This window comes from Solenopsis invicta, chromosome 4, assembly GCF_016802725.1.
Source record: "Solenopsis invicta isolate M01_SB chromosome 4, UNIL_Sinv_3.0, whole genome shotgun sequence".
Lineage (NCBI taxonomy): Eukaryota > Metazoa > Arthropoda > Insecta > Hymenoptera > Formicidae > Solenopsis > Solenopsis invicta.
The window spans coordinates 14479126-14623304 of record NC_052667.1 but is presented as its reverse complement, the minus strand read 5'-3'; the positions used below and the strand labels follow the sequence as shown (position 1 = coordinate 14623304).

Below are 144179 nucleotides of genomic sequence, written 5' to 3'. Positions count from 1 at the left end.
TGTGCATACGTGCATGCGTATGTGTATGGGGGAGGAAAAGGGGAGTCAAAGTTTTATGTACTCTGCTTTTGTTTATTAACTGGATTGATTATGTTTGATGATCAATCATGTCCAGATTGACTGTATGCATTTTCCCGTGCTTAGCATTATCCAGAATGAACGACGTGGACGTGACGAGAATTTCATCCCATTGGGGTGCTTGATTCACGTGAGTCCCCTTGCCTCTCACGTTTGGGGTGCTTGATTCACGTGAGTCCCCTTGCCTCTCACGTTTGGGGTGCTTGATTCACGTGAGTCCCCTTGCCTCTCACGTTTGGGGTGCTTGATTCACGTGAGTCCCCTTGCCTCTCACGTTTGGGGTGCTTGATTCACGTGAGTCCCCTTGCCTCTCACGTTCGGGAATGAATGAGTGTATGTTTTGTTAAGCGACTAAATGTTCAAAGTGAGCACCATTCTCTGCGATGCAAGCATCAACTCTATTTTGAAAATCATTGGTTGCTCGAAGAATTTCCTCGGCACGTAAGGATCAAATTGCTTCACTTATTCTACGAATCATATTATCCCTCGTAGTCGGACGTTCATGATAGACCAAGTTTTTTATCCTTCCCCAGAAATAATAATCAAGGACGGTGAGATCTGGTGATCGGGGTGGATAATTGATTGGACCGTATTTGCCTATCCACTTGTCGGGGAACATAGTATTTAATGCCGCACGAGCAACTCTCGATGTATGAGACGGACATGCATCTTGTTGGAACCACATGTTCAGGCGCAATTGCAGAGGAATATTTTCTAGTAAGACAGGAAGATCTGTCATTATCAAGGCGGAATATCTATCACCGTTTAGATTTTCGTCAAAGAAAACAGGACCTATGATTTGACTTCCAATAATTCCACACCAAACATTGACTTTCCAAATGGTTTGATGATCTACTTCTCTCAACCAGTGAGGATTATTTTGTGCCCAATAACGAGAGTTTCAAGTATTAACAGATCCATCACTTTTAAGTGTACATTCGTCAGAAAATAAAATTTTCAAGTGGAAATCAAGTGGTTGCTGTCTTATAAAGTTGCAAAATACAAGTCTCTGTCTAATATCGTTATAATTCAACGCTTGATGAACAGACATTCTGTAAGGGTGAAATTTGTTATTTTTTAGAATGCGCCAAACACTGATTTTACTAACACCAGAATCTTGTTCTCGTCGTCTTAAAGAATCATAAGGGTTCAATTCTGTCGATGCAAGAATTTCCACTGTTCTTTCATCCATAATCGGACGACGAATTTGTGTACCTTTGTTATGTTGAGGCTGAACGACACCTTTAATTTTGATTCGTTTAGCCAAACGTGAAAAAACATTTCGCGAGTGAGGAGTTCGATCAGGATAACGTTCCCGCCACAATCTTTCCGCTGCAATGAATGTACCTCGACACTCACCTAAAATTAGCAGCATATCATATGCTTCTTCATTGGAATAGGACATGGCTAAATAAACCTAGACTAATAAAGAGGGTCGGATTTTTGTTGCGCGATTGATACTGATATGACGGTAATTGAAGACGTAGGTGACAAGTTTGACAGAGTTATTGTCACTCGTGTTGAGTTGAGTCACAATAGCGTTGTGGTGAATACATCTCTACTACATCCTATGCAAATAACAATATGTATAAAATCACGAGTTAGACATCGTTACGCAGAAAGCCGCGCTCGTTATTGCTCGTGTGCTACCGTTAAAGTAATAATGTAATTACATAATATTATGACATACATATGTATGTGACTATCTACGGTCGCGACAGCTAACTTTCACGATTTTTCATGATCTGTTTTTGTTGGCCCGGCTCGCGTGTTTACTTTCTTTGTGTCGGCTGCACGGCTTTCTGCGTAACGCGTGATTTTATATTGTTATTTACATGGTGTTGGCGGTAGTGTAACTTTCAAGCCGCACAACTCGGAAAGTAGTCAACGAAAATAAACATTCTTATAGTGTTTTGGAAAGATCTTGACACCAGCTATTAGATTCTGGAATCAAAAATAGGGTGTTCCATTTAAAAAACTTAATGTGATTTCGATCTGACCTTGGCGACGCCATCCAAGGTCAAACTGATAAGATCATTGAATAGATCTTTTGAAACCCTACAACTTTCGTCTGAACATATTTTTGATTGGTCCTAATCCTGCGAAGAGAAAATGGGTGTACGGGTGGTCTGAAACACCCTGTATATATATATATTTGTACTTGTGCCACAATATAAATAAAGGTCTTGCATTCCTTAGCTAAGTTTTTAAATAAAATAGAATTTACATATATATTTTTATTTTCTTTTTATCTAACATAGTTTTAATTGTATTAAAAATTTCTTATTTATGTGACCTATATTTTTACACACGATTATAAAATAGCACAGAAGAAAGCTAATAAAGCGAAAAACACTAATAATTTGTTTTCCAATAACGAAACTTTAAAACAAAAGCGTTCAAGTAGCAAAAAGAAAAAAAGCCATAAAGGAGTTGAAAGTGAAGACGAATCATCTTCCGAGACAGAAATATTTTCGGAAGATGATACAATATATCTTCATATTGAAGAGGCTCAATTAAGAAATAGTAAGTAAATAATATGGTAATCATATGGTTTTACATTTTATTATTTTATTTATTTAATCTTTATCTTGTTAATTCTTTATCTCGTTTTTCTCTCCTCTTTTGTATATTGGGCTAATTACTTCTCTGTTCCAGTCTCTTGGTAGCCCTCCTTTCCATATTTTATTTATTACAGTTTCCAAAATTTCTCTCCTATTTCATCTTCTCCAGAAGCTCTTGCGTTTTTTAGTCTTCGCAGTATTTTTATTAATTTCTATCTTTTTATGTCTTTTGGTTCTTCCTCCCTCGTCGTGCCTGTATCTCTTTTTTGTTCGCCTATGTTGAATTCCTTTTCCTGTGTTCCTTCAAGTAGTCCTATGAAATAATTTCTTCGTTCTTCCATCTTTATGTTGTCGCATATCTCCTCCTTTCTTTTCTTTCCGTAGTTATTAATGTATTTCGACGTCTCTTTCTCATTCTTTATCCTTTGAATTTCCTCTTCTTCTGCCTGTTCGTGTTTCTTCTTCTGCTTTTTGCACCACTCTTTGTATTCCTTTCTCTTTGCGATAAAATCTTCTCTGTAAATTCTTTTTTTCTTTAGTTTTCTCAGAGTCTTCCTTAATTCTCTTTTCTTTTTTTCCATTTTTTGTTGTACCATTCTTTTTTTCCTATTTTCCATGGTGTTATCATCTTTTTCTGTTGCATTATTGAATTTTTTATCTTGTCACTTATCTCCTTCCATATGCCTTTCGTCTTGTTCTGTGTGCTCGCCTAATCTTTGTAGTTTTTTATGTAACTTTTTATTCCTTCTTTTGTCTAAACGCTTATCTTTATTTCTTTTTTCTTGATTCTGTCATTTTTTTTCTTTGTCTGTTCTCCTAATAATTTTGTTTGTAATGGCATGTGGTCCGACTCCGTTCTTTATTTTTCTTCCGCCGATTTTACCTCCTCTAACGCTTTGTCGTTTTATATTACGTAGTCTTTTTTTTTTTTTTTTGATAACGGAGAGGAAATGCGTTACCGCATACCCCAGGCCCCGGGGGAGGCCTAGTGGTTATGTGGGACTCTTCTAAAACCTTTCCGGGTGTCCTGCCCTGGTCCGTGACTGGGGGGCTCCGGGAACGCGTGCAGCATGCTTCCGGAGCCCCCCGGGCCCAGTCGACCTAAGCCGATTCGACTCGTCGGATGCACCCTAACGTGGGCGCATCCGACCGGGCTTGCGGACCTAATCTGCCCTAGGTCGGGAGAGGGGGACACCAGCCCCCCCGCCTCTTCCCCTGATGGTTTGGGGGTAAAGCCCGGGGTATCCGGCCCCCGCCGTAGCCCCAGGCCTCTTCGCGCCGCGCTGGCGGCGGCGCGGTCCTCCTAACTACCCTGGAGGCGGAGAGGGAGAAACTTCCCTCTCCCCCCTCAACCCGGCGAGGCAGACGGGGGGTACGGCTCCGCGTTACATCGCAGAGTCGTCCCCCCCGAACCGTCAGGTCGGGTCTGCCTCGCCGGGTTCATCATTATAACGAGGGGCCCCCCTCCCCTCCCACGACTGCGCGTCCCAAAGGCGCGGCCGGCAGCCGCTGCACAGTGGGATAGAATACGGAAAAAGTGGCCAAAAGTCAACTTTTTAATTTTGTAACGGTACGCGGTTTCGGTCGGATCGGTGCGGTGCGGGAACTTCGGGATCGGACCGGATAAGGCTCGTCGGTTGGTCAGGTGTCCGTAATGACTATACCCAGTGTTGTTAAGTGCAAACGATAGAGAATGATTTATTGCTGATCAAGAGAAGAGCACAAGACAAGAAAGGAAAAGCGTTGACAAGAAGCATAAAATACATAGATCGTTTATAGAGATGATACTATCATAATACTACAGAGCTAATACTAGAGATAATAATACAGAGCTAATACTAGAGATAAGAATACAGAGCTAATACTAGAGATGATAATACAGAGCTAATACTAGAGATCATAATACAGAGTTATGAGGGTTGCTTGCCCGTACGGTCGGGGAGTCGCGGGACGCGGCGGGATTGGCTAACGCGGTGGCGTGAGCGTGTGCGCGAGCGCGAGTCGTTGCCGGTGCGGTCGTCGCCGCGATTCGCCCGAGCGCGCCCCGTGCAAGTGGAGCGCTTGATCGACAGGTTGCTTGTGCCCTGTCGAGGACTAGGTTACAAGTTTTGTCGGTGCGGCAGTCAAGGTACTCGAGGACGACGGTGATTGGTCGAGAATGCTCGGCCGGTGATGATGACGAGAATGCTCGTCGAGGATCTCGGACGTGATTGGTCGAGAATGCTCGGCCGGTGATGATGACGAGAATGCTCGTCGAGGATCTCGGACGTGATTGGTCGAGAATGCTCGGCCGGTGATGATGACGAGAATGCTCGTCGAGGATCTCGGACGTGATTGGTCGAGAATGCTCGGCCGGTGATGCTGACGAGAATGCTCGTCGAGGATTTCAGGGTTGATCGGTCGAGGATACTCGGCCGGGGGTACCGACGGGGATGCCCGTCGAGGATATTTGAGTGCGACGAGAATGCTCGTCTTAAGGGAGCGATCGAGAATGCTCGGTCTGTGGACGGATCGGATAGTCGGACGGATCTGACTTGTGCGTTCCCACTGCCGGCTTATATATCCGAACGCGCGGCTGAGCAAGCCAATCCGCGCGTTCGGTCGGTTGAGCCGGAGTGGGAGCGTTACGGAACGCCACGGTCGGCGCGCGTGTCGCCGCGTGGTCGCACGGCGAAGTTCGGTTGTGCGCGCACGTGGCCCTCGACTGCACTCGGCGTTCGGTGTTCGGTGGACGGAACGGAGGCGCACGGACGGTGGAGGGGCGTATCGTTACAATTTTGATAAAGTAAACATACGGTACTCATGTGGACATGTCAGTACATATATTCTCAACATTTTATAACTTTTGGTCAAGTACTTTTTTTTTGTAGCAATAATAGTTTGAGAAAGTTGCATATGATATGTAGTAAATATATGTATAAAGTAAAGCATTTTACATCGTTAATCAATTATATAATTCGAGTTTTTTTTTTATTGCTTTCTAAGGAAGTATACAAATCATGAAAATAGTAGATACTTTTCGTTATATTGATTCTGAGAGTTTAAAAAATATTAAACTGACGGACAACTTACTATTTTCTTACAGAGTAACGCACTACCGAAACGTCGTTCAACGAAGTTCCACTTCCAATAAATAAATTTGACGTGCCAATGTGTTCCTTCAAATGTGAATTTTAATGTAAATATGCTACTTTTTGCTACTTTTTATGTTTAAACACCTAATATCACTTAGAAATGTATATTGACGTGAACGTCAATTTTTAAAGCGCTCAAGGGGATAGGCTGCTGAGAAAATTGCAAAAATTCACAGTTCGATTATATAATTATCAGAAGTCATGTCTGCATTATTTTAATCGTTGAGCACGATTTCGAAGTTGGAATTATAATATTCAAAATGGCAGATCTAATATGGCGGATCAAAATGCAAAAAGTAGTCGGACTTTAATACTCTGAGAAAAATTGCTTAATTAACAAACGTATATTTAGATATGATAAAAGAAATATTTCTCAATTATAATGAAATATTTAATTTGTAACGATGCACCTCCGCATCGTTCCCCCTGGGGCCACGAACCGCTCCCCTGTCCGGCCGAACACCCGCCGGACAGACGAACAGGCGCTACGCGCCGATAATCGCCTCACACGCGCGCACGAACGGTCCGACAAGCGCGCCGTTAAACGCCCGAAGTCCGCGCGCACGCGCACGGATTCGCATGCTCCTGGCGTTGGAGCGACAGAGAGGCGTACGCTCAAGCGAGAGCGCGATACCGGACCGATCTCGGAGCAGCGGGGATGCTGTATTCCGAGAAGAACCGAACTCCACTCGAACATCCCCGACTCTCCGAGATCGGGGTATAAAAGGCGGACGATCCCGCAGAGAGATCGACTCCTCTCCGGTCCAGCCTCCGAGCCAGACCCAGGAAATCCGCGTGGTAGAGCGAGCTCTGTCACCGCCGAGAGATCTCGGCGATTTCCGATCCCGCTTTCCCGGCACCTAGGGAATCCGAGTGGTAGAGCGAGCTCTGCCACCGTTGAGAGATCTCAACGATTCCCTCAACCCATCTCCGTCCAAGCGTCCACGGTAACGACTGCCACCAAGGGGGTAGAGATATCTCTGCCTCCATCGAGAGCTCTCGAGGCAGCCGACACCGACTCACGTCGGGGATTCCCTACTAAGGGAATCCCGCCGCGCACCTGTCGCGAATTCGCGGAACACCGACGCGGCTTCTAGCGTAGGGCGTCCCGGCCCGCGCGCGCCGCGGACCGACAAGGCCGGCGACGACATAAACATCGTGGAATCCTCGCGACGATACCGAACCAAGCGTGAGCGAGACCGCGCTATCGTGCGCTCTCTCGCACCGACCGCGAGCCGAGTGCGAGCGACCGAACGCATGTAAATAGCTCCCCGGTCTGTAAATACCGCGTCTTCTTACTGTAAATACCGCGTCTTCTTATTGTAATACCGCGTCTTCTTATTGTAAAACCGCGTCACCGTACCGTCGCGGATGCACCGCGTGTATCCGCGAACTACGGGCACATATTGTCAGTATTAGATCGTAAATAAAGTCATTTCTCATTAAACGCACGTCCGATCTCGGAATTGATTAACCCGGCAACCTTCCTTCGAGCCCTGGCTTCCCTGAGCTCGTCCGCGCTCGGACAAAACACAGGTTGTTACAAATTTTAATAAATATGATACAGTTAAAAAATATTCACCTAAATCTACACTATCAAGTTGCAGCTTCAGTTTACTCAAAATATGATTTATAATATAACCCTGTCCACTTCTGAGTTATAATCTTTTAATGTTCTGCGAAGATAGTTTATTTTTCCGCCACTACGCGGCGCGCATTATCGCTAGAGAAATGTAGCAAAATATGTTATATATAAAGGAGCGCTCGGTCTCGGTTTTACTTCGGTTAATTTATAATATCAGTATTATAAATGATGATATGTGTGAAGTTGCATTTTAGCTCGAATCTTTGGATCTGATATTCTGAATTTCATAAAATACTTATTAGCAGACGATTTTTGAAAGTTTTTTTTTACAATTTTTTGGTACCCAAATTAAAACGTACATTACCATTATATTAAGGTTTATTGCATATCAAAATTATTATTTCGTACATTTCTTTTAATTTCAAAATGTCTTTTACAAAGCGGGAAATTGCAGAAGAGTTAAAAATTCATAACTCAGAAATAGACGGGGTCATAAATTATATTTTGAGTAAACTAAAGCTGCAAATTGATAATGTAAATATTGATAAATTAAATAAATTGAAAATTGCAGTTAAAACTTTGCGCACTAAAATAAATAAAAAATGGAATGAAGTTAGAAGAATTCAAAGTAAATTTGAATGTAAATATGGTGAATGGTTGGACTCTGTTTTCAACATTCCTGATTTGACTGCCCACCATGATAAATCTCTTTCTAAAGCAGGTCGTCCACGTCTAGAGTTCCAATTATTGTCCGATAAGTCAAAACGACGACAATATACGGAACTTAGCACACAACATGCAAATAATCCTACTAAGATTTTCATTGCATGTCGCTATGCAGCCAAACAATCTGGAGAGACAGATTTGGCTGCAGTTTTAAAGCAAATGCATGAAAAACCTGCTAAAATAAGAAAATTATTAGATCAACCGGAAGTAGTGAGGTTAACATCGGAAGAAGCATTGTCCTATGTACTCGATCGTTCTGTATCCAAGGACGATTATATTTACTTGCGTTCATTAACAAAAAGACAAGGGGCTGACATTTTTCCAGCATATGAGAAAGTTAGAGATGCCAAAATGATTTGTAGGCCAAAAAAGGAGTTTTTGCTAGTTACCGATAACAAAGCGGAAATATCACTTCAAGCTCTACTTAATCACACTGTTAATAGAATAGTTGATTTACAAAAAGATGTTATCATTCACTATTTTGAAACTAGTAACAGTAAAGACGTCGAGCTTGTATTAATGTGTTCTTGGGGATTTGACGGCAGTTCAGGACATTCAATGTATAAACAAATGTATACAAATACGTTTGCTGTTGATGTCAATGATGAAAATTTATTTGCTATTACATGCATACCTCTGAGACTCACAACGGCAAATAATGTAGTAATTTGGAATAATCGCACACCTCAATCACCAAGGTTTTGTCGTCCCATTAAATTGGAGTACGTTAAGGAATCAAAAGATGTTATAATTAGAGAGAAAGAGTATATGTACAATCAAATAGACAATCTCCAAATTTTCGAAATAATCTTGAATGATTACAAAATACGAATACATTTTTCATTGTACTTAACTCTTATAGATGGAAAAGTATTGAACTGCATTACCAACACAAAGTCGACACAAGCTTGTCCAATTTGCCGTGCTACTCCAAAAGATTTTAATAATCTTTCCAAAAAGAATGAAAAAGACATCTTTCTTCCTGATCCAAAATCTTTGCAATATGGAATTAGTCCACTACATGCAAGGATACGATTTCTGGAATGTTGTCTTCACATCTCCTACAGACTGCCAGTAAAAGCATGGCAAATGAGAACGGATTTTCAAAAAAGTGAATGTACACGGCGAAAAAAAGAAATCCAACAAATATTATGGGATAAATTAGGTCTTAAAGTAGATAAGCCAAAGTCTGGTGGCAGTGGTTCCAGCAATGATGGAAACACTGCACGTCGCGCATTTCAAAATCCAGAGCTACTATCCGAATATTTAGGGCTTGACCAGCAGATGCTGAAAAATTTTACAACGATTCTAATTGCATTGAATTGTCAACTTCCACTGAATCACATATTGTTCCATCAACTTTGTTTATCAACTGCTCAAATTTATGTGGCTAATTATGCTTGGTATCCTATGCCGTCAACAATTCATAAGATCCTTGTACATGGCGCTGATATCATAAAAACAAGTATACTTCCTGTAGGAGTTCTTGGAGAAGAAGCAGCTGAAGCTCGAAATAAAAATTATAAGAGTTACAGGCTGAATCACAGCAGAAAGTGCAGTCGCTCTGCAACTTTGGAAGACGTATTCAATAGAGCAATGGATACTTCAGACCCAGTAATATCAACGGTAAGCCTTCAAACAAGAATGCAGAAATGCAACAAGTTACCATTACCTCTTGAAGTTCAAAGTTTGCTTGCGCACGATATGATTCCCTATAACTTTCACTCTTTACATGTCGATGAACATGAAGACTTTGATATCAATGATAGTTCTTTACTAGAAAACATCGAATTATCTGATGAAGAAACTTTCGATGATGATGTAGATTTGTGAGAGGCAAGGGGACTCACATGAAACAAGCACCCCGATTTGTGAGAGGCGAGGGGACTCACATGAGACAAGCACCACGATTTGTGAGAGGCGAGGGGAGTCACATGAGACAAGCACCCCGATTTGTGAGAGGCAAGGGGATTCACATGAGACAAGCACCCCGATTTGTGAGAGGCGAGGAAACTCACATAATTGTAAAAATTAAAAATTATATACATGAGCATAGTGTCGGCTCGTATAGGCATTATTCATTATATATTTATATTATTTTATGTTGTCATATTGAATCTGCCATTTTGAATTTTATAATTCTAAATACAAATTCATGTTCACCGAGCCAAAAAATCTACAAATACAAGTCGATATTAATATACAACTACTTTTTGCATTTTTGTCCTCCATATTGGTTCCGCCATTTTAAATTTTCTAAATTTGATATCGGATTCGAAATTAGAGACCTCAAAAACACCTAAATAACAAGTTTCAAGCGAATTCAGTCGATTTTGATAATTTTGTCCGTTATATTGTATCCGCCATTTTGAATTTTGAATTTTTGACATCAAATTCGAAATCAGCGACCCCAAAAACCTCCCTATATCAAGTTTCATGCAAATCCATCAACATTTTGAATTTTGGCCAGTTTTTCCGTATTCTATCCCACTGTGCGCTGGGGAGGAGGGTCGCCCCCTCTCTGTGTTCGCGCCGTCACTCTCCTCCTCCTCCTTAATTGTGGGAAGGGAGGGGGCGACGGCGGCTGATCGCCCGCACCCCCGCCGCCTTTTGACGGACGGGCCGTTGCGGCCCGGTGGGCGGAGAGCGGGCCTCCTTCTTCTTCGGGGCGGCCGGGGGGGAGCCAAGGTGGGTCATGGCCCCCGTCCCGGCCGTCTCTGTCGTCGTTGTTGTCGCCGGAGGGCATGCGTCCCCCCGGCCTCCTCTCCCTGATGGTTTCGGCCTCCTCCTTCTGCCGCATTACTTACTCGCAGAAGGAGAAGACCGCGACCCAAGCGCTCTCTCTGCGGACCATCTGGCTGATGATGGCCCGCAGGGAGAGGTCATCTCCAATTTCTCTTCTCAGGACTCCGCGCAGCTCCTCCCACGCTGGACAGTGTTCCAGCGTGTGCTGCGCGGAGTCCTGGTCGGCCTCACAGTGGTGGCACTGCGGCGTCGGCTTCTTCCTTATCCTGCACAGGTACTCACCGAAGCAGCCATGCCCGGTGAGCACCTGTGTTGTCCGGTAGGACAAGCCGCCCCAAGGGCGGCCCACCCATTCGTCCAAGTGGGGTAGGACGGCCTCCAAGATCCGAGATCCCGTCGCCGGCGGGTCATTGGCGAGACTCTCCCGCCAAGACCTCATGGCCCGCCGGCGAGCCCTTTCTCGCAATAGCGCGGCGACCCTGGGGGTAACCACTCCCCCCTGCAGGCGGACGGCCTTCGCCCTGGCATATGACCATGCCAGGGCGTCGGCCGTGAATTCCGCCGGGGGGAGCCCCGCCAGTACTAAGGTCGCCGCGCTAGGGGCGGTGTGATAGGCGCGCACGATCCTCCTCGCCAGCCGCCGCTGCACGGCGTGCAGCACGTCTCTTATGCGGCGGCTGGCCAGCGCCTCGCGAAACCAGACCGAAGCACCATACAGGGCCCTGGCCATGGCCGCGTAGGCGTATGCGCGCCTCGCACCTATTCCCGGACCTCGGAGGATGGGCATCAACCCCAGGAGGGCGTTCGTCATTTTGCCCAATCGCTGGGCCAGTTTGTCGAAGTGCTCGACAAAGGCCCAGCGACCTTCCAATTGCAACCCCAGGTATTTGAGGGTTGCCCCCACTCGGATTCGGGTGTCGTCCACCCGGACGAAGGCCTCGAGCGGTACCCCGGAGAAGCCATCGTGAAAGAAGACGGCTTCCGTCTTCTCCGGTATATTACGTAGTCTATAACCGACATTTCTCATCCTCCTATATATGTCTATCCTCCTTCTTTGTCAAAACTTCTATTTAAAATTGATTAACCTTTTTTTTATTTTATTTAGCAATATTCACCTCTCTCTATTACTCATTTTGTCTATGGACCTTCTAATTTAGTTTACTTTCCTCTTCCTCTAATCTGGTCTCTTTCACTGCCTGTTCTCGCATGAAAATCTTCTCCTTTTTTTTTTTAACGGGGGAAAATACTCATTGTACCCCGGGTTGGCTAGACCACGGGAGTGTGGGACTCGGGACGCGGTATCCCTCGCCGGCACAGACCGCTTGCGCGGCAAAAAGTTGGCGAGGCCCGGCCCGCCTACCCACTAAAAACCCACCGAGCCCATCTCACCCCATTGCGTGGAGGGACCGGGATTGCAAAGGCATACGCTCAGATCCCTCCACCGGGGGTCGGAGCATGGAGCTCCCCGACGCGCCAGTTCGTCGAGTTGGGAGTCGGGCTTTGCTGGCCCAGCCGAGATACATCGGCCGGTAGGGCCTAGCCCGACCCCGGGGATGCGGAGCGAGGCATCACGCACCCCCGCGCTCATTTAGGGCCATGGGGTCGCTCCCGACATGTCGTCGGTGCGAGTCCCACGCCCAGGGACGAGCGGTCGCCGCCGCCCGCCCCGCCTCCTCCCGTCCACGGCGCTCAACGTGGCCGGGCCGGGCGCCAGGGAGAGAGCGTTTCGCCCGCCGGGCCCCACTGGCCTGGGCCCCATCCCGTCGCATCCCCCGAGCGCTAGGGGCAGCTAGGGGCGGGCACCCGAGGAGCGGCACTCATCGCCGCTTCCCCTTGCCGAGGACGGGCGGCCCTGCTCTGGGCGCGCCGCCTCCCTTAGGCCTCTCCTCCCTCGTGGCCTTACTCCCCCTCCGCTCCCTCTGCGGGAGTTGGGGGGGAGGGGTGAAAGAATCACCCTGGCCACGGGGAGGTTCTCCCCGGAAGCGTGGCTCGACACGCTTATGGCGTCACAGGCGCCGGCCTCATCGACCGCGTGCGACTTGGGCGGCGGGGGCTCCTCCCGGACTCCGAGATGAACCCCGGCAACCGTGCGTCTCCCGCGGATGGGGCCCCATCGACAGGGACCCCGCCCGCGACAGACGCACCTACCTCGACGGCCTCGGCCCCCGCCGGTCCGTCGCCCCCAACGGCCTGAGCGCCGTGAGCAGCGCCGGCGTCCGGCGGAGACGGAGGTCGCTCCACCTCCATTTCCTCCACTCTCCCCGGATCCGGGGAGGAGGGAGGAGGCCCCCCAGCCCTCCTAGGCATGGCCCCCCATGTGTACACAAAATTTCAGAATTTTTTGAATTTCCGTATTCGCAAACGTCCCTTGTTAGAAAATTATATTAATTTACAATGTTACTTGTAAAAGAAACAAATGTTAAAGAAATTTAATCTTTAATCAATTCTTTTCATTGTTTTTCTTATCTAATAGCGCCAAGTTTTTGTAGTTTAAAAACTTTTTATTTTAATAAAACTCTCATTTCTGTTTCCTCTTTAATTCTTTGAGGTTGAAATATTATACACTACTCAAAAAAAAATAGGGAAAACTTTCCAGACACCAAAAATTAGGCTATTTTCAAATGACTGTAACTCGGTGAAAAATCATCGTAGATAAAAAATAAAAAAAGCATTTTGAAGCTTGAAGATCGAGCTTTAACGTTCTACCAGCAGATTTTCAAAATTCTTTTAACTTCCGTGTCTTATGCAGTAAAAAAGCACACCTTGTTTTGTTCGTTAAAATTTCGTATTTTTGACATTTTGCAGATGGACCAACAAATTTTTTTCGAATAATTCAAGTAAAATTTCATAAACTACAACATTTTACCTACAAAATGCTCTTTTAAAAATTTCTCTACGATTTTTTTTAACCGAGTTACGCAACTTTGAAGCTAAACCTGCATTTTTTACAAATGATATACGTACTCCGTGAAAAATCATCGTAGACAAAAAATCAAAAAACCATTTTAAAGCTCGAAGTTTCAGCTTTAACATGCTATTAACGGTTTTCAAAAATTTTCTCAATTTCTTAGTACTATGCCCCAAAAAAGATACACTGTTTTTTCCTTAAAATAACGTATTTTTAACAGCCTGTAGCTCAATAAAAAAATTTTTCTCGACAAATCCAATGCAAGTGCCTCACAGTATGACATTTTCTCTACAAAATGCTTTTTTTTAAATTTTTTCTACGATTTTTTTTGACCGAGTTACAAGACTTCGAAGATATACATTTTTTACAGTACATTTTTCCGAAAAATGACGTCTACAGCCGACATTAGCATTACCCAATGTGCACCACGTGGAGGTTGCCGGTCGGATTTTTGTACATCGTGTGTGTGTGTGCGCGCGCGTGCGTGTGTGCGTTTGTGCGCGTGCGCGTGCGCGCGTGCGTGCGTGCGTGCGTGTGTGTGTGTGTGTATGTGTCACAGCAGAGATAAGGAGCCCACAGTTCGTCACTTCTGCAGTATTTGACGACTCCAAACCTTCTTTACTGTGTATGTGTGTGTGTGTGTGTGTGTGTGTGTGTGTGTGTGTGTGTGTGTGTGTGTGTGTGTGTCACAGCAGAGATAAGGAGCCCACAGTTCGTCACTTCTGCAGTATTTGACGACTCCAAACCCTCTTTACTGTGTATGTGTGTATGTGTGTGTGTGTGTGTGTGTGTGTGTGTGTGTGTGTGTGTGTGTGTGTGTGTGTGTGTATCACAGCAGAGATAAGAACCCCGCAGTTTGTCACTTCTGCAGTATTTAATGATTCCAAACACTCTCTGCTGTGTGTGTATGCGCTCGCGCGCATGAGAGTTCAATAGTGGGTATTTCCTCCTCTCTGATCAATTACTGCTTGCAAGCGTTCTCGCATATTTATACATCTTGCAATACAATCTTGCGGAATGTTGTGCCAAATTTCCGTTAATATTTCTCCCAATTTTTCTAAATTTCGCAGCTGTTCCTTGCGACGCCTTAATCGTCGTTCCATTTCATCCCAAATGTGCTCGATTGAATTTAAGTCCGGGCTATTGGTGGGATGATTTAACAGTCTAATTGCGTGTCGTTGAAAACGCGTTGAAAACGCGCGTGAGGTCGAGCGTTGTCCTGCATGAAAATAAAGTTCCGACAGGTTCGATTTAATAGCAAAACGTGTGGTCGTAGAATATCGTTGATATAACGAACACACACGGAATACACGCCATTGAACACTCATGCGCGCGCGCGCATACACACACAGCAGAGAAGGTTTGGAGTCATTAAATACTGCAAAAGTGACAAACTGCGGGGTCCTTATCTCTGCTGTGATATACACACACACACACACACACACACATATACACAGTAAAGAGGGTTTGGAGTCGTTAAATAGTGCAGAAGTGACGAACTGTGAGCTCCTTATCTCTGCTGTGACACATACACACACACTCACTCACTCACTCACACACACACACACACACACACACACACACACACACACACACACACACACACACACACACACGATGTGCAAAAATCCGACTGGCAACCTCCACGTGGTGCACATTGGGTAATGCTAATGTCGGCGGTAGACGTCATTTTTCGGAAAAATGTACTGTAAAAAATGTATATCTTCGAAGTCTTGTAACTCGGTCAAAAAAAATTGTAGAATAAATTTTAAAAAAAGCATTTTGTAGAGAAAATATCATACTTTATGGCACTTGAATTGGATTTGTCGAGAAAAATTTTTTTATTGAGCTACAGGCTTAAAAATACGTTATTTTAAGGAAAAAACAGTGTATCTTTTTTGGAGCATAGTACTAAGAAATTGAGAAAATTTTTGAAAACCATTAATAGCATGTTAAAGCTGAAACTTCGAGCTTTAAAATGGTTTTTTGATTTTTTGTCTACGATAATTTTTCACGGAGTACGGATATCATTTGTAAAAAATGCAGGTTTAGCTTCAAAGTTGCGTAACTCGGTCAAAAAAAATCGTAGAGAAATTTTTAAAAAAGCATTTTGTAGGTAAAATATTGTAGTTTATGAAATTTTACTTGAATTATTTGAAAAAAATTTGTTGATTGATCTGCAAAGTGTCAAAAATACGAAATTTTAACGAACAAAACAAGGTGTACTTTTTTACTGCATAAGACAAGGAAGTTAAAAGAATTTTGAAAATCTGCTGGTAGAACGTTGAAGCTCGATCTTCAAGCTTCAAAATGCTTTTTTTATTTTTTATCTACGATGATTTTTCACCAAGTTACAGTCATTTGAAGATAGCCTAATTTTTGGTGTCTGGAAAGTGTTCCCTATTTTTTTTTGAGTAGTGTATATTCCATTAAAACTTTTTTAAATTATGTATATTTACTTAGGTCAAAATTTTATAGAAACTGAACACATTGAATCCGTTTCCTATATCTCTAATTAAATATAATTCATTGCATTTTTTTTACGTAAATCATTCAAATGGAATCTACGTGAGCAAAACAATATTTTTGTAATATTTTCAAAAACAATTTTTGCAAAAAAAATCAATTTCTTAGGAATTTTTTTGGGAAATTTTCAAGCGGTCACCCATCCAAGTCGCGACTCCGGTGAACGTTGCTTGACCTCCGTGATCGCTGCGAACTGATCTGTCATGATGACCTGTGAACACTTTATACTGATATGTGTATATAATTGTTAGATCAAGTCAATATACGTTATCGAAAAAATGAAATATGTATAATTAAAGCATATTATTTATATAAACAAATATAAAATTATAGTTTTTTTACTAATTTCGTAAATGTAAAATAGCATCTGGAATAACTTTTCTGTTATTTGTTTAAAAAAGAATGCAATTAGAAAATATATATCAATATAATACAATAATTAAATCAAATATATTAAATTTTTATTAAAAAACCAATTAAAAAATATTGTTTGCTCATTGGGATGTAGATCAAGGTTTCTTCATATATGGACCTATTTTGTCTATTAATATGAGTATTTATGTTTCTCAACAATACATGATGCACACAGGACTAAAGGACCGTATGCCTTTTTCTAGACGTCGTAAAGTCAATATTTGAAAAACGTCTGCAGACGTCTATGCAAAGTCGACTTGTAGTCAACTCCGAAAACCTGACTTAGAAAAGTCGATTTACAATGGATGGTTGTGCTGTTAGGGTAGTTAAATATAATTCATTGCATTGTACATTGAATATGATACCAAAAACAAATGGCTAATCTACAATTACAGATTCAAACGAATAGACTCACGTTCATTGCATTGAATATTGAATATGATATCAAAAACAAATAACCAATCCACAATTACGGATTCAAATGAATAGGTCGCACGTTTTACTTTTATGTATATTGAATAAGATACAGAAAGCAAATAGCCAATCCGTAATTATTGATTCAAATGGATTACGGATAGAAAACGGATTTAAAAAATCCAAAAACTGGATTTGATTTTGTTCTATTTAATAATCCTAAATATTTTTCAATTATTTCTCGTTTGCTGGGATAACACACGTTTGGTAATGTTTCAATCATATATACCTAATAATTATTCTATAAAATATTGATACAGAATTTTCATCATTCCAGCTTTTTTCATTTTTAAAACCTCTAAGCGGACAAGTTATATTTTAATATTATTATTATACCATTAACTTCGCGAAGCATGTAACAGTTGTCTATGGGTGCGTTCCGTTTCTTGCATGATGCGCATAGACGCATAGAAGTTCGTTCGTTTCTCTTCATGCGCACTCGCTGCATGCATGAATCAACTTACCGTCAAGAGCATGACTCCGTTTCTTCCGGTGCATGAGACCGCATGACGTGCCTCACCTCGCGAGTTGAAGCAGTTCATGCCGTTTATGCATTTAGTGTATTTTAGCGCGAAATATAAAACTTATAGGTTATATTTGTGTGAGCTTGCTAAAAATGGCAGATGATAAAATTATTCTTCCAATTTTTTTTGGCGAAAAAAAAGAATTGTATACCGTTATGGTATCACCTGAGCAATATAAACGGATAAAGTATGGAGGTAAGTTTTGGAGATGTTATTCTTTTAACTTATAAAAATTTCAGGGAACGTCCCGTTGTCTACGTTGCAACGTGGTCTTTTGACCACGTTGTGATTTACCACAATCATTCACAGCGGCCGGTGCCTAGGATTTTTCTACTTCAAGCGCTGTGAGTAGCTGGTGGTCAATCGCAACGTGGTCAAAAGACATCCACCCATACTTTTAAGAATATTATGATTTACTTTTGGAAATTAATTGAATGTTTTCATTCTTATAAATGCTCTATTAGTTTCTTGTTATTTTCTAGATCAAGATATACTTCAGAAATTAATTAATGAAGAAACAGAGAAAAAAAGTGCTACTACGATCCAACAAATTACAAATTTTAATGATTGTAGTCAAAATTTTACAAGTTTAAAAATAGACTCAATCGAAGGTGATAATATTAAAGAAACTCAGAAAGAAAATAAACCAGAAACAACATTCACTTGGTCAGAAAAAGTTGTCATGCTCTTTTTAGAGTTATATCGTGAACGAGAACATGAATTCACTACTGGGTTAAAACGTCATAACAAAATATGGTCCGAAATTGCTACAGAATTGCAGAACTCAAATTATAACGTTTCTAATATACAAGTTCAAAATAAGATGTCAAGCTTAAAAAGAACTTATAAAAAAATTAAAGATTCGAATGCTAAGAGTGGAAATCACAACAGTTCTTGGACATTCTATTCCATTATGGAATCTTTATTTGGCGATAAAAGCTGGCTTTGTCCTCCAGCTGTAGCTAGCAGTGATGGACCAGCTGAACCCAGTGCATTTCTATCAACATCTATAAATTATGAAGCCTCACAATCTTCTTCATCTACAGATAATTTAAAATGTCAGGATATTTCGTCCAAACCTAAAAAAAGGAAAGTAGAAATGGTCTTGGAATCTTTCATATCAGATTTAAAAAATAATAAGGATCAGATAAAAGAAGAGAAAAGAAAAGAACGACTGGAAAAAGAAGAAAAAAAAATAGAGATGGAAGATGATTGCAGAAAAAAGAAGACAAATGCATAAAAAAATCCAAAAGTCCCTTGTTCATCTTCTTGGTAAACTTGTAGAAAAACAAAACGAATCTAAATAACTTTCTTAATCTTTTTTTTTTTATATGAGCAATGTTTTGATATTTTACTAGTTAAATATTTTCTTGAAATTAAAAATATGGTTAAAATATTGTATAAGTATTCATTGCAAGATTTTTTATATTTTATGCATTATTTGCGAATGTTTAGTTTATTATTTGTGAGTAAGTTTTATAAAGTTCCTATAAATTTTCTTTAAGTTTTCTTTAAGCGTTATGTTTATCTGTATTTTTATTTGCTAACGATACTTGAAATTCCCAAATAAAAAGTATTTTAGTTTCATGTATACCAAAGAAGTAGTTAAAAATTGTTGATAAAATTTCTGTATTGATATAATATTTTTTTTAGATAAGTAAGCCATTTAATAACAGTTAGTTTTTAGTCCGTTTAAACTCGATATGTAAAATATATTAAATTATATTAATAAAATAAATAAAATATTTCATTACTGACACGTTATTTTTAAATAAATTACTTCTAAAATATTTTATCATTTTCTATTTATACTGGTAATAGATCAACGCGATGAGATGAGGTTACATTACGCGTTCATTCGCTTATCCTACCATTGTTGCACAATTAAATCACGATACACCTTTATTAGTTCTTTTTTAATTATATATTTGTTGTTATTAATTACTTTTATAATTAATAGAATTCTTCAATTTACAATTCTTATTAATCTGCATATATAAATTGTATTTGGTACTTTTTACATAAAACTTTTTGCAGTAACAAATATAGGGAAGCAATTATAAACACAAACATATATATATTCGACAGTTTTATATTATTAGTAGATATACAATATTGTTATAATGTACAAATTTGTAAAAAATTCGGCAGTAATAGTCTGCCTGGAGTTAATTGTACATTTCTTTATAGATATTTATAAAAGTTGAGCAATTAATTTATTTAATGATGGTGATGATATCATAAATAGCATTGCTTTTTATGTTAGGAAAAGATATCAAATAACTTCGCGTTTATGTTGTCATTCTACTTTCTGAGTAGTATAAATTTATAATCTATAGTACATCTAAAGTACAGCTATCTAGTATAGTTATCTATAAGACAATTATGATTGCTGTTCCTAACATTATAACAAATATGAAATTATAAAGCATGTTCATTTCTAGCCTACATTCTTAATTCATTCATAATTTTATTCCTTTTAATGTTGCCTGATTCTGCTCCAGCTCTTATTACATCAGGTACAGCATTTTCTTCATTTGGATATACCACAATTGGAAATTCATCATTTCGTAGCATACAGAAATTATGAAGAACGCAACACAATTGGAAATTCATCATTTCGTAGCATACAGAAATTATGAAGAACGCAACAAGCTAGTATGACTTGTGGTATCTTTTTTATATCAGTCAGAGGTAGACAATCCAATAAAATACGAAATAGTACTTTTAATAATCCAAAAGCTCGTTCTATAGCTATCCTAGTTGAAGACAAAGTATAATTAAAATTTTTTTGACGTGCTGTAAGATGGCCATTATCCCTAAATGGAACCATTACATGCGGATGAATTGAATATGCAGCATCTGCTACAATGCGAGTGTCCAAAGGAAAATATTCGTTTGGTGCCTCAATGTAATGAGCCAGTGCAGAATTTCTAAACACTCTCGCATCATACTGAACCAACATGTCCTGCATAACAATGGGTGAATATGCATTTTGCATCGCATACAGCTTGCAAGTGAATCGCATGAAACTGTTTCCTGCATATGTACGAGGTGTGTTCAAAAAGTATCGCGAATTTTGTGTTTTTTCAAAAATTATTTATTTATTCATGAATATCTATTTTGTCCCCTTCAAAGTAATCCCCATGAGATATTATACACTTGTGCCAACGGTTTTTCCAATCTTCGAAGCACTTCAAAAAATCATTTTTTTTTATCTTGTTCAGCTCCTCCTTCGATGCCGTCTTTATCTCGTCAAGCGTAGCGTAACGTCGTCCTTTCATGGGCCTCTTCAGTTTAGGGAACAAGAAAAAGTCACAGGGGGCCAGATCTGGGGAATACGGTGGCTGCGGCATCATTAGTGTGTTGTTTTTGGCCAAAAAGTCGCGCACAAGCAACGATGTGTGAGCAGGGGCGTTATCGTGGTGCAAAAGCCAATTTTTGTTCTTCCACAAATCCGGGCGTTTCTGGCGGATTGCTTCGCGCAAATTGCGCATAACTTGCAGGTAATATTCCTTATTGACCGTTCTACCCTGTGGCAAGAACTCATGATGCACCACGCCCCTGCAATCGAAGAAAACTGTCAGCAAAACTTTCACATTCGACCGAACTTGGCGCGCTTTTTTCGGTCTTGGTTCGTGCGGCAGCTTCCATTGAGATGATTGAGCTTTGGTTTCCACGTCATAACCATAAACCCACGATTCGTCACCAGTTATAACCCTCTGGAGCAAATTTGGGTCGTCGCGGACAGAGTCCAACATCTCATTAGCAATGTTCATGCGATGCTGTTTTTGGTCGCAATTGAGCAATTTTGGTACGAATTTCGCGGCGACCCGTCTCATGCCCAAATCATTGATAAAAATCGAATGGCACGAGCCAATCGATATGTTTAGGTCCTCAGCAACTTCTCTAACGGTGATTCGACGATTGGCCAATACCATTTTCTCCACTTCATTAATTTTTTCGTCTGTTGTTGAAGTGCTCGAGCGTCCGGCACGCTCTTCGTCGTTCACATCTTCTCGGCCTTCTGAGAACATTTTGTACCACCGATAAACGTTGCTTCGGTCCAAGGTAGCTTCTCCGTATGCCACAGTCAACATTCGGAATGCATCCGCGCACTTAATTTCGTTTTTCACACAAAATTTGATACAGGTTCTTTGATCCATTTTTTTGAATAGGTAAAAATCGAAGACGATCCAAAACACGTGCAAGCAAAGCAGCTGTCAACAATTAAGTGAACATTCAAAATGGCCGAGCTTGTCGGCATAAGTGAGAGACATGAGTACCAACATAACGCCACAAAAAGATCGAAATTCGAATATACGTAACCCGCGAAAATTCAAAATTCGCGATACTTTTTGAACACACCTCGTATGAAGCAGCATTTTTTGTTGGAGCTCTAATTTTGATATAAGATCCGTCAAAAGCGCCAATTACACTAGGAAAACCTCTTGCTTTTGAAAATTCTTCAATGATGCGATTTAATGCTTCATCTCTTGGCCATCGAATAAATCTTGGTGCAAGACAATGTAAAGCATAAGTTATGCGTCTTACTGCTCTAAATGCTGTGGTTTTTCCAACACCAAATTGTACATGTATTGATCTGTGAAAACAAATGTGCTATATATTTCTAAAGCCAAAAACAAAAAAGTATTAGATTACTAAAATAAAAGCAAATACCTGTAAGAATCTGGAGTAGCCAAAAACCATAATGCTATCAACAATTGTTTTCCTGGATGTATTTGCATTGGTTCGACATAAAGCTGGTCCAATCAAATGTAAAATAATTTCATATGTTTTGGGACACATTCTGTAACAAAAAATTAACTTCTTGTATAATAATAATGCAATATTAAATATAATACAAAACGTCGTTTTACAATAGGCCGAAATAAATAAGTAGGAGGATTCAATTAATTCTCAAAAAGGAAATAAATCAATTATACACAGAACTCTGACATACGACATGATTATTGCCTTTGATTACTGTTACTTTTGCTCTGCGACTGAAGAAGACATTGTCGAAATGTTTTGCTTTTTATTAACGCACATATATAAATTAATTATATTTAATATCCTCTCACTCATTTATTTCAACCTATTGTAAAACCACGTTTTGTCCTTATGAGCAATATTAAATATTTAGTATTTGCAACTTACCTAAAGTGTTCTTTGAATTGTTGTCGTGAAAACCTTGGGACAACTCGTTCAACATAATCTGTTAATTTTTCAACAGGAATGGCATACCATAAAAATGGCATATAAAGTTGAGATATTATTTTCTTCATCGCTCAAAAGTTCACTGTCAAGTAAATCACTACTGCTACTTGAAGAATAATCAAATTCTTCTTCTTTTATCACAAAAACAGATGTTACGGAAATTATAGAATTTATTTGCAATGGAATTAATCGTAAATTGTCGCCTATTTTTATTATAATTCAATTTAATCTAGAGTCGATAGGTTATAACTATGCGTTCATACTGCATGAAATACCGTTCCGTTATTAGAGGCGCATGGCCAATGCATGAAGTGTATTAGAGAAACGGAACGGGTCCTGCACCCATGCTCTGCGCTTGATATTCATGCGTATCATGCAGAAAACGGAACGCACCCTATAACTATCAAAATGCGATCCCCGCGATGACTGCAGCTCACGAAGTAAGCACAGCAAGAGAACCAATCAACATTGCGGAAAAACGTCAACAATAAACTTCGAGAGATATCAATTTAACATTGACTTTTTTAAATACAAAACAGGCGCGCGTTACGCGCGTGCTACATCGTTTTTGTAATTTACAAATTACAAATTTATTCGATACACACATTAACCCTTAACACACATAATTGTCAAAATCTGTCAAAATCTCCGTAATAACAGTAGCACACGAAGTAAGCACAGCGGGAGAACCAATTAGCATTACGGAAAAGCGTCAACAATAAACTTCGAAAAATGCGTGATTAACGAATTAATATAAACTTTTTCAGATAGAAAATAAAGCATACTAGATAAAACAGGCACGCGTTACACGCGAGTATTTTTACAGAGTTTTTGATGTTATATAATTTCCCACAAATTAGAAATTTGATATTGCACTATTAATTCCTCAATACACAAAGTCAAAATACGCGATCTCTTCAATGACAGCTCACGAAGTTAGCGCAGCAAAAGAATCAATCGGTATCACGGAAAAACGACAAGAAAAATTTCGATTCACTCGATATATTCTTTACATGCCTTTCTTCAGAAAAGATTTATAATATTAAATTATATTTATTTATAATAATTTGTATTAAATATTTTATTTATACTATTTTATTAAACTGTAATTGAATGTTTTGAGTGAGTTTTTGTAGGTAGGTTTTTTTAACAGATTTAAATTGTTTTTTTTTTAGATAAGTCAAACTAAAAAAAAAACTGGATGAGCTCATTTCGGTAAATCTTGCACAATAGCCAATGATAAAACGACGATTGGTGGCTGTTATATTACCAGGAAAAGATTTTAAAAGGGCGAAAGACAGCAAGAGTAATAAGGAAATTACATTGATTAAAAATATAAGAAATGTTATAAAGTTGAAAAGAAAAGAGCAGAAATATAAAGACATTTCTTTCTACATGAAATTCTCTCATAATTGTTAAGTTCAAAATTGCGAATTAAATAGACGGCGTCACTGGCGTCACAATGACGGCGACAACGACTTGAACAGGCGCCACGACGCCGGGCGTCTCTCGCTTTCATCCTTCCCCCTAACCGTTTTATGTCATATATCTCATTCAACGTATATACGTATTGATTATGCGATTAACAATGGTTTTTCAAAATCGCACAAATTCACAAGTGATATACTTTATCACAGTTTAGATGTTTAGATTAACTCTAATATTTTTCAAATTATCTCAAATAATTTTTCTTAATGAATAGTATTCTATGAATTAATATAAAGATAATATTTAAAAATATTTTATTTCTATACATTTAAAAAAAAGAGATTTATTTTTTAATGATATTTTAAAATAATTTATCATGGTAGAATTTTATTTTATTTTATACATTTAAAAAATTTTTTTTATAGATAAATAAAAACGAGTATCAACATGATAAATTAATAAACAAAAAGTTTTTGTTTGATTATTTTTTTTATCCATGAGTCGAGATACTCGAGATACAACTGCTAATTTGTAATAACAATTACACTTGATTAACTAATCACTAATAAAACAAAAATTGTCTTAAAAATTGACGATTATATACATTGGCAAATAAAAAACAATATATTAATTTTAATAAACTGTGTGTTTATAATTTATGTTAATATACAAAGTAAATAATCCAATTATAGCTAACGTATTAAATATAGAAAAATTTAATCTTATATGCTTTACTGAATATATAAATTATATTGTATAATTTTATCTATTATTACTCTCTTATTATTATTATTTCTTACTATTATTTTTTTTTTAATCCTTAAGGAATTTATTTATTGCCGTAATCTTTTATAAAAAGTAAAATTTTAATCTTCTAATTTAGAAAAATCATTTAAGATTAAATTTCCACTATTTGGAACATTATCAGCAATTGATATCTAACTCATATACATGTATATTCTTTTGATAGTATTATCTCAATACTTTTCACATAAAATAAAATGCATCAAGTGATATAAGAAAAACATATGCACAATAACATTAAAAAAATAATTACATATTACAAGTAGTGTACTTTTTCTAGAAACAATGTGACTTTTAAATTAAATATTTTATTTTATTATTCTATGCATGTGTGTGTAAAAATATTAAGATGAGATTCATCTTAAGATGATCAGAAAGTTTTATACATATTTGTGCACATATGCCACGCATTTCATATTCTTTTATCAAAATGTCAAAATAAAATCTAGTAAACAGAACAATATCTAGTAAAGTATTGAGTTTTAGATGTCATTTTTTTTATATTTTTACAAAAAAATTGATTAAATTAATTTATTTAAAAATGCAATTTTACTTTTTTATAATATTTTTGTATTTACAAAAAATGAATTTATAGAAAAATGTATCTTGTTGTATCTCTCACACAATTTTTTCTAGTGTCATTTTTTTTCTTATTTCTAACGAAACAAGATTGCAACTCATTTTAATTGTATGTATGACTCATCCTGTGGGGTGATTCAAACAGTGCCGCATCAGGCTAAGCGAGTTGCAGATCAGAGCAACAAATTTTTAATTTTTTTAAAAGCTATTTTATTCAAAAATTTGATATAAATGAAAAATTTTTTATAATAAAGTTTTGATGAGATCAATTATAAAAATTATGAATTTTGTAAAACTTTTATTCAAATTTCGTAAGAGTTTTTCGTTATATTTTTTCGTTTTTGACATCACAATTTGAGATAATATAGTAATGAGTGATTAGAAACTTTAAGCATGACAAATTATAAGCTTCTAACCAAGACACGTTCTGCCTTAAAAACAGTCGAATTATAAAAACAATGAAATCAATATTTACCTAATACAATTTTATTGGAATCATGTGTATATTTCTGATTCTGTGTATGTATTTCTGAGATGCATTTAGATTCCCCCCAGTGTTTTTTAAGTGTTATTTTATACTTATTGTTTATTAAATGTTGGATAAGAATAAAATAATATCCGAAGGACACTTGGGAGAGGATCTAAAGACACCTTTGCCAAGATTTTTATTGAAATTATTTTATTTTTCATTTTTTATATTTCTAATAAAATTTAAGTATTTTATTTAAAAAATTTTGAAATAAGAATGTTTTAAAGAATATTAATACTTAGATGAGCATTTTTACATACATACCTATGTAACTGCTTCTGAAACAAAACAAATTAGTTAGCTTATTTAGCAATTTGTTGCTAGACGTGAGTTACAAAAGGATTTGAATATGATTACATAAAAATAAAGTCAAAAATTAAATCTTATTATTAATCTAAATAGTTTTAAGGCCAATTTAAATATGATTAACGGTAATAGCATATAATAGCAAAATGTGAGATATTAAGTTACTGCTACAAAACGCTTTGTTTATCATTTTCATGTATATATTGTTGATATTATTTTTAATGAATTGCGATATTAATCTATTTTGCGTATATGGACTCAAATATTTCACCCTTAAGATGTAAGCGGCTTTCTATAAAATTTAATATCACCTGTGCAAAATTTTTTTTAGGAATTGTAATATATCATTAAAAATTGATAAAAACATCATTATTATTTACATATTTCGTAATTGTAACTTTCAGTGTCCATCAAAAATTTACAAAATTCAATTTTTAAAATTGATTTTTTGTGTTGTTTTAAGAAATTTATATCAAGTTAATTTTCTGGGTATATAATAAAATATTTTTTTATATAATTTTTATAATAAAATTGTTTGAGTATATAACTTTTTTTAATGTTTCGCGTTTTAATGCATTAAATATTTTTCGACTCTCAGTTAAAAACACTTTTATCTAAAATTTGTTATACTTAAAAGTTTTGCCACCCTGTGCTATAATTTACTTACTACCCATATCTTTATACGGCACTGAGAATTACATTGATCTACAAAGAAGGTTCCCAACTCGGAAATTCAAAACATTGTTGTTTGAATTCACTTTAAGATATAGAGTAAAATTAAGCTAATTTATTTTTAGTCCTAGTTTTATTATTTACTAAAGAAAAAGGAAGGTCTTATTATTTACTAGAACAAAAGGAAATCAAATTTCAGTGAAGAAAATTTATTATTTTTAATGAGATTTATTAGAGCGTAAATTTTTAGTAATGAAACAAACCAATTTCCGAATTAGAAATCTTTCCTTGTAAAAAACATAAATTTTAGAAAAATAGTAATATTTAATAAATATGGTTTTCTAACTTTTCTTTCTTTTATGAACTTTTTCTGAAAAGACCTCTAAACTAGTTGAATTTCAAGAAGAACATTCCTGTCATTACAGGAATTTATCATTATAAATTCATCAATCGTGCGCGTATGCATAATATGTAGAAATAAATGTCCATGACCCACAAGAAAGAAAAGCGACAAGAATCAAAAAGAAAACGGATGGAATCTATGCGTCGCGTATCATACACTTTACGGAAAAGCTTAGCAAACAGTAGAGAATAAAATGTCAGGAAAGATCTAGGGTAGGAGAAAATAGGAGGGGGAAAACGAGCAACGCAGTGTGTAGAATGAGAATTCTCGTACTTGCGATCAGTCTGTCTACACAACTCTCGCTCGAAGAACGCTCTGAACGTGCAATTTATATCTTTATCATTGAAAAGGCAAAAGTTATTTCATCAAAGAAGCAAGATGCTTCGAATAATTGCGGTATTGTTTCTTGTTTCAACCTTTATCCTAACAGTTCAAACAGGTAATGTTATTTTATCTGTAATAAAATACATAAGAACTATCAAAAATGCGAACATATGCGCAAAAATTAGATTTATTTTAAACAAGGAAAACTATTGTGTTTTAATTGAACGGACAGCTCTGTTTAAATTACGTGTGCCTATAAAATACAAAAATATTGGGTTTTTTTCGGAGAATATTAACAAATAATATTAAAAAATCAATAAAATATCTGATATTTATAAAATCTATTTATAGAAATAAAATTGTTTTATACAAAAATATCATAGAATACATAAGACGCATATTTAAATAACAATTTTGTCAATTTCAAAGAGGAAAATTATCTTATTTCAACATTTATTGTAGATATACAAAAAGATTTGTAAAATCATTGTAAATACCTATACGTATATATTGCATATAAGATAAACCAGTGATGAACGTGTCTTAGTATATGAATGATGCAATAAATATTTATAATTACTAAGCTTTATATATATATATATATATATATATATATATATGATATATATATATATATATATATATATATATATATATATATATATATATATATATATATATATATATATTACATACACACGTATTAATATTTAAAATTGGCATTTTTAATATTTATTGTAATAAACAAAAATTTATAAGGAAAACAATTATTTTTATAAAGACTATATATATATATATATATATATATATATATATATATATATATATATTTTTTTTTTTTTTTCATCAGCGATTTTTTAATGATATAGTTAAAATATGCGTCATTAATATTTAAGACTATTTTTTATTAAAAATGTGCTAATAAGAACTGTTTTGATTCATAAAAGAATTTACTATTATAGTAAAACTTAGTTTTTAAACTTTATTTAAATTTAATAAATTTAGTGTTTATTTATGGTAATCAGAAGTTTAATTTTGCCTAGTTATTGATCTTGTTTATTTATTAGTACACTGTATTAGTAGATGATAGCACATGCAATAGAATTATGAAGAAATACAAGTTTGTTTTATTATAATTGTAACTCTTTCTTAAGTATTTTTCTATTTTAAATCAAGCCTGTTCAAACCCGGTTTACAAGCTAAAGTACTTCTATCTTTCCATTGTTTCAATAAAGCGGGATAAAGAGTAAACAAAAAAAGGGTAGACTATCAATTCTGCCTGGATTCAAAGCTTTAGAGTCTGTTTTCTTTTTGTTTACTCCTCTTGCTCTATCGAGGCAACGGAGAGGTGGAAGCACTTTGGCTCACAAACCGGGTTTTGAATAATTCACAATACAACCTGTTTTAAATAATTCATAATATAATTAATTTGGTAGTAAAATTTAACCAATATACACTCATGTCTAGTAATGAATGAGTACATAAAGGGGGCTCTCCAGCTATGTGCGCACACTTATTGTTTGTTAATATTATTAAACAAGGCTAAAACGGTTCACTGTGTTACACAGTGTCACCTGTGTCGCATAGCTGAAAAGTACTCAAAATATAATTTCCTACTGATGTAACTTTATGTATTCAAAATTGTATGTCAACATTCGTTTTATTCTTCAATCTGTATTATATTTAATTAATTTTGAAAGACAATACCAAAAGAAAGAAAAGAAAATACTTGGAAAAAAGGAAGGAAACAAACGGGCAAAAAATAAATACGGAAAATAAAAATTTTATTGTTAATTATAATGTTCTTATATTGCTAATTAAATAAACATTTTACGTTTGTATTCCTTTAACTCGTAAACATTAAATTTTGTACAATTTCAATTGTAATATATTAAAAAAAGACATTTTATTTAATATGTTGCTCATAAAAAGGTCTAATCATTTGTGTAGTTAGAATTTTATGATGATTAAACATTAGGACAATTTTGTTCATACATTAAGACAAGTGCGTTTTTATCGTTTAAACATTGAAATTTTTACATTGTTTAATATTTTATAATTTTTGTATAATAAAATTAATAAAATTAATTTTTGAATCTTTAAATAATTTTTTAAATAATAAAGATGTCAATTTACAAGTTGAAATTCTTAATAAAATTTCTGATTTTTATATAATAAAAATATTAATGTGGATATGTATCTTTAATTGCCAACCATTGGGACATGTACTTTAAAATTTTATATAAAATTAAATATCAATTGTAAACAATATAATAACCATATTATTACATTCTGATGCTGATATCATTGATATTTATTATTATGAAAATTATTCGCTGAATTTTATAATTTATTTATAATTGTCTATAATGTGTCATTTTATGTAACGGAAAGTGAGGGAATTGTGAACATCTAAGGAAAAGTTAAATAAACCTAATAATTATATATCAATTATACACATTTTTATTCCAAAGATACCTTAGTTATTATCAAAAGACATTGTAGTATTTCTTTATGCAAACCGACTTGCAAGTATTCGAAAACGAATTTCAATAACCGCAGAATCGTTAAATTTTAAATATGCTTAATCGATAGTTTAGGTTTAAATTATAAAAGCGTTTTTATTTTTTTTTGACATGCTTTACGAATGAAGATATCGTGGTGCAAAATCCAAATTTTGAAATTTTTATTTAAGACTAGCAAAATAGGCGCGCTACGCGCGCACTACACAGCTTTTGTAATTTACAAATTACAAAGTTACTCGATACATAAATTAACTCTTGATACGCATAATTGTCAAAATCTTTGCAATGACTTTAGCACATGAAGTAAGCACAGCGGGAGAACCAATCAGCATTACAAAAAAGCGTCAACAATAAGTTCTGAGAGATGCGACTATTGATTTAACATGGACTTTTTCAAATAGGAGACCAATAGGACTAGCACGCTAACGCGCACGCTTTTAGAACTATAAATACTTTATTTTCTACTTATTATTATATACACAAGCGCGCGCCATTTGTTTCATTTCATGTTTATATAAAACTAAGTATAAATAATAAAAATTTCAAAAATTAATTATACATTTATGATTAAGACTAATAATAAAGTTCACGATGACAAATGACAGATCATATTCTTGATGACAGATTATGAATAAATAAAAATAGAATATGATTTGATTTATTATTAAATGTCTATAAAATTATCATTAATAAGTAATATACATTAATATCACATTCTTGTAATTGATACTCGCATGTATAATATTATTTTGTTCTTTATATAATCAAAATCTACACAAAACTTAAAATTTAAACATGTTATAATTATTTACTTTATAATTATTTAATATATAATAAAGTTTATATTTAGCACGAGACATGATTGCATTTTTGTATTAAAAGAAATATTATACACGAGTCATCAATTTTCAAACACACGAGATTATCATATTTCAATAACTTCTGAATCGATCAAGTACTAAATACTCTCAAACGATAACTTGTATAATAAAAATGTTTTTATTTTTTTTTTATCCGTGTTCTACGAACAAAGATATCACAATAAAAAGCTCAAACTCAAGTTTAATTGCATTCTTAATTTCTTTTGTTTTTTTATTTAATGATCATTACTCTATTCGCCTTTTTTAATTCCTTTCTCCTTTCTATTTTTTTACCTATTTTACACTCACAATTCTTTTTCCTTTCTTCTAACATTATTTAATTTCTCTTTGTTTCTCTATTTTCATTGCACAGATTTTAAAATCTTTATCAAAAGATATAATGTTTGATTAGAAAAATAAAGAAATTTTCATTTCAAAAACATAAAACCTCAAAATATGATATGATTTTCACCGATTATTTAAAAAATCTTCAAACTCGCGCTCAATTGCATTTTTTATTTTTTTTGTTCCTTATTTATAAATTTTTATCTTTATATAATATACTCAAAGATTATTTTGTTTTACATATATTAAGTGTTGTACAAAAATTACAAATTTTTAAAATTTAATTTAATTTAATTAAAATACCATATAAAAAGTATTAAACAGCATTAAATGTCAAAATACCTTGTGACATTCACCCATTATTAAAAAAATCTTTGAACTCGTGTTCAATTGCATTCTTAATTTCTTTTGTTCTTTATTTAATAATCATTACTTTCTCCGCCTTCTTTACTTCCTTTCTCCTTACTAACAGATAAAAATTTTTGTTGTCTTTGTAAAAGTTGAACTTTTCTCCAAATAGATTTCATAAATTTACTGTTTTTATCCGTTAGTTTTCGAAATTCATTGAGCTAGAATTTCACTAATATATCTGTGTGCTTGCATTTTATTATTATACAATATTTTAAAATATTAAATATTAATTGTATCAATAAATATTTAAGAAGATAATTAAAAAAGTTAAGGCTATGTTTGTGTTGTTTATATATACAGAATATATACATAATATATACATAAATAATTTGAATTATATGACTAACTTGAGACGATTATATAGGAATAATAACTGGAAATACGATCCACGTAACACATGTTGTATTAGAGTCTATATTGCAGAATCTGTGATACACGTAATAACTTAAACAATCTGTACAAAAAAAAGATAAAATAGATAAAATTTAATTAAGGAAATTTTTATTTTTATGACGCAAAATATCAAAATATCACATAATATTAGCACATTATTAAAAAAAAACCTTCAAACTGTTGTTCAATTGATGTCTTCATTTTATTCATCTTTTATTTGAAAATTTAACTTTCTTCAACACCTTAAATTATTTTCTCCTTTCAATTTTATTTCCGTTCTAAACTCTTTCGCTCCATCCTCTTTCCTTCCTATCCTTTTATATCATTATATTCTTCTTTTTTTCTTTATCTTCAGTACACATTTTTAAAAATCTTTAATAAAATAGATAATATTCTATTAGAGAAATGTGCTTCTATTTTTATAACACAAAATATCAAAATATCACGTGAGAGATATTCAACCATTATATCCTTTATTTAAAGATCTTCAAATCTTTATCTTTTTCCTCTTCTTAAATTTCTTTCACCTTTCTGTATTAGTCCCATTTCAAAACTTGTTACTTCTTCCTTCCTTCTATCATTAATTCATTCTGATGCTTTTTTATATCCAACCTCACAATAATCACAGATAGTAAAATATTAGCAGTATATCAACAGTATGCCAGCAAATTCAATTATGAGTACAGAGCAGATTCCTATCCACTGTGTCGTCTTTAGGCTTAGTTTTTGCAATTACAATAGGCTAGTATAATATAACAACTGAATCACAGCAGGATTGAAGCATACCTTGCCATTATGATATAACGGAAAAACACGACAGAAATCGAGCACGATGTGCTGTCATAACGTGACACCAATATACAGGGTGATTCAAAATAACCTATTGGTCCTGAAGCTGGCATATTCGTAATTGAATTCTGAGACGATTTTTCCTTTTGCAAAAATTTGTCCGGAGCTTAGTTTTCAAGTTACAATAAAAATTAGTTAGCGTATGACGGGTCAGGTACAAGTGGTAGATAGGTGCGGAGCGACTCACTGTTACACGCGGGTGTTTCCGTGGGGCACCTCCTGCGCTCAAATGACTGACAAAAGTACATAGACAGCACATTCCTATTTAAACTTTCTCTCTCTCCCCCTCTCTCCCTCTTTCTCTCTCTCTCTCTCTCTCTCTGTCACTTTAATTATGCTACATTTAACTTGTCAAATTTCGATCTCTGTCATCCTGCTGTCAAATATCGGGATGACCGTGAAATTTTCAAGTAAGTTTACATTATTATAATAAATGTACGTCTGCGAATAATAAAATTTAATGCAAATTAGATTACTTAAATGTGCACTGGCAAGTTAAAAGTAGCACTTTTAAAACGCACAAAACGGAAAGAAAGGAGAGAGAGAGAGAGAGAGAGAGAGAAAAAGAGAGAGACGGGGGCCTTTGAATAAGTTTAAGCACGTTTACTTACACGCACACGGCGATCAGCTTATTGTTTCCACGATGTGACAGTTCAATTTAAATTTGTCTTTTATCCAGATCTATTCCTCGAAGTTGTTTCATATTTCATCACATTTACACTATTTACTCTGCACTTGATCGATAAACGCGGAACTACGCGACAAACCGATTGATTGACTTTATTAATTACTATTAATCACTACTCTAATCACTACACTCATTTGATGCGTTAAAATTACTTGAAGAATCACGTGTTTACGTTACGATCACACAACACGTGTTCACTCGACGGTATCAAGCAGTCCATTGGATGTTATTGGTTATGTTGTTACAAGAGTATCGAACGATTGGTTAAAGCCATAAATCAAAATGCGGCAATTTAAAATGAAAATATTGGTTAATACAATTTACATCAATACAATTTATAGTATTTAATTTAATTTAGTATTTCGACTAACCGTAAAAACTGCATTTTGCAGGAACACGATTAGTCGAACCAAGTGACAAATTTGTGGATAAATAAAGCGACCAAATCGGAAAGCGACGGAGAGTCTAACGAACAGCTGTCCGGTGTGTTACTCGCTGTGCGTGACTTACACGTCAAGCCGGTAACACAATCCGGAAATTCGCGCCGACCTATATATACCGGGCCGTCCGCGAAAGCAAGTGTACTAGTGACACATATAGTCACACAACAAGTGTAACAAGGGCAAAACTAAAGAAATATACATTTATATTAACATCGGGAACTCAAGAGTGTCTACTCTCTAACCCGTCAACGCGGTCCTTTCTCGAGTCCTAACTCCTTAGGCGCTGTAATGGTCCTGAAATACCTACCGACGTGCCTAGACCACCACCGGGCACAACAATAAAATTTGGTGGCAACGGTGAGATTATGCTCAAGAAGACGGTATATCCGCAAGTCGTGACGACGACAACTAAGCTGAAACGCCAAGAAGCGACACGCCTTGCAACAGATACAACACCAGCAAAACCACAACGAGAAGGAATTAACAGAAGCAGAGAACCTAAGATCACAAAAAAACGTCAACGAGAATGAGGCATCAGGATCACCAACCTACCTCAACAGCCAGCGCGCCGCAAGCCGAGCCAGCTGAGGAGAAACAAATAAGCAGCACAACTCAACAACATGCGAGTGACCACGGTGATTTTATTGTAAGTTAGAAAATTATTTTTTGTAAATGCTCAAAAGAAGACGCACTTCTGAAAGGGCAAATAGCAACAGACATACAAATGACGTTAGGTCAGACTCTTTATCGTCCTCAATAGAAATCGCGGCAACCGCGTTAGAAGATATTCGCAACGCAGTTAATAGAGTATTAAACAAAATGGCGAGGGACACAAACGACACAAACTTCGTTATAACAAATAGAGGCTTCTCGATAGACTTGCACGATTTTACTCTATTAAACATGGACGGACAAGCCGGTACCTCGACCAGTAACATACCAACGCTCTAACGGTACACTCTCCCGTCGGAACGTCGAAAAATCTAACTGCCGATGCAGCAGAAAGTGGAGCGCAAAATCCATAAAATACTACTTAGCAATACACTGAATTTGAAGTAAATCAAAGAACAAACTACAATTTGCCTTTAACGGAAAATTACCTAATGCATGAATTATTGCACAAAATAAGAGAACTGCGGGTATCTCTTACAGCGCCAGAATTAGAAGCTCCGCCTAGGAAACCAACGCGAGAATCGGTAAGTTTTCACAATTATGCATTCGATCTTTCTTATGGACGATCGATGCATGATATTAGAAATCAGAGAGGATCAACTGTTAGTTTCCTCACACTAAAGGATGCTCGGAATATGATCCCCAATTTAGATGGGACATCTTCACTGCGTGAAAGAATTTTTAAACGCAAGTTCTTTTGCCATGAAAAACGTACATTCTGCGAAAGAACACGCTTTACCCAAGAGCGTACTTTGTACAAAATTCAAAGGGAAGGCCATGACGGACTTTCAAACACGAGACATCTGACATTACGAACAATTAAAAAGAAAATTAGAAAGAGCTACTTAGGCAAATGGAGTTGGAAACTTGCAATTAGAGTTTAACTCTTTAAAACAGAAATATAACGAAAGTGAGCAAGACTTTGGTTGCTGAGTAGAAATCTTGGCAAACGACCTATATGAATTGATAGAAGAGGGCAACGAGCATACCCAAGCGCAACAGCCATCCTAGAAAGCATTAAGGAGCAGGTGTTGCACAACTATCAAACGAAATTGCTTAGAACATCAAACTCCTCGTACGCGCTCATGTTACTCAACGCTAGCAGAGGCGATAACCGGCGCTACCGCCGAAGAGAAAATAAAAAGGCCAAGTAATCGCAATCCGAATTTCTATCAAAAGAATAAATCCAAGTTCCAAGAACGGATTTCTTGATATAAAACACCACAATGCAGAAAATGTGAAAAAACAGGGCACTACGGGCAAGACTGCCGTAGTAGCCGATATGCAAACCGTTTCTCATTACCGAAGCCAGAAAATCGCTCTTATATAAACACATTTGAAAAATTTTGCAATCATTGTAAAAAAAAGGGGCAGTCCCGCAAAAAATGTTAATGGTTAAACAATCAAAGAGACACCCCAACGAAAGAAGTAAAAACCTCATATATACTTCCCATATATAATGTTTGCGAATATTTCCGAGTTAGTGATCCTTTAAAAAAAGTTCAGTAAGAATAAAGTAAGAATAAAAATAAGAATAAGGTAAAAATACTAAGAAAGTGCAAGTAGTGATGTTAAATTTAATATATAAATTATTAAAAAATCTATTTTATACAAGTGCTTGCATTGCTTTAATGTTGAAACGGTAATAGGCAAAAAAAGACGAGCAATAAAGAGCTCAGACGAACAGAGTAGCAAAGAAGAAGAGAGAGATGAAGAAACTAAAAAAACGGCGCGCACTGCCGCCGAGTATCGAGTGTTACATATGCGACACGCGCCGAAGGAAGATACCGGGTTGGATATGATATCTCTGCCCGTAAAAAAGGCCAAAAAAATTGCATTATTTTCTTGCTCGATACAGGAGCAACTATCTCTATTATACAATTAAAAACATTAAGAGATGAAGCCATAATAGAAGATAACCATAATAAAAGAATTAAACTAACTGGGATAACAGGCCATTCAATTACTACACTTGGAAAAACGTACATACATGTGTACGTATGTACAAAATGGAAAAATAAGCCACTTAGTATATGTAATAAAAGATGGCAAGCCTTTAGAGTACGATGGAATACTCGGAGTCTACTTCGTCAGAAAAAATAATATGATGTGCGATTATAGATTGAGAAAAGTAACCATAAGGAAAACAAGTTTTAAATTATTTCCATATCAAAGAATAATGCTAGAACTACGAAGAGAAACTATGGCGCAAATATCGACAAATTGAAATAAAACTAGAATAACGAAAACAGAAAAAATAAAACCAGGAGTTTATATGAGATGTTACTTGGTCGAACCTAATAAGTTTACATGCCTTGCGTGTATATTAAATACCACGGAGAAAGAAATAGAAATCTAAGCACTACAAGTGAATATAGAAAAAATAACGAACGAAAGCGCAATAGAGCCAACAATAAATAATATTGAAGAAAAAGATGAAATAAATAAAGAGACAAGACACTTGTCAAAGAAATAGACGAAAGGAGAGAAAAAGAAATTTATAAAACTTATAAAAATAAAAAAAGTCAAAGTTAAACGACAGCAACTCACAATCAGATGATAAAATAAAGAACAAAAAACAAAAGGCAAAAATCTACTTTAATAAGAAAACTAATGAGGAAAAAATTTGAATAGGAGATCAAGTAATATCATTTTGATGAAACTTTACGAAGAGGAAGATCTAAAAAACTCGATTTTTAGTGGACAGGGCCGTACACTGTGATCAAGAGACACAGCGACATAAACTATACGATAAAGAGAGGCTGAAAGGAAATACGCGAATAGACTGAAATTATTTATTGAACATTAACGCAACGCAAGCAACAAAAAATATATAAATAAATATATACGCAAAAAATAATAATGCAATATTAGGCAATTTAAAGCATGACACAAAAGATATAGCAGATTATTTAGTATTAATAAAACAAGGGATACATCCACGAATAACGCCGGTAACAAGTATAATAGATAGTTTAGAAGAAGCAAACTTGCAATTACCAAAAAGACTTTATTTACTATTTTGAGTTAATATAAATAAACGGTTCGAAATCGAAAAAAATAACTACAATAAACGCATATTATAATGCCGGAAAAGTATTCACAATATTAAAATTTCCTTTAATTTTACATACGGAATATAACGTTTTAAATGTAATCTCGTCACTTATACCAAGAAACGAAAATTAATTTGCTATCTTTGAAATAAAAAATCCGATAATAGCAATAAGCACGGAAAAGCGCTCATATATTACACTCTCGCGAGACAATTTACGTACATGTAAAAATATAGATAAAAAATACTTATGCAAAGAAAATTTTCCAATACAACGCATAAGCACTGACCCAATTTGCGAGAAAGAGATATACGTAGAAAATAAAATACAAAATGGTAATTGCAAAATAAAGTACATAATTTCGAATAATACGATTTGGATACCACTAACAAAGGGAGGACGCGGTGATTCACTCTGGGATTTTAATCCCAATTTTTTAAATTATTTTAGAGATGAAAAAAAATTTTTGTCCCCCGGCGTTTGATTGAATAGGCCTTAGTTTTGGAGTAATAAATTTGTGAAAATTGACCATACCGCAGCGCACCATATGAGTCTTCCCGATAACTCTCCTTCCAACCAGTGCAGTTGGCTCTGTGAGTTAAATGCCCTCTTCACAATCATAAGATCCGGGTTTGCTCCCGGAGATGGGCAATAATTCTTTATTAAATGAGTGTTTTTATTTATGTTTATTTAAATAAAAAATGTTTATTTAAATAAATAAATTGGAATTGAAATTCCAGGGTGAGTCACCGCGGTTTCCTCTTGTAAGTAATCCACACTCGTGACTATACTCAGCAATAAGGAAACAACAAATAGTTGTTCAATCTAAAGACTACGGAAGAATAAAGAAAGCGTTTAAAAATACAGGAAGAATTACGTTAAAAAATAATTGCAAATTAATAACACACGAGATAAAACTACAATTAGCAAAAATACTAAACGAGGCAAAAATTGAGGCATACATGCCAGAATATAATATCTCATTACCAAAGAGATAATACATGAAAAAATATATATATCAAATAAAAATAGAAAGAATAGTTCAAGACCATTCAAAGTTAAAAGATTTAGAAACAAAATTAGAAAAACTAAATGAGGATCTTGACATTCCGTATTTTTAATCAAAAACCTTTATTTACCTTATGGCAACAAGCGGCGTTACTATGTTAATAATCGTAGCAGTTGTAACAGTGCCTGCGTTGCGCCCGGTGCGAGCTCTACATTTTGCGCCCCTCCCTTCCCTAATACCTATATATCTAATATCCCTATCCTTAATCCTATAATAAAAAATTGAACGTTTGAATTAAAAAAGACGGTTATTTGCTGTAAATAAATTTATTTTTTATTTTTATTATCATTTATTATTATATTTATTATTATTATCTCACATTCTTTATTATATATTTATTATAATTATAATAAACATAAGTAAATTAACCAATTATTTTTTAAAATGTATAAACATTGCAATATTATGGATAATCGATATCCATGAGTTCCAGGATTAAATATTCTTAAACTAAATAAAGAGTTTTTACTGCAAAACATATTATAATACAATAAAATATTAAGTCATTAAACAAGACAAAATAATAAATATTAAAATATATCAATTCTTTTACAACGGAACTTTACGAGCCTTACGCGATGCAAACTCGTCAATAATATTCTCATAATTAAGTTGTCTTGCAACCAAATTTTCTATGAACAAAATGCCCATATTTGTCAGTCTTTGCTGCCCCATAGAAGATCTTAAATATGTTTTGATGAGCTTTAATTTACTAAAACTCCGTTTGCATGAAGCTACAGTAACAGGCAGCGTTAAAAATATTCTTAAAGCTATATCGACATTTGGACAAGTTTTCACTAATGAAAATTGATGGAGTCCCTGAAGCAAGTCTAAAGAACTTGTGGATTCGGAATCAGCAAAAAGTGTGTGCGCTTGAAATTTTAAAGTTTCTAATTCACTTATAAATTCTGCTCCATTTATGTCGTGTTTGTAATTAAGTGTTAAATATGCCGCTTGTTTTTTTAGATTTTCAATAGTAATGTTCTTTAAACTCTGAGATAAAAAATTAAAATCTGTAGTAATATCATTAAGTTTTTCAAATCTCCATTGAAAATGAGTTATTAAAGTGTCTATTACTTGAAAAATATTAATTTTAAAATTTTCTTTAGGTGTTATATTGCAATGTGTATCCTGTTTTTTTGCTTGTCTTCTTCTTTCTACGAAATCACCCTCTATTCCTATCTTTTCACTTAATTTTAACGCTTCATGAAAGATTTTCTCAAAATTTTCATCTCTAAAGTTTAGAATTTGTTTAGTCAATCCCTATATTATTTTTGCAGCCGTGTCTATTGTGACATTTTTTAATTGTAAATTTCTATTTACTCTATCAATAGCTGTCAAAATTCGTGCCCATACTTGCAATGTACATACAAATTTAAAATTTATATTTGTTAAAAGAAGTTTAGCTGTTGCAACGGTTTCTGCATTAAAAGTATTAGAAGAAAAAACGTTTAAAGCAGTGACCACTTGTGGGAGTTGAATATATAAAGCGTTCACTGCATTTGTTTTGAACGACCATCTTGTATCAGCGTGACATTTCAAAGATATATTAATATTTTTCATTAAAACTTCCCAACGTAGAGTCGACCCAGAAAAAAACGTAAATAATCTTTGGACAATGCCAAAAAATGTTACCATGTCTGATGTAACACTAGCAGCATTTACGTCAGCTAGATTTAAACTGTGTGCTGCGCATGGTACAAATCGTGCATATTCGTTAATTTGTTGAACTTTAGCTTGAACGCCGTTGTATTTTCCACTTATATTACTTCCATTATCATAACCCTGCCCTCGAACATTTGCAATTTTTAACCCGTTCGCTTTCAACTTTCGTAAAATTTCATTGAATAATCCATCACCTGTTTTTTTATGAAAGTGAATAAAGTCTATAAAACGTTCTTCTATGCTAACCTTTCCGTTAAAAACTTTTACGTATATTAAAATTTGAGACATTTGTTCTTGATGCGATACATCTGGGGTACAATCAAATAGAATAAAAAAGTATTTGGCGATTTTCACTTCTTTAATAATTTGTGTTTTAAGTGTAGTCCCCATTAAATCAATTAATTCGTTTTGGATTAATGGAGAGAAATAAAATGTACTTCCTTTTTTATGAGCATCAATATGCGTTTTCAATTTTAGATCATATTTTGCTATCACATTAACAGTACTTAAAAGTATTCCTGGACCTGATTCACCTATTTTTTCATTAGATCCTCTTAGAGCTAAATTATTCTCTGCAAAAAACATAATAATATCAATGTGAACTCTTAGTATATGTCTCCATTTCTCCTTTTTTCGATCTATTGCTATTTGAAGGGAGGCATCAATTGAAAATTTAGATCGTAAACCCTTTTCTAAAGTTTTCCATTTAATATAGTTTTCACGGTGTAGGACGGAGTTCTCATGGTCAGGAATTTTAGGACATAAATGTCGCCAGTCGTTAAAACCTCGCGCTGGATTAGTGAGTGATGATATTGCGGGATTTGACGGCCATGATAAATTAAAGAGAATGCAAGGGAAACAAAATATAGCCTCTCTTTTTTTACAGTAAATTAACCACATTTGTTCTATAAATTGGCCATTAGCTAGTTTTCTTTTAAACCATTTCTTGCTAAATTTTCTATTGTTAGTAGTTTCGGAAAGTGAAAAGTTGACTTTTTTCCTTGATCAGAGCCTTGTTCTATAAGAAAACTGCGAATAGAATCATTCAGCGGAAACCATGATCCTGGATCATTTTTATCAAGAGAGGCGGACGTATTATCTGGTTGCAAAGCTTTGGGGATTTCAGGACTTCCGTCTTGCGAAATAGAATCGTCTAAATCTAAATTAGTTGTATCTAAAAGTTCGGTCTCGTTTGTTTGATCATGATGTGATGTGGTAGGTTCTGGTTCTTGACATATTTCATCTACTATATCGCTAGTTTTTATATTACCCATGTGAGAGTTGCTTGGACAATTTTCGGATACATTCAGATCGGCCTTTGTCCAGCTAATCAAAACTTTTGACATTTTTCTATCCTCATTTTCTTTATCCCGCTTCTTTTCCGGAACTCAGCTCCAGATGGGCGTTTAGGAGGCATTATAGAACAATTATGTAGTCTAGTTTAAATCAAACAAAATAGCAATTAGAACAAAATTCAAATATTGCAAATTGTATACTATAAAAGGTTAAAGCTCTTTCAACAACAAACACGTAAAATACAGGCAAATGAGAGCCAAAACGCCGATTACAAGGCGACAATTATAAATGTAACTTCGAAGACACTCATACAAAATACATTTGTTACATTTGTCGCCTTGTAATCGGCGTTTTGGCTCTCATTTGCCTGTATTTTACTTGTTTATTGCAAATTGTCCAGCGAGTTATTATAAGTATACTTAATATCTTTATGTTATTCAAGGGTAAGATAAATTGATAAAATATATTGATATATTATACAAGCAGTAACAATATTAGTGGCAAACTGTCATGACGCTGGTGATGGCACGGCAAATCTATGTCATAGATTTCGCGAAGAAATCAAGATCTGGCTACCCGGCGGTGCGCCCTCCGGGGGTTCAAGATCCAACTTTTCGCGTAAGTTTCAATTGTTTAGTAGCGTTTGCGGAATTAATGCAACATCGGCTTAAAGCGGCCATAAAGCTTAAACTCATGGAGAAGGAATTACATTTTTTTTTCAAACTTATTTTATTTTATTTAGAGACCCTCTAATAAGAGTCTGGACATAAGACGGTAACTTCTGATTGGTCCGCCATTTTTCTTCAACTCGCACCAGTGTTATGAAATTTATATTGCTATCAAATATAATAAATCATTAAATTTGTTAAAAATGTCTACTTAAATGTAATACTTAACGAATAAAATTAAACAATTTAATTATATATAGTTATACGAGGTGTGATCAAAATCTAAGGTGACATTTCACTTTTATAAAAAAGTATTCATTTATTCATCCAAAATTATGTTATCCCCTTCAAAATAATCCCCCTCTGATACAATGCATTTGTGCCAGCGCTTTTTCCAGTCGTCAAAACATTTCTGAAATGCACTTTTGAGTATAGCCTTGAGCTCCTCCAGCGATGCAACCTTAATTTCCTCAATCGTCGCAAATCTTCGTCCTTTCATAGGCCTTTTTAATTTTGGGAAGAGGAAAAAGTCGCAGGGGGCCAAGTCCGGTGAATACGGTGGCTGAGGCATGATGATAGTATTGTTTTTGGCCAAAAAAGTACTCACTAGTAACGACGTGTGCGCAGGTGCATTATCATGGTGCAGAATCCATGAATTTTCTTTCCACACTTCCGGACGTTTTTTTCTTCTTGATTCACGCAAATGCCGCATAACCTCAAGGTAATACTCCTTGTTTACCGTACAACCTTGTGGTAGGAATTCTTGATGCACAACGCCATAATCAAAGAAAACTGTGAGCAAAACCTTCATATTCGAACGAACTTGGCGTGCCTTTTTCGGTCTTGGCTTTCCTGGGCTCTTCCACTGGGATGATTGGGCTTTGGTTTCGACGTCATAACCATATACCCATGTTTCGTCACCAGTTATAACCCTTTTGAGCAGATCAGGATCATCATTGACGTTGTTCAACATGTCTTGGGCGATGTTCATGCGACGCTGCTTCTGATCAAAATTAAGCAGTTTTGGAACGAATTTTGCTGACACACGTGTCATACCCAAAACATCCGTTAAAATTGATTGGCATGAGCCAAACGATATGTTAAGATCATCAGCTATTTATCTAATCGTGATTCGACGATTTTTCAACACAATTTCTTTCACTTTTTGAACATTTTCGTCGGTTTTTGACGTGCTGGAGTATCCAGAGCGAGGTTCATCGTTAACATTTTCTCGGCTCTCTTGGAATAACTTATACCATTTATAAACATTTTTTTTGCTCAAAGTTGATTCACCGTACGCCACTGTCAACATTTCAAGAATTTTTGAACACTTAATACCATTTTTTACACAAAAATTAATACAAACTCTCTGCTCCATTATTTTCAACAGCAAAAAATCGCCGAACACGCAAACACGAGTCTAATCTTTATGCCTCTCACATAAAAACAACACATGCTATACAGGGTGAGTCAGAAAGACTACTTGTCCTTTCTCAGGCATATTCGTAATCGAATTCTGAGACGATTTTTCCTTTGGCAAAAATTTATCTGGAGCTTAGTTTTTGAATTATAGAAAGAAATAGTTAGCATGTGACGGGTCGGATACAAGAGGTAGGCAGGGGCGGCGCAACTCAGCGTTCCGCGCGGCGCGGCGGCGCCCCTGCCTAGCTCTTGTATCCGACCCGTCACACGCTATTTTTCTTTACAACTCAAAAACTAAACTCCAGATAAATTTTTGCCAAAGGAAAAATCGTTTCCGTGAGGCTTGCCATTGCACTTAGATAACACAATAGTACACGGACAACACATTCACATTAAAATTTTCTCTCTCTCTCTCTCTCGCTTTAATTATGCTATCTTTAACTTGAAAATAATCTTCTAATAATTGTAATAAAAGAAATGACAGAACTTTTTATAGAAATAAAGAACAGAGTAATTACATGAAGCCTACAAGAATATTTGCATGTAGGATTTTAAAAAACAATCAAAATACTTTTTTTTATAAGAAACGCGACTGTACTCGACATTTAGATAATTAAGAACACATGAAGTAAAACAAAGTTAATCACGATTTAAGAGTACAAATTACTATTGCGTTGTAGAGCTACAATTTCAATCTCTAGCTTCTTGAGAGAAAAACGGATAAATAATTTTAAGTTGTATCTATCATTATTCAAAACAGGAGTGTATTATAATAAATGTATGCTCGCGAATATAAAGTTTAATACAAATGGAATTACTTAAATATTATTTTCCAATTAAAAATAGCATATTTAAAATGCATGAGAAGAGAAGGAAGGAGAGGGGGAGAGAGAGAGAGAGAGAGAGCGGGGGGGCGCGTTCGAACAAGTTTAAGCATGTTTACTCACGAATCCATCCTGTACGGCGATCAGTTTATTGTTTCCACGATGCGACAGTTCCACTTGAATCGAAATTTGTCCTTGAAGAGAAATTTATCTCTCAGAGTTATTTCACATTTTATCACTTTTACTCTATTTGCTCACTTGATCGATTAACGACGAACAACGAACAACGAACCGATCGATCGATTTTATTTATCACTACGAATCACTACGAATTAACCGCTACTAATCATTCGACGCGTTAAAACACGTTACTCGAAGAAACACGTGTTTACGTTACGAGCACACAACACGTGTTTACTCGACGATAGCAAGCAGTCGACTGGATGTTATGATGCGGTAACAGTGGTGCCATAAGTAAAAACGCGGCAAAATTAAAATATTGAATATTACTATACGACTTACATTTTATAAATAATAAAAAATAAAAAATAAAATATTTAGAAAAAATTGATTTTGATAAAATCAATTCTTAAATATTTTGAATAAATAATAATTATCTTGATAAAGTCATTAATCATACAATTTTCAATAAATAATAATAAACATGCATTTGCAATATTTTTCTAATAAATTGCAAATGCATGTTTATCATTATTTATTGAAAATTATATGATTAATGACTTTATCAAGATAATTATTATTTATTCAAAATATTGAAGAATTGATTTTATCGAAACCAATTTTTTCTAAATATTTTATTTTTTATTTTTAATTATTTGCCAAAGTCAGCAGAGAGTTCCTCGAAATAAAATATTTGGTTGCCCTGAAAAGGGCAGATTAATTGTATCTTTGAAATTTTCTTCACAGTAAATGTTCAAAGTGGCCACCGTCCATTGTAATGCAGGCTCTCATGCGTCGTAATAAATTTATTTGCGTCTTCTCCAAAATATCATCGTCGATACTCCAAATGGCATAATGCAGTTTGTCATTTAAGTCTTCGATGTCTTCGGGAAGCTGTCTGTAAATAAATTCTTTGCAGTATCCCCACAGGAAAAAATCCAAAGGATTGAGATCCGGCGATCTTGCGGGCCAACTTATTGGGCCGTATCGGCCCATCCAACGGTCAGGAAATTGTTCGTGTAAATAGTTTGTTACTATTCTGGCATTGTGTGGTCCAGCACCATCTTGTTGGAATATAATTTTATTCCTATTTGCTAATGGAATTTCTTCCAAAAAGTCTGGAATATTTTCAGATAAAAATTCCAAGTTTCGTCGATACTCCAAATAATGTTTGTATAATTCTTGATATTTTCTTGCAGCAACGTATCGTTGTCCCTGGCACTCACCAAGTGCCACCATCAAATCGTGATACTCTTCGTTCATATGCTGCCATATCGTGTATCGTCCTGACGATGTACCTAACGATCGAAGGATTGATTAAAGCATCGATCGCTGCATCCTATTTAACGGTCTTCGCGGGAGGTCGATTCCTCCCACCGCGCCCCTCGCGTCGAATCTTGTCGCGTGTCGCGGGTGGCGCGGGTCACGCTACGTTGTGATTCGACGCGGGAGGTGCGGTGGGAGGAATTGACCACCCGCGAAGACCGTTAAATAGGATGCAGCGATCGATAATTTAATCAATCCTTCGATCGTTAGATACATCGTCAGGACGATACGCGATATGGCAGCATACACGAACGAGGAATATCATGATATGATGATGGCACTTGGTGAGTGCCAGGGACAACCCTACGTTGCTGCAAGAAGATATCGGGAATTATATCCAAATAGAGCAAGGCATCCGACGGTTAACGTTATACTTGCAACGTCTCAACGGTTGTACGAGACCGGAAGTGTCTTGCCAAAAAAAATTGATTGCGGCAGACATCGCAATGTACGAAATTTGCGAAATGTGGAGAGAGTCCTTCGTGCTGTCGAACAAGAGCCTGATACAAGCATTCGGGTCATTGCTCGGGAACACGATCTGACGTATTCCACAGTACGAAGGATATTGAAAGAAGAAAAATTGCACGCGTATCATTATACGAGAGTGCAAGATTTACGAGAGGAGGATTATCCTCGCAGAAGATTTTGCGAAAACTTCTTGAGGAGAGTAGACGAGGATCCGGAATTTCCTTCTCGTGTGATATTTAGCGATGAATCGCTGTTCACACGAGAAGGAATTTTCAACTCTCACAACATGCATATGTGGAGTGACGAGAATCCTCAAGCAACTCGAGCCAGAAGTTTCCAAACGCGTTGGAAAATAAACGTGTGGGCAGGAATTATGGGCACAAGCATATTAGGTCCAGTAATTCTGCCCGACATTTTAAATGGCGCATCATACTTGGAATTTTTATCCGAAAATATTCCAGACTTTTTGGAAGAAATTCCATTAGCAAATAGGAATAAAATTATATTCCAACAAGATGGTGCTGGACCACACAATGCCAGGATAGTAACAAACTATTTACACGAACAATTTCCTGACCGTTGGATGGGCCGATACGGCCCAATAAGTTGGCCCGCAAGATCGCCGGATCTCAATCCTTTGGATTTTTTCCTGTGGGGATACTGCAAAGAATTTATTTACAGACAGCTTTCCGAAGACATCGAAGACTTAAATGACAAACTGCATTATGCCATTTGGAGTATCGACGATGATATTTTGGAGAAGACGCAAATAAATTTATTACGACGCATGAGAGCCTGCATTACAATGGACGGTGGCCACTTTGAACATTTACTGTGAAGAAAATTTCAAAGATACAATTAATCTGCCCTTTTCAGGGCAACCAAATATTTTATTTCGAGGAACTCTCTGCTGACTTTGGCAAATAATAAAAAATAAAAAATAAAATATTTAGAAAAAATTGGTTTCGATAAAATCAATTCTTCAATATTTTGAATAAATAATAATTATCTTGATAAAGTCATTAATCATATAATTTTCAATAAATAATGATAAACATGCATTTGCAATTTATTAGAAAAATATTGCAAATGCATGTTTATTATTATTTATTGAAAATTGTATGATTAATGACTTTATCAAGATAATTATTATTTATTCAAAATATTTAAGAATTGATTTTATCAAAATCAATTTTTTCTAAATATTTTATTTTTTATTTTTTATTATTTATAAAATGTAAGTCGTATAGTAATATTCAATATTTTAATTTTGCCGCGTTTTTACTTATGGCACCACTGTTTCCGCATCATAACATCCAGTCGACTGCTTGCTATCGTCGAGTAAACACGTGTTGTGTGCTCGTAACGTAAACACGTGTTTCTTCGAGTAACGTGTTTTAACGCGTCGAATGATTAGTAGCGGTTAATTCGTAGTGATTCGTAGTGATAAATAAAATCGATCGATCGGTTCGTTGTTCGTTGTTCGTCGTTAATCGATCAAGTGAGCAAATAGAGTAAAAGTGATAAAATGTGAAATAACTCTGAGAGATAAATTTCTCTTCAAGGACAAATTTCGATTCAAGTGGAACTGTCGCATCGTGGAAACAATAAACTGATCGCCGTACAGGATGGATTCGTGAGTAAACATGCTTAAACTTGTTCGAACGCGCCCCCCCCGCTCTCTCTCTCTCTCTCTCTCCCCCTCTCCTTCCTTCTCTTCTCATGCATTTTAAATATGCTATTTTTAATTGGAAAATAATATTTAAGTAATTCCATTTGTATTAAATTTTATATTCGCGAGCATACATTTATTATAATACACTCCTGTTTTGAATAATGATAGATACAACTTAAAATTATTTATCCGTTTTTCTCTCAAGAAGCTAGAGATTGAAATTGTAGCTCTACAACGCAATAGTAATTTGTACTCTTAAATCGTGATTAACTTTGTTTTACTTCATGTGTTCTTAATTATCTAAATGTCGAGTACAGTCGCGTTTCTTATAAAAAAAAGTATTTTGATTGTTTTTTAAAATCCTACATGCAAATATTCTTGTAGGCTTCATGTAATTACTCTGTTCTTTATTTCTATAAAAAGTTCTGTCATTTCTTTTATTACAATTATTAGAAGATTATTTTCAAGTTAAAGATAGCATAATTAAAGCGAGAGAGAGAGAGAGAGAAAATTTTAATGTGAATGTGTTGTCCGTGTACTATTGTGTTATCTAAGTGCAATGGCAAGCCTCACGGAAACGATTTTTCCTTTGGCAAAAATTTATCTGGAGTTTAGTTTTTGAGTTGTAAAGAAAAATAGCGTGTGACGGGTCGGATACAAGAGCTAGGCAGGGGCGCCGCCGCGCCGCGCGGAACGCTGAGTTGCGCCGCCCCTGCCTACCTCTTGTATCCGACCCGTCACATGCTAACTATTTCTTTCTATAATTCAAAAACTAAGCTCCAGATAAATTTTTGCCAAAGGAAAAATCGTCTCAGAATTCGATTACGAATATGCCTGAGAAAGGACAAGTAGTCTTTCTGACTCACCCTGTATAGTCAAAACTGTGAACATATGAGTGATGAGTGTACCAAACAAAAAAAAATAATTTTGAAATTGGAGTGTACAGAGCGCGCAAAATTCAAAAAGTCACATTACTTTTTGATCACACCTCGTATATCATTATTATATACGGATTAACTATGATACATTAAATTTATAAACAATAATTTACCTCGCACAGATAGGAACCATTTATTGGCGTCCAATTTTAACGATTTGTATTTTTAGTCCAGTCAACTCGACGTTTTTCATTTCTTGGGAATATTTTCATTATATATCCCTTTGATGGAGAATTATTACAAAATTCTGCCGCACATCCAACCATTATAACTTTATTTCATTATTTTATATTCACGCAGAATCACGCAGAATAAACAGGTTAGGAAGTACTAAGAAAGAGTGAAATAGCTAGCACATATATTTCTTTCTCTCTCTCAGAATCTTGAAAAAAAATGTCGGATAATCTAACCTAACTGACTTATGTCGAAACTCTGATTAGAGGGTCTCTAATTTTATTGTCTTTACTGCGCCCCCCTGAAGCCTGCGCCCGGTGCGGGGGCACCGACGGCACCGCTCTAGTTACGGCACTGAGTTGCAATAGGGATAATATTATACGTTGCAAAAAGGAAACGGAGCAAAAAGAAAGAAACATTAAAATACAAACCCAAGCACTATAATACATTACTAAGATCAATTATAAAACGCACACAAAGCACGCGTTTCTAGCAGATTCTTATATATACTTATCGATTTAAAATATTAAACCATTCTAATATATTTTTCATAATATAAAATACAATGATTATAGAAAACTACGTGCCTCCGTTTTCTTTCCCGGCAAAAGAGGGGTGTTACAATACAAAAAACTCCTTTCCCTCGTTTTTCTTTCCCAGCAAGGCAAGAGTGTAGTATCCAGTACAACCACATTAATAACGCGCATAGCAACATGAAATACAGATTCCTATTGCTATGCATATGCGTAGCGGATTCAAATTCCGCATACGCAAAAGAATCGAAAGACGCTGATGGTCTTTCGGGCTTCCGGCCCAAAATACTACCGCGCTACGCCAGCTACTGCTGAGTCGCTTTCCGGTACTTGTATTTCGACTAACCGTGGGAGCTGCATTTTGCAGGAATACGATTGGTTGAACCAAGTGACAAATTTGCGGATAAATAAAGCGACCAAATCGGAAAGCGACAAAGAGTCTAACAAACAGCTGTCCGGTGTGTTACTCGCCATGCGTGACTTACACGTCGAGCTAACACAATCCGAAGATAAGCCGACCTATATATACCGGGCCGTCCGGGAAAGCAAGTGTACGAGTGACACATATAGTTACACAAGTGTAACGAGGACAAAACTAAAAATAAAGATATTATACATTTATATTAACATTGGGAACTCAAGAGTGTCTACTCTCTAACGGCACACAATAATTATTTTATTTAATTGAGAATGAAAACCGCCTTTTCGGTTGTAACAACCCGTGTTTCTTGATTAGATATCGCGCACGGTGTAGCTCGTCGGGAATTCCAGGGCACGATCCGGGTTAAGAGAAAATTAAACTTGCGGTTTGACGTGTAAGATATGTACAGTTTTATTAAGTAAGGTACACGGACGAAATACAATGTCTTATTACTACTACGAGGTGTGTTCAAAAAGTATCGCGAATTTTGAATTTTCGCGGGTTACGTATATTCGAATTTCGATCTTTTTGTGGCGTTATGTTGGTACTCATGTCTCTCACTTATGCCGACAAGCTCGGCCATTTTGAATGTTCACTTAATTGTTGACAGCTGCTTTGCTTGCACGTGTTTTGGATCGTCTTCGATTTTTACCTATTCAAAAAAATGGATCAAAGAACCTGTATCAAATTTTGTGTGAAAAACGAAATTAAGTGCGCGGATGCATTCCGAATGTTGACTGTGGCATACGGAGAAGCTACCTTGGACCGAAGCAACGTTTATCGGTGGTACAAAATGTTCTCAGAAGGCCGAGAAGATGTGAACGACGAAGAGCGTGCCGGACGCCCGAGCACTTCAACAACAGACGAAAAAATTAATGAAGTGGAGAAAATGGTATTGGCCAATCGTCGAATCACCGTTAGAGAAGTTGCTGAGGACCTAAACATATCGATTGGCTCGTGCCATTCGATTTTTATCAATGATTTGGGCATGAGACGGGTCGCCGCGAAATTCGTACCAAAATTGCTCAATTGCGACCAAAAACAGCATCGCATGAACATTGCTAATGAGATGTTGGACTCTGTCCGCGACGACCCAAATTTGCTCCAGAGGGTCATAACTGGTGACGAATCGTGGGTTTATGGTTATGACGTGGAAACCAAAGCTCAATCATCTCAATGGAAGCTGCCGCACGAACCAAGACCGAAAAAAGCGCGCCAAGTTCGGTCGAATATGAAAGTTTTGCTGACAGTTTTCTTCGATTGCAGGGGCGTGGTGCATCATGAGTTCTTGCCACAGGGTAGAACGGTCAATAAGGAATATTACCTGCAAGTTATGCGCAATTTGCGCGAAGCAATCCGCCAGAAACGCCCGGATTTGTGGAAGAACAAAAATTGGCTTTTGCACCACGATAACGCCCCTGCTCACACATCGTTGCTTGTGCGCGACTTTTTGGCCAAAAACAACACACTAATGATGCCGCAGCCACCGTATTCCCCAGATCTGGCCCCCTGTGACTTTTTCTTGTTCCCTAAACTGAAGAGGCCCATGAAAGGACGACGTTACGCTACGCTTGACGAGATAAAGACGGCATCGAAGGAGGAGCTGAACAAGATAAAAAAAAATGATTTTTTGAAGTGCTTCGAAGATTGGAAAAACCGTTGGCACAAGTGTATAATATCTCATGGGGATTACTTTGAAGGGGACAAAATAGATATTCATGAATAAATAAATAATTTTTGAAAAAACACAAAATTCGCGATACTTTTTGAACACACCTCGTATTTACAACGTCGCTAGAGCGTCACCGCTGATACGTCGTCGGCCGTATCGCTCGGGGGTGACGGTTATCTCGGTAGCGAATGTCGCGAGTACAGGTGTGTACCGGATTCGGTGCGCGGATCGTCGTCGGCGCGGTTGCCGTTATTCGCGCAACAGGTGCGTGTTTACGTTACAGGCGTTCTTTTCGACGCGCCGGGCGGTCCCGTGTTTATCGGCCTTGCGAGGTCGCGTACACGGCTTTCGCGGTCGTTGGAGCGGTAACGGAGCGCGGGACGGCGCTCGGCTGATGGTCCCTTTAAATCCGCTGGTTGTACGACGCGTGGTTTCTCGCAGGCAGGATGCGACGGCTATGGCGAGCACGCTCGACGGAGGCAAAGATGCTTTACCCCATTTTTCGTTAGCCGCCGCGGTAGGATCGGATTAGTGCTAGGACGCCGGTCGGGTAAGTACGCTTGCTAGAGCCCAAGACTCTTGAGCCCAGCTTCGGCGAGGAGAGACGGGTGTGAGAGCGGTAGCCGTCGAGAACGCTCGACAGAGGCCAAGACACTTGACCCCAGAACTACCTAGGGAGACTTCTTCGGAGACTAGTCGGCGGAGTAGCGGTCCGAAAAGTCGGCGGAGAAGAAGCGCAGCATCTCGCTGCTCTGGCGCTTTTATACCCGAATCTCGAGACGTCGGGAACGCTCGGTGGCGGTTCGGTTTGCGTCGGCGCCAGCGTCTCCGCCGCTCGAGATCGGTTGCGTGGCGAGTGGACGGAGGCGAGCGAGCACGTCGTTAGCGCGTGCCGGTTTGGACCGGTGCGCATGCGCGGCGAGATATTGCGACGCGCGGATGCCTCGCTGCTCGTATTGACGCGTTTGAAGTTGTTTATTGGCGCGTAGCGCCTCGTTCTATGCTCGGCGGATGTTCGGCCGGCGTTTGGCGGACGATGACCGGTTGGGGGGCCGGAGGTTGCGCGGAGGCGGTTTGTTACACGGTTTTAACTGGATCTTCGTGCTGTTTTTATTTTTTAAGTGATTTTATAAACCCATTCATACTTGACGTACCTGCGCACTAATTATTTTCAGACATAACCCAGATCTAAGTCAAACGAGAATGAGTAATATCACGAATTAAATTAAATAAAATTAATTTTAATAATTTAACGATGCTACTCATTTTCATTTGACTTAGATCTGGATTATGTGATAGATCTGAAAATAATCAGTGCGTAGATTCGTCAAGCGTGAATGCATTTATAAAATCACTTAAAAAATAAAAACAACACGAGGATCTAGCTAAGACCGAAAAGGCGGTTCTCATTCTCTATTTATATTATACAAAAATTGGTCAAACACCTTACTGTATTTTATTTAACTTTGTAACTTTCTTGCTTGTTGAGAGAAAAAAAAAATTAATGAAAGAAATAAATGAGGAACGTTTTGTTTGACTACGTTGCAATTAACCACAGCTACTTACAACGCAAATTTTTTCTTAGAACAGCCGATTATAATATTTTATATTAACTTAACCAGTTTGAGAATGTGATTCTGAGAATATAATTTTTTTTAATATTATGGGAATATTGTATTAATGTTATGTACCCGTTTTATATAATATTCGTGGAATATTATGAAAATGTTCTACGAATATTGTTTTTGTTAAAAAAAATTAATGTGAATTATTATGCATTAAATATTCATAAACTTTATAAATATTACATTTGAAAGCAATAACATTATTTATTTTTAAATAATATTTATATAATATTATAAAGGGTGGATATATCATTTTTTATTAATATTAATCAATATTTAGGAATATTATTTAATATTCAAATATTTACATATACATATATAAAATAGGAACTTGGAGTTAATTTTTTTATTTAAGTGATACTAAACATTAAACATTAAAAAAGTAAAAATTGATTTAATTCGAAAATTAATATTTAGCTACACGAATAAATAAATTGCTTGTATCAATAGAGACTACAGCAAAATTTTCAAGTTAATTTTATCATTATTAGTTACACATTTTGTTATTACTAGATACATCTTAATTATTAGCTGCGCTCGAGTTTCTTATTCTTAAAACAAATAGAATGACAAAAATAAATAGCAAAAGCTCAAAAGGTAAACGTGGCAAATCTTTATTAATTATTATTATTTAATTATTTATACAGCATTTTCTCAGTTTTCCGAATAACATTTTTACGCAGTAATTACGCGGATACAATGCGTATATATTTCCCTACATAAGGGACATTTGTTATCTTCTATTTGCTGTTCGCAATCGCCTCAAATACAAAGATAGCCGCATGGTACAAATACATGTGTTGCAATCGTGTTTAAACACGTACAGCAAATACCCCGATTATTTTTGCTTGATATTGGGCCTGACAGAACGGGATAATACGGCAAATCATTTTGTTCTTCTTCAGCAAGGAAACCATAATCATCCGCCGGAATGTCAAAATCGTGTTCATCTGTCAACAGAAAAGTTTGTTTCTTAAGGTTCATCTACATCTACCGTAACGCTTTAATTGTAAGCAATCGTGATCGTAAGGTAAGAAGCCATTATAAATATTGTCTGTCTACAAAATCGCGATGCGTTGTTCATCAAAGTGAGCGATAAGTTATTAGTTCAAAAATGGGAAGTAACAGCAACAAATTATAATAAGTAACGCCATTATTTGTTTCTCTTTTTGTAATACTTTTTTATATCATTTGGTAATAAAAAACAATTTTCTATAAGAGTAACGATAAGGTTACGGTTGAAATAGTTACTTTCGATAATCAACTCGTTATCATTACTCGTTGAAAAATACTTGGAGCTTGACTCGTTATGTAACGAGTCAACTAACGATGAATTACTTTTTTCAATGAGTAATGCTTAATAACAACGAATTGTATAAATATACATACATACCTTCGTTTATCTCGTTTTCAAAAATGGCATCTATTCTTGCAACTTTATCCTCCGGTATATCACGTTCTGTCAACATAAGAAAAATTTATTAAAAGAGAAGGGGATATTTTTTGTGACTACTGTGATCATTACGACTATCTATTATCTCTGTTATTAGATGACAAATTCTAACAATTGCTTATGGAATTATTCGTTTGGTAACCCGCCGTTTTTTAGTCGCATTAATTTAACGAATATAATTGTTTAATATAAAACATTGATTATTAACAAAGTTATTTACTAAAATGAAAAAATAAATGCCACGTTACTCCTTTCTCCTCTATTAACTGATAATAATGAAATATGAGTAAAAATATATATATACCTTTATTTCTCACGTGATTTCCTTCATTAGGGTCGATCTTGGTCCACCGATCTTTCACTTTCTTCAGCAATTGTATCAGTTTCTGAAATAATGATACATGCACGGGCTAGAAAAAACATTGTATTCTATTGCAATAGGTTTGTATATGTTATATATCAAAACGATTAAAAGATATTAAAGTTATAAAATATGTCACACGTTCTCAAATATAAAAAAATTTATTAATATTAATATAATATTAAATAATATTAATAAAAACATGTAATATTAGTAATATATGCACACATACCATCATTTATATTAATCCGCTCGTTTACAATGGATTCGACGCGTGCGATCGGTTCCTGCACTGTTTCTTCCTCAATGTTTGCAGTCTCTAAAATAATAAATAAATCACAATGAATATACACAGCAGATTAGAGAAATGACACCATAAATATTATTGGAAGTTTTACAATATGAAATGTTAATTTAATAGCATTAAACAAACAGACTCATCATTATTGCATGAATGCTAAAAACATGTTACCTTCTACTTCGCGAATTAAATTTTGATTTATTCTCGCGAGTCTACCACGTCGTCCACGACGGCTAGGAGGCCTGCCATGATTCCTCCTCTCTTGACCCGTTGCTCCAGCATTCCGAATAATACGACTGTCTTCAGACGCAGCTGTTAAAGTAAGAAGTAAGTCAATAAATAAATAAACGTCAATCAAATTTAAGAAATTAATTAAAAATAAAAAGTATATAATAAAATCGGAACAGAATCACGCGTCACATTGTATAAGCTTGATTTGTAAGATTCTCTAGTAGAAGTTAAAATCAAAGTTTATAATTTGGAGGGTAAACTTTACCTGTAGCCGTACCACTTGCGGAGTTGTCGGAGTTATTTCTATCGATAGATTGAATTGGTGGTGCAGGGGGAGGCTGCTCTACTGTAAATAATAAAAAGAACAATTAATAAAATGCAAGATGTTCAACCGAAAATAAAGAATTTTAAACAAAATGAAAGAAATAATAACAAAAATATACCGAAAGACAGCTTATAAAATGGACTTGTAAAAAATAGAACAATACAAAATAACATGTAGACACATCCCAGGTAGGTAGCTGATTTGTTGTTTCTTTAGTGCTAAAATAACGCTTTTGACGATAAATAACATCAGCTTGCTACTTGGGATGTAAAATTGCCAAACTGAATTCAATAGGATATGAAAAAAGTAAAAATAGTAAAATAGACATTAAAATATGCGATACCTGCATGCGCGTCAAATAAATTACTGTCTGCCACTTCTTGGTCGTCATCTGTACTTTGTGAATCTGCAAAAAATTAATACACTTTCTTTATTTTTTCTACATTTCATAATACACACGCGCACGCACGCACGCACGCACGCACGCACGCACGCACGCACGCACGCACGCACGCACGCACGCACACACACTTTTTCTTTCTCTCTCTCTCCCTCTCTCTCCCTCTCTTTCTCTGTTTTTCTCTATGTGTGTGCGTGTGCGTGTGCGCGTGTGTGTGTGTGTGCGCGCGCGCGCGTGTTTGTTGCTTTATTATTAAATTATTTTATTATGTATCAATCTGTAATATTTGAAGTATAATATGATATATATTTTTAAACAAACCATCGTTTTCCTCGGGTAAATGTGCTGCATTGCTGAGCGTCAAAAGAAATTTTTTCAAGGAATATCTATAACAATGTCAACTATATAAGTTTAAAGTATTTAATATACATACATTTAATAAACATATAACTCAAGAAATTATTGTACAGTTGTAAAAGTATATGTGACTTATTTTTTATTGCAAGATTGCTTTAATAAGACAGAATACATATTACCTTCCGGAGTTCAACAAAGATTGTGCCTCCGCAATGCGTCTATCGCGAGTCCTATTTTGCTGGACGCGCACTCTTTTTACATTCAATCCACGTTTCAATCTTGTGAGATTGATTTCTTGATCGGTGATCAAATCAGTTAGATTACCTGCAAAAGTCAAACATCATAAAAATGTATTTATCTGATAGTGCATGGAAAAGCGAAAAGCAATAATAAAAAATACATACGAAGGAAATTCCAAATGTTTGGATGAATTCCGCCAAGTTTACGGAACATTACGCAGTGGAAACTTTCTACTAAATTGTTGGTTTGTATGGGGATATCATAAACGGAGACTTTTTCTTTTAATGGAAGCTAAGTTCGTCGTAAATAAAGAGCAAATTGTAATACAGCAGGATACTCTGCTGATATTACATCGGCTTCTTCTTGGATAATTTGTAGACCTTGTTCGAACATGTTAGCCGGAGCCAACGGTAAGGCCATGGTGAGACCAAGAATCTTTCTTAGAGCTCTCGTCAATCCTAGTGACTTCCACCGTCGCACTACGGCCTATATAGAATAAAATATTAAATATAAATTGAGCAAGCAATTAGAAAAAAGTTTAATAAATATTTTGTTTTGGCTCACATTTTGTAGAATTTTTATATGTACCTGATTATAATGGAACCAACAGCCAGTTATTCGCAAATTTGGAAAAATTTCTCTAGCAACCGTCATTGCCGCACGTTCATAATCGCTCATCACTGCGACTCCACTCTTTTCAATGGACATAGTTTCTTCAATTTTTGCCACATTTTTGCATATACACTTATCGTGCGTTTTTCGCACAAAACAAAGGCGACAGCTATATCCTAAAATTGATAATCATATTAAATCTTAAATAAAAATTACTTTATTGAGAATTCATCTTTCTGATGTGTAAGGACACTAAGCCCAATTGCACCAAAGTTATCTTGGTTTTTATAAAACAAGACTTAAATTTGTCATTTATGTTATTTATCTATTTGAACAGAAAAAAGAACAGATATACATATTCAGATTTCGCTTGAAGTCAAAATAACGCTGGTGTAATATGGTCTTGGTGTCCTTACATATCAAAAAGACGAATTCTTAAGAGCTGTTAAATTTGTATATAATACAATTTACCGTATCCATATATCGCACATGGATGGTATACAATTGTGCGAACAATGGCACTCTGGAAACTACCTATACATAAAAATGTAAATTTTTTCACAATATTACATTTTTTCTTTGTTTCTTTTGTTCTACTTATGTTGAATAACTTATCAAATTTCAAAAATTGCTCACCGAAAACGTCCCATCCATATAAATCTCCTCTCCTTGCTTTCTGCTAGAGCGTTTAACAGAGCGTCTTGTAAAAATAATGGCTCTGTATCCTTCATCTGACACTACCGTGCCTTTGTAAATGTATCGTATCGATTCATAATTGCTTAATATCATTTCTAGTTTGGCAACGGTTTGCGGTATTTCCGGTTTTTTCCGTAATTGCTCTCTATTTAAAAGACTTCTCATAGAGTTATATGTTACTTCCGTAGCCGCTGTAAGATATCTATAAAAATAAAAGCAAGGTAAAATTAAATTACATACACATGTGCCGAATATGTTATAAAATTATTTTTAATATTAACTAACTTAAGATTGAAATAACTACTTTTATGCATAACTATTTTTTACTTATTATAAAAAGAAAAAAATGCTGTAAATAATTTTACTGCGTTTCAATTGGCCTACCTTCGACATACTGTGTCAAAAATTTCTTTGGGCTTCATCAATGTCTCCCGACACATTTGCAGCATCTCTTGCTTCATTCGAAGCTGCTCCAATATAACGTTGTCTGGCAGATGCGTATGCGATGAGCTCAGTATGTACGTACCATCTGAATTCTGCTTTAAAATCGCATAACACTCCTCACTTCTTTGGGCTGAGCATCGAAAAATCCCTTGACAACGTTTATCTTTATGATAGACGTAATTATCATACACGTATATGCTCGTGCCGATACGTTCTCCCGGGAACTGTTCCATAGTTGTTGCTCCACTCTGTTTACAGTTAAATTTTAAGATATTTATTATCTGTTATGCAGAAGGACAGTTTCTATGCAACCGTCTGTTCCAACAATTGCTATTTGCAATAACAGAGAAACGCGAAGGAACAGCGGCTAAGGACCAGCGCGCGGCAAAAGACTATTGCTTAGTAACAATTAGCTTCCTCTGAGATGCGTTCAACAACCAACTGTATAAAATTGATTCCACTTTTATGAAAACTTTTCAAAATGATAAGAATAGTTTTAGTTGCCCAAAGAGTTTTAAAATTCTTAATTGATTATAGAAAAAGAACTCTTCCGAAGAGTTGCCAGAACTCATAGCAGAACTCCGAATTTTTAAATGAAAATTTCAACTGAGGCTCTAAGAAAAAAAGTTGTTAAATAAACTAAACTAAATTTTTTAACTTGATAAAATTTCTTCAGTATACACATTTTTCTACTATTCTATAATATTTTTGTACTTTTAAGATCTTTGATTATATTATTCATACAAATAAAGTTAATAAATTTGCATAGATGATCAGATCCTGTGCAAATTTATTAACTTTATTTTATTAATTTTATTATTATTTTGTTAATTATTACTAGTCCAAATAATCAAGTTTTATGGATGTCATTCAATGCAAATTTATTAACTTTACGATGCGACATTTCCATTTTCCAAAAATAATTAAAAACCACTCTGTAACGCATAGTACATGCACCCGTCCGTGCACTATGGAAGTATCTTTCTTCGCGTCTTTAATACGTTGTCGTAGAGATCATAATAGGGGACACGTACTTTTTTACATACTCAATCTCGCTTTTAGGGATGAAACACTCCTTTGAAAAAAATCGGTTTTCTTCTTGCGAAATGTGTATCGTCGAAACTATAAAAAATAAAAAAAATATTCTGATTGAAAATTAAATGGCTCGAAGAGTACTTTATAACAGTGTAAAAAAAAATTAGTTTTCAAATTTTTTGTATACTTTTTTCCACCACTTTTAACTCCGTTTTTTTTTCCATAACGGATGTTGTAGCTGTATCTACGCATAGCAACAAGAAATCATTTTATTGCTATGCTGGCATTTTACAAATTTCCAAAGCGCGAAAATAAGCAAAAAATAAGTGGAAGATAACCGGAAAATAACAAGAAGTTCAACAAGTTATCAGCATCAGCGAATTCCAAAGTAGGAAATTTTGCAATATGTTTTATTAGTTTAATAATGTAAATTAAGTTTTGATTTTTAATACATAGAGCCAGTCAGTTTGCAAAGCAATCCAAAGCAAGACATAAAAATTGTGCAAAAGTGTTTTTTTTTTTTTTTGTATTTGTATCAATATGTTTCATTATGGGTGTTCATTGTTTCCAATAATTGTGCTACATAGGAAACTAGGCATGAAAAACTGCTTAATATACAGAAAAATGTGGTGTAATAAACACCAAAAAATGCAAACTGCGAAAAAAGTTATTGCCGCAAACAAGTGGACGGCCTCGCAGAAAGATACGATGACCAGATAAAAATTAATATGACGTTGTGCAACGTAGAAGTTAGTCATATAGAATATCTAAATCCGAAAGATAGAAAAGAAGAAAAATATACATCTATCTGGTCATTTTTTTACAATTATTAGGAGTCGGAGAAACTAAACGTAAATCATATGCATTTATACTTTTAATTGTAAAATTACACATACACACAGAAAAAGGTTTCTTTAAATTCAGTATTTCTATTTATTTGACTAAAATTTGTTTTATTGAAATAATATGTTTATACAAAATATTATTTGTTTAAATAAAAATTTTGTTTTTTTGAAAACAATCTCTATTAGTTGTCAGAAACACTATTATTTAAAGTAATAACTTTCAACCAAATAATACATTATTTGATTACAATAAGTATACAAGCAATGAAACAAATAATTTATTTATATAAAAATGGCAATATATATATGTATAAAACTTTTCGCAAATGGTACTTATTTGGAACAAAACTCGACATTTTCAACGCAGTAAAAATTAAACTTATTGTGCAAAACTCAAAGGCTTGTAAACAATATTTGGTTGACAGCTGTTGACACTTCACAATACAGCAAAAATCAGAGCTGTTGCCGTCAACCATTTATAGCACCCAGAGCCATTTTTTGAAAACAAACCGAACTAACAAGGGGAGGATCAGGTGAGTTACCCTGGGATTTTGATCTCAATTTTTTTAGTTACTCTGAAGACGAAAGAAAAGTTTACGTCTCCCAGCGTTGATCGAATAGGCTTTAGTTTTGAAATAATAAATCTGTGAAAATTGGCTATACCGCAGCGCGCCATATGAGTCTTCCCAGTAACTATTTTCTCAACTAGTGCAATCGGCTCCGTGCGTTAGGTGCTTGTTTCACAATCGTAAGATCCGGGTTCGCTTCTGGATGTGTGCAATATTTTTTTTTTCTTTTTAATAAGTGTATTTATTTATCTTGATGATATTGATATAGTAAGCAATTGTCTAAAATAAATAATTTAATTTAATATTACTTTTTAAACATTAATTTAAATTTAATTTGAATTCAAGTAATAATATTTGAAATAATAAATAGGTAATAATAATAATAATATATAAGTTATTTGAAATGAATAACATATAAAGGCAACGTATTTAAATTTTTAAATTGTTTAATTTAAAATTTAATTGGAAATAATATTAACAGTATTTTAAAATTTTAGTTTTTAAAATAATTAATCATAGAAGAAGAATACCAGTGTTAAATTTAAACAATTTGAAAATTTAGATACGTTCTCTTTATATGTTATCCATTTCAAATAACTTATATATTATTATTATTACCTATGTATTATTTCAAATATTATTACTTGAATTCAAATTCCCTTCAAATTAAATTTAAATTAATGTTTAGAAAGTGATATTAAATTAAATTTTCTATTTTAGAAATTTGCATACTATATCAATATCATCAAGATAAATAAATACACTTATTAAAAAAAATAAAAAAAATATTGCACACATCCGGAAGCGAATCCGGATCTTACGATTGTGAAGCAAGCACCTAACGCACGGAGCCGACTGCACTGGTTGGGAGAACGGTTACCGGGAAGGTAACTGTTCTCCCAACTAGTGCAGTCGGCTTCGTGCGTTAGGTGCTTGCTTCACAATCGTATGGCGCGCCGCGGTATGGCCAATTTTCACAAATTTATTATTTCGAAACTAAGGCCTATTCAATCAAACGCCGGGAGACGTAAACTTTTTTTCGTCTCCAAAATAACTAAAAAAATTGGGATCGAAGTCCCAGGGTGATTCACCTGATCCTTCCCTTGTAAGTTGTACAATTAATATATATAATTATATACAAAATATAACCACTTATATTAAAATATAAATAATTGAACATTAATATGCATTATTTTATAACTAATGATATATAATTTTATATAAAAAGTTTTTTTTGGGTAATTTATATGAACTTTTATCATCTTTTATTTATTTGTAATTTGTAATCAATTTTACATGCTTTGTTGTTTAATCGTACCCTGCAAGAGTTCATCTAGTACAGTAGTATCTAGTACAAAACGCAGATACTGTAAAAATTACGAATTATATTTGTTCGAGCTCGTGATATCCGCCGAATGTAAGCTAACTGCGGCGTATGTGAGGAGGGAGAGTGAAGGGCGAGAACGCGATATTAGTAAAAGAAAAGGTAATTTTAATTTATCAAAATTGAAGGAAGAATAAAAGATAATATAAACACAATTATAATTATGAGACGCGTGGCGCAATGTTTGCTGACCGAGTACAAACAGAGAGAGTGAAGGCTTGAGCCCTATTTCTTATATACGAGTGTAAGCGCGAATTTCTTGTTTAACGTGCTGCGAGCTGCAAATTGTTGCCTTATATGGTAATGTTTCTAAACCATTACCATATTTAGCAATGTCCTGTGGCCAAATTGATGGCTCTTTCTTTTGTCTCACATGCGTCATCTAAACGGTGCTCCAAATAAATGTAATTATTTATCGCGATACAAAATTAACGAATTGTATGTAGATAAACTGGAGCAGGATCTTGAACATTGTCGCCCGCCTTGTTGTATATTGTTAACAAAACATTACAAACCTTATGACTGTGCAAAATATTTATATATATGTGTGCATATATATATATATATATATATATATATACAATAATTTAAATTCATGCATTTGCCGGATTTGCGGTGGGTGAATTTAGCCTTCGAAAGAATGACGATTTTGGTAATCGGTCGTTTTAATGAAAAAGATGTGGTCCAAACGGTGGACCACGCGAACCTGTCTGTCGTCGCCAGAATGTACAGCTGTGATCCGTGTCAGAAGCCAACCACTCGGGGGCGTTTGTTCTCCGCGAACGAGCACAGCTCACGGACGTCGGGGTTGATCTTTGGTTTCTACCACTTTGTCCGGGTGTTGAGAGTCTGCAGGTATTCCCTCAACCATCTATTCCAGAAGTCGTCACGCATACGCTGCAAGCACTGCCATCGCGTCAGGTGATTGAGTGGCTCAAAGAAGAGAGGCGGCTCCGGCACAGACGTTAGCGTCTTGTTAAGACACAGCACTTGTTAAGAAGTGTCCCGGAGTTAAAGCTGCGATGTCTGCAAGGTCGTTGGATAAGGCCTGCAATGGACAAAAGTTCAGGCATGCCTCAATTTGTGCCAGAACCGTGGTCAGCTCCTTAAAAGTCAAAGTCGCCTCGCCGATGACTCTCCGGAGGTGGTGTTTAACAGACGGCTGCCTTCCAGATACCTCCAAAATGAAGAGTGGCTAGAGGGTTGAATCTCTATTCGACGCCCTTGTTTGCCAGAAGTTCAGCTGCCCGTTGTCCTCTACTGCTGCTCGGAAAAGTGCTTGGAGTTGAGCATTGGCGCCCACAAAGTTTGTGCCTCTGTCGCTGTACATCGACACACCCCGCGACGTGAGACGAACCGTCGAAAGGCGGCCATGAAAGCATTTGTGGAGTAGTCGGATGCCAGCTCGAGATGGACAGCTCTGGTGGCGAGGCAGATAAAGATGCAGAAGAAGGCCTTCTTTGGTGCTGTACGAACTATGACCAGTTCCGCATAATCTACGCCAGTGATTGAATGGTCGCAATGCTGTCATCTTGGACTTTGGAAGCTGACCCATTGAAAGTTGAGGAGAGGCCACCCGCCATTGCACGCAGGGAATGCATTGGTGGATGAGGCGCCAAACTTTAAGGCGTCCACCGGGCACCCAGTATCGTTGGCCGAGCTGTCCCAGGGTTAGCTGCACTTCTCCATGCAAAGTCCTCTGGTGGCAGGCCTCAATTACAAACGTTGTAAAATGAAGCCCGCGAGGCAGGATTACAGGATGTCGCTCGTCAGGATTGAAAACGGCGTGCTTAAGCCGCCCGCCGATCCGAATGATTCCGTGTTTGTCCCTGAATGGAATCAGCTTCACCAGCAAGCTGCGTCTTGGCAACGAAAGCGCCCTTTGGAAAGCGCCAGCGTTTTATCTCAGAACCATTTACTCTGCACACAGCGTATACAGCAACGACGCGTTTTCTTAATTTCCCGTGGTGTGAGTGGAGTACCTGAAACAGATGAAGTGCATTGTATTCCGCTCGCCTCGAGCCAACGACAACACCAGGCGGTCACTCGTAGCAGGCGATGTAGTTTCGAAAAGCGCTGCAGCAGAGGTGTGTCCTGATCCTTTTCAGGGTCGACGGTGGTAGCGTGTGTCTGCGAACGCTCTTCTGGTAACGGTAAGTTCTATTTGAAAGGGCTTTCGGTTTTTTCAGTCAGCCAGGTCGGGCCGCTCTACCAGAGTGAATGCTCCAAGAGATTAAAAAATGGTACAGGACTTTTCTGTTCAGTTTTACTTGATCTATCAATCCACGAAACCACGGGCGGTAGTTACCTGACACCCTGTATAAATAAAAAAAGAATTCAATAAAAAAAAATTTTTTTTAACCCGATTGCAAGTAAATAAACTTTTGAATAGGGAAAGTTAGCAGGTTAAAAGAAAGACGAGATGAAGGAAGAAAAAGAAGAAAAAAGGGAAAAAAAGTAGAAAAGAGGAAAAGGGAGGAGAAGAGGAAGGTGGGAAGACCGAGCCAAGAAGAAGGTTTGATGATGGATAGCGTATACAATCTGTCACTGATAGATGCGTTTAAGAGAGGAGAAAAAAGGGAAGGAGATAGATGCATTACAGACAGATATTTTTAAGAAAAGTTTATTGAGATCGCCGGAAAAACAGCTGGAAAAGCAACCGGAAAAGCAAGAAGAAGGGGGGTTGAGTGAGATATTAAGGGCGGTCAGGAAGGGATTTAAGGAAATTAAAGCGGAATTAAGAGAAGTAAAGGAAGGAAAAGCAAAGATGAGGGAGTGGATGGAAGATATGAGAAAAAAATTATAGAGTTTAAAGAAAAGAGTGGAAGAGATCGAGAAAGGTAGGGGAAGAAAGAAGAAAGAGGAAAGGGATGAGGAAAAGAAGAAGGAAAAAAAGATAAAGCACATAGAGAGAAAGAGAAAGGGAGAGATAAAAGAATTAGAAAAAAGGATGAAGAGAATAGAGTAAGAGAAGAAAAAGAGAAAAAGGGAAGAAAGGAAGAGAAATATAATCATAAAAGAAGTGAAAGTAAATAAGAAATGGATAGAGGGTTTAAGAAAAAAGATAGAAGAGATAGTGGGGGCGATGGGGACGACAGCGAAAGCGAAAGGGATAAGGAGTATAAGGAAGAAAGATAAGGAGGGAAGGGAAATGGTATGGGTAAGATTAGCGAGTGTAAAGGAGAAAATAGAAGTGATAAAAGGAAAAGTGAAGTTGAGGGAAAGAAGGGAGTGGATAGTAGATGATCTGACACAAAAGGAGAGAAGGATATAATAAGAAAGGAAGCGGAAAGGAGAAGGAGGGAAGGTAGGTAAGTAAGAGTAAGATATATGAAAATATGGATTGAGGAGAAATTATGGGTAGGGGATGAGATTAAGGATGAGTTAAAAGAATGGCACGGAAAAGAAGTAGGAGAATGGAAGGGGAGGATAGAGGAGAGTAGAGAGGGGGAAAGAGAAAAAGGGGATTTTTAGTATGGTGGTGAACGGCGGAAGAGAAAGAAGGGGAAGAAGAAGGAAATATAGAATATGAGAAGGGGATTTTTAGTATGGTGGTGAACAGCGGAAGAGAAAGAAGAGGAAGAAGAAGGAAAAATAGAATATGAGAAGCGCAGGAAAAAAAGAGGAATAAGAAAGAAGAAGATGGAAAACAAAGAGAAGGATTTCAAGGAGAGACTAAAAGAATGTGATGTGATGTTCTTGAGTGAGACTTGGTTATAGAAGAAGGGATGGGAAAGAGTGCGAAAATGGTTGCCAAAAGGATACGTGTGGGAAGTGCAAGAGGCGGCAAGGAAGAATAAGAAAGAAAGGGCAATGGGATGAATGATTATGGGGATAAGGGAAGAGATAGGGAGAGAAAAGGATGATAAGGAAAAAAAGAGGAGGGATTACAAGCAGTAAAAGTCAATTTAGGGGGAGAGTGGTGGAGGCTAATAGTAGTGTATGTGAATGGAGATTTGGAGGAAAAAATGGGGCAGCTGAGAGAGTGGATGGAGGATAGAGAGGAAAAGGTAAGGGTGTTAATAGGGGAGGATTTCAATGGACGGGGAAAGAAGGGGGAAGAATAAGTGAGGATAAAGAGGAAGGGGTAGAGCAGGGAAAGAGGAGCTCGAAGGATGAAAAAGTGAATAGAGAAGGAAAGAAATTATGTGGTTATATAGAAGAATTGGGATGATCGATATTGAATGGAAGCGTAAAGGGAGATGAAGAGGGGAATGGACGTATACAGCAAGGAAGGGAGGGACCGCAATAGATTACGTGATTAGGAATGAAGAAACAAGAAGGAAGGTGGAGAAGATGAAAGTGGAAGATTGGGTGGACTCCGACCATCAGCCGATAACGGCATGGGTAGAGAGAGGATGGAGGGAAAGAGAGGACCGGGAAAGTCGAAGGGAGAGAAAGTAGGTAGGTAGGGGAGATTTGGAGGAAAATGAAGAGAAGAGTAAAAGTGGCATTAGAGAAAATAGAGAAAAAAGAGAAGAAGGAACGGAGAGGATAGTGTGATGAGGAATGTAGGGATAGGAAAAAGGAGGTTATGGAGAAATTAAAGAGGTGGAGGAAGAGGTGGGGAAAGGGGAAAAAATATAAAGAAATGAGGAGGAGGTACAGGGAACATTGTGAGGAGAAGAAGAAAAGGGAAAGGAAAAGATGGGAAAAGGAAATAAAAGGAATAAGATCCAAAAAAGATGTGTAGAAGGTAGTGAATAAAGGAAGGAGGAAGAGAAAGAGAGTTAGGGAAGGGATTGAAATAGAAAAGTAGGAAAAACACTTTAGAAGGGTACTGAGGGAAGTGGAGTGAAGGATAAAAGAGGTGGTAATGGAGAGAGGTGTAGAAGAGGAAGAAGAGATTATTAGAGAGGAAATTAGTAGGGCGATAATGAAAATAAAGGAGAGAAAAGCGGCAGGAGGGGATGGGATTATGAATGAAGTACAGAAGTACGGGGGAAAAGAAATAAGGGAATGGCTTTGGGAGATATGCAACAGAGTGTGGAAGGGAGAAGGATGGCCGGAAGAATGGAGAGAAAGGATAGTGATACCAATAGTAAAAAGGGGGAAGGGGGAAAACGTAGAAGACTATAGGGGGGTTACGCTTACGCAAACGGCTTATAAAGTGTACGCGGCGGTTTTGGCGGAGAGATTGAAGGAAGAAGTGGAGAATAAAGGGATATTATTACAGAGTCAAACGGGGTTCAGAAGATGAATAGGAACGATAGACCACATATACGTGTTAAATTATTTAATAAATAAGAAAATGGCGGAAACAAAAGGCAAAATAGTAGTTATGTTTGTGGATATAAAAGCAGCGTTTGACTCAGTGGATAGGGAGATACTGGTACAGATAATGAGGAGGAAGGGAGTGAGAGAGAGTCTGATGGTGAGGTGTGAGGAAGTTTTGAAGGAGACAATAAGTAGAATAAGTGTGAGGGAAAGAGAGGGGAAAAACTTTTGGAAAGGTAAAGGAGTGAGACAGGGATGTCCGTTGAGCCCATGCATGTTCACACTACTGCTAGCGGATTTGGATGAGGAGTTAGAAAAGGGGGGATTGGAGGGAGTAAAGGTAAAAGGAAAAAAATCTATTTCCTGGCGTATGCGGATGATGTGGCGGTGGTGGCAGAAGATAAAGCAGAGATGAAAGGGTTGATGAAAACATTAAAAGGATATGTAGAACAGAAAAGATTAGAGGTAAATGTGGAGAAAACAAAAGTGATGAGGTGTAGAAGAGGGGATGGGAAACAGAAGAAGACAATATAGAAATGGAAAGAAAATGAAATAGAGGAAGTGAAAAGGTATAAATATGTGGGATACATGATGATGGCAAATAGGGGACAGAAAGAGCATGTAGAGGAGAGAGTCAAAAAGGAGCGGTGGTGATGAGAGAGGTATGAAGAATATGAAAGAGGAAATTTGGAAAGGACTGGGTTAAAAGAATGTGGTTATTTGATAGATTGGTGTGGACGGTAGTTAGCTATAGTGCAGAAATTTGGGCGCGGAAAGAAAGGGAAGGGGTAGAGAGGATACAGGACAGGTATTTGAAATGGATAATAGGGGTGGGAAGGTACACACCGGGCTACATGGTAAAAGAGGAGATGCAGAGGAAAAAATTAAGAGGAAGGGCATGGAGTTATGAAAAGGAACTATGAGAAGGAGGAGGAGGGGAGGTTGGCAAGGTTGTGTTAGGAAGAAATAAGAGGTAGAGCAAAAAAGGGAAAGGTGATGAAAAAATAGGGGGAAGAAAGAAGAGGTTTCTATGAAAAAAAGAGCTAAGGAATATCAAAGAGATAAAAAAGTTAAGAAAAGAGAGAGGATTAAGGGGGGAAAAGGTGGTAGCAAGAGAGAGGATGCGGCAGGAAAAGAAAAGGTGGGAAAGAATTAAGAGCTCGAGGTTTAACAGATGATATAACAGAGTGAAGGGGTAGGAGGTGTCGGAGTACTTGAAGAAGGAGGAAAGATGGAAAAGAATTGCGAAGTTTAGGTTAGAAGACTGTATGAAAGGAGGTAAATACTGGAAGAGAAAAAGGAAAGAAAGTGTAGGATATGTGGATGGGGAGAGGAAACGTGGGAACATATATGGGAGGAATGCACGGATTGTGGAATGGAAAAGGGATGGCAGGAGATGGTAGAAGAGGTTTTAGGTGAGAGGGGGAGGGAGAGGTTTGGATGAAGAAACTGGAGGAGAGGAGGTTGGCTTAGAATGAATAGAAATATGGAAGGAAAGAAGGAAAATGCGGCGGAAATGGAGGTCCAAAGAATGAGTATGGATGGATAAGTGTGTATTTTGTTCTTTCTTCTCTTTCGTGCGGAATAAAAAAATGCGTAAAGCATAGGTATTTTGTAAGCGGAGCGGAGGTCCACAGTGTACCCTGTAAAAAGAAGAAAGTACTACTACTACTACTACTACCACTACCACTACTACTACTACTATCACTACTACCACTACTACCACTACTACCACCACCATCACCACCGCCACCACCGCCACCACCGCCACCACCGCCACCTCCACCACCACCTGTTGATTTCCTTTCGGTTGCTCACTACCGGCTTGTATACGGTTCCGCGCGGCTGGACGCACCAATCAGCGCGCGCGGTCGAGCCGGCCGGAGTGGGAACGCTTACCGAACGCGGCGCGTGGCGTATCGGTCGCGCGTGGTAGCACGTGGTTGTACTATAGTAAGCCAAGCGCACGCACGTGCTCGGCTGCGGTGCGTCGGACGGTTTGTCGGTCTTGTGCGGCGGTGCGATGGAGGGGCGTAATGTTACAAAATGATAATGAAAACATGTTAGTGGATGTATTGTATAAAGTTACTGATAAGGAAAATAAGCATTATATGCTTTGCATCAAAAATATTAAAGGTTATCGTTTAAATTAAAAAAAAATTTTTCTTTTTTTAACATTTTTTGCTAAAATAAAAAAATTTTTAGAGACATGATTTTTTTAGGATTTTTCCCGTACTTTCAGATAAAAATATTAATTTTAGTGACAAAAATTTATTAGAATAAAAAAAAGTAATTTTTTAATTTTAAATAAAAAATGAACAACTTTATCTATTTCTAAAAATTTGAAAAAATTCTTAAAAATACTTCAATACATATAAAATACCGTGTCATATAGCAAATTTTGGGATCGCAATGGGATTCTTTCGAAAACAAATATTTTTTTCAATACAAAATTATAATTTCAGCCAAAAGCTAGATAATATCAATTTTTATTGCCAATTATTTAGTACTACGTAAATAACATATTTCTATCAAATAATTATAAAATAAAAAATAGTTGTGACGTCTGCATTATATATTATTTAGACTTAATTATTTTTTTCTTTATTTTTTTTGAAAAGTCTTATTCCTCATCAAAATTGAATTTTTTTTTTTAATTAAGGCTTCTGAGTACTTGCCGCGGCCATATTAAAGTCGTGACGACAGAAACAAGAAATTGCGTGAAATAACACGTAATTTTGTTAACATGCCATTTGTAAATAATACCAATTTCGATAAAACAGACTAAGCAGATAGCTTTAAAATACTTCTAAATATTGATCACGACTACCCTTTTCCACCTAACAGTCAGTAAATAGTCGTAAAAAACATGTAAAATGAAACTATTGAAACAAAAAGACACATGGTCACATAATTTTGTCAAACATGCCATTTGTAAATGAAACCAATTTGGATAAAACAGAATAATCAGATAATTTTAAACCACTTCTAAATATCGGTCACGATTATCCTTTTTTCGTAAAGTGACGCCTACAGAAAATGGATAGCTATTGAGAGAAGTGAAAAATGTACTTTTATGTATATAAAATTCAAAGAAACTTTACCTGCGGTCCATTTTTACGAATTTGATAAATACGAGACAAGTCATATTTTCACAATAAAACACATAATAACAAAATGACATGCACGACAACATCTCATTGTCAATCTGTCACGTTTCACGTGTATTAGTTCTAATTTTATCCGCAACGGAATGTCGCTACCGTCAACGCGGAGTTCTTGCCTGAAGAGTCAAGAGCCTTAATTGATCTTCTCTCGCAAGAATAATTGCAGGAATAATGTTATTTTAATATACTCGGAATCGTTTTTGCTAATGCAAATCTTGGTTTTAAAAACTTATTTAATTTGTTGTGATTTGTCTTCGAACTAAATATAATTGTTGTCTCCTTCATATCATTTTTAGCCAACGTGTATACCTCAATGCCAATACCTCAGCATTGAAGATTACTTCCTTGCACTTCCTTGCAAAGTAGCTTCTTTTACTAATCGTTTAAAATTTCCACCAATACCATCACAGAGACCTTTCCCACGTGCTGCAACAAAGAAGTGCCATTCGGCCGTGATACCAAAAAAATCACGCATATGGTAAAGAAAATTCTAATTTAATAATTATAATTTAAGAATTATAATTTGTTTTACCTGCGCAAGATTTTTTGATATCACGGCCAAATGGCACTTCTTCACTTTAGCACATGAGAAAGATGTCTGTGATGGTATTGGTGGAAATTTTAAACAATTAGTAAGAAAAGTTATTTTGCAAAGAAGTGTAATCCTCAGACTCTGAGTTATTGTACACGTTGGGTAAAAATGATATGAAAGAGACAACAATTACAAGGAAACACAGGGAAGTGTCCGCCTCAGATTAAAACGAGTTTTTAATATGTTGTAGTACCGATAAAAATAAGGGATACGTATTTTTTTATACGTGCCCATAAGCACTTTAAGGGGGTGAAACACCCCTTTGAAGAAAATCGGTTTTTTTCTTTCGAAGTGTATGCCGTCGAAACTATAAGAGATAGAAAAAAATGTTTTAAATGAAAGTTGAATGGCTCGAAGAGTAATTTATGACAGCGGAAAAAAAAATTTTTTTAAAAAATTTTTTTTATTACTTTCCCCCACCACATACCTATTTTTTTTCAAAATTTTTATTTTTTTTATAAGCAAAATAAAGCTTATTTTATTACGAATTCAACGGTATATGATAAAGTTACGATACAACATTCCCATTTTCCAAAAATAATTAAAAGTCTCTCGATACGCGCACCCGTCCGCGCGTTCGTGCGCTACAAAAGTGACTCCCTTCGATTTTGACGTGCCTTTAATATGTTGTACAGATTAAAATAAGGGACACGTATTTTTTACACGTGTCCTAATACACTTTTAAGGGTGAAACACTCTTTTGAAGAAAATCGGGTTTTTTCTTTCGAAGCGTGTATCGTCGAAACTATAAGAGATAATAAAAAAAAACTCCCGACTGCTGCCAAAAGTTGGTTTAATAACAAGAATTAAAAAGTTTAAGATAAAAAATTAATTAATAACAAAAAAAATTAAAAATTTAAAAAATTATAAAGTTAACTAAAATTAAATAAAAATTAAAAAATTAAAAAGTTAATTACAAAAATTACAAAAATAAGAAAAAACCAACAAATTAATAAAAATTAACTAAATTAACAAATTTAGTATAGAATTAGAAATAAAAAACAAATTAACATAAAAACAGAAAATCAACAAAACTAAAAAATAATAATAAAAAGATTGCTTTAAAAAGTTTGAAATAAAAATTAATGAAACAATTAAAATAACAACAAAAAATAAAACTACGGATACTAAAAAATAGTTTTAAAAGTTTGAAATAAAAATTAATTAAAGGAAATACTAATACTTGACATTTTAAATGCTAATTATATTTTAGCACATTATTGTACCAATTAAAATTGAAATTTACACTTTGTTTAATAAAATACTCTTTTTTTTCAATAATAAATTGTACTTAACCAGCAGTCGGGAGACGCCACGCTAATAAATAAATATAACATTACATTATATCCTGAATAGTTATAACATTCAGCGTAACATCTCCCGACTGATGGTTAAGTACAATTTATTATTGAAAAAAAAAGTATTTTATTATACAAAGTGTAAATTTTAATTTTAATTTTTAATTGGTACAATAATGTGCTAAAAATATAATTAGCATTTAAAATGTCAAGTATTAGTATTTGCTTTAATTAATTTTTATTTCAAACTTTTAAAACTATTTTTTAGTATCCGTAGTTTTTTTTTGTTGTTATTTTAATTGTTTAATTAATTTTTATTTCAAACTTTTTAAAGCAATCTTTTTATTATTATTTTTTAGTTTTGTTGATTTTCTGTTTTTATGTTAATTTGTTTTTTATTTCCAATTTTTTACTAAATTTCTTAATTTAGTTAATTTTTATTAATTTATTGGTTTTTTCTTATTTTTGTAATTTTTGTAATTAACTTTTTAATTTTTTAATTTTTATTTAATTTTAATTAACTTTATAATTTTTAAAATTGTTTTTTAAATTTTTAATTTTTTTTTGTTATTAATTAGTTTCTAATCTTAAACTTTTTAATTCTTGTTATTAAACCAACTTTTGGCAGCAGTCGGGAGTTTTTTTTTTTTATTATCTCTTATAGTTTCGACGATACACGCTTCGAAAGAAAAAATCCGATTTTCTTCAAAGAGGTGTTTCACACTTAAAAGTGTATTAAGACACGTGTAAAAAATACGTGTCCCTTATTTTAATCTGTACAACATATTAAAAGCACGTCGAAATCGAAGGGAGTCACTTCCGTAGCGCACGAACGCGCGGGCGGGTGCGCGTACCGTGCGTATAGAGAGGTTTTTAATTATTTTTGGAAAATGGGAATGTTGTATCGTAACTTTATCATATACCATTGAATTCGTAATAAAATAAGCTTTATTTTGCTTATAAAAAAAATAAAAATTTTGAAAAAAAGTAGGTAAGTGGTGGGGGAAAGTATTAAAAAAAATTAAAAAAAAAATTTTTTTTCCGCTGTTATAAATTACTCTTCGATCCATTCAACTTTCATTTGAAACATTTTTTTCTATCTCTTATAGTTTCGACGGCATACGCTTCGAAAGAAAAAAACCGATTTTCTTCAAAGTGTTTCACCCCCTTAAAGTGCGTATGGGCACGTATAGAAAAATACGTGTCCCTTATTTTTATCTGTACTACAACATATTAAAAACTCGTTTTAATCTGAGGCGGACACTTCCCTGTGTTTCCTTGTTAGTTCAAAGACAAATCACGACAAATTAAGTAAGTTTTTGGAACCAAGATTCGCATTAGCGAAAACAATTCCGGATACATTAAAATATCATACGATTATTTCTGCGAGAGAAGACCAATTAATTAAAAAAAATTCAGTTTTGATGAGGAACAAGTCTTTTTTCCAAAAAATAAATAAATAAATATGTCTAAATAATATATAATGCAGTCACAACTATTTTTTTATTTTATAGTTATTTGTTAGAAATATGTTATTTACGTAGTACTAAGTAATTGGCCAATAAAAATTGATATTATCTAGCTTTTGGCTGAAATTATAGTTTTGTATTGAAAAAAATATTTGTTTTCGAGAGGATCCCATTGCAATCCCAAAATTTGCTTTATGGCACAATATTTTACATGTATTGAAGTATTTTTGAGGATTTTTACAGATTTTAAAAAATGGATAAAATTGTTCATTTTTTTATTTAAAACTAAAAAATTACTTTTTTTGATACTATTAAATTTTTGTCACTAAAATTAATACTTTTATCTGAAAGTACGGGAAAAATCCTAAAAAAATCATGTTTCTAAAAATTTTTTAATTTTAGCTAAAAGTGTTAAAAAAAATTTTTTTTAAATTTAAACGATAGTCTTCAATATCTTTGTCGCAAGGCATATATTGCTTAGTTTTTTATCGTTATACAATACATCCACTAACATGTTTTTATTATCATTTTAAAAATCTCAAACAGTTTATTTTTAGGTGGACCCCTTTCACGTGGAATGTCCCATATATGGATTAATTATATATTTCTAAATAATTTATTTATAACACAGCTATAATATTTCTAATTAATCGAGTATCAAAACTTACAAAAAAACTCTTAGAAGTATCTGCCTCAGATTTACACGAGCCTTTAATAGCCGTTGTAGTACAGATCGAAATAAGGTACACGTATTTTTTTACACGTGTCCAATCTTACTTTGAGGGGTAAAACATTCCAAAAAAGAATTGGTTTTCTTCTTTCAAAGCGTGTATTGTTGAAATTATAAAAAATAGAAAAAATGTTTTAATTAAAAGTTAAATGGCTTGGAAAGTACTTTATAACAGTGATAAAAATATTTTTGTTTTAAATATTTTTATATATTTTCCTCCACCACTTACTTATTGTTTTCAAAACTTTTATTTTTTTTTATAAACAACATAAAGCTTATTTTATTACAAATTTAACGGTATATGATAAATTTACGTTACATTTCCACTTTCCAAAAATAATTAAAAACTTTTTCATAAGTATATGGTACGACGTTTATTAAGCTGAACCAGCCAATGCAGCACAATCGAATAAAACTTGAACAGAAATTTGCTGTTTTTTTTATGCTAATTGCTTAATTCCGGATTTTGTTGCTTCAGTCAATTCGAAGAAAATAGTGGTTGTGCTGACTTGAGATTAAAGCTAACATAGCCATTAAAAAAATAAAAAACAATACAGATTCTTCTTCTACTAATTTATTGCTAATTAGTTGCTCAATTTCCAATTATATGTGGCTCCACTCCAATCCTTAAAAAACGACTCTGAACAGTTGTACGTTAGCACAATACAATAAAATTAATAATTAATGAAATATCTCGACTGATTACGATTCCCCAAATTTGTTGCTCGCGATTTTCAACAAATCCAATTTTGTTGCTACATCCTTGACTCTCCAAAAGCTACCTCTAACTGCCGTACGTCAGTATAACACTCAAAAAATGCAATCCGATTTTGTTGTTTATTTTGAGAATCGAAGGTGGAGAAAAAAAATAAGATTTGTTGAAAATCACGAGTAACAAATTCGGATAATCGTAATCAGTCAAGATATCTCATTAATTATCAATTTTGTAAAATTGTGTTAACGTAGGACTGTTAGGGGCTTTTCGAGAGTCGAGGGTGCAGAAACATAAGCGAATTTGTTGAAAATTACGAGCAACAATATCAGGGAGATATAATCAGTTGAGATAGCTTACTATTTTGCATGTTTGCAGTGTTGTGTTGACATGGAGCGACTAGGGGTGGTTTTTAAGGACTCGAAGGTGCAACAAAATCGGATTTGTTGAAAATTCCGGGCAACAAATTCGAGGAATCGTAATCAGTCGAGATATCTCATCAATTATCAATTTTATTGTCTTGTGCTAACGTACGACTGTTTGGGGTCATTTTTTAGGGGTTGGATATGGAGCAACATAATTGGGAATTGAGCAGTAAATTAGCAACAAATTAGTAGAAGAAGAATTTGTATTAATTTTTATTTTTTATTTTTTAAATGGCCGTGCTAGCTGTATATTATTAGTAATAAAAAAATTTTTTTTCTCATATTAGAATAGGATATACTAATTTTAATGGTAATTGCAAATGTCCTAAGGACATCCTATAGATGATTTTACATTTTGGATCAGAATAGGATCAATCCGATCAAAACAGTATATCCTAAGAAGATTCATTAAGGGTATGCAGTGGACATTCAACATAACCTGAGCATGCGCATTACAAGTTAGGATTATTTCATTTCTCCATCCTTGTCAATCTACTTGCCGACACTTTTAAGAAACTATACTCTTTTCAGTATTATATGTTTTAAGGGACAGACTAACGATATATATAACTGTCATCTTTTGTAATCCAATACATCGAATAAACGAAATATATCACCTGTTAACTAGGCAACTATGAGGAATAAATATAACTTTGCCCCAAAAACGCTTGTTTTCATTAAAAGTCCCGGAACTTTTTAGCTCATGTAATATTTTTGCACGCTGAACACAAATTTGGAAAGAAAATTGCTCTATCACGTCAGATTTTTAAAAAGAGTGAGGTTAAAATGTCAAAAATGACATTTTTGGATATATTTGTCATTTTTTTCATAACAAAGTAATTTTTTATATACTTCCGTTTATATCATCTTAAAGTGTCAACTTTTATTTTTAAAATAAATATCTTTTTAACGTTGTACGTTTTTCTTTTACCGAGTTAATCTCTGTATAGTTACACCACAACCAACATTTTAATGGCCGACGTTATTTCTATTGTTTGATTAAAGTTACCATATGTATTTTTGTGCGCTAAATACGAATCCAGCAAGCAAATTGTTCTATTACGTCAAGTTTTTGAGAAAAGTGATGTTAAATGTAAAAAAGACGTTTTTTGATATATTCGCGATTTTTTTGTTAGCAAAGTAAATTTTTTTTCTACTTCCGCTTACACCATCTTAAAGTGCCAATTTTTACCTTTAAAATATGTATATTTTTTATGGCGTACGTTTTTGTTTTATTAATTTAATCTCTGTGCATGTAGTTACGCCAACATTTTAGTGGCCGACATGATTTCCGTTGTTTGAATAACAGTTACCATTTCTCATGTATTTTTGTTCGCTTAACACGAATCTGCAATGATAAGCGAATTGTTCTACCACGTCAGATTTTTGAGAAAAGTGTAATTAAAATAGTGAGATTAAAATGATCATTTTTGACACTTTTAACTTTTCTAAAAAATCTGACGTTATATAGCAATTTGCTGGCTAGATTTGTGTTCAGCGGACAAAAATTCATGGGAAATGGTAATTTTTAATCAAACAATAAAACCACGTCGGCCAGTGAAACGTTGGTTGTGGTGTGACTATACAGAGATTAACTCGATAAAAGAAAAGCGTACGCCGTAAAAAAAAATTTATTTTAAAAGTAAAAGTTGACGCTTTATGGTGACATAAACGGAAGTATATAAAAAATTACTTTGATAGAAAAAAAATGACAAATATTTCAAAAAATGTCATTTTTGACACTTTAACTTCAATTTTTTCAAAAATCTGACGTAATAAAGCAATTTGCTTTCCAGATGCGTGTTTAGCGCGCAAAAATACATGGAAAATAGTCAATTTTATTCAAACAATGGAAACCACGTCGGCCAGTAAATTGTTGGTCGTGATATGACTAGACAGAGATAAACTCGGTAAAAGAAAAACGTACGGCGTTAAAAATAATCTATTTTAAAGATAAAAGTTGATACTTTAAGATGGCATAAACGGAAGTAGAAAAAAATTTACTTTGCTAGCAAAAAAATTACAAATATGTTGAAGAACGTTGTTTTTGGCGTCTTTAATCTTATTTTTCTCAAAAACCTAACATGATGGAGCAATTTGCTTGCCGGATTCATGTTTAATGAGCAAAAATACATCGGAAATGATAAAGTTTATTTAAACAACAAAAAAGAAGTCTAAAAACGGAGCCCTGTGTAATTACATATAATTAAGCATTTTTATATATAAATGTTGTAAAGTGTAGATCGATTAAATGAAGAGACTGTCGCTCGTTAGCGACGTGTTGTTGTTATGTTCGGACTTTTGGTGTTGTCAGTTCGTCTTGCCAATAAAGTCGTTCTTTCTAATAAAAGCCTGTTCTTTTATTAGTGTACGCGTGTGTTACTGAGGTATGCAAGTGCAAGAGTAAAAAACGATTCACCCGGTCGTAACAATAATTTTACGTATTTATTGGGTGTACAAGTATGATTTTACGGAATTTCAATAGATGGCGACAGTCCTACTACGTTTGTAGCGGCTTTCCCTTCCTCCTACCGCATAGGCGGAGGAGTCAAGGGGTCGAGCGAGCGCTAGTTGCTAAGCTCAGTAGTTTTTTGTCAGACCCGTTCTTGTAAGCGTCGCTTAACGTGTGTCGTGTACGGTCGTCGTTCTAGCAGTCACTATCTGTTCCTACGCGTGCGTCTTAACTTGTATACCTAACTTAATAAACAGTGTTCATTAACCGTGCATCATAATTATTTGCAAGGTATTAGTCCTCACGTTATGTTGAAGTTGGTAATACATGTACTTGAAAGGTACATCTATTGCCAACAAAAAAGGTACATGTCATATATCTGCAGTGTAAACAACTATTATTTTTATTGCATTAAAAATGTCGAATTTTGTATCGAAAAAATGCCATTTGCGGGAAGTTTTATTTCACTATATTTTCTAAAAAGAAGTGCAGCTGAAAGTTATTGTTTGTTTGTGGAAGCTTACAAAGAACATGCTCTATCAATAAGCATGTGTGAAAAATAGTATAAACGATTCAGAAGCAATGATTTTAATTTGAATGATAAAGAGCATGGAAAGCCACTTAAAAAATTTAAAGATGCACAATTGGAAGCTTTACTTAACAAAGATGCATGTCAAACAGAAAAAAAATTGGCAACCGCATTAAATGTTACCTTACAATGCATTTTTTACGTCTACATGCATTAGGAATGGTGCAAAAGCAAGAAAGTTGGGTGCCACATTAATTAAAAGAAAGAGACATTGAAAGAAGAAAAATCATATGCAAATTGTTGCTGCAACGACAAGAAATAAAGGGTTTTGTACATAGAATTATTACTGGTGATGAAAAATGGATCTACTATGATAATCCTAAACGCAAACCAGCATGGGTTAGGCCCGGTAAACCAGGTCCATCAACGCCAACGCGAGACATTCATGGCAGCAAGGTTATGCTGTGTATCTGGTGGGATACGAAGGGTGTAGTGTATTATGAGCTATTGCAACCATCTGAAACTATTACTGGTGAACGATACCGACTACAATTAATACGTTTGAACCGAGCTCTAAAGGAAAAATGACAGGAATAAGAGAATAGACATGACAAGATAATTTTACAGCATGACAACGCTAGACCACATATTCATGGATCCGTCAAAAATTATTTAGAAAGAATGAATTGGGAGATTCTACCTCACCCGCCGTATTCACCGGACATTGCTCCCTCAGATTACCATTTGTTCCGGTCAATAGCGTCGGCTCTTTCTGGAGAGCGGTTCAGTTCTTATGAAGAAATTAAAAATTAGTTTGATAGCTGGATTGTTTTAAAACAACCAGACTTTTATCAGCGTGGAATCAAGTTATTGCCTAAAAAATGGGCCAAGGTTTTAGCTTCCGATAGAGCATATTTTGAATAAAGTAACAATTATTTTTATGTTTCAAATCAATGCACTTTTTTAATCAAATAATCCGTAAAGCCATACTTGTACACCCAATATATATAACTATATAATTATATACAGTTATATAGTATACGAGGCGTGGCAGAAAAGTAATGAGACTAATTTTTTTTGCAGCAATTTTATTTTATTTTTATATATCAATGTTATTTTCCTTAAAGTAATTTTCTTGGGCAGCTATACACCGGCGGAAGCGTTGTTTCCAGTTTTCGTAGCACTGCTGGAAGGATTCAACTGAAATCATCTTCAGCTCCTTGGTTACACTTCTTTGGATATTATTGATAGTACCAAGATGACGTTCTTAAGTAGTTTTTGACCTTGGGAAACAAAAAAAAGTCACACATACTGAAATCCGGCAAATAGAGGGGCTGGGAAACCACAGAAATCCCTTTTATCGTCAAAGAAAGGAAAAAGGGATTTCCAAAAAAAGAAAAAAATAAATTCTGTAGTTTCTCAGCCCCCCTATTTGCCGAATCTCAATCCGTGTGACTTTTTTTGTTCTCCAAGATAAAAAAATTATTTAAAAGGACGTCTTGGTACTATCGATAACCAAAGGAGCGTAACTGAGGAGTTGAAGGTAATTCTAGTTGAGGCCTTTCAACAGTGCTACGAAGACTGAAAATAACTCGTTCGCCGATGTATAGCTGCCGATGTATAGTTCCCAAAGAAACTACTTTGAGAGGAATAATATTAATGTATAAAAATAAAACAAAAATTGTTGCAAAAAGAAATCAGTCTCATTACTTTTCTGCCACACCTCGTATGTATAGATATGATATATATTACTCTTTAGTTTATAAAAAATTGCCAAGAAGGAGTCTTGGTTCACAATATTCTAAAATCCATGCATCTATCCACACAATTCTGCGCGCTAGCTACCTATTCTTTGTCTTCCTCTTCTCCATTTATATATGCCTCTACAGAGTTTAAATATTTTACTTTTTATATTTTTAACAATTGTACAATATATGTATAATGATTACAGAAAATCATGTGCAATTATTATACGAGTATATAACTATCATATAGTTTTCACATGCATTTATATAATTATATATGATTACGTAAAGAATATGCCCACTTATATTAAAATATATATAATTATTTATAAGCATGCATTATTTTAAACAACAAATATAATCCGTGATTTTTATACATAATAGTATCTGCGTTTTGTATTAAGTAACTCCGGAATGGTACGATACAAATAAATAAATAGAAGATAAATGTTGATACTTGCATTAAATGCGAGGTGTGATCAAAAAGTAAGGTGACTTTTTGATTTTCGCGCGCTCTGTACACTCTAATTTCACAATTTTTTTTTGTGTGTGTTGGTACACTCGTCACGATCATATGTTCACAGTTTTGACTATATAGCATGTGTTGTTTTTATATGAGAGGCATAAAGGTTAGACTCGTGTTTGCGTGCTCGGCGATTTTTTGCTGTTGAAAATAATGGAGCAAAGAGTTTGTATTAATTTTTGTGTAAAAAATGGTATTAAGTGTTCAAAAATTCTTGAAATGTTGACAGTGGCGTACGGTGAGTTAACTTTGAGCAAAAAAAAATGTTTATAAATGGTATAAGTTATTCCAAAAAGGCCGAGAAGATGTTAACGATTAACCTCGCTCTGGACGCCCCAGCACGTAAAAAACCGACGAAAATGTTCAGGAAGTGAAAGAAATTGTGTTGAAAAATCGTCGAATCACGATTAGAGAAATAGCTGATGATCTTAACATTTTGTTTGGCTCATGCCAATCAATATTAACGGATGTTTTGGGTATGACACGTGTGACACCTGCGAAATTCGTCGTTACTAGTGAGTACTTTTTTGGCCAAAAATAATACTATCATCATGCCTTAGCCACCGTATTCACCAGACTTGTCCCCTGCGACTTTTTCCTCTTCCCAAAATTGAAAAGGCCTATGAAAGGACGAAGATTTGCGACGATTGAAGAGATTAAGGCTGCATCGCTGGAGGAGCTCAAGGCAATACCCAAAAGTGCATTTCAGAAATGTTTTGACGACTGGAAAAAGCGCTGGCACAAATGCATTGTATCAGAGGGGAGGTTATTTTGAAGGGAATAACATAATTTTGGATGAATAAATGAATATTTTTTTATAAAAATGAAAAGTCACCTTACTTTTTGATCACACCTCGTATGTGTGTTTAGATGTCGATGAGATCTTTATAGTTAACACAGTATATATATAACACAGTACTTATTTATGAATACATTGACTTTTACCGGCGCGGTTCTGCTCGCTATGCCTTCCTCTCGCCTGCTTCCTTCTCATCACTCCCATCGCGCTCACTCACTCTCCCTCTACTTGGACTCGCATACCACTCTATACGCATACTTTCGCTATCGCATGAATAGAAATTTACCTCACATTCCAACACACCTCCTTAAATTTACATTCATAGAGAAAAGTTTGATCTGAATTTTTCAAATTTGTTTCGGCCTAATGATTTAGTAAAAATATCTGCAATATTATCTTCAGTATCAATTTTTCTCACATCAATGACGCCATTCAAATAATTTTCATTTATGAAGTGATAATGTGTTTCAATATATTTTGAGTTCTTTGTAAAGTTATCAAATTTTGCAATGCTTATTGCTCCGTAATTATCTTCGTATACATTAATGAGATTCTTAATATCTATTTTAAAGTCATTTAATAGGTCTTTCAATAACTTAAGTTCACTCACAGCTTCAGACAGTGCAACGTACTCTGCAGCGGTTGAGGACTTTGTTACACTTCCTCTTTGTTTTCCAATGTACCACATTTCCGTGCATTCTAATTACATATCCTGTTGTTGAATTTTTATCTATAGTATCTCCTGCCCAGTCCGCATCAACATGACAATCAAGTACATCTGCACCTATATTTTTCTTAAATTTTAACTTAAAGTCTCGAGTTAAATATAAATATTTCAAGATTCTCATTGCATATTTAAAGTGTGTTTGGTCATAGCAATTTTAAAATTTACTTACAAGGAAACACAGGGAAGTGTCCGCCTCAGATTAAAACATTTTTAATATGTTGTAGTACCGATAAAAATAAGGGACATGTATTTTTTTATATGTGCCCATACGCACTTTAAGGGGGTGAAACACCCCTTTGAAGAAAATCGGTTTTTTTCTTTCGAAGTGTATGCCGTCGAAACTATAAGAGATAGAAAAAAATGTTTTAAATGAAAGTTGAATGGCTCGAAGAGTAATTTATGACAGCGGAAAAAAAATTTTTTTTTTTAATTTGTTTTAATACTTTCCCCCACAACTTACCAATTTTTTTTCAAAATTTTTATTTTTTTATAAGCAAAATAAAGCTTATTTTATTACGAATTCAACGGTATATGATAAAGTTACGATACAACATTCCCATTTTCCAAAAATAATTAAAAATCTCTCGATACGCACGGTACGCGCGTTCGTGCGCTACAAACGTGACTCCCTTCGATTTCGACGTGCCTTTAATATGTTGTACAGATTAAAATAAGGGACACGTATTTTTTACACGTGTCCTAATACACTTTTAAGGGTGAAACACCCTTTTGAATAAAATCGGGTTTTTTTTTCGAGACGTGTATCGTCGAAACTATAAGAGATAATAAAAAAAAAACTCCCGACTGCTGCCAAAAGTTGGTTTAATAACAAGAATTAAAAAGTTTAAGATTAAAAATTAATTAATAACAAAAAAAATTAAAAATTTAAAAAACAATTTAAAAAATTATAAAGTTAATTAAAATTAAATAAAAAATTAAAAATTAAAAAGTTAATTACAAAAATTACAAAAATAAGAAAAAACCAACAATTTAATAAAATTAACTAAATTAACAAATTTAAATTGTTAATGTTATAACGCTGAATGTTATAACTATTCAGGATATAATGTAATGTTATATTTATTATTTAGCGTGGCGTCTCCCGACTGCTGGTTAAGTACAATTTATTATTGAAAAAAAAAGTATTTTATTAAACAAAGTGTAAATTTCAATTTTAATTTTTAATTGGTACAATAATGTGCTAAAAATATAATTAGCGTTTAAAATGTCAAGTATTAGTTTTTTCTTTAATTAATTTTTATTTCAAACTTTTAAAACTATTTTTTAGTATCCGTAGTTTTATTTTTTGTTGTTATTTTAATTGTTTAATTAATTTTTATTTCAAACTTTTTAAAGCAATCTTTTTATTATTATTTTTTAGTTTTGTTGATTTTCTGTTTTTATGTTAATTTGTTTTTTATTTCCAATTTTTTACTAAATTTCTTAATTTAGTTAATTTTTATTAATTTGTTGGTTTTTTTTATTTTTGTAATTTTTGTAATTAACTTTTTAATTTTTTAATTTTTATTTAATTTTAATTAACTTTATAATTTTTTAAATTGTTTTTTAAATTTTTAATTTTTTTTGTTATTAATTAATTTTTAATCTTAAACTTTTTAATTCTTGTTATTAAACCAACTTTTGGCAGCAGTCGGGAGTTTTTTTTTTATTATCTCTAATAGTTTCGACGATACACGCTTCGAAAGAAAAAACCCGATTTTCTTCAAAGGGGTGTTTCACCCTTAAAAGTGTATTAGGACACGTGTAAAAAATACGTGTCTCTTATTTTAATCTGTACAACATGTTAAAGGCACGTCGAATTCGGAGGGAGTCACTTCCGTAGCGCACGAACGCGCGGGCGGGTGTGCGTACCGTGCGTATAGAGAGGTTTTTAATTATTTTTGGAAAATGGGAATGTTGTATCGTAACTTTATCATATACCATTGAATTCGTAATAAAATAAGCTTTATTTTGCTTATAAAAATAATAAAAATTTTGAAAAAAAATAGGTAAGTGGTGGGGGAAAGTATTAAAAAAAATTAAAAAAAAATTTTTTTTCCGCTGTTATAAATTACTCTTCGATCCATTCAACTTTCATTTGAAACATTTTTTTCTATCTCTTATAGTTTCGACGGCATACGCTTCGAAAGAAAAAAACCGATTTTCTTCAAAGTGTTTCACCCCCTTAAAGTGCGTATGGGCACGTATAAGAAAATACGTGTCCCTTATTTTTATCTGTACTACAACATATTAAAAACTCGTTTTAATCTGAGGCGGACACTTCCCTGTGTTTCCTTGTTAGATAATTCACACTATAATTAATATCCATTCTAGTACTCGAGCTAATATAAAGAAGTGCTCCAATCAAATTTTTTATATTTTAACTCTGTAGATGCAGACTGTGCTAGTTCACATTTAAGGTTTTGTTCCATTGGCGTCGCGTACAATTTTGTATCTTTTTGCTACCGACTCTGTATATGCCTTCTAATCTAAAGTCATTTTATTTTTTCTACAGTTATAATCAATGTTTATACCTAAATATACTTTAATTTCTCCCATATCTTTGATCTGAAATCTTTTCATCAATAGAGCCTTAATACCGTTAAGATTTGCTTTGTTTTCACCACAGATTAATATATCATCTACAAATAAAATCATATACATTTCTTCTCCATCAACGTGCCTTGTATATAAACAATAATTAATTTTGCTACGCTAAATCTTATACTTTATACTTATACTTTATAGATAACTATTAAGGCATTCATACCACGCTCTTGGACTCTCCTTCAGCCCATATAACGCTTTATGAAGTTTACGAGGTGTGTTCAAAAAGTATCGCGAATTTTGTGTTTTTTCAAAAATTATTTATTTTTTCATGAATATCTATTTTGTCCCCTTCAAAGTAATCCCCATGAGATATTATACACTTGTGCCAACGGTTTTTCCAATCTTCGAAGCACTTCAAAAAATCATTTTTTTTTATCTTGTTCAGCTCCTCCTTCGATGCCGTCTTTATCTCGTCAAGCGTAGCGTAACGTCGTCCTTTCATGGGCCTCTTCAGTTTAGGGAACAAGAAAAAGTCACAGGGGGCCAGATCTGGGGAATACGGTGGCTGCGGCATCATTAGTGTGTTGTTTTTGGCCAAAAAGTCGCGCACAAGCAACGATGTGTGAGCAGGGGCGTTATCGTGGTGCAAAAGCCAATTTTTGTTCTTCCACAAATCCGGGCGTTTCTGGCGGATTGCTTCGCGCAAATTGTGCATAACTTGCAGGTAATATTCCTTATTGACCGTTCTACCCTGTGGCAAGAACTCATGATGCACCACGCCCCTGCAATCGAAGAAAGCTGTCAGCAAAACTTTCACATTCGACCGAACTTGGCGCGCTTTTTTCGGTCTTGGTTCGTGCGGCAGCTTCCATTGAGATGATTGAGCTTTGGTTTCCACGTCATAACCATAAACCCACGATTCGTCACCAGTTATGACCCTCTGGAGCAAATTTGGGTCGTCGCGGACAGAGTCCAACATCTCATTAGCAATGTTCATGCGATGCTGTTTTTGGTCGCAATTGAGCAATTTTGGTACGAATTTCGCGGCGACCCGTCTCATGCCCAAATCATTGATAAAAATCGAATGGCACGAGCCAATCGATATGTTTAGGTTCTCAGTAACTTCTCTAACGGTGATTCGACGATTGGCCAATATCATTTTCTCCACTTCATTAATTTTTTCGTCTGTTGTTGAAGTGCTCGGGCGTCCGGCACGCTCTTCGTCGTTCACATCTTCTCGGCCTTCTGAGAACATTTTGTACCACCGATAAACGTTGCTTCGGTCCAAGGTAGCTTCTCCGTATGCCACAGTCAACATTCGGAATGCATCCGCGCACTTAATTTCGTTTTTCACACAAAATTTGATACAGGTTCTTTGATCCATTTTTTTGAATAGGTAAAAATCGAAGACGATCCAAAACACGTGCAAGCAAAGCAGCTGTCAACAATTAAGTGAACATTCAAAATGGCCGAGCTTGTCGGCATAAGTGAGAGACATGAGTACCAACATAACGCCACAAAAAGATCGAAATTCGAATATACGTAACCCGCGAAAATTCAAAATTCGCGATACTTTTTGAACACACCTCGTACATACCCTGTCTGTATCATCATCATAATCTTGAGGTTGTTTTACATAAACTTCTGATACAATTTTACCGTTCAAGAATGCAGTTTCAACATCCAATTGCATTATTGACAGACCATTTTGAGTACAATATGATAATAACACTTTTAACGTTTGCATTCTGGCAACAGGAGAGTATATATTTTCAATTACTTCTTTTTGTTGCAACCCTTTTTCAACAATTCTAGCTTTGTATACATTTTCTGTTTTCTTTGTATAAACCCATTTCTGGTCTAATATCTTTTTATCTTTTGGCTTATCAACTAGTTGCCAAGTTTTATTTTTCTTTAAACATTTGATTTCTTTATTCATTGCCACTTGCCCTTCTTTGGAGTTTTCTTCATTCATTGCTTCATTATAGTCTAGAGGACTATCTGCACTTATATAATTTACATAAATACAATACACATGATTACTATCGGTATATCGGTTGGGCTGTTTCCTATTCCGTTGAGACCGTTTTAGCTTATTTTGCACATCGAAATTTTCATTTGTTATTGCTTGTTTGTTCGAATTTTCATTTTCCGACTCACTTTGATCCCCTTTCCTTTCTTCATAATCATCATTATCATCTTCTAAACCTACAATATTTACATCTTCTTCAATAATATCTACATGCCTAGATATGACTACTTTGTTATTGCACAGAATTCTATAACCTACTTTTTCATATACTAATATACCTAGTTCAGCCTTTTTGTCCCATTTATTTATCCTTTTATTTTCGGGAACATTTACAAAAATCTTACTCCCATACAATCTAAGATTACTAATATCAGGTTTTTCCCTTATCATAATCTCATATGGTGTCTTATTTTCTAACGTATTTGCTAAAGTTCTGTTTTTCAAATAGACTGCTGTCTTGATTACTTCTGCCCAATATTTTTTATGTACTTTAGCTTTAGCTAATAAGCACCTAGCCGTATCCATTACTAATCGATTATATTTTTCTGCTGTCCTGTTTAATTGGTGTACATATGGTGGACATGGTTCAATTTGTATCCCTTTTTTACTTGCTAACCAAAAAATATTCTTATTTATGTACTCAGTACCATTGTTGCACCTTATTTGTTTTACTTTCTTTCTAGTTAAATTTTCTACCAGATTTATGTAATTTACAAAGCATTCATAAACTTGATCCTTAGATTTAATGGTGTAAACTTTTGCAATTTTGCTAAAATCATCAATAAATGTCAAAAAATATTTTTTTTCTTTGTAACCTAGAGTGTGATGTGGACCATTCAAATCAGTGTGAATAATATCTAATACATCCTTAGTTTTATGTCTATTATTATTGAAAGGGATATTATGCATTTTATTTTGAATACAAATACTACATCTCATATGTCCAGGTTCTAATTTACTTGGCATACCTCGAATCAGACTATTTTTACATAAAGTATCCAAATAATTGAAGTTTACATGGCCTAACATCCTATTAAATTTTTCTTTTAAGGTCACAATTTTGTTTTCATTTGAAACCATGTATGATTCTTTATTTTCTATTGTGCTGTTCAATTTGTATAAATCATTTACTTTGTATGCTATACCAATCATTTTATTTTTCATATTATATATTTTTGCTGTATTTCCTTCAAAAATAATTCCATTTTTGTTTGTTACCTTCCCAAAGCTTATTAGATTTCTATCCATTTGTTCAACAAAAAATACATTCTTCAATTTTATTTCAATTTTACTCCCATATACCTGAGTATTAATAAAAACGCTTTCAACTTTTGTAGCTTTCAGAATTTTTCCATTTCCTATCTTAACATCAATCGGACTTTTCAAAGTTTCATAATTTGAGTAATAATTCATGTTATTTATTATGTGATTCGTGCATCCACTATCTAACATCCATTCGACATTATTCTCGCATAGATACATATCAACATTCTTACAATTTCGTACAGAATACATCACCCGACTCATATTCATCAACATTTGAATACATTGCATCACGTTGATCTCGTTGGTCACTCCGTTGCTGTTGATACCAGCTGCCTCTGCTTCGTGTACCTGTACCACGGTTGCCTCGCCCCCCTCGATGGGTTGAACCTAGGCTCTCTCGGGCGTTGTTGAACTGCCTGTCTTGGTACTGATGCCATGCGCCACGAGTGCCACCTCGCGCTGTCGGTTGATTTGGGCCTCTGTTGCACTGGTATTGCAGGTGTCCTTCCTTACCGCACTTGTAGCACGATTTTTTGTCTTTCTTCTTTTCTATAAGAAAGGCATTCGTACTGGCACCTCGACTCTTCTCGTTTTGCTTCTTTTCTTTATCTCTGAGGTCGTGCATTTTCATTTTGTCCTTTACAAAGTCGGCTGTTCTATCTTCTTTAGCCATCACATCAATAAAGTCTCCAATGTAGCTTAACGAGCTTGGTAGCGTTCTAAGTAAGTTGTTTAATTTCTCTTTCTCTGTGACTTGTGCACCGGCATTTTTCAATTCAATAATTAATTTTTCAAAATTACTGAAAAATTCGCTGACCTCACTGTAATCCTTCAATTTTATTTTCTCAAGCTTATTTCTTACAAAGATTTGTAGTGCGGTCGACACTTTTAAATAAAGCTTATCTAGCTTCTTGATTATCTTATAAGCCGTTTCTTCATCATTGATGAACTCTATCTGCTTATTAGATAGTGCACTGTATATATAATTTACAGCCTTCAAGTCCTTTTGGTTCCAATTTTCAGCATTTTCATTTTGCTGCCTTACACGTTTACACGTTTCTTCACATTTTTTCAGCTTCAAAATGTTAAAATCCTCTTTTTCCACGTGCTGTAGTCTTTTCCATCGAACATCGGAATTTTGATTTTATCAGCCATGATTTCTTCTTCTTGCGATTCAAGAATTATTTATTTTAATAATATAACTCTTTTAGCAATTTCCATAAACTTTTCTCTTATAGCACTCAACAATCTTTCTCGATCAGTTGTATTTTCGATCACTTTTCCTTTGTCGACCATGTGTTAACATACCTACGCTTCTCGAGCTTAATTTTTCTTGCAACCACGTTCTGCTACCATGTTGATAATTGCATTAAATATGTGTGTTTAGATGTCGATGAGAGCTTTATAGTTAACACAGTATATACTCGTATTTAACACAGTATTTATTTATGATTACAACTAATTTTAAGGATTACATTGACTACTTTTACCGGCGCGGTTCTGCTCGCTATGCCTTCCTCTCGCCTGCTTCCTTCTCATCACTCCCACCGCGCTCACTCACTCTCCTTCTACTTGGACCCGCATACCACTCTATACGTATACTTTTGCTATCGCATGAATAGAAATTTATTTCACATTCCAACAATAAAAATATTTTTTACCCGGAAAAAACTGTTTACATATAATTATAAATAATTGTAAAAACTTCTTATATATAATTATAAATAATTGTATATAAAAAATTTTTTCTGTGTAATTTATACTTTTATTGACTTCTATTTATTCATTTGTAACTTGTAAGCAATTGTACATGCTTTGTTGTTTAATCGTATCCTGCAAAAGTTATCTAGTATAAAAAACTGATTCTGTAAAAATTACAGATTATATTTATTACAGTAATGATATTCTTCATAAAAATGTTTAAATCAAAAATACTCACCACATATCCTATATTTGGATATATGCTTTTTAGTTTTAAAGTAACAAAATGCTACAAGATTTTGAAAATGTTTGGGACGCGTTTCCAAATATTCGCTTTTATACCACAAATATTGAAAAAGATTTTTGAATCTAGGCGAAGAAAGCTGATTGTGAATTAGTGATTGTAATTTAGTTATTTCATTACGGGAGTGCAAACTAATATCTTCCTCTTGAAGAAAGAATTACGTTATCCAAAAATGTTAGCACAAAATTTTTCTAAATCCGGAATCCAAAGACATCTAAAGCCTGAATGATGCTCGTCGTCTCCTTTGGTATGGTTAAAAATGTAACTTTTTTATCTTGTGGTATATGTTGTTCTAGCTGGCTCGGATAGTGTCTCGTCCATGAGTCAAGTAGAAGCATGGCCAGTATTCGGTAGATATATTTTGGTGAAGCAAGTTCTGAAATGTTCTGCAGTGAGTTTTCCTGATCTGGAAACCTGGATGTATGTTAACAGGGCAAAATAGAGTTTCTTCCACCTTTGGTCCAAATGTTCCTGCAAGCTTCTTCAAAATGATGTACAGTGGTAAAAAAAGATTTTTTGTCAATAAAATATTTAGGTTTTTGTTATAGAGTCACCGGTTTTGACTTCAATTAGGTTTTTTAGTGAGGGGGTCCTGAAAAGGGCTGTTTGGTTCTTAATGTTCCGGTTACGCCGGGTTAGCGGTTTTGGGATCCAAGAAGGTAGTTGCGTTTTTTTGTCCGTTGCCTCTTCCTTCTAGAAGAATGATTTTCCTGGGTGTTGTGTCTATCCGCTTGGTTCCACTCGGCCAGAGTTTGACAATCCCGTGTGGCATAGTGGACGTCTGTCTGGGTAGCACTGTCGATTTTTGGCTCATGGATTGAAACTGCTGGAGGTAAAGCCAGTGGAGGTGACCAGTGGTGAAAGAGGTTACCCCAAGAAATCCACACATCAGGAAGGTGAAACTGGCCGTGCGTGTCTTGGATCGTCGTCCCTCAAGAAGAATGACGGTGGCCTGTTCCGTCTTGCCAGAGATAGATGCAGCGGAACTAGCTTCCAATCAATCCTAAGGGTTCCGTTGGTGGAGCCGAGCTCAACACTGAAGTGCCTGACTTTAGTTTTTTCGATGGCGCCAGGCTCGACGTCGGTCCCAAAAGTCTTTCTCACGCTTGCAGAGCTAGGCTCGATGCGAGGGAGAGTGGTTATAATCCGATAGCTGTGCTCTACCGGAATGCTAACAGAGCAGAGCTCAATGTGAGGTTGAAGATGTCTTTCCCGAGAGCTAGGCTTGATCGGTACGTTAGTCACTTCGGGACCCTTGCTTGACCGTCGGCACTTGGTTAAAGGACGTGCCGGGCGACAAGGTATTTGCCGATACACTGCGTCAGAGGTTAACGGTATGTTGTCTCGTGGACGTTCTTGCCGTGGATAGGCGAGCGAAAGCTGGTTTCTTGAGGCTCGCGAAGCCCCTTATATCCTGATTTTATCCGCGCCTGATTCCCGAGTTTGAATGCCGCGTAGCGGTAGCGCCGCGGAAATAGGCGGGTGCGCGCGCGCGCGTTTGATGACGGTCGGACGGGCACACCGGCGGACCCTGAGTTTGAGCGTCGCATAGCGGTGGCGCCGTAGAATTATTCTAAGCGCATGGGTGTATTATAGTGGCGGTTGGACGGACGCCACAAAATACATTGACCATTGCAATCCACAGTTCTACAGTCAAAATTAAATAAACGATATTTTGCAAAAATAATAATTTTTTTATTCATAACTCGTTTTTAAATGTATAAAGTATTAGGTACATACTTTTACATCGTCAGCGACTGATTTAACAGTCCAGTTCAAAAAACTTATTATTTTATTAGTTTAATTATTACTATTATTATTATTATTATAAAACTCTTATTTTAAGATTTATTGTACTATACCGATTTGTCTTTAACACTCTTTTGCGTAATACGCTATTAGCGATACGTATTCATTCCAGTGCGAAAAAATCAAGCGCACGAACAGGTACTTATAGCGTGTATATATAAGAAATTTGTTGTTATTTTTTAAGAATGGTAAATCGAAAAGACATTTTGTTATATACGGTTGAATTTGTATAGAAATAAGCTTTAACTCTGTCATAAAAACGTTTGAAAATGTTTAAAAACAAATGTAAGAAGAGTATAAAAAGCAATTAAAAAAATTTTTTTAATTATTGTTTTAAAGTACTCTTCGATTCATTCAACTTTTATTCAAAACATTTTTTTCTATCTCTTATAGTTGTAGTAGTGTACCAAGCGCTAATCAATAATCTCAACGTTAGTTACTAAGTATATTGCGTTAGTTATTAAGTGCGGGGCCCGAGCTTCCCAAGAGCTGTACTGCAAGATCGGATTTTGTTTTTACGCTGTTGCCGGGCAAGAACGCGCCGGCAGTCTGCAAGAGGCAATCAAATCGTCACACGAGCTACAGACGTGTTCCAGCCCGTTTCTTCCATTAAATTCACATTTCCTCTTATCAGTGTCTATTAGTCATCCTGAAAACCCCTACACTTCTAACAAAATTAGAAGTAGGATCGAGGAAATAATATCGAGGAAATAAGATCGAGGAGAGAAGACCAAAGATAAGCCTAAGGATAAGTTCAAGGATAAGCCCAAAAACGACGGAGAAGCGAAGAAATTTGTGACGGTGCGCTGCGTGAGGTATTTGCGACGTGCGCGTAACGTGCTCGTGAGCGAGCAAGGCGAGGGAGTTTGCGGATCGGTGTGGCTTGAGCAGTGATCGGTTGCTGCCCGAGTAAAGGAAGTACGCATAAGTGCGAAAGAAGGAGACACAATGAAGAAACCGTTGGGCGCGGACGGCGTCAAGAAACGGTGCACAAAAGATGATTGAAGAAGCCATTCGAATACGGTCGGTGACAGAGGAGAAAGAGGGCGTGTAGAAAACGATACACGACGATAAGTCGGTCGATAACTGAGATTGCAAGAGTTGATGGATACTATTGGCAAAAAAGAAATTAAGCTGATCGGCAGGATGAAGGATCTTAACAATTGTACGGTGATGACACTGAAAGAAAAACTAAAGCAAATGAACTTGAGTGCTAGTAGCAATAAAAGTGAATTGATTTTAAGCTTAAACGAAGCTTATCCGACTGGACAATAGATTGTTGACTTTGACAGTGAGATGGGCGTTGAGGGAGTGAACGAAGATACGACAGCGAGTCGACAAGCCGGGGCGGAGGGGTCGCCAAAACCGCAAAGCGAGTCACAGCGCTTACGAGAGAGAGGACGAGCTTGCAAGTCGAGAGAGAGAGAGAGCTAATGCAACGTGAGCTAGAAATGATCCGACGGGAGAATGAGATGCTGCATTCGGTGATGCAGTCGACGACCCGCGGAGACACAAGTGTGAGAGGAAGCATAAGTGCAACCGGAAGTCCAAGCGTGGTGACGTCAAAGATTAGCCTGATGCACTTAAAAGAAATGCTGTTGCTGTTTGAAAGGAAGAAAGGATCTTATCAATGTTGGAAAGAACAATTACAGGTGGTGAGGCAAATGTACCAGCTGGACCATCAGATGACCAAGTTACTACTCGAAGCAAAACTGACAGGTGATGCTGAAGAGTGGTTTTATTCAGTGCCGACCCATTTTTCCTTGACGATTGACAAACTATTGGCGCGTATGAAGGCTCTATACGGTCAACGGGAGACGAGATTGGCTCTGAGGAAGGAGTTCGAGAGCAGAACGTAGCAGCAAGGTAAGACGTTTGCTGAATACTGTCACCGGAAGATTATTTTGGCAAATAAAGTGCCGATAGACGAAGAGGAAATCGTCGACTACGTGATTGACGGCATTCCAGTAAAATCAATAAGACATTAAGCAATAATGCAGCGGTTCCCAAACAAGGAGGCGATGTTGCGGGCCATGGAAAATGTATCTATCGGATTCGAACAGAAGGCGTACCAGAAAGCGGAAAAGGCGTTCAGCGCGAAGGGTGTGACGAAGGTAGTACCTTTGGACAAGAAGGTCGACAATGAGGTTCGTGTGAAGCAGGAGCCGAAGTGCTTCAATTGTAATTAGCTAGGCCACATCACAGCTAAGTGTTCGAAGCCGAAACGCTAGAGAGGAGCTTATTTTAAATGCCTGCAACTGGGACATCGAACGAAAGACTATACGTCGAGAGACCAAACAAAAAGCGAGGTCGACAAGGACAATGGAGAAAAAAAAACAGATGTCAACAGTGTGTTTGACGGGAAACTCAGAGACTTCCAGAGAGAGATAGAATATCAGATAAGTAACGAAGTAGAAAGCGTAGCGGTAAATTGTAGGTTAGATATCCTGCTAGATACAAATAGTCCGGTACGGTTCGATAGTACCGGTAAGCTTCGTAAAAGATATCTTTGTGTCACCAAATTTAATTACGCCTTTGTCGTCAGAAAGTAATAAGTATTACGGGTTGAACAGTAGCGTTTTGGAAGCCAAAGAACGGTTAAAATGGCAATTAATAGTAAAGAATCAAAACGGGAGTCATTATTAGTCGTGCCAGAGAAAACGATGAAAGCTTTGGTAGTAATAGGTACAGACGTTCTTAATCAATTTTACGAGAAAGAAAAGTGTAACAAAAATTTAGAAGACAAAATAATTCAGGAGATATTAAATATTGATCTTGGCGAAAAGGACGCGAGTGGAGCGTTAATTATTAACCCGGATGTAAATAAAATAACACAAATGGCTGTGAGGAAATTGTTCGTTAAAGAATATATTGAGCCCAAGGCCAGAGCAATCAAAGGAAAACGCTGAGATTGAATTAAGACTTAACGCAAATAAACCATTCCATTTCTCTTGTTATAGACCCTCATACGCTGAGAAAAAAGAATTGCGGATACTGCTAGACTCAATGTTAGACGAGGGGATCATACGGCCGAGTGAGTCCGAGTACGCGTCACCTATCGTGCTGGTGAGAAAAAAAACAGGCGAGCTAAGGCTTTGCATAAATTATCGCGAGCTAAATAAACTATTGTTAAGGGATAACTATCTGGTACCGAACATCGAGGATTTAATTGGCTCTTTACAGTGTATGAAATATTTCTCGAGTTTAGACTTGAAAAACGGATTCTATCACGTACGAATGTCTCAAGACTCAATAAAATATACGGCATTCACAACACCATTTGGTTAATTTGAGTTTTTGTGTATGCTGTTCGGTCTTAAGGTAGCACCATCGAGGTCCCAGCGCTATATTAATCAGATTTTAGCAGACCTTACACGACATTCAAAAGTAGTAGTATATACGGACGACATTCTTGTTATATCAAAGACAATCGAACAGCACATCAACACGTTACGAGAAATTTTTAAATTATTTGTTGCAAACCGACTAGAGTTAAGAGTTAATAAATGCACATTTTTACAAACAAAAGTAGAATTTATCGGATATTTAGTGTCGAAAAAGGGCATCAGCCCAACGAAGGAGAGAGTGCAGTCAGTACAAAAGATCCCAATACCTCGAAATATTAAAGAGGTGCACAGTTTCGTTGCTTTGTGTTCTTATTTTAGGAAATTTATTCCGTCATTTTTGTTGATAGCCAAGCCGTTGTATGAATTGTTGCGTAAGAATGTTTCATTCAAGTTTGGAGCGAAAGAATTACACGCTGTTGAAGAGTTAAAAAATAAGTTAACAAATGCACCTGTTTTAGCTATATATAATCTGAACCGCGAAACGAAACTTCATTGTGACGCAAGCATTGCAGGGTTGGAGCGATACTGATGCAACGGGGAAGCGATGAACAATTTCACCCAATTTTTTTTTTCTCAAAGCGAACCACCGATGTAGAGAACCGCTATCATAGCTTTGAGCTGGAGACGTTGACAATTATATATGCTGTACGACGCTTCAGAGTTTATCTACGGGGCTCTAAGTTTAAAATCGTAACTGATTGTAACGCGTTAACGTTAGCTTTTAAAAAGAAAGAGATGTCTCTGAGAATAAATAGATGGATATTAGAGCTAATGGAATATGATTACACAACAGAACACAGATCAGGCACAAAAATGGGGCATGCTGATGCCTTAAATAGATTACCAAGCGAAGATTGCTAATAGAAGATAACACTTTTGAGCTAAATCTTGCGATAAGTCAGAGTCGTGATAATAAGTTATGTGAGTTAAAAGAGATATTACAAAAGGCAGAAAATTCCTACTTTGAGATGAAAAACGGTATTGTGTTTAAAAAACATAACGGAGAATTGTTGTTCTATGTGCCTAAGTCTATGGAATTTCAAATAATGCATAAGTATCATGATCAAATGGGGCATTTAGGAGTAAAAAAGTTTGATAACATAATTGCTAATGATTTCCAGAAATAAAGCGGAAAATAAAAGAGTATGTTTTTAATTGTTTAAAGTGTATTTCATTTGCCCCATTGGTGGGGAAAAAAGAAGATTATTTAAATTGCATCCCGAAAGGTCAACTGCCATTTGAAATATATCATATAGGTAGACCACTATGGTCCTATCGATAAAGATCGGTCAGCGAAACGACACCTCTTAATCATTGTTGATTTTTTTACCAAGTTTGTGAAGTTGTACCCAACTAAAACTACTGCTACTCAAGAGGTGATAGAATATATAACTGATCATTTTGCGAATTTTAGCAGGCTGCGAGTTTTAATATCAGACAGAGGTACGGCGTTTAACTCTGGCAATTTTAAAACTTTTTGTATGGTAAATAACATTCATAACATCACATCTGTACGGCGATTCATTCGCCTAAAGCAAATGGTCAAGTAAGCGGATTAACCGGGTGTTAGGGCTCATGATTAGTAAGTTTATTAACAATGACGAAAAAATTTATTGGTATAAAATTTTAGCTGAAATCGATTTGCTATCAACAATACAGTACATAAAACGACAGGCGAAACTCCAAGTAAATTATTGTTCGGGGTTGAGCAGCGAGACAAGGTTGTAGATTCAATTAGTAAATATTTTTCGAGGGTAGACGGCAAATGTGATCGAGATCTAAATCGTTTAAGGGAAAGAGCGGCCGAAAGGATAAAGCAAAGTCAGAAGTACAGTAAGGCACATGTTGATAAAAAGCGGAAACCTACACATACATACAAAAATAGCAATTTTGTTATGATTAAAAATATAGACACCACTGCGGGAGCGTCCCACAAGATTATTCCTAAATTTAAAAAACCGTACGAAGTTGTACGTGTGCTCAGGAACGACAGATACGTGGTAAAAGATATAAGTGATTATCAGGTGACCCAAAAATCGTACCTGGGCATCTGGGAAGCTGTCAACGAGAGACCTTGGGCAACTCCGAGGTTGGAGTAGAGTCAGGATTGGCCGAGTGTAGTAGTGTACCGAGCGCTAGTTATTAATCCCAGCGTTAGTTACTAAGTATGTTGCGTTAGTTATTAAGTGCGGGGCCCGAGCCTCCCAAGAGCTGTACTGCAAGATCGGATTTTGTTTTTACGCTGTCGCCGAGCGAGAACGCGCCTGAGTCGGCAGTCTGCAAGAGGCAGTCAAATCGTCACACGAGCTGCACAAAACGTGTTCCGTTTCTTCCAATAAATTCATATTTCCTCTTACCAATGTCTATTAGTCATCCTGAAAACCCCTATACTCCTAACATAGTTTTGACGATATTCGCTTGGAAAAAAAACCGATTTTTTTCAAAATGGTGTTTACTCCCTTAAACTGAAATTGGGCACATACAAAAAATATTTTTGTTTTATGGGTAAATTTCTCTATGTGCACACAAAATTTTAGAATTTTTTGAATTTCTAAGTTTGCAAATCTTTCTTGTTATGTATGGAATATTATTTTAAGTACTTTTCGCATTCTAAAAGACGTTGAAGTAAATGTTCAAATAATCATGTTAAATAAACTTTAACACATGTTGATTATTTGAAATAAATTTGTAAAAATACTCAAAATAATATTTCATTTCTAAGAGACATACACAAAGTGTTAATTTTTAAAGTTAACATAAATGTAACACATGAAAATGTTATAAAAATAATAACATATCAGTGGTATATTAATTTTACTTTGAAGTAGTAATCAAAACGTAGTAACACAAACAAATTTTGACATATGGGCGCACAAATTTTTACTGTGTACTCAAGATCTGTTTGAGTTAATTTTCATGAAAGTATCCAACGCTGACATCTACACGATGTAGAGAAATATAAGGACATCAGTAGAATGCATAAGCGGATTCTAACTCGGGGATCTCAAGGGGATGCAGAGAAAGGGGGGAATATTTTAAGTTGCGCGGGGGGACCTAACCGGAGATAAGGTCACGCTGGTGGACCAAACTGTTGAGGGAAGGGGAGCGAGGAGAGAAATTTTTCGGGTCTTGCGGGGGAAGGGGGTTAACCGGAGACAATGTCACGCGAGTGAACCAAACAGGGTGGGAGTGGGGCAAAGAGGGGGATTTAACTGGGGACACGTGGATGAACCTAATCAGGGGAGGGGTGCTATCCGGTATAGTTCTGCGTAATCAATGTTTATATAAATAGTGATAACGATTAAATAAACAGAGTTAGCGACGATCGTCGCCAATGTTTAAATAAACAAAGATCATGTTCTTGGCCGATGTTTAAATAAACCTACCGACACCTTTGAAATGTGCCGCCTGAAGGCAACTAACCATTTAATGTAAACATGGACCATGTACACTAACAAAAGTTCCACTGATGCCTTAACACATGAAATTGTATACGTGTCAAAGCATATCGATATGATAGATTTGACGTGTTCTGACTCAAGATATTTTTACATTTTATGCCTGTCATCTAACGATTATATTCAATTAAATTATTAACAACAATTTACCTTTTTTGGTTTTAGTTACATTTTTCTTAGATTAAAGTATATAATCAATTTTTAAGTCGAAATTAAAGTTGCCATGTAATTAGTTTACTTTAAGAAAATTAATAAATATTGATAATAAATATAAATGTTATATTAAATTTTAAAATATATATTGTCACGTACTTTTCCTGACGCCGGAGAGAAACGGCGAAATACGCGATCAAACAACGGAATAACTCGCAAAACACGCGCGGGAGCGACGAGCGAACCGAGAAACATCAAACGCTCGCACCAAATCGCGAGATTAGGCGCCAGACGCGATGATACCGGTCGCGTCTCCGGGTTCACTTTTCAACTTTAAACACGGATTCACAACACGCGAGAACGCGTCATGCCGAAACGCGAAATCGTCGCTCGCACGCCGCCAGCTAGCTCCTCTAACCGGTAGAGGGGGGTAGCGGAGACGGGGCCGAAGCGGCTCTCTCACGGGAGGAGACGGGTAGGCGAGAAATCAAGCAAAATCAGGCCGATATAACAGATAGAGATCACATATATTGCAGTGCATGATAGAGACGGCATACAATAAAGAAAAAAAAAGAATAGCGTAGGTAAGGTTAACGTAAGACAGAAATACAGAGCGATAAGGAGTTGACAACAGAAATTAATAAGCCGGACACGGGAATTATCATACCATAATTACGCCATACGCGCCGATCATGACGACTGGCTCCGCGCGAAGCGCGGCAGCCAATCACGCGCATTCTGAACGGCGCGGCAAGTACGTGAACGCCGAGCCTTCGCTAAGGCCAATCCAGCAATTCCAAGACAAAGTACGCTCCAAAAAAGAGTCGCGCCGGCGACACGCAGTCGCCTAGACCGCACTACAAAATTAATAGAACACGCGCGATACACCAAGTCACCGATATCTCAGGCGGCCGTATGATCACGGTCGTAACACGACTCACGCACGTGCGCGAGGGCTTTGCGGCTTCCCGGGAAGCCGGTCGTTCGCAAACTTCTACGGCGGGACGGCTCAAACACACGCGGCAGCCGACAGCTGGGTGCCTCGACGAGGTCTCGGGCTTGAGGTGGAGAGCCAGCCAAACACTAAGAAGCAAGGTGCGTTCAATCGCCACGCGGCGGACGCACTCGCACACTAACCTAATGGCTCCACCTCAGAACGCGAGCCGGTCGACACCGACAGCTCGTGGCTTTACACAGCGGTTAGACGGGTCACCTCAACTTCAGCACGGTTCTTTCTCCGCTCCTCGATCCGCGGGGCTTGTCCGGGCCTGGCACACTCGACGATAGCCGCTCCCGATATCTCCAGCCGATATCTCGCACGCTCGCTCACGCTTCGCATAGCAGGGATTGCCGGGTCGCACGCAAAAGCTGAGAGGATCGCGCTCGATGCGCGATCGATGGGCGCTACTCCTCCCACAGGGTGTGTGATATCCTTGCGCCTAGCGGCGCGGCCTATCAGCGGCCGCCCTTATCTAGCCGTGACGTCACGGTAGCGCAGTGTCGGGTCTCCGCAGGTGTCGTGCGGTCCCCGTCAGCATCCGACATCCTCGTCGCTTTTGTTGTCCTCGCGGCCGACAGCCGCAGAATTTTCCTACGACGATTCCTTGCCGCTACCCTCCTCGATGGACAGCCGGCATTCGACGGCCCTCGTCCTGGCCGTTCGTCCGCCCCAGCCTGCCCATCAGCCATGCCACTGGCGAACTTTGTTGGCCATGCCACTGGCGTCTTTTGCGTGGCGCTTATCTGTCGCCACGTCTTGTCTCCTCCTCTCCGTCGGCGTTTTCTTGTGCGCCGGCCCTGGACGATCGCCCTCTCCTTTTCTGGTCGCGGTCCGTCTCCCTCACCGCTGCTGGTCCTTAGGCGGCGTTTGCCGAGGTGCCCGCGGTTACATGAAATAAGCCGCGAATGAGTAAATAAAATAATACGCTCCGCAGTCCCGCCGGAGATTTCGCTCTCTCGCTGAATGCCCGGCCCGGTCGTACGCGCCTCCTCGCGCTACACTTAGGCGGAGGACAAAGTGGCGAGGCAGATAAAACTGCCACGTCACAATATGTATTTTATATAATTTGCAAATGCAATTTAAATGTTATTTAATTTAACTAATACTCTGTAGATGCTTAAATTTTTCAATCGATAGATTTTTCTATAAATTCAAGATAAAGACATATAAGTAAAGTAAATAAAATAAAGAATGAGAATAAAATTATAGACAAATTAATGAATTTAAATAAATAAATGAGAGGAATTAATAAGGTAATTTCAATATCAAAGATTAAGCAAATTAATCTAATTAAAAGAAATTGAATTCTGAAGGGTATTTGATTATTTAAAATTGGATCAAATCCACATTCAAATGGGGATGTTTTTTCACGATCTTGAAATGATTTTTTAAAAATTAATAAAAAGCCTAGCGGAATAAATATAGTAACAGTGCCCCTACGGCTTTTCGGCCTTCTTTCTATATGGAGACGTGTCCAAGATAAAGCAAAAAAACGATTTTTTTACATTTTCACGATTTTCATAGTAACAAATCAAATAAAATTTTGAAAACTTTTGAAAAATCAATTACACTTAGACATTAATAAAAATATTTTTTCTATTTGCTTTCAATGCAAATTTCGATTTTTAAAAAATGAAAATAACTTTTAAATGTTTTTTCCACCGTGATTTCGTTGATTTACCACCTTGAAAAAATTACTTGTGTTGTCTTTGTGCCCAACTTCTACAAAATATATTTTTATTAGATTTTTTCAAAAAAATGCGCTACAAAAATTAAAATAACATTTTTCTTATTAATTTTCTTCAAAAAATGAGCAGATAAATCGTTTCTACCAGCTCTTTAACGTTTTATTTGTCTACATTCCATATTGTAATGTTTTGCTGATCACTTGGATCTTAATAATATTACTCTTAGACATTAATAAAAATACTTTTTACATTTATTTTTGATGCAAATTTCAATTATAAAGAACATTTAAACATTTCTTTCGCCCTGATTTTGTTGATAGACCACCTTAACAAAATTACATGTAAAACTCTGTTCCAAACTCCTACAAAAAATATTTTTTTAGATTTTTTTCAAAAAGTAGGCCACAATGAAATAATTTAAAATAATAACATTTTTTGTCAATTTTTATCGCAAAATGGGTAAATTATTTTTATCAGCTCTTTAACGTTTTATTTGTCTACAAAATTCATATTGAAATATTTTGCTGATCACAAGTTGAAAGTTAGTGATAACTAAATAACTTTTTAATTTTTGTAATTCCACAACATAAGCATTTATTTCATATTTATGAAATAAAAATCTCATGTTATGGAATTATAAAAATTGAAAAAAAATTTTGCTGTCACTAACTTTCAACTTGTGATCAGCAAAATATTTCAATATGAATTTTGTAGACAAATAAAACGTTAAAGAGCTGATAAAAATAATTTACCCATTTTGCGATAAAAATTGACAAAAAATATTATTTTAAATTATTTCATTGTGGCCTACTTTTTGAAAAAAATCTAAAAAAATATTTTTGGTAGGAGTTTGGAACAGAGTTTTACATGTAATTTTGTTAAGGTGGTCTATCAACAAAATCAGGGCGAAAGAAATGTTTAAATGTTCTTTATAATTGAAATTTGCATTAAAAAAAATGTAAAAATTATTTTTATTAATGTCTAAGAGTAATATCATTAAGATCCAAGTCTAATTTCATATTTATGAATTAAAAACCTTATGTCATGGAATCATAAAAATTGAAAAATAGTTTAATGCTTTTATCTTGAATATATAGAAAAAACTATCAATTGAAAAATTCAAGCATCTACAGAGTATTAGTTAAATTAAATAACATTCAAATTGCATTTAAAAATTATATAAAATACATATATATTTTAATATTTAATATAACATTTATATTATTATCAATATTTATTAATTTTCTTAAAGTAAACCAATTATATTTAATTTCGACTTAAAAATTGATTATATACTTTAATGTAAGAAAAATTTAACTAAAACCAAAAAGAGGTAAATTGTTGTTAATAATTTAATTGAATATAATCGTCAGATGACAGGCATGAAATGTAAAAATATCTTGAGTCGGAACACGTCGAATTTACTGTATCGATATGCCTTGACACGCGTACAAGTTCATGTGTTAAGGCATCGGTAGAACCTAGTGTACAGTTGTGGGCTAAAAGGTTGCAACACATTTTCTTTGATGGTTAGATAGTTTGATGCTTAATTGGTTGGATCCACAGGTAAAAACCAATGACGTTCGCCGTTCGATGAGCAAGTCTACATTTCAAAAACAATCAAAAAAATGTGTTGCAACCTTTTAGCTCACGACTGTACTTCTCTCTCTGTTTACATACTAAACATACATAGTAAACTAACATAATAAATCACACCGCGGGGTGAGGGAAGTATGACTGTACTTTTGAAAGCAGTGGTTTCTTCCAATGTCTGTCATCACCAAAAAGCGGGGAGGAAATAAGACTAGCGATACGATGGCAAATATTTTGTGGGGTGTGGCGCGATATCTCGATTGCTTGCGCATGCGCTTTCCTATCCCGTTGCAATTTGCCCGAAGAGAGCTTTGTCTCGAGGAAATAACGCTGCCCGAATTTTTGTGGTGCGTGGAGGGGTTGCACGCGGTCTAACGCGGGGCTTGCCGCCGCCTCTGCAACCCACCACCCGCTGCCACCCACCACCCACCCGCTGGCGCTCAAGCATGCGCTCTCCCCACCAGCTCGCTCGTTTCTTTCACTTGCTCGCTCGATTTTCTCGTACGCGGTCACGGGTATGCTTGCGCGTTCAATCTCCCCACCCGCCCGCTCGTTTTTTTTTGCGCGTTTTCCTTGCCGTATGCGATTTATTCCTCCCCCCGCCCCTGTTGCTACCCTGTCGCTATCGCTGTTTTCGCAATATTTTTTTAAATAAGAGGATTAAAGGAAAGGTAGATAAGAAAGATAGAAGAAAAAATTGATATATAATTAAAAATTTAAATATATATACTTTGAAAAAAATTTTATACAAAAAGAAAAATCAATTTTTTTTAGATTTTTTTTTCAAAATTAGTCTCACCGCTCTTCTTCATAGACCCTGTCTCCAAACAGGATCTGGAGGTCCCAGTAGTCCTCCAGGTACCACTCGTTGCAGACCCACTCTCTATTGTTTTACCACTGATCCCATTGGCGGTACCAGCGCCGATATGCCGCATTGAATAAATTGATAAACCCAGCTATCTGGATTTGATTTCAAGAGATGTTCTGAAATAAAAACAGGAAAAACATTTAATATTACAATTGTACATAAAATAGTAATTTAAAACAGATGTAAATAATAAAAACTTACGAGGCGGGGGCCGATAATTTTTAACTCTAATAAGTGCCTTATCGGCACAACAAATTGCTCCTTGTTATGTATTATCAAGCTCTGAAAAACAAAAAAAAAAGTATTAAAAATTTAAAATATATGTATATATTTTCAAAAATGTCAAGTTTAAAAAAAAATGAAAAAACAACTTACTGCATCCGCTGGATACGTAAGTCGAATAATCCTTCCATTTTGAAAAAACTGTGAAAACTATTTTAAATCTTTTTCACAAGAAGACTCTCTTACGACTGACTCTCTGACTACAAGCATAGGCCTGTGCAGTTCTTTCTCTTCAAAAATCTACGTTATATAAACAACTGAAGTATCCCCCGATTATTAATGTAAACTTTCAAAAAAAGAAACTCTTCTGCGCTTCTTTCAGCCCGATCCCAATCTCGTTATACTCACTTTTTTATTTTCTAAAAATTTTAATATTTATTGTAGTATTACTATAAATGTATTATTATAAATTTACAGAGGAACAGAAAAAAAAACTGATTTAAATATAATTAAAAAAATTTTTTATTCATTATTATATTTATCGGATAATGGAATTTTCAGCAGGGACTTCCATCAAATATGTCAAGCGTATAATTTGAGGACAATTCACTTGTTGAATGTATAATTTGAGGACAGTTTTCAATTATTGCTTACAATCAAAAAGATTCAAATACATATATTTTCTATAAGTACTAATTTCTTTTGAAACTTCCATATTCTTTCCAAGAACGCTAAAAGTTTTACAGGTTGTCACTGTGTCTTGATCCATTCTTAATAGCATTATTTCATGAATATTGCAGTTTAACTCAATAAGTCAAAAAGCACTAAATCTAATATTTATCGTAGATACATCAAATTACTTTTTACTCTGATGAAATAAACTACAATATCAAATTGGCATTAACAATAGATTAACACAGAGAGACAATCCTTAAATTTTTAGTACTAATTTATTTTATTTGACATGTTTTAAATTTTTTATTCTTTAAAAAAAAGATTTAAGATTATACATTATTACTTAAGGTTTATCAATTTCTAAAATAATTTTTTGATAATTAAGTATTATTTTGTATACACGGTATCAAATAATAGTTTTTACATGCTTTACTAACTAGAACGAATTAACTTGAATAGACAAATTCTGTTTCATATTGCAATTTCTACAATAATACATGAGGAATTAATTAACAAAGATTTGAATAAATGCTTATCTATGCGACTTAGCTACAAGAGACAATCTAATATTACGTATTACTGATTGTTGCTAGAAATAACTTTTAATACGTCATCACATGTAAAAGCCATAATTACAGTATAAAGATTGGACTGCTTTCATCGCCACATTTAATCTCATCACTAAACCACATAGATACATATTGATTTACAAGTCTTTATTTATTATTTTTATTGATTATTGTACGACTTGTACTATTGTAAAAGTCCTTGAATATTTTAAAAAATTTTCTATTTAATCTGTTCTACTCCACAAGCAGTGTTATACTAAATATATTCTGAAAAAAAAGTTTAAAGCAAACAGTTTTAGGAAGCGACAAACACATAGATAAAGTTATCTACTATTGTCAATAATATACTTACTATGACTACATTAACTGTGTCATTTGCAAAAGAAATTCGTGGAAATTTTATTTTTGTTTTTCTTCTTTCTTTTTTGTTCACGGAAGAGAAATGCATACCCCAGGCTTCAGGGCAAGGCCCGGAGTTACATGGGACTTATCCCACTTACTGTTGTGTCGGTAGGATATACCCACTAAAAATCTTCGGGTGTCCATCGCTGGTCCTTACTTATTTAGGTAGCTCCGGGAACGTGTGCAGCATATTTTCAAAGCCCCCTAGACCCATCGGTGGTTGTTGGTACATGCCCACCGGGAATATTATGTCCTTGGCCTTGCAAGCAAGACATGTCCATTAGACAAGGAAGAGGGACACTGAGGGTTACACTCTCCTCGTTTCTCACAAAGAAAAGGTATTTGCATTTGCTAGCTGAGCATCATGTCTGATCGCGGAAAGGGTGGTAAAGTCAAGGGAAAAACAAAGTCTTGTTCCAATAAAACAGGACTGCAATTCTCCGTGGGTCGTATTTACCGATTGCTGAGGAAGGAAAATTGCGCCGAGCGCGTCGGCGCTAGTTTATCTGGCTGCAGTCATGGAGTATCTTACCACTGAAGTATTAGAGTTGGCCGGCCTACGCCGCTTATGACAACAAGAAAACCAGAATCATCCCGACGAGAAAGAAAAATGAGAGGGCAGGCCGAGAAACACTAATGCTCACAGCGTCCACCCCCTCCCCCCCCCATGCAGCGTTACCCGGCCATGCCGGATGTCCCGAAAGAACCCTCGTGTGGGGCCACTATTCTCGTCGGCCAACCCAGCCATCCGCAGCGTGGCGGTGAAGACAGGGTCTCTGGAGAACCTCACCTCACGACACTGGCTCCGACGGAGCTGATGCGCCCCACTATCTATTCCCCCGAGATCCCCACCGGGGCCGGGCGATTCGACGCTCCCCCCTCGCCCTGCCCCCCTCGCCCTGCTCTTTTCACATACAGGAGAATAAGAAGGAGAAGATTCTCCCACGTTCTCGCCGCTCCCCACTTCCCGTATGGTGGAAAGCGGCTTTTCACCCCTCACTCTTTCTCGACGACGATTAACTCTGCAAGGTCTCCCCCGCCGACATCCGAAGAGGAGTCACTTGTCATTGTCATCGTCGTCGCCGTCTTATTCTTCGCCAGGGGGCCTTTTTTTCTTCTCTTTCCTCTAACACTCCACCTCCCTGGCCACCTCTCCCTTTTTCTCTCTCGGCCTGCTTCTGCGACATAACTTGTTCGCAGAAAGAGGAGACCGCTTTCCATGAGCTCTCTCTGCAGACCATCTTTTGGATGACAGTCAGCAGAGAGAGATCCTCTCCCACCTCCTGTTTCAAGACTCCACGCAGCTTTTCCCACGACGGACAGTGCTTCAACGTGTGCTGCGCGGAGTTTCGGAGAGCATTACAGTGATGGCACTGTGCCATCGGCTTCTTCTTGATACAATACAAGTACCCACCAAAACAACCGTGTCCGGTGAGCACCTGTATTAGTCTAAAAGACAGGCCGCCCTAGGGGCGGCCCAACCACTTCTCCAGGCATGGAAGGACAGCTTCCAGAACCTGAGTGCCACTTGCCGGCGGGTTATTGATGAGATCATTTCGTCACTTCTATATCACCCGTCGACGAGCTATTCCCTTTTGTAGCACTACAGCTTTCGGGGTTGGTTGAACTTGGTTGAGCCTCCTCGGAGGCGGGTAATTTTCACCCAGACATACACTTCAGCCTGGGTGTCCGCCATATACTCCGCCGGGGGGGACACCCGCCAGGACCATGGCCGCCACGCCGAAAACGGTGCCAAAGGCACGCCCCATCCTCAAGGTCAACTACCTTTGCACAGTACGCAAGTTTTTCCTAACAAGGCGGCTGGCTAACGCCTTATCACACCAAACTGTGGCACCATACAGTGTCCCGGATATAACGGCGTTTAGATAGTCGCGCCTCGCACCGGCACCCAAAGGTTGAGCATCAATCCCATAAGAGCCCTTTTGCTCAATCATGAGGCTAGTTTGTCGAAGTGCTCGACAAAGCCCCAGCGACCGTCCAACAATAACCCCAAGTATTTCAGGGTTGTCCTCACCTGGATTCATGCATCGTCTAGTGGGATGGTTTCCCAAGGGGGAGGAAAAGCCCCGGCGGAGCCGTCTTAAAAAAAACAGCTTTTATTTTCTCCGGGGTCACCCTCAGGCCCAGGTCTTTAATGGAGCCGACCATATAGGCCACAGCCCAATTGCGAATGCATACATATTAAGGTCAATATTGCCAAAACGTAAAAATTGAATTTGAAGGTAAGAGATGATCTAAATTACATGCACTAAGTGGCGTCGTTATGCATATTTCTACACTAATTAAGTTTTGTATATAATAAACACATAAATTGAATTGTATAAATGCAGTAAAAAAGGTGAAATTTCTAACTAATTTTTAAACTAAGTTTTATTTATGGTTCTCTTGTTGTCAATTTTTGAGCTGGCATTAGATGGTAAAGGTATGGAACGTGTAAGTAATAACTTTTTGTAAAATCTCCTTGTCTGTGAAATGCTAAAAAGAACAAATATTTTAATCAAATCATGTAGACCAGTAAATAAATGTTTAATTTATATTAATTATATTTATTACTTTGAAATAATCAGTACTCGTAAATTAGGCCAATGAGAGTCAGCGCAGGTATAAGTGCGCAAATGTTTATTTCTTATCAAAATACCATTTTAACGTGTTTATTTTCTACTGAATTACTATTACCACGGACTTTTGACTCATTTTAAGTCATCTTCAGCGCAAAAACAGTTCTCATGGTCATCAGTCAGCAAGAAGCGGGAGGACATTACGTCACTAGCGGTTTGTCAAATCCGTAGTGGCATCTTTTCCTGTGACAGTGTCAAAAAAATAACACTTCTCTATCTAATCATTGTATGTTTTTTTAAAAAGATGATTAATAATATCTTAATTGGCTATAATTGCGTGACCCATTTTCAACTGATGAGGGCTATTAAAGCTTTGGATAAAATTTAGTCTTATAAGAATAATTTCAATTCTCTTGTCAAAGTATACACTCACAAAGAAAACGTGCTCAATATCTCAAGTCAGAATGTATACCGACTGTATAAATTTCGTTATTGGGATTCTAACGTCTTGTTTCAACGTTGCACGCAAAGACAAACAGTCGGGGATACAAATCAAAATAAATACATAAATAAAAACTAGAAGATAATATAAAAAAACAAATAAGTCGTTGAATAAATAACTGAGAATAAACTAACTTATCGGCGAATCGACTATTACAATTAACATCATAGCTTGTCTTATTGAATAAAAATAAATAAATAAAAAGAGTCTACTATTATAAATAAAATGAGTACACAAAAGAGGGAATATATACAGACGAATCAACTGTTGCAAATAACACGAATCAAAATTTATATTAATTCTGTTACAATTTGTTCAGTAATGAGAGATACGTATGATGTAAACAATCGGTATCTGTTTACAAATTAAGGTTGTTATTTTGTAATTGTATGTGTAACATTTCTGATGTTAGCCGCCTGCCCAAAAAACGCTTATTGTCTAGGATTTTTATGTTCTCGCCATCGAATTCGTGGTTATAATTGAATCTGTGTTCGTTGATTACATATTGACTGTTGATATTCCATTTAATATGGTTACGATGTTCAGTGATTCTTGTTTTTAATTTTCAGCCCGTTTGCCCGACGTATGACGCATCGCAGTCTTTACATATAATCTTGTAAACTACATTTTTCTTAAGGTTGTTTGGGAGAACATCTTTCTGTACTTTAATAAATCTGCTCAATTTATTAAGACTAAAAAAAGACCATTTTACATTAAATTTGTTTGTGATAGTCTTGAATTTTTTGAAAATTGAAGGAATGTATGGCAGCAAAAACAATGGAGCTCTATTGTTTGTGTTGAGATGAGGGCTTACGTAGGTCGATGCAGCACAAAAAAAGAAGTCGGGTATCGATTTCTATTCTTTGCTTAGATGCGTTTATTGTAACAGAATGTACAAGCAAGAATAGAGGAACGACAGGCAAGGGGGGGAGTAGAGGCGCTCGTGAGAGTGATCTAGATCGATATCTACATAATCAATATGCAATGTGATCAAAATGGCCGTACTAAAAAGCGCGGTTCCGTTTGATTACAAATTTATGTTTCAACAGTTTGTTGTATCAATATCTGTGTTCTCGTCTTTCTGATTAATTGTTTTTTTATTGATAAGAGATTTAAGGCGGCTGTTTATTGTGTCACAAATAAATTCGGCGGGATAGCCGTTGGTTAAGAGTGTGTTTACAATAAACTTAATATTCTTACTGTGAAATTTAGGGTCGGATAATAAAGAATCGAAAAATTATCTAATAGACAGAAACCGGAAGACAAACAACGATTATTAAAGGAAGACAGAAAATACTAATAAACGGAGAAAAAAAAGATAACGTTTTTGACAATTAACGTTTTTTTTTTTTAAATAAAGTAGAGAAACTTTGCAATACTGGCATTATAAATTACATCGCGTAACCGCTAAACGAGTCAGTTGTAATGCAATTTGTTTACGCGTTGAAATATGAGTTTTTCGAAGAAAACAATAAGCTCCGAGAGGCGACGAATCGTCGAAGGATTACACGCGCCAACTAGACGCAATTTTCCTAGAAGACGTGTTATAATCAAAGGATTCGACAATTTGTGGCAAGCTGATATCGTCGAGATGCGTCCCTATTCAAAGTATAATAGAGGTCATAATTACATACTTACCGTCATCGATGCGTTAAGTAAATACGTCTGGACAGTACCGCTCAAGAGCAAGGCCAGGCGCGAGACGGCTGACGCAATCGCTAAGATAATTTGAGAAAGCGGAAAATGTCCGAAAAATTTGCAAACAGATGGGAGAGGAGTTTTACAACGCCGATGTGCAGAAAGTCTTGAAAAAGCACGACATTGATCATTATTCTACATATTTGATTTTAAAAGCATCGATAACAGAGAGGTGGAATCGCACACTTAAGAACGATATGTGGCGTATGTTTACACTTAACGGGTCGCACAAGTGGGTTGACAAGCTGTCGCGTCTGGTGTCGGATTACAACAAACGTCATTACCGCATGCGACCAGTTAATTTGTAAGTAGATGAAAAACTCCTGGGCACTGTATACTCTCACATAAAAATCATGGGGCCGGCAAAATTCAAAATAAACGATTCGGTACTCAGGAGCAAGCACAAAACGACATTCTCTAAGGGGTACACCCCCAATTGGACCACCGAGGTGTTTAAGATCGTTAAAGTACAACGCACTAACCCCGTAACTTATCTCGTGGAAGGTTATCGCGGTAAACAAATAGCGGGTGCCTTCTATGAGTACGAGTTGCATCGCACGACTCACCCGAATGTATACCTGGTAGAGAAGATAATAAAAAAGAGAGGAAACAAAGTTTACGTCGAGTGGCTGGGATTCGATGATTCACACAATTCATGGATAAATAAAAAAAATGTTTTTTTTTACTTTTTTAAATTAAACATATATATATATATATATATATATATATTATACCATATAAGCGTTTACAAAAATATATAAATGAATGCAAATAATTTTTTGGTTTTTATTCTTCTTTTATCCTTATTAATACAAAATGTCATATAGAAATCTTTTATTAAAAAAAACATATCTAAAATTTAAAAAAAGATATCAAAATGTCTTATTCATAAAACGTCAAATACATATTAAGCGTCTAACATATACGAGGTGTGTTCAAAAAGTATCGCGAATTTTGAATTTTCGCGGGTTACGTATATTCGAATTTCGATCTTTTTGTGGCGTTATGTTGGTACTCATGTCTCTCACTTATGCCGACAAGCTCGGCCATTTTGAATGTTCACTTAATTGTTGACAGCTGCTTTGCTTGCACGTGTTTTGGATCGTCTTCGATTTTTACCTATTCAAAAAAATGGATCAAAGAACCTGTATCAAATTTTGTGTGAAAAACGAAATTAAGTGCGCGGATGCATTCCGAATGTTGACTGTGGCATACGGAGAAGCTACCTTGGACCGAAGCAACGTTTATCGGTGGTACAAAATGTTCTCAGAAGGCCGAGAAGATGTGAACGACGAAGAGCGTGCCGGACGCCCGAGCACTTCAACAACAGACGAAAAAATTAATGAAGTGGAGAAAATGGTATTGGCCAATCGTCGAATCACCGTTAGAGAAGTTGCTGAGGACCTAAACATATCGATTGGCTCGTGCCATTCGATTTTTATCAATGATTTGGGCATGAGACTGGTCGCCGCGAAATTCGTACCAAAATTGCTCAATTGCGACCAAAAACAGCATCGCATGAACATTGCTAATGAGATGTTGGACTCTGTCCGCGACGACCCAAATTTGCTCCAGAGGATCATAACTGGTGACGAATCGTGGGTTTATGGTTATGACGTGGAAACCAAAGCTCAATCATCTCAATGGAAGCTGCCGCACGAACCAAGACCGAAAAAAGCGCGCCAAGTTCGGTCGAATGTGAAAGTTTTGCTGACAGCTTTCTTCGATTGCAGGGGCGTGGTGCATCATGAGTTCTTGCCACAGGGTAGAACGGTCAATAAGGAATATTACCTGCAAGTTATGCACAATTTGCGCGAAGCAATCCGCCAGAAACGCCCGGATTTGTGGAAGAACAAAAATTGGCTTTTGCACCACGATAACGCCCCTGCTCACACATCGTTGCTTGTGCGCGACTTTTTGGCCAAAAACAACACACTAATGATGCCGCAGCCACCGTATTCCCCAGATCTGGCCCCCTGTGACTTTTTCTTGTTCCCTAAACTGAAGAGGCCCATGAAAGGACGACGTTACGCTACGCTTGACGAGATAAAGACGGCATCGAAGGAGGAGCTGAACAAGATAAAAAAAAATGATTTTTTGAAGTGCTTCGAAGATTGGAAAAACCGTTGGCACAAGTGTATAATATCTCATGGGGATTACTTTGAAGGGGACAAAATAGATATTCATGAATAAATAAATAATTTTTGAAAAAACACAAAATTCGCGATACTTTTTGAACACACCTCGTATGAAACAATACATGAGATGTATAAAAAGAAGCATACAAAATATAAAACGTATATAAAGTATAAAGTATGAATAACGTACTTATATAAAATATTACTTGCATATTAAACGTGTAAGAAATATAAAAATGTACAAATAAAAGATTAAATGCACAATATTTATAAAAATGTGAGAACATTTTATGCAATATATTATAACTGTATCTGCCAATGTCCCCATACTAATGTATTTGTTAATGATGATGGAACAAGGTACCTTTTTCATATGGCAAGAGCGCCACTTTGGATTTTGAAACCATACTTGATGCAGTTTCGAACGTATACACTATTGGCTACGAGTTAATTCTATTTCATCGTTCAAACATCGCATATAATCTTCAAAAGTAATAATTTGCTCTACTATATTGTTTTTTACACCTTTCGCTTTTTTGGTATCTTTTTTGACATTTACTCTGATCGCGTACATCTTTGCTCTGAGTCCAACGAATTCTGTCATGATCATGCCATTGTTTTCATCTTTTATTAGACCGAGAACTTTTTTATTCACGAGAGGCATACCGTAGCAAGATATGATACGAGCAATCATTCCACGCATTTTCCGTGGAATGATTGCTCGTATCATATCTTGCTATATCACGTTTCATCGTTGAATAAATATCCTCGCACTTGAGGAAATAAGCAAGACATATATTTGTAACAAACCGCCTTTCTGCTCCCCCCTCGGACCGTCCACCGTTCCAGGCTGTCCGGCCAAACAACCGCGCACAGCGAAAAACCGGCGCACAGCGCCCATAAGTCTTTCAAACCGGCGTAGCGCGCGAACACGCATCCGCGCGTCGAGGAGATCTCCACGCGCACGCGCTCAAAAAGCGACCGAAGTGGCGGTCGCTGCCGATCTCGAGCGGCAGGGATTCCCCCTCCGTTACCGCACCGTTCCGTACTCCCGCACCGTCCCTGCCCTTGAGACTCGATTATATAAGCACCGCCGCTTCTAGAGTTGAGGCTTCTTTCCGTCCGAATTTCCGTTCGCAAAGAAGTGTCTCCTAGCGCTAGCTTGAAGTTAAGTGAGCTTAGCTTCTGCCAAGAGATCTTGGCGACTAGCCATCCGCCTCCTAGACCGCCCTTACGGGCTCAAGTAAATCTTGGGCTCCACCGGGAAATCCTGGTAGTCGGAGCATTCCCGATCCTCTCTTCTGACTCGGCATCGACTCACGACTCGGGGTGTGGAGTTCCGCGCCTCCACCAAGTGATCTTGGCATGAGTCGATCGCTACCGCCGCACAACCTCGCGGTATTAACCGCAGCGCGTCGCGACCGTTTCAAGCCCGAGTACAGCTATACCGCGCACGCGACGTCTTCGGCCGTGACCGCGGCCTTCAGCAAGGCCACGACACCGGCGCGTAAACAGAGATTCCGAATTCCAAAAAACTCTGCTCGGAATTCCTTGCTTGTACATAACACCGCAACCTGTAAATACCGCGTTCAACAATTTCCGTTTTCGGCATCCGCGTTCTATTTTCCGTCCGTCCGTCCGTCCGCGCGTTCCATCTCCGTTCGTCCGTCCGCGCGTTATAATTTCGTTGTCCGTCCGCGCGTAAAAATAAGTTCTCGTTGCGTCCATCCGAGCGTCACCGCCATCTGTCCGTCCGCGCGTCGCGTCCCGAACGTTACTGTTTTGTTATTATATCGAACTCAAAATAAATTACGCTTTGTTCACCATCAACGAACGTCTAGTTCTCTTGGCGACTTCTCCGCGTCCTCGTCCGCCGAAGTCACGCCGCCCCGTGCGCGGAAAAGTCAGATTGTTACATATTTGTGATAAAATTCCTACAAACAGATTTTTGACATGTTAAGTATGCACATACCCACGTAAATTGGTTTATTAAACTTCACCTTGAGTTTACGCAGTTTGATGGCAACTAAGTTTTCCGTAAAGACGCTACGGCTATAAAAATTTGGCTTAGCGATCGTCTTTGCGCCCTTCCCATTTCGTCTATAATTTTACGTTTACATGGTTACGTACGTTTTCTATAGTTTTTTCAAACACGGCGTTTTTCATCAATTTGTACAAATTCTTTTCGAAATCATTTTTTGCGCTTATTCTAAATTTTGTGTTTAATTCTATATAACCGCGAAGCCATGGACATTGCGCAAACTGTAATACGCGATGAATTTTTGTTACGCGAAGCCTATTGCGCGTGCATTGTTGCAAATAACGATAATGTATCACATATCGCTTTTTATCGTACAACGTCGCGAGAAGTTTTTTTTGCCATGACCCCGGCGGCTTATTATATGTGGGACAGAAAGGTAAGTCAGCGTGTCGGTCGTGCAGACATTGTGGATATGTGAAGTCAACTTCCAGCACATACCCAGTGGGCGAATCTGAAGCGATCGTGTTTACGTCAAAATTGTCAACGTTTTTGACCCATTCAAACTTGCCGTACGGTAATGGTTGACACATCGCAAAACCGTGCATATTGTTTATGTTAAAATACATTAAATAAGACGATGGTTTCGACGGATCGTACGAACGCATGTACTTATTATTGGCTTTAGCATATCTACCGGAGCATTAACTCAACCACCGCGTTTTATAAATAAAATCATATCGGTGAGCAACTTGAATCTTACACGTGTTAGTTTCAACATCCCAAGTTTCAGCATCCCAAGTGTAGTCTGGCAATGTGTAATAATGCGCGGGATCGAGACTAGAACTATTAATGCTACTTTCGCGGAAGGTTTGAAAATTATCAGTCAATAATAGAACATTGGTCTTGAAATATAGATTGCTGTATTTGACCAGGGTTTTAATTGAGAACCGCTGCCAAACTTTCTGGGCACGAGCATAATTTGTCTGTGATACTGCTGCTTGGTAAGAGAATTATAAAATGATTCACGCGGTGGCAATTGCGTTTTATACAATTTGTCAACATTATCCACGTATTCATATGGAAAGACACCTTTGCGTGTCAACAATTCAAAGTTTTCGTTTGATAACGAGGAAAATTCCAAATAAGAAATTTTTAATTTATCACTACTTAAAAACGATGCCAATTTGTCAAGACTTGAACTTAAAAACTTGTTTGAATCGATAAACCGTAGTCGTATACAATTTCGTAGATTTTTGAAAATTGTGTTTTTATTACCAGTATTTTCAACGTATTTGGTAAAAGATATATATTTTTCTTTATTTATTGGCAGTAAATTGATTTTACCTTTGAACATGGCAATTTTTTTTATAATGAAATGTGCATCGTAACCAGATAAATTATAAAATACGATTGGAAAAACGTACAAATTTTTTGTAATTTAAATTACAATTTGAATGAGCTGGACCACGGTAAAACTCTGTCAAATGGCAATGATCACGTACACTTATACTATTCGGTGCAAACGGTTTTTTGCAAATATGACAATGAGTCGCGTTACTGTATGCCTCTTGCTGCTCTTTAGTTAGTGATTCCATAGAAACATTGGCGGATATTCTGACTTTTACGCTATGCGCCAAGTTTTCAAATTCTTTTGCGAACCACGACGCAATCGTTATCGCGACGAAAGTGATATTTTGACAACGCGTCGTCGTATGAGCACTTAACATAATACGCTATATTAAATACCTCGTGATGCTAATACGAGATATTTGAAGTGTTCTTTGTTCCTGACTCAATCTTCCGCAATACGTTTTCTAAATCTGAATAAACAACGAAGAATACATGCTCCTTGTTGTTGTAGTTATCGAATTTAAGCTACTTGTTATCTTTGCTTGGTAGTAGAACGGCGTAGCCGTTTAATTGCTGACAATCTACTTTGTGCAACTGTAATTTTTTTTTCTGAGCTGAAGTAATGCAGACAATTATAAAAAAAAAAAAAAAAAATAGAAAACAATTTTTAAAATTAAAACAATTTTTTATAAGTGAAAAATATTTTTTTAACATATTTTATTATTCTTACTGATCACAAATGTACTTTCTTTTTTTATTAATGTTCAGCTGTAAACTAATTAGTCGTGACAGGTTGTTTATATATGCAAAATAGCCGAGATTGTTAAAACGTTCATCTTCCAAGTACAGTAGATTGACATGCTTCTCCTTCTTATCCTTGGTGAGCCTTATCGGGAATATGCGTAGTTTTTTTATATATTTAGTCGTGTATACATTCACCGATACGTCGTTCAAACGTTCAAATTTACCAATGTTTTTTATATTCATTGGAAATGTTATGTCACCAAAATTCAAGACTTCCGCGTAATGCGGATACGACAACTCCCGGGCTGCATTTCTTTTAGCAGGGCAGCCACTACTGACCACGCGAAACACGCATTGTCTTTCGATTTCACATTAATCACGGCACGTTTATTTATTATTCTCCGCGGCAATTCAATGCAACATCCCGCGTGCATAGGATTATGCTTATTAATATTTATCGTTAAATTCAATATTTGCGTAAGAGCTCAATCGCTATCGAGTTCCTGAAACTCATCAAGCATCACCAACGTGACATCGACAACACTCTGCTCATACTACTTGCGCAAATTTGACGATTAATAAAGTTCATTGTTCTTTGTAGTAATATTTTTAATATTACGTTTATTATGATTGTTAATTCACCATTGAATACGGTGTTCACCTTTACACTATCATGTTTCACGATAGCGTCTTGCACTCGCTCAATCACCAGATCACTGGCGTCCTCAAAAAAATGTCGCGGCTTGATATAATCAATGTTAATAACAGCGCCAGTCACAATGCGATTCTTGAACGCGGCGTCGATTTCACGCTACACGAGAAATTTCTTATCATCGACGCTAATGTTTGCATAATTGCCACCAACGTGCATGAAACGTCTTTCTAACTGCGTTTTTTTACCTTGAGTCACATGATTCTTGACACAAGTGATTGTCTTTTTCCTACGTCAAGTCGAGGACGTTTGGCACTACAATGTTCTTCGAGCTGTGCAAGGCACTCGTCGCATCGTTGCAACCAAGCGAAACATTCCACTAAATTTGTGATTTGCGAGCATTGCTCGAGCAGTTCGCGTTCCACTCACTCAATGTTTTTCATTTTTTTTTTCTCAGTTTTTAGTACATATCACACGCTTTCTCGGAGCATTTGCACGTATTTTGTTTACACAATTTGCAAATTTGCTGTGCGCTTAGAACATTACAGTGTCCGTTTATATATTTTAATTCACAAAAAGCAGGAGGTATAGCGTATCTCCAGGATCCTCACCAAGGATCATCTTGTTTTTTATTTCTCTTTTCAACCCACCGATTAAATAAATTAATTACTGCAGGTTTGCGCTTATCGTCGCAATTCTATAATAATGGTGTATATGTTGCAGGCAAATAGTTATTTTAGGAAAATAGTATCTGACTAGGCAAATGCTATCTGCCTGGTCAAATAGCTTTTTCCCGTTCATTTGTGTTCAAATGCTATTTTCCTAGGCAAATATTATTTGCCTAAACGCTGTTTAGGAAAATAAAAACACATTTTGTTTCATAAAACAGAAATACGATATAATGAGAAAGTACAAGTACTCGGTTTACAAAATTATTTTTTTCAACTGTAAATTGTTGAAAACAACATTTGGTCCAACTCTATGTATTTTTAAGCTGATTTCCGCTTATTATGTTTCTTGAACAAATATAACGTAATTATATAGATTTTTTTAAGTTAAATTTTCTAAAATATAATTGATCTTATAGAATTAATAAGATAATTAACTGAAAACCAATTAAAAAATTGCAAGTTTTAAAAACACTGATGGTAATAGATATTACTATCAACGTAAGCTTATGTGGACAAAATGATACATGAACCTAATCAATTCAGAGACTAGTAACGTATTTATTGCCGTTTTTGAATATATTTTAAGAAATGTCAAAATTCTATATCCTTTTTCATAGATTTTATTCTTTCTCATCAATTAATAGGTAAAACAAGAAACTAATTTAAAAACATATAAAGAGAAAATTTTTGCAAAAAATTTATTATGAACTCTATTGTTTGCTTCTGAAATTTGTATCTGTTATTTATTAATTATTTTTTATTTTTTAATTTAATAAAATATTATGTATATTTAAACATATATTGATACTTATTGTTTGCAAAAGTAAAAAATACACAAATAAATTATCAAAGCAGTTTATTATTAAACATACTAAAAACTTTTATAATATACCTTTTATAATATACTTTATAATATACTTTTATAATATAAGTATAACGTTGTACTTAACGGTGGTAAGCAACATATGGAGACTAAATAAAAATAAACTGAATAAAAATAAACGTATCATAACTAAAAAATTTGAAATAAAAAGAATGTTTATTTATAATATATTTAGGTGGAAAAAACAAAATTATATATATTTCGTTTAAAAAACAAACATTTATGAAATATTCGTATTTTATGATGTAAAAAACATAAAATTAATTGTCATTGCATGTTAATGACGTACAATGCTTCTTTACTTAAACAAAGTAAATTATCTTTTAGAAAGAATATAATAATAAGTATATTGTTTATTTTGGCAAAGATTACTCGAATGACATTTACTATTACACAAATTTTTAGTCTTAAAGCAAGCACATCGTTTTGTATTGCACTGTTTCTTTGATGGTTGGCATTGACATTTTGAGAACCCTTGCCCTGAAAATATAGATTGGGACGCGCATGCTTCTCTTAAATAAATAATCTGTTCTTGAGGAATATCATTATAATTAAAACTAATTGAAGTTACAGGTGTTAAGTCGCCTCTAGTAAACCAATTTTTCAATATACCACTTTTTGTACCTATTCTGTACACATCATTTTTTTTCTCAACTATAATTTCTTCTAAATTTTTTTTGTCCAAAGGTCCTCTGTTAAATTTCGGGACAACTACCGTTACAAATTTCCCAGTTTCTATTTCGTTGAAAATTGTTTTGTTTCTTTTGGCCATGTCTTCAGCACCTTTGAGCTGTCCTTCGTAAGATTGTGTTCAGTTTATTTTAATATTTTTTTCATTGACACAAGATTGCAAGTAACTTTGTTGCCAAATCCCTCGTCAGATTCGTAAGAAATACCGCAGGTAACATGTACTATTTTGTCACATTTTGAACAAGTGTGTGCATCTGTACTTTCGTTGCTACAAACACAGCAGTATAAGACATTAGAGTTCATGCTTTGATCCTTAGTGTTTTGGTTTAAAGTATTTGCAGAAATGTCTTTTATTGTAAGTATTTCATCTTCTTCCGCATTCATTTGTATTTGATAATTTTCTGATGCAATTCCGATGTCAACATCACTTGTCTTTACTATTTGAATAGTGCTTTCTACTTTTAATTCGGCAGCTTCTACTATTGTATTGTTGTCAGTATAGCCATTTGATGAACCTTCTGTATTATTATTGATAAAGTTTGTGTTAATTGATAAAGTTCTAAGTCCTCTTCAGTTGATATTTTAGCAAGAAGATCTGACGGTAGATTTGTAGATTTTAAGTCTATTTTGGGATCTGCACCATACAGACTTTTATAGGGTGATCTTCTAATGATACGATGAAACGATGTATTTTTTTGCCATTGCACAAAATAACATCCAATTGACCAACGAGAAGTTTTATGCTCTGTCATCCAAACTCTTAACATTTGTTCGACATCTTAGTTTGATCTTTCAATAGAAAGGGCTTTGGGGATGCCTTGGTTGTCCATGTACAATTTTGCATTCTGGCTACAACAAAATCAACTCTTTAATTACCTCGGCAGTAAATTCCCGTCCATTATCACTTTGCAAAATAACTGGAGCGCCTTGTTCAAGGAAAATTTTAAGTAATTCAAAACCCACCTCCGTAGCTCTTTTTGTCTGTAATGGTCGTAAATATAAAAATTTGGTAGAATGGTCTTGATAATTTAGAAGCCATTTGTATATCCCATCAGCACAAAATTGGAAATCAATTAAATCAACTTGTCCTCTGACATTAAAATCTTTGAATTTTATTGGTTTTACCACCAAACCAGCATGTTTTTGCGTTTCTTTTTAATTGCAAGTTTTGCATAATTCTATATATACTTCAACAGCCAGTTTTGGAACAATAGATTTCTTTTTTAAATTATAAAGTACCTTATCTCTTCCTCCATGCCCTGTTGCTTTGTGTTGTTTATCAATTTTATCAAAAAATTCTTTAATTGGTGTAACATAAATAATATCATCATTTAGAAACTTTGGTTTTAAAATGACTTTTGATACGCCAGATATTCGTAGGAGATCATATTTCTGGCCATAATATTTTTCCTGGCTCCATATCTTCTGAGTGTTGATCTGACATTTTTTCTCTTGAAAACTTTTTAATATGTTAATGACTTCGTTAATTTTTTGTAAGTTCCATGGTTTTTTAATTGTTTTCTGGACATATCTTTTATTTAGCTGCAAGTAATATTTTTCTTTGTCTACCATGTTGCCTATAAGAAAAACTTTATTAGATTCAGAGTCAAAATGAGTTAATACAGCGTAAACAGTAACTAGCAATTAATATACTTACAAAATGTATATTTGTCTTGTTCTTTATACCGGTTTTTTTATCGTAGCTGCAATAATTTACGTTTTAAAATTATATAAAATATTATTTTTTTTACTTGAATATTATATCAATTATTCTCTCCTGATCTTTAATATTTCATATAATAAATGATACCTGCATGACAATGAAGTAAGAATAAGTATTAAGATTGTCGGAAAGTTAGTAAATAACAATAAAAGGAAAAAAAACGTATGATTTTAAAATTGACGAATTTGAAAAGAATATCTTGCAGGACGATAGTAATAACATAACCTCACAAAACTGAAATGCATGCTTCGCTGAAGACTTTTTTTATCGCGGCTGCAATAATTTATATACTTTGAAATATAAAATGCTATTTTTAACTTGAACATTATTATAACCTCAATTTATTCTGTTTTAGATATTTCTCGATATTTCATATAATAAGTACTTGTAACAATTACGAAGTAAGACTAACTTTACTGATTGTAAATTTGCTGGAAAGAAGTATAATACTTAGTAAATAACATCAAAAGAAAAAAACGTACTTACATAATTTTAAAATTGATGAATTAATGAAGAGAATATCTTGAAGGACGATTGTGACATAACTTTACAGTTATCAAAATGTCAACTCATGCTTTACTCGCTCGATGCCATTTGCCTAACAGCGGTTCAGTCAAATAGCATTTTCCTAGGAAAATAGCATCTGACTAGGAAAATAGCATTTAAACACAAAAATAAACGGGCGTAAACTATTTGACCAGGCAGATAGCATTTGCCTAGTCAGATACTATTTTCCTAAAATAACTATTTGCCTACGACATGTACACGTTTATTGCAAGCAATTTGATGCATTGTCTATGACCAGCGGAAATTGTAATCTGCAGAACAATATCGTATATAAAGATATTCTGTTCAATTTTTTTTACCAACTCGTATTTGTTTAATTGATTTTCTTAACAATTATCAAACGCGCACAAATGGTCTAGTATGAGCAAATACAATTTCTTTTTTTTGTAATCTGACAATTTACAAACACGTTCTGAGTTAATAATGATACCTTGTCTCACTGCATGTTTACAGGTCCCGCGTATTCTTAATTCTCAATCGCGAAAGAATTTTATTGACAATACTCGTCGTCATGGAACATTGGTTTATTCTTTTTTTTCTTTTTCCGGCATAAACACATTATCGAGAACGTATACGATATTTTCTAAATCAAAGTCTATAAATATATTTAAGTCTCTATCAGACACTGCGTCGTCAATTTCCATTTTTGGCTGCGTTTAATATGAGCATATACTTGTTCAATGTTTGCACACTCTGCACATGTTAAATGGAATATACATAAACATAGACATTTCAACCATGCACGTTGTATAAACGGCGAGAGCACCACCCGTCGAGTAATAAAATTATATCATACAATGTTTGCGATTATTCACAGCGCGTATTTCATCCACTGACACAATACAAATATCAGGGTGTTCACTTAAATCACTTTCACATCCGCTATTGTTTGGCATCTCTTCGTCACTTTCTTCGCCTATTAAATCTTCAAAATTTATTTCTGCATTTTTAAACGCATTATTTACTATGTATCCATAAACTCGTCGTCTGCAATATCATCAACCATTTTTTATGTTATTTTATTGTTAAGGTATGCAGATTGGACACATATTGGTTGGAAAATATGTAAACAAAGGCAATGCGCAGTAGGAGCAATATTGACACTATGCATATGCCTGGTTTTTCCATCAAATAATAATAAAATTGTAACATGCAGTGTTTTGTATTTAAACTTAATGCATGGAGTTCCGGAGATGGCACAACTCTTTTTACAAGATCATCAAGACTCTTACTATAATCACTGATATATGCACTTACGTCGGACAACACAGACTCGTCAGACGATTTCTTTGAAACTTCACCTGCTATAAAGTCCATGAAATTATCATCATCCTCAATACGATCAATCATCTTTTAGGGACCAAGTATTGCGACTGATTTGGTGTCCACATTGAGACTGATTGTATAATACATTCGCCAAACTTATAACAGAAACATGAGTTTTGTTTAATCGATTGAAATATTAACGCTTTCCTCTTGCATCATCTAAATATTGTTTTAACGTGCAGTTTAAATCAGCAGCAGCCGCACTATCGGCGCTTCTCTTTACTAAGAGAGATATATCTTGCAAGATTTAACATGCCATTAGGTGACAACCGCACACGAAAGACAGCTCAAGTAATGTAAACAAATCTAAATGTTATCTCAACGCGTCATTAGAAACCGAAAGAGTTGTTTGGCGCTTCTCTCTCTCTTGCATCCACCTTGATCAAAAATTATTAGAGGATAGCAAGCGGTGGCGGTGGCGGCGGCGGGCCCCGCGGAAATAGCCACGCACACCCTACAAAATATTTGCCATCGTACCGCGAGTCTTATTTCCTCCCCTACCCTGGTGATAACAGATAGAAACTGCCGCTTTTAAAAGTACAGTTATGCCCCCCCTTCCCGCGGTGTGATTTATTATGTTTATGTAAACAGAAAGATAAGTACATGGTCCATGTTTACATTAATTGATCAGTTGCCTCTACGCGGCACATTTCAAAGGTGTCGACAGCATTGGCCAAGAACATAATCCTTGTTTATTCAAACATTGGCGACGATTGTCGCTAACTCTGCGTTATCACTGTTTATTTAAACATTGATTAAGCAGAACTACACCGGATAACACTCTTCCCCTGGTTAGGTTAGGTTTACCCACGTGTTCCCGGTTAAATCCCCCCTCGTCCCACCCTCACCCGGTTTGGTCCACCCGCGTGACCTTGTCGCCGGTTAGGCCCCCCCGCACGACCCAAAATATTCCCTTCTTTCCCCTAAGATCCCCGAATTCAAATCTGCCTATACGTTCAACTGACATCATATTAATTACAAACGCACATAGACGAGACCTTGACGAATGTAATCCAATACTGGGTAACAAAGAACACAAATACAAAAATATAATCTCTTCCATGCTAGCACCTGAAAAAGTTGGATGAGGTATACCAAACACTTTTACATTAAACGACAAGTTTGTTCACGTTCATTGGGATGATCCCAACGAGCTCGTCCATTGTCTTCAATTGTTTAGAGCCTCACACCAAGTCAAACACAATGCTCACGACAACGAGATCCTGTTGATTATCGAGAAACTTCGCAAAGTTGGTTTAAATTATAAATAAAGCCACGCTACACATATTATTTTAGTCAACATTGAAAAACTAATCAACAAATTTGAGATATTGCTTGGAAGTAGCGGAACGCAATCATATTACAAATGAAGCGGATTAGTAAAAGTTACGTGCACGATAACAATCTTTGCGTGATTTGTGCCAAGTTTGATGCAAAGTCGCACAATGTTTGTCATGTAGCTCTACCAATAAATGATGATAATGCGATCAAAAATTTTCCGAAAAAGCATATTATTTTTTGCGGATATGATAATTTGTGGCAAGCAGATGTGATTGAGATGCGACCTTATACGAGATTTAACTGAGGTTATCATTATATACTTACCGTTATTAATGTGCTGAGCAATTATGTATTGGCCATACCGCTTTAGGCCAAGAGTGGCAATGAAGTGGCTCATACGATTGCAAAGATAATTCGAGACGATGAAAAATGTCCAAAAAATTTGCAGACCGACAAAGGAAAAAAATTTTATAACGCCGTGGCACAGAAACTATTAAAAAAACATGACATCATTATTTTACGTATTTCGTAATGAAGGCATCGGTCATTGAACGGTTTAACCGTATATTGAAGAACGACATGTGGAAGCAGTTTACTTAATAAAAATTATAGATAGCTCGACCTATTACCATGTCTCGTATCAGAATACAACTTGCAAAGGCATCGCACTATCGGTATGCGACACATCGACGTTACTTCTGCGATCGCCAAAAGCTCTCATCCATAGTGTATGTACAGTCACATAAAGATTGCTGCACCTGCGCGATTCAAAGTGAGTGAATCGATGAGCAAATTCAAGACCATCTTTCACAAAGATTATATGCTGAATTGGACTACGAAGATATTTAAAATTATCAAAGTGTAAATAACTAATCCTGTAAAATATCTGTTACAAATGTTACTTTTAGTTTATCATTCTGTTAATGTTTCTTTTAATGTTATCTGCGAGTCTATGTATTTCTTTTATCTTTTGGTCTATGACTGTAGTACGTGCGTAAGCCAGACCCTCTCGAGTCTAGTTTATAGTTTATGCTTATGCGTACTCTTGTTCTTCTTCCGGCTTCTTGTTTGAACGCACATGTTGTGTTTGATTATAAAAAAGTCACTTCTTACTTCTCGTTAGTAAATCGGTCCTAACAGACTGACTGCCATTCCTTAAATTAATCCTGAATAAAGTATCAATATCTATTGGAAGATTTCTGCGAAAAATCCATCGTTGGCGGATTTTACGAATACGAGCTGCAGCGAGTCGGTAATCCCCACTACATTCCTAGAAATTAGAAAGGCGTCACGGCGTGGTTAGGTTAGGTCAATATTGCCATTTTTTCCTGATAGGTATTAGATAGAATGAGATAAATCTATAGAATGAGATAAATCTATACCGATTTTTTTTTTTTATAGATACTACACGGACAATATATTCACGTGATCACGTAATTTAGACTGCCAATCACATCATACTCTTTTATGTTGCTTTTTTGATTTCTAGGACTCTAATCCTGACTTATACCTTGTTGAGAAAATTTTACGGAAGAGAGGGGGGGGGGATGAAATTTATGTAAAATTGCTGGGATTTGATAATTCACACAATTTGTGGATACAGTAGGATAATGTATTATAAAAATAAATTTATTACATGTTTACAAGATTAAGATATAAAACGTAGGAAATGTGAATCAAACGCGGTAGTTAGTGTGTCAATAATAATAGTACATATATTTTGCTTTTAACACATCAATATACGTATAAATATCGGACGCGTTTTGACTTCTCTTGGAGGCATTCTCAACGATGATTCAAAACTAACAAAACCGTTATATTAAAAGCTGTATAGAGTAGTGGTCGCGTTGAATAACAGAAAAAAGTTTTCATATTTAGTCTGTTGTCTCCGACTTAAGAGCGAGAAGTTGACAAGTCTTGAAGTTGCTTTCACATTTTTAAAAATTGTAAATAATAATTCATCCATGTTAATAAACAAAGTGGACATACGAGCGATTATGTCGTAATCTGTAGTGAATAATGGCAATGAATCCTCGGAAGTTATAAAATAAAATTATCAAAAACTTATCAGCACTGTCAAATCCAGCTCTTTAAATTGACGTCACATAGTCAAATAATAAATTAACACAGATTTTTAACAGTAAAACGTCTTTAAATCAGATTTAAAACTGAATAAATATAATAAATAGAACAGCACAGAGATAATCAATGTTTTTTTGTCAATGGTACAAACACAAATGACAGAAAACCATAGCCGATATGTAATAATAAGATCACAATAACAATTATAACTTGTCTAAGATCGCAGAGTAGGTATGATTGAGAAAGTTTGTATCTGTTTTTAAATTCAGACTCTCTCTGAGACTTAATGTGTAACATCTCTAAAATAAGTCATTTAAAAATATTATTCTCAACATCGAGATTTCGTATATTATCCTAATCAAAATCATGACCGCAATGCAGCCTATGATCAGTGATAACAGAATTATTTGTCGTGTTTCTGCGAATACGTTAACGGTGTTCAGAGATTCTCGTGTTTAATTGTTTCCCCGTCTGGCCTACATAAGAAGTATTGCAATCATTACATAATATTTTATAAACCATTCCTTTTGAATGTATCTTGAAAAGGATCTTTATAGACTTTGATAAAAATGCCGAGTTTATTGAGACTGTAAAATGCCAATCTAGAATCAATATTATTTGTAATGCCTCTGAATTTCTTAAATACTGAATCGATAAAAGGGATCGTAAATCAGTTTAGATCATTATTTTAAATTTTTGAACATATGAAAGCGACTTCACGGTTTGTTTCTCGGCAATTTCTCGCTCTTAAGTTGGAGACAATATGTTGAATATGAGAAGTTTTTTCTGTCAGTCAACGCAACTACTACTCTATACAGCTCTTAATATAACAGTTTTGTTAATTTTGACTTATCGTTGAGAATGACATCAAGAGAAGTCAGAACGCGTCCAATATTTGTATGCATATTGATGTATTAAAAGCGAAATATACGTACTATTATTATTGACGCATTAATTACCGCATTTGACTCGCATTTTCTACGTTTTATATCCTAATTTTAATATTGCCAAGTCTATCTTAACCTTTAAACACATAAGTGGGTCTGAGAGACCCCATATAAAGTTTTGAATGCTTGCTGTATGAAGACGGAATCAGATAGGAAGCTTGGACCAGGACGTAAAAAGTTTTAAATCTCTTCTTTCAATTGATATAGTTGATCAACTTTGTTGGTCAGCTAGAATTCGAACGGCACAGCAAAGTTTTATTAGGGTTAATGCGACTCATATAATGTGTGAATGAAACTTTTTTGTGAGTAATTTTATGTAAAAAAAACTGTACAAAACACGTTCAAACAGGTCCGTTTGTAAATTACTATGTCTAAAATTAAAATACTATAGTGCCATGAAAAAGAGCACTTTGGCGTAGGGTCCAAAATATATTATGAAACACATTAATTTTCAATTTTAGACATCTTAAGTTAATCAAAAATATCTCATATTTGTCTCGTTATGTAAGTAAATTTTTTTAAAGAAATGGCAGTGACATAATATTTTTTTGAAAGTATGACTTTTTAGCTTTAAAACGTCGTATTGTAAAGTTTTTAAAAATTTTTTGTTGCAAAGATATTAAAACAAAAGTGGATTTTTAGACACTCAACAATACCTCATATTCTCCTAATTATATAATTATACTTTTTAAAAGGAATGACAATACTATAATTTTTTTTGAAAGTATAACTTTCTAGTTTTAAAACGCCGTATTTTAAAGTTCTTAAAAATCTTTGTTGCGGATATATGATTTTTTTTAAGCAAAAGTGGATTTTTAAACAATTTCTCATTTTTACAATGATTTTTTTTTTATAACTTAACAATAAATTATTTTTCAATGCCGATTATACAGTCACATTCCTGAAATTCTAAACTTTTATATGAAAAAAAGAATTGTTGAGAAATATTGATTGGAACCAAAGTTATAACTTCTCAAAGTTGAAAATGTCTCCCAGACCCAAAAATGTGTTTACGTATTTTACGGGATCGGTGTTTTTAAGGGTTAAATATTTTTATTTTGCTACACGCAAGGTAAAATAATGCGTAACATAATGAGTTTTTCCTTCTTTAATGTTATATTGTGCACATTTAGTAGGCACTCCGTTCTTTTATTAAAATTAAACAATTAAGATTAAGCAAAATTGTTTACTGTTACCAGCTGAGGATTAAATTTATTAATTACTGTATAAGACTTAACATTATACAACACATTTATCTTACGTACAAAATCTGCACTTAAAGTGGTACCATTATTGCCCTTTTTCGAGATTCAATTATTTAAAAAGTTTATTCGTTAAAAAGATTTTGAAACTTGAATTAAATAACACTCATAAAAAATTACATTTCTTAAAAATTTAAATTTTTTGACTTGCCCGCTGCATTTTGGGTTATGTTTTGATTAACATTTGTAACTCTTTTTTTTCTAAGCAGGAAAGAAGTTTATTTTTTTGTTAAAGAACAGTACAGATTGACAAAGAATAATTTGGTTACTCAACAAACAACAAAAAATCCGTAATAACAACATCAATGGGATTAATTAAATATATTGTTGTACTCGACAACACAAGCACGCAAAACTCTCGCGAAGAGAGGCGCGAACGCATAACACGAAATAACCAAGCACTCTTTTATAAAAAAGAACACTGACTTTAATTAGAACACTATGTACAATTAATTTGTAGCGGAATTATTTAAAAATATTGCTTGACAACTCCGCCTCCAGAAACAGAACAAAAGTCGGCCGCGCTTCTTCTGTCTGATCGATAGATCTTTCTTTGGCCAGCTTCTCAAGCTCGGTCGAACGGGCACAACACTGTCCCCCCCCCCTTTTTAAAAATTGTTCCGACAACCATTTTCTCTTAAATGCCATCAAACTTGTTGTCGTCTCCAGAACTCATCTGAGTATTACTGCTCACACGATTCTGATCCACTTTTCCTCGAATCTAAACGACACTACTGGAATTTTTGCTTATTGAAGAAATCTTCTTTTTTCGAAGAATATCCTTTTTAGAGAAATCCTCTTTAGAGAAATTCTCTTCAAAGAATTTACTCTTGAGGAATCTTCTTTCTTCAAAAACTTTGAGCAAGGTGGGGGTATCTATCGTGGACCTAACGTCCTGAAAGATTCACTAAGCTCCTGCCTCGGCATTTGTCCTTAGTCCCACGGGGAAAACCACGGCTTAAAAATCCAGGGCGAAGCAGTTTTCTTTAAAAGAAGTACTATAGCGATTCTCCACACAAAGAACGTCATTTCAAAAGATTCTTAGAACTGAAACAAAAAACAAAATTTGACAAGTATTTAATTTTAAATAACAAAACCCTGCAAGAGAAAACTTTAAAATCAATAATTCTTTTTCTTTATATCTTAAACAAAATTCTAATATAAAATTTTTCTGCAAAAGACTTAAATCTAACGACTTTCTGCTCTACCCTGTGCTCTAGGTAAGGTAGGACGGCCTCCAAGGTCTAAATACCGGTCGTCGGCGGGTCGCTGACGAGACACTCTCGCCAAGCGTTAATGGCCCGCCGGCTCGCCCTAACTCTTAGCAGCGAGGCAACCCTGGGAGTCACCACTCCCCCCTCTAGGCGGACGGCTTTGGCCCTGGCATAACTCCATGCCAGGGCGTCGGCCATCAAGTCCGCCGGGGAGAGCCCCGCTAGGACCAGGGTCGCCTCGCCGGGAGCGGTGCGGAACGTGCGCACGACTCTTTTGGCCAGCCGCACTTGTATCGCGCGTAATATTGCGCGTATACGGCGGCTGGCCAGTGCCTCACCAAACCAGATCAGGGCTCCATAAAGAGCCCCGGCCATAACGGCGTGTGTGTACGCACGTCTCGCACCGTTTCTCGGACCTCGGAGGTTGGGCATCAACCTCACGAGGGCTTCCGCCTTCATGCCCAATCGCGAGGCCAGTTTGTCGAAATGTTTGACAAAGGCCCAGCGACCGTCCAACAGCAACCCCAAGTATTTGAGGGTTTCTTCCACCTGGACTTGGGTACCGTCCACCAGGATGGAGGCTTGAGGGGAGCCTTGACGAAGCCGTCATGGAAAAAAACGGCTTCCATTTTCTCGGGAGCCATCCTCAGGCCTAGGCGTTTGATAGCGCCAACGGCGCATGCCACAGCCTAGCTGCCCATTTTGGCAGCTCTTTCCCAGGAGACACTCTTGGCTACCATTAGCGTGTCATCCGCGTAGCAGATCATGTGGCAGCCAGGGGAGAGGGCCGTACGAAGCACTGCGTAGTATGCGGCGTTCCATAGCGAGGGGCCCAGCACGGACCCCTGCGGAACGCCGCACGACATGTCCCTCCGCAGCTGGAGTCCGGTTTTGTCCCGGAACTCCAGCTTCCTGTCCCGGAAGCAGTCCCTTATGATAGAGACAAGGTAGAGAGGCATGAAGTGATATTCCTCGAACGCTTCCACCATTTTGCCCCATGGGATACTGTTAAAGGCGTTGGCGATGTTTAGTGATATCACCAACATCACCGCCCCGTCCCCCGTGATGGCTCCCGAGAGGGACCGCATCATTAGAATTGCATCTATGGTAGACCTCGCTTCTCGGAAGCCGTATTGGCCGGGGGACAAATCGGGATCTTCCCGGGACAGGTGCTGGATGATGCGGTTCGCGATGATACGTTCGAATATCTTGCCCGCATCATCCAGCATGCACAACGGCCTATATGCGGAGGGACTCTCCACTGGCTTGCCCTCCTTTTTAAGGAGGACAAGCCTGGCCCTCTTCCACCTTCTGGGGAATGTTCCTTCTCGGAGGCATTTTGTGAACAAATTACGAAGTGCCTCCCCGACGATAGGGGCCGCCCGGGCCCAGACTTTAGCGTATATTCCGTCTGGCCCGGGCGCCCTTGATGCGGGCAAAAGCTGCGGCCATTTCATGATTGGAAACCCCCAGCTCCTCCCTATTTAAGAACTGGGGGGGTCTAGTGTCTCCGTCACTGGAGGCGCCCATGGGCGGAGCCTCTTTCGCACTATTTTATACGGCTTCCCCTATGGGTTGCGATCCAGTTCGGAGACTAAGTCTTCCCAGGCCGCGGCCTTCGTCCGCGCTATGGTGGTCCTCGGGGCTTTTTTGGCCTCTCTGAGGACCGCCACAGTCGCCGCTATTTTGTTCTCCATGCCCCGCCTCCTCGCGCGCGTGTGCGCCCGTCTAGCGGCCACAGTGGCTCGCCTGAGTTCGGCAAGTTCCGCGGACCATCAGTAGGCAGCACGGCGCGCCATTGATCGGCTGCGGGGTTAATTATAACTCCTAAAGTATTAGAGTTAGGTAAAATGTGTATAGAACTTTACTTGTAGAGCTCATCACAAACTTCATTTTTTATTTAACACATTTTTTTATAAAATGAATATTTTCTGAAATAATTAAAAAAAACTATTTTGTTTTCTGATAATATTTTTTTTATAAAAAGTGAGCATTACTTAAAACCTATTGTGTGTCATTCAGTACCTTCCCATTGATAACGTATGTCAAGGTCAAGGTCGTCAGAGGCTGTTCCCTTTTTGTAAAGATTTACCTTGTTTTGTCAATCAATAGTCCGTTATATGAGTTTGCAACATTTTTACATAAGATACTTTAAACCAGTATCCCATCAGCTTGCAGGCAGATTGACAACAGTTTCGAGCTTGTAAAAAATTTGAATAACGTACAAATTAATAGTAAGTTTTAATTGACATTGTTGGACATTGTGTCATTGTTTATGAATGTTCCTTTGAATTTAGCTGTAAACAGTATTCATAAAAGATGGAATTCTATCTTGCAACATTGTAATATTCCTCGGGATGAGTTTGTTCTGGCTTCGTTTTGTCCTTGACTCGACTTTTTTTAAATTTGACAACTAATTTTATAAACAAAATTTCAAGACTTTGATGGGCTCACCACTATCGCCTATTATTGCCGATTTACCAGGTGTATGCATAAGTTTTTTCTGGTTTCACTAAGAGATGGCGCCAGCGAAAAGTACGCAGCGTATTAATCTGACACATACGTCATTTTGTTCGTCTGACATAGAACTACAAACACACACAAGTTGAGTCCGCCAAAAACTAGCGTCTTTGTTTTATTGTTTAGTGATCATGACGAGTTTTGTGCCTGAAAAACAACATTTGCGGCACGCATTGCTTTTTTTATTTAATCAAAAGAAAAAGGCTGTAGAAAGACATTGTTTGCTGGTAGAAACATATGGTGAACACGTTCCATTGATTAGAACATGTGAGACATAGTTTCCACAATTTAAAAGTGGTGATTTCAATGTGAGCGCTTTGGTATACTACAAAAATGTGAAGACGAGCAATTGCAGGAATTATTGGGTGATGACCCAACTCAAACTCAACGGCAATTAGCAGAAGCATTACATGTATCACAAGAAACAATTAGCAGACGTTTACGAGCAATGGAAAAAATCAATAAACTCGGTAAATGGGTCCCACAAAATTTGAATGAATGTCAAATGGAAAATCGCAAAATCACTTGTGAAATGCTGCTTCAACGCCACGAAAGGAAATCATTTTTGTACCGAATTGTGACAGGTGACGAAAAATGGATTTATTTTGAAAACCCGAAGCGGAAAAAATCGTGACTTTCACCTGGCGAAGCGAGTCCATCAACACCAAGGCCAAATCGCTTTGGCAAGAAGACCATGCTCTGTGTCTGGTAGGACCACAGCGGTATTGTGTATTATGAACTCTTGAAGCCCGGCGAAACCGTTAATACACAACGCTATCGCTAACAAATAATTAATTTAAACCACGCATTAATCGAAAGACGACCGGAATGGGCCAGAAGATATGGCAAAGTGATTTTGTTACACGACAATGCGCCGTCTCACACAGCAAAACCAGTGAAAGACACCTTAAAATCTCTTGGATGGGACATCCTTCCGTACCCGCCGTACTCCCCAGACCTGGCACCATCTGACTATCACCTCTTCGCATCAATGGGGCACGCGCTCGCAGAGCAGCACTTCAGCAATTTCGAGGAAGTTGGAAAATGGCTTGACAAATGGTTTGCCGCAAAAGACAAGCAGTTTTTCTGGCATGGTATTCATAAATTACCTGAAAGATGGGCAAAATATGTAGAAGCCAATGGCCAATATTTTGAATAAAAATAAATTAATTTTCCTTGAAAATTACGTGTTTTTTTTACCAAAAAATCGGAAAAAACTTATGCATACACCTGGTAGTTATACAGGATTTGGAGAGTGAGGTGCTTGAAGCAATTGATTTTCCTGTAGCTTTTTATTACCACGTATCGGTAATGAAAAGCTACAGGAAAATTAATTGCCTCAAGCACCTCACTCTCCAAATCCCCGTATAACTAAATCGGCAATAATAGGCGATAGTAGTAAGCCTATTAAAGTCCCGAAATTTTGTTTATATAATTGGTTGTCAAATTTAAAAAAAGTTGAGTCAAGAACAAAACGAACAGTTTCAACAAACTTATCCTAAGGAATATTACAATGTTGCACGATACGTGGTTTACTAGCGATGACATTATAACAGTGGGCGGATTCCGATAGCACACGGGACCGATAGCATACCACCACTCACAGCGACCAATGCCTAGAATTTTTTTGTTGGTTAGACAAGTCAACATGATTGGTTGGTGGGCTATCACACCGTGCGCTATCGGATCCCGTCTTATAACAGCAGTGCCACTACCGTATATTAATACATTATTGAATAGTTTCAACGCAATTCATCCAAGATTAAAGTTTACTAGTGAAATCGGCGGTAATTAAATTAATTTTTTAGACACTACAATTTTAATTTGTGACAATAAAATTAAATTTGACTGGTTTTACAAACCTACATTTTTAGAAAGATATTTAAATTTTTTATCTCAGCATCCGCTCTCACAAAAGAAAGGTGTGATCATGGGCATGGTGGATAGGACGTTCTTCTTGTCACATCCTGAATTTTACTAAAAGAATCTAGAGTTAGTAATAAACATTTATATTGAATAATGACTATCAGCTAGATTTCATTTTTAAAACTATTAAAAAAAAATTAAAAAATCTAACAATCGTAATGCCAAACAGAAAGATTCTATCAAGGATTCTAAATCTGAACATTAAAAAAACTAGTTTACCATCCCTTTTATCAAATCAGTATCTGAATTTAGAAACATTACAAATAATATTGATTCTAGATTGGCATTCTACAGTCTCAACAAACTCGGCATTTTTATCAAAGTCCATAAAGATCCTCTTCAAGATACTTTCAAAAGAATGTAGTTTATAAAATATCATGTAATGATTGCAATACTTTCTATGTGGGCCAGACGGGGAGAGAATCTTAAACACGAGAATCTCTGAACACCGTCAACATGTTCGCAGAAACGCGACAATTAATCCTGTTATTACTGATCATAGGTTGCATTGCGATCATGATTTTGATTGAGACAATAAACGAATTCTCGATGTTGAGAAGAATATTTTCAAACGACTTACTTCAGAGATGTTAGACATTAAGTCTCAAAGAGAGAGAGTCTGAATTTACAATCCGCAAACTGCGAAACACGAAATCAGATGAGCCATAGATTTTTTGAAAGGGGGGGGGGGATCAAGAGTATAAAAAGTATCAGAGCATTTGAATGCATGGGCCTTTGTTTCAGAAAAATTTGCATGTAAAGTTCACAGCGCGATACGTTAAGTGCTATTGCGCGGTAGGTTAAAACGTCAAGCGTTGTGTCTGAAGAGACTAAGGCACGCGTTTTTTATTTTATTCTTGGCGGCCGCATGAAGAGAAGTGTTCAAAACCTTACAATGCCAATTTTTTTTCAATAATAGCTACATTTATTAATTGTAGTTAATTTTTATTCTTAGCAAGGTATTAATTATTACATATTTGTTACATTGAAACAAAATGTAATAATTAAAAAGTATGCATATTTATTTAAGTTTATTTATTTTTATTTCTTATAGAATTCTGACATTGCTGTACAATGTTGCAGGTGAAAATTTATGTAAAATCACTGGAAATATTTGTGAATATATATCGTTTTGAGGCATGAGACCCAAATAAAATAATTCTTTTGTTTTTGATTTAGAAAATATTCTGGATCAAGTTCTTACGTCTTTACATTTCTTGCGAAATAACAGCGCTATGTACTCGTTATGAAATTCGTACAAACATGTCTTGGATATATCGAGAATGCATATACCTATGTAGATTGTTAAACATCATCTTGTTTGTTGAATTTACACATTTTGTTTGCGACTAAATGATTTTGAGAACGGAAATTTTTGGCTGTACTGCCTTACTGTTTAAGAATTTTATTTACATTGTGGTTTCAATTTACATGTAATATTGGGTACTTCTTGACAAGCATTGCCGAGAAGTAGCCACGTTGAGGGATACTGCTATCAACGTGAGAGCAAGAGAGATCGTTCAGAGCCGAATTAGCCGCTGCCACTAAAGCGGAGAATTCTCTAAAAAGGTACTACGATTCTGGAAATTTGGCTTATTGTAAATCTGGTCACTCGATTTCTTCGATACGTAAGCCTTCTTCGCTCGGTGCTTATTTTCCGCTACCTGCGCTCCGTCAGCGGCAGCGGTTGTTTTGGTCCTGAACAATCTCTCTCGCTCCCGCGTTGCTATTGGTATCCCTCGATGTGACTACTTCTCGGCGACGCTTGTCGTGAGATATCCAATATTACATGTAAATTGAAGCCACAATGTAAATAAAATTCTTAAACAGTAAGGTAGTTCGGCCAAAATATTTCGCTCTTGAAATGTGTTTGGCCCGGTCTTAGGTGCGTACTCGCGCTCCGCGTAGGCGGAGGGATGCAGTAGCAAAGCAGAAAATCTGCCACGTCACAATACAAAACTTTTTTTAAATATGTATAATATTAAAAACAACTTATGACAAAACAAAATAATAAAAGTTACAGAAGATAGCACTACTTATTGTTAGCATTATTGAACACTGCTGCACTTCTCTGCACTACAATAACAATACCTGTAGTTTAGTGGTACAGTAGTGACTTAAAATACTATTGCGCATTAGTAGTGTTCAGTAGTATTTTTCTACAAGGGAAGCAAGAAAACTTTGTTATTTAATTATTAAAGTTAATTGTTTTTATTTTATAGATAATGTACTAAAATGCTACATGTGCAACTCATTATCAAACGAAAGCTGTGGTTCTGATATGACAATGAGTTTATTACAAGCAGTAGAATGTACTGATAACAAAATAAGAGATTGGCAACGAAGCATCCAGCAGCACAATGACCTCAAATCGATTGTGCAACTTTTTGCTTTTGATGAAATATCACAACATTATTCAGCTACTCCTATAGCTTGTGCTAAAGTGATCCTTAATAGTAAGTATTACAACTATATAAACCTAGATGTTATAGGTTTCAGAAAGAAGAAATAATCACTTACTGTAAATGTTTTTTATAACACATTTAAATATAATCTATAAAAAATATATTCTAAAAACTTCAATAATAATGTTTGCAAGGTACAAAGCATAATAATTGATTATGCTTTGTAGATAGATAGATAGATATTTATTATTCCCCTTGGGGTTATAATCTTTTACAAACTATATGCAAAAACAGAATTCTTATCTTATCCTTATTTCTACCTTAATCCTAACTCAGAATTATAACGCACGTTTTACACACACACACACACACACACACACACACGCACGCACGCATGCACGCACGCATGCACGCACGCACGCACACACACCCGGGACCTTCGTTTCTATCGCAAGCCCTTTAGTTCTTTCCATTCCCAGATTTTTTTTTTTCTATCTATATATCATTTTCTCGAGGCTTCTTACTTTCTCTTCTCACACATACACACACTATCTCTTCCTCCTGTTCACCCTCTTTCCCCTCCCACCCTCCCGGCCTATTTTCCCTCTTCCTCTATTACTCCCCCCCTCTTTAAATACTTCTAATCTTTTCAGTTACTCTTCTCCCTCTCCGTTCTTCCTCAGTACTTCCCCCACCATTTCCTCTCATTCTCCCTTCGCACTCCATTTTCCACATTCACTCCATTCTCCTCCCATACATGCTTCCGGGTCTCCTCTTTTCTTCCACACATCCTACACATTCTCTCCTCCTCTCTCGTCCAGTACATTCCTTCCTTGACCCCTTCCCCCAACCGATACCTCGCGATTCTCCTCCACTTACTCTCCGCCTATCCTTTCTTCATGTATCCCGGTATCCCTTCTTCATTCACCATCTGGTACCATTTATTATATTGCAATTCTCTGATCTTCCTCCACCTTTCTTCTTTCTGCACGTTCCTATCCCATTCCTCCAATTTGTTAAGGTCAAATTTCCCCTTCTTCCTCTACTTTTCCACCTTTTTTAACTCTTCTCCTCTTTGCTCAAAAAGTTTTGTCTCTCCTTTTCCCACGTTGATAAGCTCCCCCCCCCCTCCCCTTTGCCATCTCTCTTATCTCCTCCTAACACCTCCTCGCCAGCTCGTTTTCTCTACCCTCTGCCAACCTCTTTTCATACCCCCACGCTTTCCTTCCTGCCCATCCTCTCAGCTTGTCTCTCTGCAATTCTTCCCTAATCATATACCCCAATACCTTCCACCCCACCCCCATCTCAAATACCTTTTCTGCATCTTTTCCAGTCTCTTTCTCTTCTTCCACCCCCAAATCTCTACTCCATACGCCATTACTGTCCAAATCAACGCGTCAAACAACCATACTCTCTTTTCCCACTCTTTTCACCACTTCTTCTTTCCTATCCCCCATACTTGCCCCATCACCACCATCCCCCTCTTTACTCTATCTTTCACCTGCTCTTCCTGCTTCCCATTTCAATTATGCTTTGTAGATTATGTATATTTGAAATAATTAACATTTAAATATATTTTTCCAGTTGCAAAACGTGATGTTGTTGTAAGAACGTGCCAAAAAACTAAAACACATAATGATCTATGTAAGAAGATGAAAGAAAAATTAAAGGATGATTCATCAATCAAAATGGAACAATGCGCAATTTGTCACAGGGACGCTTGCAATAACACGATGTTTCTATTTCCTGAAATATTCTATATTTTTATGTCATTCTTTTGCAGTCTCATTACTTTCTATCGTTGGACGTAACCTCAGTTATTTTATACTTTCTAAAAATATTTATTGTACAATGAATAACCATTTGACATCATAATATATTTATTTTGTAATCTCAGCTCAACTATGAAAGTTAGACTTTTATATAACAAGTATATATAATGCATGCATTTATGGCCACAACTCGAAATCCAGATCATTTGTAAAACCAATCAACTTTAAGTTTGGTCAATTTTAATTAAAGCTCAAAAAATCCATAATTTGTTTGATTTTTAATCAATTTTAAAACTGACCGTATTTTATTGCAAAATAGTTGAAACATTAACATTACATTTATTAGCTATTTATTCCTAATTTGCAAGATTTGTTTATTACTATTAAATTTAGTTTAATAAAAATTTTAATTTATAAAGTTATATTTATCATAATTGAATATATGTATGTATATTTATTAATTTTTTATTAAAATATGTTTTAGAATTAATCTTTTTGTTGAACTATATAAATGAAGATCATGTTTTAGGTTCCGAAAAGAAGAAATAATAACTTACTGTAAATGATTTTTATAACATATTCAAATATATTTTATAAAAAAATATATTCTAAAAATTTGAATAGTAATGGATACATATATGAACTAACTTAACAATTAAATTAAGTTAAATTCAAATAAATTAGATAAAATTAAAGACTATAAGGCATTTATTTATTATGTAAATTGTGTCTTTATAATATACACGAGTAGAAATTAGTACTTATATCCATCTAGTCATGTGATCGTTATGTCTTATACAATACGTGTTTTTATGACTAGGTATTTGCCAGAAATGTAACACTTACTTGTCTTAGTAGTAATACAAAATAAATTAACTAATAGCTAGACACAAAATGTAAGACAGTTATGAGATAAAAAATCTGCTATCTGTTAATTAATAATGCTAACATTTATTTTTCCTATCTACCACTTTCATTAGAAATACTTCCTAGTTTCTTTAATTCAAAGTTCTGTAACAAGAGAACCTATAACCACTAGATAACTCTTTACAATCACAATTTTTATTTTGTATTACCTTCTTTGTGTTTTTATTAAGATGTAATGCTAACTTTTTGCTATTCCTGTAAACTTTAAACAATTTTATTTAAAATATAAAAATTACAAATACTTAAATACGCAACGAGCCAAACTAGTTTGTAATTGCAGTTATACATATTTTACAACATTCAAAATTCCAACTGGACTTTGTTGAATTTAAAGTGATGCTGGACTGACGATAAAACTCACTCAACGTTGGTATTGTAGATTGCTGCAGATTTTTTTTGACGGACTAAGGGTCGCGCATGCGAAGAGTAAGGGGCATAAGCTAGCGCTCTTTATCAAACGCACTCATCTGTCCCTGTTTTTCGACTTTAGCTCCATTTAATGCAAGATCTCTGAACTACCATAAACACAATTATTGATCTTCGCACCCATTCCACGTGCAAATTAGTTACATAAACAATTTACAGACACTTATATTTTTCATACTAAAGCTTTAATATCATTCTGTAAATGTCGTATTGTTTTTTCATTTAAGTCATACCTCACTAACTACTTATTTCATACATGCAATGTCTAAAACTTTTATATGAGACACATGTTGCCACGAGTCGGCTGCAGAAGCCAATAATTAAAATGTAAGTTTTTAATCTAATTTCGTTTTTTGTATTAAATTACATTAGGTGTACAAGTATGACTTTATGGATTTTTAATAGATGGCGACAGTCGTACTACTGACATTACGTTGAAATTGGCAATATTTGTACTTGAAAGGTGCAGTACGTAGATTTAAAACGTAGTATACCCAGCGACTTTGATTCTGTCCATGGGGAAATTTTCCAAACTAAGAAGTCACTATCTTTCTACATACTCGCAGTTTATGATTAATTAGAGTTTATTAGGTTAATCATGAACTGTAAGGGGCAGAATCAAAGTCGCTGGGTGTACACTCAAGGACTTTGATTCTGTCCATGGGGAAATTTTTCAAACTGAGAAGTTGCCATCTTTCTACATACTTACAGTTCATGATTAACGTAACGACCAATAAACTGTAGTCGTTTCATTAATCATGAACTGCGAGTATGTAGAAAGTGGTGACTTCTTAGTTTGGAAAATTTTCCTATGGACAGAATCAAAGTCCTTGGGTGCACAGTCGTGAGCTAAAAGGTTACAACACATTTTCTTCAATTGTTTTTGGAATGTAGACCTGCTCATCGAACAGCGAATGTCATTGGTTTTTACATGTGGATCCAACCAATTAAGCATCGAACCATCTAACCATCGAAAAAAATGTGTTGCAACCTTTTAGTTTACGACATGTCATTTGTTTGCAATGTAAATAACTATTTTTTTATTGCATTAAAAAAGCTTTTGTAAACTTCCACAAGCAAATGATAACTCTTGGTTGCACTTTTCTTTAGAAAAAGGTAATGAAGTAAAATTTCCCGCAAATGGCGTTTTTTCGGTACAAAATTCGACATTTTCAATGTGATAAAAATAATAATTGTTTACACAGTAGACAAGTGACATGTACTACGTTTTAAATCTGTGTATTGCACCTTTCAAGTATAAGTATTGCCAACTTCAACATAACGTCAGTAGTACAACAGTCGCCATCTATTGAAAATCCGTGAAGTTATACTTGTACACCTAGTTAGCGAAGTATGTTTTTGTCACTACTTTAATTGTGGAGAAGGATTTTGAGATCTGTAAAATTAATTAAGAGATCTAAATATCTAAAAATAAGCACCTATAGAGACTGGTCCAGCATCGCCTTAATCCTTAAACACACCGATCCTGTAAAATACGGAAACACATTTTCGGGTCTGGAAGACTTTTTCAACTTTGATTACAATCAATATTTTTCTACAATCTTTTTAACATGAAAGTTCAAAATCTCAGGGGTGTGACTGCACAATCGGCATTGCCAAAAAATAATTTATTGTGAAGTTATAAGGAAAAAACCATTAAGCAGAAATAAGAAATTGGTCAAAAATCCACTTTTCCCTCAAAAAATCATATTTTTGCAATAAAAAACTTTTAAGGACTTTCAAATACGGTGTTTTAAAGCTAAAGAGTCACACTTTAAAAATGAAATTTGGCAAAACCATTTTTTTAAAAAGTATAATTATGTAACATGGAGAATATGAGATATTTTTGGGCATCTAAAAGTCCACTTAAAAAAAATCATATTTTTGCAACAAAAAATTTTTAAGGATTTTATAATGCGGCGTTTTAAAGCTAAAGATTCATACTTTCAAAAAAAATTATATGATTGTCATTTCTATTAAAAAATGTACTCGTGTAACAAGGCAAATATAAGATATATTTGATTAAATCGTGTCTAAAATTGAAAATTGATATGTTTTATGATATATTTTGGATTACAACTTCTTTTTCTACAGCATTATATAGTATTCTAACTTTAGACAGAGTATATGCAAGTAATATCCGCAAACCGACTTGTTCGAACGTATTTTGTCCAGCTATTTTATAAAATACTTACAAAAAAAGTTTCACTTACACATTATATAGGTCGCATTGACTCTAACAAAACTTTGCTGCCGTACCGTTCGAATTTTAGTTGACCAAAAAAATTGATCAACCATATCAATCAAAAGAGAAGATTTCAAACTTTTTTTACGTCTTGGTCCGAATCTTTCATCTCATTCCATCTTCACACAGTAAGTGTTCAAAACTTCATATGGGGTCTCTCAGATCCATTTACATGTTTAAGGGTTAATAATTACAACTAACAAACATTTACAAATAACGAACAGCTACGTATATTAGACTATCTTCAGTATT

The 144179-nt window shown here is 35.9% G+C and overlaps 2 protein-coding genes and 1 pseudogene across 3 annotated transcripts; 2 read left to right on the top strand and 1 right to left on the bottom strand.

The window, feature by feature from the left end:
• Positions 1-2854: 2854 nt before the first annotated feature.
• LOC120357594 (protein MNN4-like) lies at positions 2855-3223 on the bottom strand. Its single transcript, XM_039448430.1, has one exon. The coding sequence runs from the start codon at positions 3221-3223 to the stop codon at positions 2855-2857; it is 369 nt and encodes a 122-aa protein (XP_039304364.1).
• A 24628-nt stretch (positions 3224-27851) lies between these two features.
• LOC105195946 lies at positions 27852-141264 on the top strand. 2 transcript variants are annotated; one of them, XM_039447827.1, is made up of 3 exons: positions 27852-28015; positions 138375-138608; positions 140142-141264. In XM_039447827.1, the coding sequence occupies exons 1-3, from the start codon at positions 27877-27879 to the stop codon at positions 140366-140368; spliced, it is 600 nt and encodes a 199-aa protein (XP_039303761.1). In that variant the 5' UTR covers positions 27852-27876; the 3' UTR covers positions 140369-141264. The 2 variants fall into 2 exon arrangements, with proteins under 2 accessions (XP_039303761.1, XP_025988860.1); XM_026133075.2 differs by having other exon boundaries at positions 27886-28058.
• Positions 104641-112793, top strand: LOC120357468 (annotated as a pseudogene).
• Positions 141265-144179: the final 2915 nt, after the last annotated feature.

What these genes read in the sequence shown, in the direction of transcription:
- LOC105195946 (XM_039447827.1), top strand. Translation starts at nt 27,877, where the DNA reads ATGAGAATTCTCGTACTTGCGATCAGTCTGTCTACACAACTCTCGCTC. An exon ending in AGATGCTTCGAATAATTGCG is followed by an intron (nt 28,016 to 138,374) that starts GTATTGTTTCTT and finishes TTTATTTTATAG; the next exon opens with ATAATGTACTAAAATGCTAC. An exon ending in TGCTAAAGTGATCCTTAATA is followed by an intron (nt 138,609 to 140,141) that starts GTAAGTATTACA and finishes ATATTTTTCCAG; the next exon opens with TTGCAAAACGTGATGTTGTT.
- LOC120357594 (XM_039448430.1), bottom strand. Translation starts at nt 3,223, where the DNA reads ATGGAAAAAAAGAAAAGAGAATTAAGGAAGACTCTGAGAAAACTAAAG.